At 54.5% G+C, this 140,175-nt stretch overlaps 2 protein-coding genes and 1 non-coding gene across 3 annotated transcripts; 1 reads left to right on the top strand and 2 right to left on the bottom strand.

The window, feature by feature from the left end:
• The first annotated feature begins 24,142 nt into the window (after positions 1-24,142).
• Positions 24,143-35,942, top strand: LOC118923672 (cholesterol side-chain cleavage enzyme, mitochondrial). Its single transcript, XM_036907732.2, has 9 exons — positions 24,143-24,484; positions 27,169-27,324; positions 29,202-29,401; positions 30,413-30,616; positions 31,348-31,505; positions 33,864-34,030; positions 34,252-34,330; positions 34,761-34,958; positions 35,553-35,942. Exons 1-9 carry the CDS (start codon positions 24,216-24,218, stop codon positions 35,823-35,825), a joined length of 1,704 nt encoding a protein of 567 aa, XP_036763627.2. The 5' UTR covers positions 24,143-24,215; the 3' UTR covers positions 35,826-35,942.
• Positions 28,333-28,436, bottom strand: LOC118923756 (U6 spliceosomal RNA). The gene has a single exon (XR_005029320.2). It is a non-coding gene; the product is annotated as a U6 spliceosomal RNA (small nuclear RNA).
• A 1,580-nt stretch (positions 35,943-37,522) lies between the features above and the next one.
• Positions 37,523-139,618, bottom strand: CCDC33 (coiled-coil domain containing 33). Its single transcript, XM_057489057.1, is given in 26 exon segments — positions 37,523-37,724; positions 38,583-38,696; positions 39,076-39,162; positions 40,203-40,375; positions 41,386-41,470; positions 41,565-41,696; positions 41,874-41,962; positions 42,221-42,386; positions 73,025-73,219; positions 85,034-85,105; positions 86,087-86,108; positions 86,110-86,218; positions 86,850-86,979; positions 92,504-92,624; positions 93,747-93,838; positions 97,027-97,143; positions 97,874-97,904; positions 98,758-98,866; positions 101,013-101,021; positions 102,642-102,766; positions 115,133-115,293; positions 138,117-138,202; positions 138,205-138,237; positions 138,240-138,326; positions 138,329-138,466; positions 139,232-139,618. Coding segments are annotated over 26 exon segments (2,901 nt in total). The 5' UTR covers positions 139,542-139,618; the 3' UTR covers positions 37,523-37,616.
• Positions 139,619-140,175: the final 557 nt, after the last annotated feature.

Below are 140,175 nucleotides of genomic sequence, written 5' to 3'. Positions count from 1 at the left end.
TAAACAGTATAGTAAGAACAGGAGGGCCCCCATCTTGAGGCTAAGAGTCCATTTTAAAAATCAGGGAGTTAGGCGGTAAGTAAGACTCCTAACATTATTTTATGGTGATTAGCCAACAACTGCCCCTATCTTAAGGCTGGGCAAGCAGTTCTAAATGATATGTTTCTAGTGCTTGAGGGTAATCATTGTCTTGGAGAAGAACAGGGCCAATTAATTCCTTGTGGTAAGTTTATCTCACATACTGTGTAGAAGACTGACTGTGGATGGTGACATAATGTCTCTCCCCGGGGATAGACATCATGAGACCACAGTCAGCCTAAGCTCCCCTGGCCTTTTACCCCGTTCTTAAAAACTGAACTCCTAAACCTTTAAGTGCACCTCCTGAGGTCACCTGCACTCCTGAGTGTGCACTCTCTTATCAAACAACCTTTACTGTTGCATAAGCCTGTTGCACTTCATCTCTGAACCTTTTTCATGATAAAGACAAGAACTTGCCCACCTCCACCTCTGGTGGTGAATGTCTTTGTCACTTTGCTATTTCATTCAGTGTTCCAGTCCTAAGCACAAGTCTCTCTCTCTCTCTGTCCTACTTTAGCCAAGTAGGGAAGGGCTACTGAGAGCTCTGATTTGTGCTTGCAAGCTCCCATCACCTGGGTGACCCGGACAGGACGGTGGCCATAAGATCATGCTCTTTAGTAGTCTGCCTGAAACATCTTTCTTTGCTTTGGGAAGTTCTCAGAACATAATCTCACTCCATCCAGTGCTCTGAGGCTCCCCAAAATCCTGGGATGGTAGGGGCTTAGTTGCCATGCTGCGCAGATTCAGGCAGACACTGGATGCCAAGTGACTCTGGCTTCAGGAGTTGGCGAGGGATCTGCCCTGTGTGGAGCAGGAGTTCCATGGACTTAACCTTTCCGCCCTCTATTCCTCCTTGCTCTCTGCTGCCTGCATGGCTGCTGCCATTTGCTGCTACTCTCACTTTAATGAATTCCTTCCTCACCTACACTCCTCTGACCCATTCTCAAATTCCTTCTCCGTCAGCGTCAAGAACCCTCTCCTGGGTTGAGGCCTCCTCTAGCGCGTAGGGGCATCTCCCCAGACTGGATTGCCCAACAACACTCTGACTTGTGCTGCGCTCAGGCCCAGCTCCTGGGGGCCTCCTGCATTTCAGGGGAGCCCTGCCCTCCCAGGTCTCAAGTCCTTTTCCTTGGGATTCTTCCCCTTTACCCCATGCTCACTGCAGGGCAGCTTCTGAGCCAGGGTATCCTGCCTGGTCTGGCCCCAAGGGAACCATGGAGGGTCCAGCAGCAGCTACCAGACCCCTCACTATATCCGCTGGCCTGGGGGCTGCAGCTGACAGGCTGGCCCTAGGGAGGGGGTTCCTGAGATGTTTCTGTAGACATATAATTGGAATTGCATGGCTTTGTAATTAGGAGAAGCAGCACACCATTCTATAAATGACTGTAATTACGGCTTTCCGCAGCCAATCCAAGAGTTTTGGGGATCACCTGGGGTTAACCGATGAAAGGGCGGCGCGGCGGGGAGGTGAAGACGTGGTTGCGGGAGGCTTTGGTAGGGCGTGGGGAGAGCTGGGCCTGGGGGAGGTCTTGCTGCTTCCTCTCCCAAATGGTCTAAGCCAGCCTGGCCACAGCAGGAAGGGTGGGCAGCAAGGCCGTGTGGTTGGGCCAGCTTCAGAGAGAGCGCCTGGTGCCCCTCCTTTAGAACGTGGAGGAAGACTTGTTCCTTTCAGGTTCTTCTTAAAAAGTGGCACCCCTCTTTCTGGGTTGCAGACCCATCAGAATCCCAGAAGGTCAGAGACGAGGAAGGAAGGGAGACGGAGCACATTTTCTCCAATGCCTCACGTTAAGTCCCCACATACACAGCAACCTACCCTCATTCTACAGAGGGGGACGCCAATGAAATTGCAGTTCACCTAGCCCGGGTTTTTTCTGCAGCTCTTCACAGTGGTTCTTAACCAGGGGCAACATTGCCCCCCAGGCCACATTTGGCGGTGTCTGCAGACATTTTTTTTAAAAAATTATTTATTTTAATTTTTTTGAAGAACATTATGTTTATTAGGCTCTCCCCTACCCCAAGTCCCCCCCACAAACCCCATTACAGTCACTGTCCATCAGCATAGTAAGATGTTGTAGAATCACTACTTGTCTTCCCTGTGTTGCAAAGCCCTCCCCATTCCCCACCCCCCACATTATACATGCTAATCATAATACCCCCTTTCTTCTTCCCCAACCCTTATCCCTCCCTTCCCACCCGTCCTCCCCAGTCCCTTTCCCTTTGGTAACTGTTAGTCCATTCTTGGGTTCTGTGATTCTGCTGCTGTTTTGTTCCTTCAGTTTTCCTTTGTTCTTATACTCCACAGATGAGTGAAATCATTTGATACTTGTCATTCTCCGCCTGGCTTATTTCACTGAGTGTAATACCCTCTAGCTCCATCCATGTTGTTGCGATTGGTAGGATTTGTTTTCTTCTTATGGCTGAATAATATTCCATTGTGTGTATGTACCACATCTTCTTTATCCATTCATTTACTGATGGACACTTAGGTTGCTTCCATTTCTTGGCCATTGTAACTGCAGACATGTTTTGACTGTCCCAGCTGGGAGAGGGAGCTACTGGCATCTAGTGGGCAAAGGCCATGGATGTTAAAAATCTTACCATGCACAGGACTGGCCCCCACAAGAAAGAATGGTCTAGGCCAGACCATCAGTGGTGCTGAGGTCGAGAAACCCAGATCTAGAAGATGTACTTGGACGTGCACCCACACACACACAATGTCAGGAGTTAAGGAATCCTGGTCCCCAACTTCTTAATTTACAGAAGAGGAACTAACTGAAGGCAGGGTAGTTAAATAGCTTGTTCAGGGTCACCCAGCAACTTCCCTTGCAACCTGTTCAGTCACCATAGTGCCTGCACACAGCAGCAAACTCTATGAATGGTTGTCAAATTGGGAAGAAAACAAAGAAAGGATTGGGCTCTGGCTGGAAACTACGATCAGGGTTGCCCTGGACAGGATCGCCACCAACATCCTCTTGGTTCTTGTTAGACCCCTGTATGTGGGCAGCAGTTACATTCCTGGCTAGCCCCTTCCCGACTGCAGTGAGGAGGCCTGGGCCAGTCTGATGGTGGCGGCAGGTGGGGCTGCCTAAGGGAGAAGTGGGAGGATGGGTGGAAGCCAACATCACATAGCTAAGCCAGCGAGACCTCAGGACTTAGAGAGGCGCACCGTGGCTGTGGCTGCCCACGCACTGGAGGACTGGGGCCAGCTGCAGGTGGTAAGTGTATGAGCTGGTGCCACTTCATGGCCATGTTCCTATGAGGCGTGTAGGGTATATGTTGAGAGAGCTCAGATTTTCCAGCCTTACCTGACAGATGACCCCAAGTCCTTGATTACCTAGAAGCCCTTGTCTGGGGCCTGCTTCTGGAACTGGCCTTGGAGAGCTCACTGGGGTTATGTCTGTGGGGACCTCAGCTGCTACCTCTGTTCTCCATTCTCTCCACCCTCTTCACAGGAAGCAGATTGCATAGTGTGAGGCTTGCAGGCTCTATAGCTCTACTCCAGGGTTCATTTCCTGGAGTGACTCCTTCTTGGCTGTGTGACCTTAGGCAAGTTACTCAACTTCTCTGTTTCCCCACCTATAGAATGGAGTTACTGCAATTGTAGCCACCTCGTAGGGTTGCAGGTAAGATCAAACGAAGTAATTTTTTAATAAAGCGCTTAGAAGGATGCCTGGTCTAGAGTAACCACTCAGCAAATGCAAACTATTCTTGGTATTGTTTTTATTAGCTCCTCACCCTTCTGGGAGACGAGAACTAACCCAAGGCAATTCCTCTAGCATTTCCATCTTTCTGCTGCCATCTAGTGGGCTCTAGCTGCACTGTCCTGAGGGGGACACAGTTAACTTGGTATGTCTGGAGAGGTAGGTCGGAATCTTCCTCCAGATTTCAAAGGAAGTTTGCCATTTAAGGGAACCTTATGGTTGATTCTAGGATAGAATCAAACAACTAATTTTTTCTCCTTCCTTCCGAACGGAAGTTGCCTGTGGGTTGGCATTTGCATCTCGGTTTGCTTGAAGCAGCACGCAGCTATGGTGGCAAGGCAACACGGGGGCAGTTTTTCTTCTTGACATTGATGGTGACTGACCATTTTCAGTTTTTACAACGTGATGACTTTTAATCCCAACCCACTTCTGCATGCCTCCTTTTCCCACTGCTTCAGCCAAACATGCCTTAAACACATACCCACAACCCCAGTGTGGGGATAACTGTCCATTTCCTCAAATTCTCTCTCTCTTTTCCTCTCTGCAGTACATTTGGGCGTGGAAAACCGGTAACAGCAGAGACCGTGTCTGTTTTGCTCCCAGCCTATCTCTGGTCCCCACAGGGCCTGGCATGTTGGCGCTCAGTATGTCTGTGCAGTGAGTAATGCACTCAGAGCAACCAGGTGGCCACGGTGCCCCGGCCCTGTCCTCCCCTCTACAGACACTGAGAAGTAGAAGGGCAGCCACAGGATGGTGGGGGATATTGGAGCATTGCTGGGTGGAGGCTCTGTGCTGGGCTTTGGCTATGCAGAGCTAGGTATTGCGGAATCGTGGACTCCGGGGAGATTTTCTTTTAAGGGCAAGAGGAAAGTAGAGGGCACGGCTGCAGGTGAGAGGCGAGGACAGGCTAGAATCCTGGGCACCAGCTGGTTTGGCTGACACTAGGCCAGTGAGACTCAGGGGAGGGGCAGGCAGGAGTCCTGCATTCAGGTCGTCCTGGGGCCTCAGACTGGGAAGGCTGAGCTCTGGCAGTGACAGGGGTACCCGAGGACGTCTGGAACCATCTCCCGCAGCACACCTGTGTCTGCGACAACTTGGCCAATGCTTGCTTGCCCGGGAAGCGGGATCAGCTCTGTGCTCCAGCCCCGGCTTCAGAGGAGCTCGCAGCTACTGCTCCAGGTCTGTGCGTCTTCCCCACGCATTCTTTCTCCAGGTTTTTTTTTGCCTTTCTCCCTCGCCCTTGGTCCCGCCCCCTCATGCCCAGCCAATCCAAGAACCCCAGCAACCCCACGTCCAATGCGGAGTCTCTCGGCCCGGGGCACTGCCTCGCCTCCTCCGCCTGCGGCCACGGAGCTTGCTCGCCTTCCGACGCCGGGTCACCTGCGCACCTGCACAACTTCGCCCGAGACCGAAGCACCGTCAGCCAGTTCGGGTGCTGTGTGCCAGTCGTAGGCCTCGGGGCCAAGCGAGTACCCGGGCAGTGCCGGCTCTCGGGGTCGCCCTTTCTGGAGGCAGCACCCTTTTCACGTGCGCCCTCTCTACGGGCTGGGCGTGAATTCCTGGATCGGTGCAGGCGAGGAAGCTGTGGTGCAGCCTCTGGCCTCGGAGCCCCGTCCTGGCTGCCCTTGACATCCTCTCAGGGTCTCAGGCTGCTTACTCATCTGATAAATAAGGACTCTGGGACCGTTCAGCCCTTACTGCTAGGGCGGACTTTCTAGGTCAGATAAGTCCACTCTGGGCCAGGGCCGGCCGGAGGGCGCACACCCAGCCCTCTCCCCCTTCCTCTGCCTTGGGAGCCCAGAACCTCTTGAACCCTGGAGGCCGAGTCTCAGACAACGCGGTTGCCATGGGCTTTGGCTCCACCCAGCGGCACCAAGTTTAACTTCCGAGGTGCCGACAGGCTCTGGGGCGAAGGGTTGAGTTCAGAGACCGGGGAGAGGACAGTGGCATTTCTCAGCCTCAGTCCAGCTCTTCTCTGTAATTCCGAGGGGAGGCTGCCTCCAGCAAGTTTTGGTGACATCACAAGGACTCTCAGAGGGACAGGCGCCCGTGCCATGCCTGGCCGCATCACTGCCCCTGCCGTCCTGACCCCAGGGCTGGCCCTGACACCCAGCAGCTGTCCCAGGGCCCCCGCGGGCCTGGGGATCCCGCTTCCCTTCCGCTGAGTACTGGCGCAGAAACCAGACCCCTTCCCTCCTTCCTCCCTGTCCTCATTCCAGCTCCTTCTCTGCATTTGCTCGCCCCGCCCCCACCTCTTCCTCCTTTCCTCGCTGCCCCTCCCCCTTACCCACCGTCCCTCTGTCTGACTGTACGCCTGTCTGTGTTTCCGTGTCAGCCTTTCCATGTCCTCCTTGTGGGGCCCTGCCCTTGTGCCATGGAGAAGCCTCTCCTGCCAGCTCCGAGGTCCACCTGCCGGGAGTGCAGAGGCTGTAGTCCCCTGGTCAGTTCAGGCAACTGCTCTGCGGCTGACAGAAAACCAGGGCAAGCGGTCCCTTCCCCTGCTGCCCCAGTACCCACCCTCCTCAGGAGGGAAGAAGACCCTCTGCCTGGTCTCAGCCTCCATGTCCTTAGCTTTTCTCACATGACGTATGACATGACATTACATGACATCACTTCCATTCCTGCTCTTAACCAGCCCCTTTGTCTTCCTCATCTGGAGATAACCTCTGTCTCCTCAGTCCAGCCAAGGTGATGTTTGTTCTTAGCGTGTGTGTGTGTGTGTGTGTGTGTGTGTGTGTGTGTGTGTGTGTGTGTGTGTGTGTGTGTGAAAGCAGTGTATGCTTCAGGTGGAGGTTAGGGAAGACCTATTGCCCAGGTAAGTTCTGTGTTGCCCCCTGCAGGAGCCCACGCCCCGGGATCTCCACAGGGGTCCGTTTAAATATTTGACAGCTGAAAACAAAGTATTGGCTCTAAAATAAGAACACTGCAAAATTGAAATCAGTAAATCCTTAATCAAATGTCCAGCTGTAACATTGTGTCAACCTCATCAATTGTTAAATTCAGTATTCATAAAAATTTCATTACATTTGAAAGAATGTGTGGGCTAGGTTTTCTAACGATTCCCAACTGTAATTTAAATCAGTTATTCCCAGCCAAATGGTTTCAAGAGCAAAATTATAAATATGCTTTCAAATATTTTATAGCAGATTTTTAATATTTTAATATTTTTGCACTGATATTAAAAATGCAATAATAAATTTGCACTGTCAGGTAAAGCTGTCAAAAAAAAAATGCCAAGGCTTACAGAGGTCCTAATACAGCCCCTTGTCTCAGGGTGAGGCAGGAGGCAGGGGTGAGGCTGCTGGGGTGGGGGTGGAACACAGGGAGGCCTCTGGGGACAGTGGTGGTGACGGGGAGGGCCATATAGTGTCTCCTTCCCAAACTGCAGGAGTTCTCTGGGCTGCTCAGAAATCCCTCAAGTTGGAGTGCAGGGTGTGGTCTCAGTTCACAGGGGTTGTGGGACCCTAAAGTAACAGGGGACCCAGGGAAGATTAGGGCTCAGGCTTCTGCTCACCCGCGGGAAGTCTGTGTGGGTGCTCCGCGGAGTAAGTTCTCACAGGAGGACGACAATGGGTGGCACCTGGGGCCAGCCCTCAGAAGTGCCCTTTGCAGGGCCCCCCCAACTGGGAACACTCCTCTGCGGAGGGCTCTGGGCCCTTGGCCTCCAGGTCCTGGCTTCTCCCCTCCCCCACTTTGTTTTACTCCCACCCTAAAAGTTTTCAACTCAGTTCTCTACTTTCCTCCATTTCACTCTGTCTGGCCAGAAGGACTAGCCCAGGATCCGTTAAAGGAAGCAGTTCCCACAGCAGCGCCCTCTTTCCTCCGGGACATGAGCACCCAGCATAGCCCTGGCTGTGTGATCTCCTGCTTGGGCAGGGAGGACGGAGGCCATAAGTCCTTCCTCGGACGCTCTCCCAACCCTCCCCTGGCCACAGAACCCTCTGCGGACAAGAAAGGAAGGGAGAGAAGGGGGTGGTGAAAGAAAAGAAGGAAGGAAAGGGGGAAGTGGGGGGAGAGAGAGAGAAAAAAAAGGGGAGGGGAAGGGGGCAGAGAGGGGCACAGAGGGGGTAAAGCACTGTGGGGTAAAGCTGTCAAAAAAAAAAAAATGCCAAGGCTTACAGGCTTACAGAGAGAGGGGGAGAGAGGAGAGAGAGAGAAAAGAATAGTGAACAGCAAAAGGACTATTTGGGGTTAAAAATAATAAAGTTTTAAAAGTCACATTTTGCTGTTCAAGATTAGAAATGCCACAACCTTGAGACCTGTCTCTAGGGCTTGATTTTTCTCCAAACATGTCCAGGTCCTGCCCACCGGCCACTCCAGACTCACTGTTAGAATGAGGGTAGGATGGGAACATAGAGGAAACTCACTCTGAGGGGGGAATAGGGTAGGGGCAGGGGTATCGTTTCACCCAGCCTGGAGTTGTGCATGTCAAAAGAATCCATAATTTTTCATTTATGGTATCCGTATTCTAAGCTAAGCCACAAAAGATTGATAGGGTGGTATTCAATCCAATGAAGTTAGGTGGGCTACTTTGAGAACCTATAAATTTTCTAGGGCTTTATTATCTTACTTAATCTTTGCAACAATCCTGAAAAGCAGGTATGATTTTCCCCTATGATTTTAAAGATGAAAAAATTAAGGCTCAAGTAGTTTGCCCAAGACTACAAGAACACCCAGTGGTTGATCAAGGATTTGAACCCATGTCCGCCAGGCTCCAAAGCCTTCGCTTGTTTCATAATGCAAAACTGTATTATTATGTCTGTGCTCTGTCCAGCATCTCTCTGCATTTAGGGACTCCCCCATCCTGTGTGGTTCCTGAGGTCCCATCAACCACAGAGGCGGCTGGCCCTGGGCTGCAGGCCTGGGCACTGTCACAGGCCTGCCCATCAGGTCTAACATCGTGGCTCTGTTCATTATGATTGGACTAAGGGGTGGGCATGTGACCCAGGCTGGCCAATCAGAGTTCCTCTGTGAGATCTGTGATGCTGGAGATGGGGGGGTCCTTCTATCTCTGGGAGGGTGAGCTGTGGGGTCCACAGTGTCGGGAGTCCTCACCTTCTTTCTTGCCAGGGGCAGAAATGGCTGCAGGAGGGCACAGCCAAAAAGGAAGAAAGGAGAAGCAGGAGACACGGGGAGAGTTACAGGGCAAGCCTATGAGCCGTGCAACGCCATTGGATCACCAGCTTCTCCTTTGACTTTTCAAATTTCTGTCAATGAATTTTTATTTATTTATGCATTTATATTTGTTTAAGCAATTTGAGCTGGATTTCTGCCACTCGCTACTGAAAGAATTCTGACTAATACTATTCTATAATGCAATGTGTTTTAAACATGGAAGTTCTTCCCTACTGGAAAGGGAAAGGGCAAGGTGACGGGTAGTCACTGTTCTTGATGGCAAGTGACAGCAACCCAGCTGGAGTTGGGGGGATGCCGATTGGGGGTTTACCAGAAGGACAGAGGTGCAGCTGGGCCTCTGGGGCTCTGGGAGTAGCAACAAGGTCCCGCCCGTGACTGCGGTGCTTTGTAGCGCACTTCTCCGAGTTTCTCTGGCGCTGGCTTTGGTTCTATCCACTGAGCTCCTCCCTCTGGGTGTATAGAACACCTCTTTATACCTCACTACTTAGAAGGCTTAGTAGTGCCATAGGAAGGACTGATGCTCTTTCCTCACATGTACTTCAGAAAGTTCTGGAAGGGACCGTGAATGGCCCAGTCTGGGTATACTTGACACTCAAGTAGATCTATCATCTGTGGCCAGAGGGGAGGGCTGCTTGGGACTCACCTTTGTGTTTTCCCAGAGAAAAGGGGCTTATGAGACAGGGAATGAGCCCACAAAGTGTCTTCAGGAATGAAAGTACTGGTCAGCTGTGCGAGGGGGTTCTAAGGTTCTGGCCGTGCCTGCCCCCTGCTAGTTCTGCAGGGACTGAGTAATAGACTCAGATGTCAGAATGGGTCAGATTCTCAACTTCATTTTGGTGAAGTGGTAGGAAAACCAGGCTTTTTTCCCATTCTTTCCTAAGTTAGACTAACTTACTGCAGCCACGACTGCTAGCTGGCCATGTAGCCACCAAAATAAAAGCTATATTTCCTGGTCTCCTCATGGCTAGATGCCCTCCTGTAGTTAGGTTTCGCTAATGAGATGTAATTGGACTTGTGTGGGACCTGGAGGAAGGCCTTACATGGAGCTGGCCCAGCAGGGGAGGCCCCTTTTGTCTTCCTCAGCTCTTCATCCTCCGGGCCAGCCACGTGGTTGGAATTCCAGCAGCACCCTGGATCACGATGTGGCCATGGGATCACACAGTGAGTGCCAGCATGCACGGAGCAGGGAGACAAGAGACTGGGTTTTTACAGGACTGACCCACTAGCCCCTGGCTCCCTGCTCTGGGCTCCATTATGTGCTAGAGAATATGCTCCTACCTTGTGCAAGCTGGTGATTTGGATTTTCTTTTACCCATCCAAATATGACCCTAGTATAATCACCTACTCTGTCATAGGCAACATTTTAGATGGCTCTAAATGTGTCCTACCGGCACTCCGAGAACTGGAGCAGCTACAGAATGCTGGAGGCAGGAGTGGGAGTAGAGAACACAGGTCAGCCCCCCGAGAGAGCCAAGAAGGGCTCAGGTACGCCTGCTCACTAGCCCAGGGTCACCCGCCAGAGAATTCTCTTTCCCAGCATGGAGGGCTTGGTGAGGGCGGGCACTAGTGCTGCTTCATGTTACTTAGGAGAGGGTGAAAGTTTCAGTTTGGGCACTGGCAGGACAAGAGGGAAAGAGGGGACAATTTTATGTAATATACATATCTTTAGGAAATATATAGATGATTTCATTGCTTCCAGCAGTCGTCTGGTGAGCAGGTGCTGGTTTTTCCATGAGCAGATGAGGAAACCGAGTGTTTGCTAAGGGCTGCACAGCTGGTAGGGGGTAAACATGAAACTCGATTATATGTTTGTTGCACTCTTAAAATTGTTTATGCTTTTCCCACTATACGCAGGTGTTTAACTGTCTGAATTGGAGACTGAAGGCATAGGGAGGCGCATTCTGAATGACGTTTGGGGGTTTGGAAGGTGTGGGACCCTTCAAGGGCTGAGTGCATGGATCTGGTCTCATTGTCTCCCAGGGTTTGATTTTGATCTAAAAAATCTAGTGTTTGAGCATTCTGTCTGGTAAAAAAGAAGAAATGCCAGATGTGTGATTGAACTGTAGCATCCTTGTCAGGGGGAGGGCACTCCTGGGCTAATTGTCACTTAGGTGAGACATTGGCCCCTTTCTGCTGGGCAGCCCAGGGAGTGGATGGGCAGTGGTGGGATTGCCCTCGTGATATGCCATGGGTGATTGTATCATGTCGCTGTGCCATCTTCTTCATTCCTGCGAAGGATCAGGAAACATTTGATTCCAAGAAGTGGAATCCCAACTCAAACTGGCTGAAGCTATGAAGAGGATTCATCAGCTCATGTAACTAGGAGGTCTCAAAGCAGGCCCATGTTAGGGCTGGGTTGATCTAGCATCTCTACTGGGGCATCAGGGCCTGGTTTTACAACTTTCTGAAAACTGGCTCCACTTGCACATTGTAATTGTAAGATGGAGGCCCCAAATCTCTGGTGTGCAGGCTTCTTCAGTGCAGATCAAAATATGTCCACAAGTTCTCTGACACTTCCTCTAAAAGGTGGGGCCTTTCCTTTTACCCTCTCCTTGAGTGTGGGTCAGACTTAGTGACTCATTTCTAACAAACAGAAAAAAGCAGAAGTGATGGTGTGTAAATCCAGATGGGCGTGAGACAGAGCTGCTTTCTGTCTGCTCTTGCTCAACTCATTTGCTCCGGGGGAAGCCAGCTCCATGCTGTGAGGACATTCAAGCAACTCGGGAAAAGGCCCATGAGATGAAAAACTAAGGCCTCCTACCAACAGCCAGGGAGAACTGGGTCCCCTTGCCAAAAGCCACTGGAAGGTCTTGAGGGAGAGCCAGGTTAATCCAGTGAGCTTGGAAGCTGATCCTCAGCTCTGGCCAAACCCCCGGTGACAGCAGCCTCTCAAGAGAAACCCTGAGTTAGAGCCACCAGGCAAAGCTGCTCCCAGATTCCTGGCCCACAGAAACCATAAGGTAGCAAACATCTGTTGGTTTAAGCTACTAAGTCTTGGGGTAATTTGTTAAGCAGCAAAAGATAGCTAACATATTCAGCCTTGTTCAGGGAGAATGATGTGTTTCTAGAAGCTTTTTCAGAAAAGTGAAGAAGCTTATCTCCAAGAAACTTCTAGTAACGGCTTCCTCACCTTTCATTGGCTCAGACTAATCAGAGGTCTACCCTTCCACCAGTGACTGGCCAGTGGTAGGATGAGGCTGATAACTTCTGGCCTGGACCACTCCCGGGGGCCTGACCAAGGTTGGGGTGTTGCTGTGAAGAGGACTGCAGGTCTTCTGTGCGGTGCCAATCACGAAGGAATGGGGGGCCTGAAAATGTATGTCAGAAAGGAGGAGGAGTGGGGTGGCTACTTAAAACAAAGGATGGATTGTAAGTCAGGAATTTACAAAATTTACCTTGTTTCTGAGATTCTAAAAAGTAAAACAAATTAGTATTTTTCTTTGTGGAAGCTCATTGACCCAGTGCTGCCTGTGAGACATGGCCTTCACTGGCTAATGTCATTCCGGGCTCAAGGTCATCAGTGAGGCAAAACAGGCTCCCTCCAAACTCTCCTTATCAGAAAGTCCATGCCTGGCTGGGGCAGCTGTTTCTCCTCTGGGGAGAACAACAGCCTTAATAAGTACAAATATTTCTTACTTTGCTGTTTTACTGCTTCCCTAAATTTGTTAGAAGTGCTCCAGTGCTATCAGAATTCTGCGTTAGGAGTCCTGTGTAGAGAAAACGTTCACTGTCATGGGTGATCTATGGGCTGATAAAAACAATGGAAAGGATGTCAGCTCGTGAGTACGTGTGCATATATGGGCATGTGTGGTGACAGCTTTATTGAGATGTAATTCACTTACCACACAATACGCCCATTCGAAATGTACAAATGAATCGTTTTTAGTATATTCAGAGTTGTACAACCACCACCACAATCAATTTTAGAACATCTCATGTTTATTACCCCCAAAACAAACCCCCTATCCCTTAGATATCAACCCCTCAGTCCTAGGCAACGATCACTCTACATCCTGTCTGTCCTATGTGCATTTTAAATATATCCTTTATTTGCCAACAGATAAGATTCTGAAAAAGAAAATGGAGAGAAGTCATATTATCCAATGTAAAGCCTAAAGTATAGTGTAGGTTGCCATCATCAAGTGTCCCACATGACATGTGCAAGCTTTCTGACATATGTACTAATGTGGGCTGTAGTTTTGTTGAAACTCTATTATGACTGATCCTTGTTATCTGGGAAAGTGGTGATGTGGGGAGGGTGGGTGTGAGGGCCTGACCTTGGCTGGGATGGGTCTGGAGGTGAGGTATGGTGGGAGGGGCTGTGGAGGCAGATCAGAGAGCCAGTGTGCGGACAGGGAAGAGCTGATATTCTGGTTGGGTGGTGGCCTGATTTGCCAAGATCTTGGAGTGAGTCCAGAGTCCAGAGTGGCCTGACCACAGACCTCAGCTCAGGGACCCAGGGCTCCATCTGAGTTATTCATGCTGAATCACCGCCCCAGATCAGGCACAGCTGGGGACGATGATGAGGATTGGGGTTCAAGGTGAAATTCCTTTGTTTCTTCAAGTTCCTCCAAGGCCTACCGTTTGAAGGCCTTCTCATCACTGTTCTTCATCCTCAGGCCTTCGCTTGTCATTAGCGGGGTGCCTACTTTGTGGAAACCTGCAGTGATCGCTGGGCTGGCCTCACTCAAGCTTGCTGTGGGAGGAGCCAGTAATGCCTCTCCAAGTGGCCACTCTTGACCTGGGCCTCTGTGGCTGCTTAGGGGGCTTGAGGCCTGCCCTGCTCCTGCTTTGCTTTGGTGATCCTTGGTAGGGCTTTGCCCTCTCTGGACCTCAGGCTTCCCATCTGTACAATGGGTGACCAAAGAAATGATGTCTAAGGGCCTTTGCAGATCTCTCAGCCTGTGAGCCCTAGTCCAGCTTGAGATGATGTGGTCTTTGCTCTGCGACTGCACATGGTGTCCTGTCCTATTGTTCCTGCCCTCATATACTTTCCTCAGGCCAACTTAGCAGCACCGCAAGGAGGCCGAGAGTGCAGGCCTGAGAGAAGGACCACCGGGCTGTGAGTCGTAGCTCTGTCCCTGGTTAGTGTTGTGACTTCAGGCAAATACCCATCTTGTCTACACTTTGGTGTCCTCATCTGTAGAATGGGGAAAGGTATTAGAACCTGCCTTGTAACGGGGGTGTGAAGATTAAGTGGAACGCATGTAGAGTGCTTTGCACATAGTAAATGTTCACTATATTCTATATATTCTATTTCTCTATATATGGCAAGTTGTAGGGCTTACCCGGCAGCAGAAACGGAAAGCCAGGATCTTCTTGAAGCCAGATGCTTGGGAGGCAGGTGGCCTGGAAGCACACCTCTCTCCTGCTGGGTGCTGGTCTGCTTTGCCCCTCATTGGCAACATGTTGAAGGGGGCTGTGGAGGATTCCAGAAGCGCGGGCTGGGAGGCTGAGACTAGGTATTGGTGGCCTGTGAGGAGAGTCTCAGGTGGCTGTGTCCTGCTTACTGGGGCTGAGTTCTTCATCCCTGTAGGGGTGTGGTGATGAGGGCAGGGCCCCAGGCCCAGACACAGTACCCAGGGACTCATTTTCCTTCTTGCCTTCTGTTTCTCCCTCTTTCATCCTCAGCCCTGCACCTCATGGCCAGGCACGCTGTGGCCCAGAAAGGACTTTCTCTGGAGCTTATCTCCTTCCTGTCCCCTCTGGCCTTGGCCCCCTGGCACCCCTGCCTCAATTCGTCCCCCAGGGCTCCGGGGCTGCCTCTTACCTGGCCTTTCCTTTCCCTCTGCTGCTCTCTGTCTACATAACTTTGTCTTATTTTGTCCAAAAGAAGGGAAGGAAAAGACACCCTGACTTGACCTGTCTGCCCCATCCAGGTGCTGTCCAGGGCACCCTCAGCACCCCGCTCCTCCGAGGGGAGGTCCATGTCTGTGATTCACGGGGCATCAGGCCTCTGCTGGGAGTCCTGAGGACAGGCTGCTCAGACGTCCAGCGACCCGTTGGGTACCTCATTTGACAGAGGTGGACACTCACTCTCAGACACGTTGTATCGATTTCTCGGGGTCGCCGGCTGGGTTCTGGCTCTGTCCCAGCCCAGCTGACCGGTTGGATTCTGGGCTGTGATCTAGCTGGTCCATGTTGCATCGGCCCCCCTTTCCTTCTCATTTGTTCTCTGGAGCTGATCCTTTAACTGTTGGCTTGGAGAGGAAGAAATCAGCATGAAACCAGCAGGGTGTGGACAGTCATTCTGAGTGTGGGCCAACCCTGCCCTGATAGAGCCCAGGGTACAGCTAGAATAACTTCCAATGTTTTTGACAATGACTTTTCAGCCCAGTATACAGGACAAATGGCCCAAAACTCTAAGGATGAGAACTGCCAGCACTAAGTGGCCCAGAGCCGTGGCCTCTGCTTGGTAGGGTTCAACAGCCTCATCTACTCTCCTCTTGAAACTCGGCGCTCTGCTGCCTTCTCTAAGTGCCCCTCCTTCATCCTCTTTCCAGGGCCCTCCTCTTCTCCCCTGCCACCCACTGGGGCCACCGAACCTCAGCCCTCAGATCCTGCTTCATCCCTCTCCTTGGAGGCCAGAATCCTTCTAGCCTCCCCCAACTGACGGCTTTTGGGCCGCACTGCCTGAATGCGCCCTTCCTGAGGACAGGGCCGGTGTGACCCTTGGACCTCCCCTCTGTGCCGTCGCCTCGCCCAGTGGTTTTCCAAGAGATGGTTCAGGAGTGTTTACTAGTAAATGGGAAATGCTTCTGACAGTTGTGGTGACAACACACATGCGGCGAACACGGTGAGCAGAGCTGTGTGCACAGGACACCCGGAGGGCTTGGGGGCACTGTGGTGAGGTTTGCTGTCCGGAGTCTTTGAACCAAAGTCTCTGGTCCCTGGGACGTCAGCCGCAGTGAGGCAAGTGAGCCACCCCACGTCGAAAATGGGCACGGTTCTTCCTGAAGGAAATTGATCATTCTGAGTGATAAGTCATATAGCTGCTGACACTGGGGATGTGTCACAGTCCTCCCTGATGGCCCTGTTCTGAAGCCACAGGCTGGACAAGCCACACTTACATGCTCCAAACTGGCCAGTCTTTTGAATCCTGACTTAAATTTGGAGTCCAGGCAGGACTCCTAATGAACTGCCAAAAAACAGTGGACATTTGAGGAAACTTCTAACATGAAAGGCATGGACCAAAATGAACAGTAAAAGGAATGCAGAGGAAAAAACAGGGACAGTACAGAGAACAAAAGAAAACCAAGACCAAACAAACAAACAAAAGACCCAACTAAAACCTAACCCTATGATTAATCCCTTCAGAGAGTTTTGAGAAGCTATCATGTCCATATTGCATCCATGTCCAGATGCAGGAAAGGATCCTAGGAAATTAAAAAACTGATCATGGAAATAAAAATTGCAACAGGTGAGTGGGAAGCTGAAGAAGGAAATCTCTCACTAGGTGGAGTAAAAAGACAAAGAAATGTAATATGGGAGAGAAAAGAAAAAACAAATAAAAGATAAATCCAGGAGGTTCACATATGAATAATAGGAATCCCAGAAATAATGAGGAGATGGAAGGGAGAAATTATGAAATAACTTACACAAGAAAATGTCCAGAAATTCGAGGACGTAAGTTTCCAGATTAGAAGGGCTTCCTAAGTATCCAGCCCAAGGTCTGATGTGGCAAGTTGCATTGTGAAATTCAAAGCAGGAAAAATAAGAGAAAGTCCTAAGAGAGACCGGAGAGGAATTAAAAGGACAAATGCAAAGTTTCAGAAATCAGAATGGCTTTGGGCTTTCGAACAGCAGTTCCAGAAAGTGGAAGACCATGGAGCCATGCTTTCAAATATTATTTAAAAAAATGGAAAGTTATCCCCAACCTAGAATTCTATATCCAGTTAAACTCTCAGTCAAGTGTGAAGGTAGAATAAAAACATTCTCAAATAAACAGTTTTTGGAAATTTTATCTTTCACACACTCTTTCTAAGGAAAGTCCTGAAAATAGGAGAGACATGGGATCCAGGAAAAGGAAATTTCCAGGGTGACAGTGAAGGGAGGTCCCTGGATGATAGCTGTGCACGGGCTCAGAAATAAGCAGCATGGACCGGGGGAAAGCAAATGGATGGAATACCCCAAAGGGATGCTTCCAAGGAGAAACAGGGATGGATAGGAACCCGAGGTGTTTGCTTGTGTTGAACAGAGATTTCCATTCCCCTCTGGAAAGTGGCATCAAGAGTCATCAGGGTTGGAACAGAGGATTCTTGTTTTTCCTTATCAGCCTAATAGTACAGTGATGGTGAGTTTTATATATCAGCTTAGCTAGGCAATAGCCCTCAGTTATTCCAACACTATCTAGGTATTGCTGTAAAGGCAGTTTGTAGTTGTGATTAAAGTCCACAGGCAGTTGACGCGAAGAGAGATCACCCTGGAAAGTCTGTGTGGGCCTGACTCAGTCGGCTGAAAGGCCTCAAGAGCAGAACAGAGATTTCCCTGGAGAAGGAATTCTGCCTGCGGACTGATGCTTCAGCTCGTGCCTGAGAGTTCCGGCCTGCCCTTCCCGACGGCTGCCCTGTGGGTGTCGGACGTGCCCGGTCAGCTCCACAATTGCTTAGCCAATCCTTGCAGTAAATCTCTTCATACGTATTTCCTCCTACTTCTGCTTCTCTGGTGGAACCTGGACTGATACAAGTGCCACTTGAATTTTTTATTTTTTATTGAAGGGTAGTTGACACACAGTATTACATTAGTTTCAGGTGTACAACACAGTGATTCAACATTTATATACATGATAATTCTAGGTACCAGCTATCACCATACCAAGTTCTTACAATATCTTGACTATATTCCTTATGCTATACATTACATCCCGGTTACTTATTTATTTTACAATTGGAAGTGTGTTTATATATATATATATATATATATATATATATATATAAATTTTTTTTTGTGTGTGTGAGGGCATCTCTCATATTTATTGATCAAATGGTTGTTAACAACAATAAAATTCTGTATAGGGGGGTCAATACTCAATGCACAATCATTAATCCACCCCAAGCCTAATTTTCGTCAGTCTCCAATCTTCTGATGCATAACGAACAAGTTCTTACATGGAGAACAAATTCTTACATAGTGAATAAGTTACATGGTGAACAGTACAAGGGCAGTCATCACAGAAACTTCCGGTTTTGCTCATGCATTATGAACTATATACAGTCAGTTCAAATATGAATACTCATTTGGTTTTTATACTTGATTTATATGTGGATACCACATTTCTCTCTTTATTATTATTATTTTTAATAAAATGCTGAAGTGGTAGGTAGATACGAGATAAAGGTAGAAAACAGAGTTTAGTGTTGTAAGAGAGCAAATGTAGATGATCAGGTGTGTGCCTGTAGACTATGTGTTAATCCAAGCTAGACGAGGGCAATAAAACATCCACGTGTGCAGAAGATTTCTCTCAGAACGGGGGGGGAGGTTCTAAGCCTCACCTCTGCTGACAAGTGCCACCTGAATTTTAAACTACCTATCTGGATTGTTTGGATAAAACTGTACAATGAAGTAAGAATAAATTATTAAGATTTCAACCACTAAAAAAAAAAAGAAAGAAGAAAACAGAACAATTGATTAGTAAAGGACTGGAAGGAAATATATCGAAATGTTTTTACCAGGGTTCACGTTCATCTCAGGGTGGTGGAACTGCAGGTATGACAGTGGAGTCCCCATAACAAAGTTTTTGGACTCTCTCTTTCATCAAATACCACTTTGTCATTTGTCAAAGACTTTCTCTCTTTGGTTCCCTGGAGGTTCCCTCAATGAGTTAAAGCTTATAGGGCATAAATTAAAAGCAGGATGGTCCAAAATGATCCAACTCAGCTGTATTAATTTAGGGGCAAATGATATTTGAAATGTAGGAATGTGGTGGCCCTTGAGCAGTATAATTATTTACTATTGTATCATTCAGAGTTCTTAGTAAGAACAGAATTCAGTCTAGCTTGTATTTCTTGGGAAAGGAATTTGTCAAGGATACTATCTAGTTCACAAAATCTTCAGGAGGGTAGATAATCAGGCTTGGATGCCAAGGTGTCAGGAATAATGCCTAAACCATATCCCAGGGCTATCTCGGTTGTCTGGAATGGTCAGCAGTCCCTGAGACGGTGGGTGAAGGATTACTCCCCACCTTTCTTTACAGCAAGAGAGAAGAAGGCGAGGGAGTCAGGCTTGGAGGTGAAGACCCTTTTCCTCTCTTCGCTCTCATGTTTATTGTGTGCTTTCAAATCTTTACATCATGATTTAAAATACCACAGGTAGAGATCACAAGAGTGCAAAACATTACAGGGTGTGATTAATATTAAGCCTTTCATACAATCAAAGGTTTTCATGTGTTGATTATTATCAGAGACACAAAACAGAGCTCTGTGTGTGCTACACGCTTGGTTAAACTAGAACTATACTATGCAGAAAGAGCATTTGTGAAAAACACCTTCAGGCTGATGGGAACAACAGGAGCAGGCGACTCTCGCAGCTTTCCAACGATAAAGTCTTTGCGCAACCCCAGCATTCCAAGGGTCTATGCCCCATCTTGCAGTCCCATGACGCCCTCTGGAAGTTTCGATCTATATCTGAGCAAGCCAAGCACTGTGCACAGCCCCATCATTAACATTTACATCCCCTACACTTGGTGGCTACCCACTGACCCCCGTAGGGCTCACATGCTGCAGCTGGCCCAGGCTGGAGGTCTCTGCCACCACATGTACCAGAATGGGTTTCACATAGTGCTTGCCTCATCACGCCACTACCTTCTCAACCAGAATTTCATGAGAGAGCATTTGATTGGTGGAGCCCAAGTCAGCCATCCCAGTTACAAGGGATGATGGGAAAGTGAGTTCCAGGCTTTGGCTTCCAGAAGGGGTATGGAGTCTTTGGATGGAGAATCTCCAAAAACCACCAATCTGAGGGCATTTGTGCCAGGGCAACCCAGCCCTGCATGCCCAGAAGGTTTTGATAAAAGCCAGGACGCACCCATTGGTCCCAAACAAAGCAAGAGTCTGACAGCTGCTTCCTGGGCCAGTGGGACAGATGTTCAAATGTGGTGATGCCTGCATCCTCGTTGGGACCCCCTGAGTGAATTGGCAAGCTTCTCAGGGCCAAGGCTTCCAGTAACCCGCAGGCATTCTCTTTGGGGTGTCAGGATGGGCCATGCTCTGCCTCCAGTGACCGCCCCCCTTGATGCAGGAACTTCCTTCTCCTTCTGTTTATCTAAGGAAGGGGAGCTGTATCAAAGTTTGAGTTGGGTCTAACTCCTACTTCTTAGGGAGGTGGTGTCCTCTTTGTAAAGGCCAATTGTATTTCTTTTTTTTTTTTTTTTAATTTTTATTTTGGTATTATTAATCTACAGTTACATGAGGAACATTATGTTTACTAGACTCTCCCCTTCACCAAGTCCCCCCATATACCCCATTAGTCACTGTCCATCAGCATAGTAAGATGCTGTAAAATCACTACTTGTCTTCTCTGTGTTGCACAGCCCTCCCCATGTCCCCCATGTTATACATGCTAATCGTAATGCCCCCTTTCTTACCCCACCCCCCTTCTCCCTCCCTTCCCACCCATCCTCCCCAGTCCCTTTCCCTTTGGTAACTGTTAGTCCATTCTTGGATTCTGTGAATCTGCTGCTGTTTTGTTCCTTCAGTTTTTCTTGGTTCTTATACTCCACAGATGAGTGAGATCATTTGGTACTTGTCTTTCTCTGCCTGGCCTATTTCACTGGGCATAATACCCTCCAGCTCCATCCATGTTCTTGCAAATGGTAGGATTTGTTTTCTTCTTATGGCTGAATAGTATTCCATTGTGTATATGTACCACATCTTCTTTATCCATTCATCTACTGATGGACACTTAGGTTGCTTCCATTTCTTATCTATTGTAAATAGTGCTGCAATTAAACATAGGGGTGCATCTGTCTTTTCCAAACTGGGCTGCTGCATTCTTAGGGTAAATTCCTAGAAGTGGAATTCTTGGGTCAAATGGTATTTCTATTTTAAGCATTTTGAGGAACCTCCATACTGCTTTCCACAATGGTTGAACTAACTTACATTCCCACCAGCAGTGTAGGATGGTTCCCCTTTCTCCACAACCTCGCCAACATTTGTTGTTGTTTGTCTTTTGGATGGCAGCCATCCTTACTGGTGTGAGGTGATATGTCATTGTGGTTTTAATTTGCATTTCTCTGAAGACTGGCGATGTGGAGCATCTTTCCATGTGCCTGTTGGCCATCTGAATTTCTTCTTTGGAGAAGTGTCTGCTCAGCTCCTCTGCCCATTTTTTAATTGGATTGTTTGCTTTTTGTTTGTTGAAGTGTGTGAGCTCTTTATATATTTTGGATGTCAACCCCTTATCGGATCTGTCATTTATGAATATATTCTCCTATACTGTAGGATGTGGCCAATTGTATTTTATAGGAAAAAAAAGTCTGTTAGAAAAAGACAAATTTTTTTTTACATTTTTATTGTGCTAACTGATATTCCATAAAATGCAAATACCACAGGTTTATAGCTCAGGTGAATTTTTACATATGTGAGCACAGAGATCAAGACAGAGAACATTTCCGGCACTCCAGAAGGTTCTCTCATGCCCTCTCCCAGTCATTACCCCAGGAGAGAACCACTTCTAACACCATAAAGTCATTTTGCTGATCCTTGAACTTCATGAGAATGGGATCCAACACTATGGACGTTTTTGTGTCTGGCTTTTCACTCAGCATTAAAGATGCAGGAGATTTGAATTTCTCTTGTTTGTCCTTTTCCTCAGTGCCTTACAATGAGCAGATATGATTATAATTTAGTTTATTTTTATACATAACAGTATCTTTAAAAAGAGTAGTAACAATACCTGTTAATTACAATATTTTCAGAAAATACACATTTTGTTTTGCAAGCAGAAAAAGAACTTTAAAAATCAGGGAACTGCACAAACAGTTTTGCTGGAGTCCAGCTCCAGCGGGGCGGGGGGGTGAAGCCCGAAAGGATGAGACGGAGTCGGCGTATGGAGAGACAGGACACGGAGTCAGATGGAGGTGGTCTCTCGACAAAGTGTCGATGACAGCTTTATTTATACCATTTTGCACAAGGATATGATTATTTTTTATTGTTCTGATGATTGATTAGTATAGGCAGTTGGTTAATAAGTATACGCAAGCTTTTTTCTTTCTTCTCCTTTCTAATCTATTCATGGTTGGTCAAGCGTTAGACAGGTGATTGTTTTTCTGTTCCTTGACCAAAGCTTTTCCTATCAACATGTACTCTATTGTGTTTTACGTTTCTTTGCAACGCAGTTTCTAAGAACTGCATGGGACCGTAGGAGCGTGCAGTATGTAGCAGCGACTACGGAGTCTATCAGCTCAGGGTGAAATACAGGTCGCCACAGTTAGCTAGGATTCTTTCCCACAAAAATATTCTTAGAGGCTTTAATAAATTTATAATCCATCTAAAATCATAAACTCATATCTTCACCTTATACCCCTTTATAGGGCACAGTAGGCAGCAAACTAAATTTCCCCTTCTTATCTACATTTCTCTTTCTTCTGTGTGGATACCAAAATCTCCCTGACATATGCTACACAGGTCTCCATGACTCCACTACTGCAGGGACTAAACAAGTTCTTACATGGTGAACAATGCAAGAGCATTCATATCATAGAAACTGTTTCTGTTTTAACTACAAACCTTAAACTATAAACAATCCCGTCAAATATAATGTATGATTATTCATTTGATTTTTATACTTTATATGTGAATCTAATAAAATGTTAATGTAGTAGGTAAATGCAAGATATAGATAGAAAGCATGATTTAGAACTGTAAGAAGGCTGTAGATGATCAGGTGTGTGCTTACGGACCAGGTCTTAATCCAAGCTGAAGAAGGGCAACAAAACATCCACAGGTCTAGAAGATTTCTCTCAAAACTGGGGGGGTGAGGTTCTAAGCCTCACCTCTGTTGATCCCCATTTTCTCACCTGATGGCCCCCCTGCGACTGTGCCTGTCTTAGGTTGTTCCTCCCTTGAGGAATCTTACCCGTCTCTGGCTAACCAGCCATCTTCCGGGGCCATCAGGGAAATGTAAAGCTGGTAAGTGAGAGAGAAGTAATATTCTTTGAAAAGGTTAGTTTTTCTCTTCTTTGCAGATTTATGCTCCATGGCTTCTATGCTCAGCACTTGTTTTGAGGTATTTTTACTTCCTGGAAAATTATGGTATTTGGTAATTTTACATATAAGGCACAAATTCTAGTAAAGGGCTGTAATTAGGAAAGAAGAAAAACAAACTATAGAAGTAGTAGAGGGAAGAAAACATGAAATGATTAATTAAGGGTCAACAGGGTTATTCTATTCAACATTCTCTCATAATTCTATTTCTAGAAAACTCCATCACTAGTTTCACTAGCATTGTAATAATAAAAGGGGGGCATTCTCAGTGGAAATGGGGTGGTCAATGTTTGACTGACGGCAGGTTTCGGTACTTTATGCCAAGATCGCCATTGGGCCCCTGTGTGTTCCGTTCTTCAGGAGCACCGTCCTGAAAAGCTTTTGGGAAGCTTGTGTTCTCATCCTTTCCACACTGCTCAGCAGAGGTTAGTTAACCCTTGGCAACAATGCAAGCAAAAAACAAAACCAATAGTATAACGGAGAATAACAAAATCAAGGTGGGCAATAGGGGGAGCCGGCTGCTAAGGCCCCTGCTTTGCGGGGAGTCTTCCTCCAGCCTGAGCTTCGCTACACAGCTTGAGTAGCATGGCTCCCTGCAAGTTTATAATCATATATAAATAAATAATGGGGCCACAACTAAGACGTATGCTGCCCCAAAGCTGTAAGGTGGCTCGGACCTCCTCTTGGGCCCCTCGTCATTGCCCCCAACCCCAGGCTGTCTGCATTTCCTGACGGACGCCTGCCTGCAGCTGGGGCCCACTGCAGGTGTCAGCAGGAGGGGCAGCAGAGGAAAGGCACAGACCTGTACCACTCAGAGGCCTGCTGGGCTCGGCACTGAGGACGGAGACAGAGGGGTCTCCTTCTGCTTGGCGAGCCTCTCCGGCTGCAGAAATTCCAGGCGGAGCCTTGGTACCCCAAGTTTGGGAGGTGCTGTGCGTGGGCTGGAGCCAATAGGAGGAGGAGGGAGGCTGACCACTTTCTCAGCTTCTCACTTAGCCTTGAGCTGAATGTTATAAGCTGGGCCTCAGGGGCCCAGGGCCAGCGTCACCTTGGCAGACTGCTGCAGCCGGAGCAGGGACAGAGCGGCCCTGGGGACAGTATGCTGGCCAGGGGGCTTCCCCTGCGCCCAGTCCTGCTCAAAGGCTGCCAGCCCCTCCTGAGCACCCCGAGGGAGGGGCTGGGGCACCCCAGGGTGTCCACTGGAGAGGGAGCCGCCAGTTCCACTCGCCTCCCTCGCCCCTTTAGTGAGATCCCCTCCTCTGGGGACAACGGCTGGCTAAACCTGTACCACTTCTTGAAGGAGAAGCGCTCACAGAAAATTCACTATCACCAAATCCAGAACTTCCAGAAGTATGGCCCCATTTACAGGTAAGCCTGGCAGAGGGTGGGCTGGTGGGGTAGGTAGGGAGGTACAGGGGCCTGGGCAGCCCTGTGTCCTCTGCTCCCTGGACAGTCTGCTCCCCATGCTAGGCTCCTGACCACCTGCTGACTATTCCTTCCATGCCTGAGGATGGCCACAGGGCAGGGGTCAGGCTTCAGTCGGTTCAGTTCCCATCCCTGAGGCCTCAGCCCTCCCGGTGTCCTACACCCTTTAAAACTTTATGGGGGGAGGTGGTAACTGCCTTCCTACACCCGTTTTCTTCAGGGCACCTGGGAAAAGTAAGTTTATCATCCTTGTTGTCAGAGTGAAGCTCAGAGAGGTTAGGATTGGTGCCCAGGCCACCCCATAGATCCCTGTCCTGCTGGGGTGCTGGCCGCGCTCCTCAGCCCTGTGAGCCCTGGAGCAGCCGCCCGGCTCGGCTGGAGCTCCTCTTCCCCAGTGTCTGCAGTGGCTCCTGCCGGGGGCAAGTGCCTTGGTCTGAGGGTCGCCCTCGGTGGGAGGCCTGCTTGTTCTGTGCAGCAGTTTCTAAGGTGGGTAGCCTCCCAGCTTCATCTGGATTCTTCTCTGACAGCACAGTGGAGGGGCTGGGTTGGGGGCAGGGAGGGGACACCAGAAGGAACAGTGCATTTTTCTTTAAGTGAAAGGGTCGAGATGGGGAAAGGGCGTGGGTATGACATGTTGGAGAGTGGGGGTGGGAGAGCAGCCCTGATTGTGTAGGGGTCCTGCTCTGTCAGGGTCCCTCCCTTCCTTTCCCACAGGCCCTTTGAAGTGCCTTTTTTGCAGCTGGTTGGGGGCAGGGAGGCCTCCCCGGCGGAGTGCTGGGCTTGAGAGAGGGTTGCTCCTGAGGGTCTCTCCCTCTGCCAGGCCTGCCAGTGGCTCTGTCCCCAGCCTCACTGCACAGAGATCTCATGTTATTCCGGCTTCTTCCTCCTTTGCTGCTTCCTATCCCTGCCACAGGAACTATTTATCAAGCCCCTTCTGTTTTCTGAGTCACGATCCCTGAGCCTTGCAGTATGTTCTTGAAGTTGCTGCTATTATTCCCATTTTACAAACGGAGAAACTGAGACCAAGGAAGGTGAAGGTCTTGTCGAGGTCACACAGCTCATCGGGGCAGAGTCACGGCCGGAACCCGGAGTGTCTGACTTCTAGTTTCATGTGTCACCATTATATTCTGACTTATAGCCTGGAAAGGATAAACTTCTGAATAAATGTGAGGAATTTAAAATACAACTTTTGTGAGGTCTTTTTCTTAATACAAACACTGTTCCCGTTCTTTATAGAACAATTAAGAAACTATAGACAGGCACAAGTGAAAAATTGAAGTCAGTTACAGTCTTGGTTTTGATAATATTTGCATACCATTAAGAATGTGAATGTATTAAATATGCTGTTTGGTGGCCCACAAAAATATATCGAGGACTTCTTTCCTCTCTTCTCACTGTAATATAATTTTAGAAGGCAGCATAGCAGCCCATATTATGGATAAGCCACATTTTTTAAAGCCAGGTCCTAAAAGTGGGCAGTTAGCCCATGCTGGGGTTTTGCTGAGAAGACCACCCTCATCCGTCGGGCATTACTGTCCCGTGGCAGATTTGGTAACTTATAATAATCATAGCACTTTCCAGACTTGCTGTGCTGGGATGGGGGTTTGGAGCTAGTGTGTGAGGACACATGATAGGTGGAAAAAAATTGAAGGGCTATCCTGGGAAGCCATAGACAAAGGCCGAGGGGACGTGGGAAGGTTGGCCCAGGCTTCAAGGGTCAGTGTTTAAAGCAGCTCTCTCCCCCTTTCTCCACCTCTGTCCCCATCCCCACCCCCTTCAGAGAGGGAGGACACGGGGAAGGGTGGGAGAGAGACAGAACTTGGCTTGTACTGGTGTATTTTTATATTACTTTGTCTTAAAGGGTATTTTGAATTAACTTTTTTATGCAAAAGGCAGGTGCAAGTGAAAAGCATTTTTCTGTTGTTTGCCAAGTGTTGTCGCGCCTGCATATACTTCGTGAGGCGTGTCTGTGCTTGGGGCCTGATGTTTCACTGTAGTTTTAATAGAGACAAAGTGCTCTGTTGGGGTCTGACTCCTGGGGCAGGCAGCCACTCCCAGAGTGTCAGTCTTAGAGTCTAGAAGGGACCGGCGGGCCCTCTGTGTGTCACCCCAGCACAGGGTCCCTCCAGTGGTGTTGGGAAGGTACTGACTGTGCGAGCTCCGCAGCGGCTGAGAGGGGGAGGGTGCTGTGAGTGTGCACCCAGGAGGAAGGAGCATGGGAGAGAGGACCTCATGGTCCGGGGAAGGCCCTGGGCTGGGCCTGGGGATGTGCTGCGATGTGGCAGCAGCCAGCTGATGATAAGGTGAACGTAAAGCTGTCACAGAATGCCAAGCAGGAGTCACGTCCGTAGACTTCGTATCATTGTATCCTTCAGCAGCTCTGTGAGGTAGGTTCTGTATTTGCCTCCACTGTGTGGAAGAGAAAACTGAGACACAGGGGGTGAGAGGCTTGCTTGGGTCTCCCAGCGAGGAGGCTGTGGGCGGGGGATCCATTTCCAGGCAGGCCTGCTCTGTGCTCTCAGCCACAACGGCCATTGCAGATGAGCCGAGCCTCCTGGCCTGACTGCCCTGGGTCTGCAGGCTCTTCTCAAATCCTTACGTCATAGCCCTTCTCTTCTGTCCTCCAGGGAGAAGCTTGGCAACTTGGAGTCGGTTTACATCATTGACCCGGAAGATGTGGCCCTTCTCTTTAAGTTCGAGGGTCCCACACCAGAACGATATCGCGTCCCACCCTGGGTTGCTTATCACCAGTATTACCAGAAACCCACTGGAGTCCTGCTCAAGTGAGTCCTGGGCCATCTCCCAGGGGCTGGAGGGAGATGATGGGCAGCTGTGGCCAGGGCAGAGGTGGGGGTGAGGTGGCTGGGATCGCACTTGCCCTGCCCTTTCTAGTTGGGGCCTCTAGGCAAGTCCCTTCCATCTTCCTGCCTCCATAACAGATAATGGTGATGGTGAACTGCTCTGCCAACCTTCAGGGAAATGGTCAGGCTAAAGGTTTTAAGATCAGTTAAAGACCTCAGAAAGTTCTCATGTACTGGCTCATTCATTAAGTCCTAGTTTTTTGAGCACCTACTATGTGCCAGGCTTTGTGCCAGACTCAGATACAGTGACAGGTAGGGCAGTGCTGTGCCCCCATGAGTCCCTCATGGTCCGAAGGAGCAGGAGAAACACGGACGGATCAGAGTATGTAAGTGTAATGGATACTGTTTTCCAGCCAATTGCTCATCAGAAATGTAAAATGTGACCGTATCAAATGTTGGTGAGGATATGGAGTAACTAGAGCTCTCCTAGATTGCTAGCAGGGGTGAAAAACATGTGCCACCACTTTGGAAAATGGTTGGACACTGAATGTTCACATAGCTATGATGCAGCAGCTCTGCTGCCAGGGTTATACTCCAAAGAATGCCCCCCTCCCCCGAGGAGGGCATCAACTAATGCTGTTCGCAATAGCGAAACCCAGGAAGCTACCCGAATGCCCAACAGGAACCGAGTGCGTGAGCAGTGGCATACTCCAGGCAGAACGACGGGACTCAGTGCCCACAATGATACAGATGGTGCTTAGAAATACAGAGTTGAATGAAGAAAGCAAATCATGACAGCTTTTAAAAAAGTTGTCAAAGTATAGTTGACATGCAATCATATATTCATTTCAAGTATATTACACAGTGGTTCAACAATGACCCATATTATTAAATCCTTACCCCCACTAGTGCAGTTACTATCTGTCAACACAGAGAGATGTTACAGGGTCGTGCGCTGTATTCTCCACGCTGTACTACCCTCCCTGTGACAAAAATATGGAGTGCTTCACGGATTTGCGTGTCATCTTTGCTCAGGGGCCATGCTATCTTCTCTGTATCATTCCAATCTGCTGAAGGGAGCACCATTACAGCTTTTGTAAGATGTTGGAAACAAGTAGGCATTTTTAAAAAGTATGTTTTAGAAATAAATGTAGGTCAGTTAGACTATATACAAAAGCAAGCAAGGGATTCAGGCGGATGGTCTCCTTAGCTGGGGAGGCAGGACGTGGGAGCACCAGGCAGGCACGTGTAAGGTACTGTTTGTGTACCTAGCTTTCATGTTGGGTGGTGAGTTTATAGTAAGGTCCTTATAAACAAAGCCCCCCAAAACTGCAAAGAGGGTTTTGCATGGGTCTGTTTTCAAGAATGTGCCATAAACTGAGGTTTATCATTAATTCAATTCTGGGCATCTGAGATCCCCATTGAAGTGAGTGATGGGACATGGTGGGGGTGCAAAGGAGGAAGGGTTGGTCAGTTGCATCTGTGCAGGGGTCAGAAAAGGTGACAGAAAGGGGCCCTTGACTGGCAGAAGGTAAGCACTGGCCCGGAGGAAGGGGAAGTGGTGGGGAAGGCGTGCCTGCAGCTGGGGCAGAGACTACAGGGCTCGAAAGTTTCTTAAACCCTCTAAGAATCTAAGTTCCTGGCTCACAGCAGCAGCGGAGGGAGTGGAGTGAGTTGGGGTTTGTTCTTCAACCCATTTCTTCCTGCCCCTTCCCCCAGGCTAGGCAGAAGCTGGGAGGGGGTGAGGGCAGGGGTGGACAGGAGTGCTGCACTCTGAGCTGTGGCTTGGTCTCCTGGGAGAGCTGAGTCGGTCTCCTCTGTGTTAGTGACTATGAGGGCCTGAGGGTTTGTTTTCTCAGGAGTTCAGGAGCCTGGAAGAAAGACCGGCTGGCCATGAACCAGGAGTTGATGGCTCCAGAGACCATAAAGAACTTCATTCCCCTGATGGATGCAGTGTCTCAGGACTTCATCAACGTCCTGCACAAGCGCATCAAGCAACAGGGCTCTGGAAAGTTCTCAGGGGACATCAGTGATGACCTGTTTCGCTTCGCCTTCGAGTGTAAGGGTTCGCACCTACCCGGCAATGGGGGCTGGAGAACCCAGTGTCCTATCTTGAGATCCAGCTCAGACCCTGAAGAAGTGTCAGTACGGGTTCCTGGGATGAGCTGCCGAACGCATCGCTCACCGTCACCTCCCCAGGGGGCGCTGTGCATGCTCATCTGGCATTCATGCTGTAGGGACAAGGGTCTCCAAAATGCAGATTCCATCGCCACTAGTGTCCAAGAGCCAGAGAGCGGCTCAGTCCTTCATTCTGTGAATTCCCCTCTCCTGGGACGTAGACCTTTGAGGTCTGGGAGAAGAAGGGAGGGTTGGGTGATTGATCTGAATTGGGTATTCCAGAATGTGTAGGAGTTTTCCAGATGGGGTGAAGAGGTTGGGTAGTATAGGCAGAGGGGATAGCACAAAGCTCCCAGGGCTTGATGGGGATCATGTAATCACCACAGGAGATTCGGGATGCACAGAATTTCATATGAAATCAACACCCAAATTCCTGACCCAACAGACAGGCAGAACTTGGGATTGTTGTGACTTCTTAGGTCCAGCCAGAGTGGGCCCTGGGTGGCCAATTACCAGGCGTTCATGTCCCCCACTCTCCCATCTAACTTGTTTCAGGAGGTACTTAGCCACTTTGGTCAATTATAGATGAGAAAGGTCTCTTCACGGGAGGAAAGGCTGGAGGCTGCTTGAGGCGCTGACGGAAGGGTGGATGGGCAGTTTCATCCCAGCCTGCGCCCCCTCCCAGCTCTGCTGGGGACTCTTGCTGCCCACCCAGGTGATCCTTTCCCAGGGTCTTCCACATGCCCCTCTGAGGACTTGGATGCCCGCCAGAGGGCAGTTGTCCTTAGCCTTGCAATGTCAGCCCCTTGGGACGCGGGCCTCGGTTTCATTACTGAAGAAGCTCAAGGTTGGGTGCAAGGAGTCCTGTGTGGGGGCAGGGATGGGGGGGGTTCCCGGAGCTGAGGCTCTCAGGTGCGGCCTGCTGGGACGGCTCACCTGCCTTCCCCTGCAGCCATCACCAATGTCATATTTGGGGAGCGCCTCGGGATGCTAGAGGAGATAGTGGACCCCGAGGCCCAGCGGTTCATCGATGCCGTCTACCAGATGTTCCACACCAGTGTCCCCATGCTCACCCTGCCCCCAGAGCTGTTCCGTCTGTTCAGGACCAAGACCTGGAGGGACCACGTGGCTGCGTGGGATATGATTTTTGGGAAAGGTGGGTGCTGCACCCTGGGCAGCCAAGTCAGGAGGCAGGGGGCCCTGTCTGCCTCACTGGGTAGGAACCCCACACCTGGGGGTATGTGTGTGTGCGAGAGAGAGAGAGAGAGACAGAGACAGAGAGAGAGAAAGAGAGGAACAGAGACCGAGACAAAGAGATATACAAACAGACAGCGGGAAGGCCTGCTGCTTCTTTTCCAGTTACGTCAGTGGGCACTGAGTTGCCATGTACGAAACCCATCCTCTGGTGGGAGGAGGCTGGCTATTGGAGATGATTCGGTTTTTCTGGAGACAGAGGATCAGAGATGTCCATCATCTTCTTCCAAGGAGCTTATGATCCCTAGAGGGTTAAGGGCCGATGTTTCAGGCATGGCTGTGCTTGGTGACAGATTAGGGCTTGGGTGAGACAGATCGTGGGTAAGGTAGGGTAGAGAAGGCTGTTTGGGGTGTGCTGATGACCAGGCAAGTCACTGCTCTCTATGGGCTTCCGCTTCCTTGTCTATCTATACAGTGGGGATGATATCACTTACCCTACAGAGCTAGGGTCAAGAATTAAAGGGAAACAGATATGAGGGGCTTAGCAGAAAGTACGTGCTCAGTAAAATGGCAGCCGGAAAAGCGCAGGCTCCTGAACCCCTGAGCTCTGGGAACCACTTCTTCCCAAGGATCACACTCCTTCACTCCCACCTGCACAGGGCTCACTCTTTTCCTTTCCATCCTGCCCCACAGCTGAAAAATACACCCAGAACTTCTACTGGGATCTGAAACAGAAAAGAGACTTCGACAATTACCCAGGCATCCTGTACCGCCTCCTGGGAAGTAACAAGATGCTCTTCGAAGATATCAAGGCCAATGTCACCGAGTTGCTGGCAGGGGGTGTGGACACGGTGAGGTGGCCACAGGCACATCTGTCCCTTCCTGTGCCCCATGCCCCTTCCCCAGCAGCCTGCCTCATCGTCTGAAGCCCTGCTGTTGTGGGAGGGGTCCTACCTTGTTGGGTAGATCTCCCTCTCCCAGTTCCTTTTCCTGAACACTAGTCTCCTAGAAGATGAAGTCAGGTCAGTTGCCCGTGAAGCGTACCTTGAGGCTGGCCCACCATTTTGCCTTTGTGAGAAGGGGGTGACTAGGCACAGGTGGGAGTCCAGGTTCTGCATGGCATCTTGAAGGGACCAGTTCTCCAGTCACACATGGGGGACACAGCTCACTCAGGGTCAGGAAGTCAGGCAGGACCTCAGGAAAGTTGGAGCTAGTGGAATTTGCTCCGGTTTGGTTTCTTTGAAGGCCCCTCTCCTTGGTTGTAGATGGCCATCTTCTCCCTGTCTTCACATGGTCTCCCCTCTGTGTGTGTCTGTTGTCCTAATCTCTTCTTAGAAGGATAGCAACGCTATTAGATTAGGGCCCATCCATATAACCTGATTTTACCTTAAGTACCCCTTTAAAGTTCTATCTCCCAATACAGTGACACTGTCAGGTATGGGGGAGGGGTGGGGCTAGGACTTCAGCCTGTGAATTTGGGGGGCACACAACTCTCCCATGACAAGGAGGCAGAACGTGTGCAGATGACCCCCACATCGTGTTATAGGGCTGGATGACCAGGCACCTACCAGGGGTGCTGACAACGCTGAGAAGGTGGGAGACTGACATGGCCTTGCAGGCCAGGTGGAGTGCTCCAAAGAGGAGCTAAAATCCAGTTTGTGTCTTAAAGGTTGTTGCCAGGAGGAGAGAGGAGGAATAATACTTCAGAACTAGGGAGAAGCATGTGTCAAAGCCCCGTGGATGAGTAACTTTCTTTCATGGGTATCATATTTATATTGTGCTCCAATGGAGACATTTTGGTCCCTGGAACAGGCTGCAAATGGAGCCTTTGAGCATATTTTAAACATAGTTCATTGTTATGGAGAAGAGAGCTCCAAAAATTCTCACTTGCACTGAAGTAGCTATTATTATAGGTAACATTTACTAAGCATGCACCGTATGGCAGGTAGGGTCCTAAGCGTTTCCCATGTTTAATTCATTTACTGTGCACAAACAACACTATAAGATATATTACAATAATCCTCCGTTTTTTAGATGAGGAAACTAGGTCACAGAGAGGTTAAGTACGTTAGTCGAAGTTATACAGCTAGTAGCTTTGTTGTTTATCTTATTAGACAAGTATCTCTTGAGAACCCACTCTGGGACAGGCCTTGGAGGTAGTGAGACAAACACACACCACTGATCTGAGCCTTGAAGGACTACATACTTGCTTCTTTGGTGGGGAAGGGAATTCTAGGCAGAGGGAACAGCATGGGGAGGATTTCTGGGCTTTAGGAGCTATGGGCAGCTCAGCACAGGGTAGAGCATTAGGTGCATGTTGGGAGAGGGGGTAGTAGGGCTGGAGGTACCTGGCAGGTGCTGGGAGACCCCATAGGTCAGTCCAGAGCCTCTGACTTGATCTGGGGGGCTCTGGGGAGCCAGGCAAGGATTTCAATGTGGGAAGTGATTGGATTGGATGGAGTTATTTCATGATTGCTCCAGCTTGGGAGGAATAAGGAGTGTCCAAACCTCTTAGATAAAATATGATCCTTGGTAAGATAATATGTCAACAACCCATGATCTGGCCCCGGGAGGGAGAGCTGCTCTAGCCTGGGGTTCCACCACCGAGGAATCTGGGACTGTGGAGTTTGATGAGGGTTAGTCATACCTCCAGGGAAGGACTAATGGTCACTACCTCTGCTACTACTGAGATTAGTTGGTTTATCTCAGTATTTACCATGTGCTAATCACAGCACTGATAGAAAACAGGTGTGGTTTTTTTGGCTTCACTATCTTTGAGTCTGATTTTATGCTAGGGTGCCATAGGCAAATGTTAAGGTTTGGGGTAGTTCTACTGGGGAGAGGGGGTTGTCTGATGGGCATTTCAAAAGGAATGAAAGTTCTATAGGAGGCAACCATCACAGAAGTAGGGTCTGGCCCCCACAGGCCTCTGAAGTCCTTGGGAAGAAGCCATTGGCTGTGTGGGTGACCCTGTACTGGCTGGGGAGACAGGTGGGCACTGGTGACATGATGGCAGGGACAAGGGCTGCTAACATTCCTGCCTGGCTAGTGAGGAAGCCTGTTTCCAGCATTTGCCTTTGAACTGTGTTTTGCTTTAGTGGACAAGCAGTCTCTGGATACAGGGATGAGGGTAGGCAAAGGTTCTTGGAAATGAAAAATTAGCACGGGTCTAGATGCCCCAGGAGTGACAGGCCCACACTCCCTGCCAGACATCCATGACACTGCAGTGGCACTTGTACGAGATGGGACGCAGCCTGCAGGTGCAGGAGACGCTGCGGGCCGAGGTCCTGGCTGCCCGGCGCCTGGCCCAGGGGGACACGAACAAGCTGCTGCAGTCGGTCCCACTCCTCAAAGCCAGCATCAAGGAGACACTGAGGCAAGCCCGCTGCACCCCACCCCACGCATCCCTGGATGGGGCTCTCAGGGCACCGGGTGGGGGTGAGTAGCAGGACGTGAGGTGCCTCGGGGAGCCCAGGGAGGAGGAAATGGAGTCTGGGTCCTGCCTGCAGATTCCCTCGGGAGTTGAGCGGCCGTGCTGGGGGCAGGGGCTTTGTCCAGGCCTCAGGGCATCAGCTTCTGTGTGTGTTCCTCTGGCAGACTCCACCCCATCTCTGTGACCCTGCAGAGATACCTCAACAATGAATTGGTCCTTCGAGATTACCTGATCCCAACTAAGGTAGGTGCAGCAGGAGGGCCGTGGGCTCTGTCAGCAGACGGGGAGGCTGGGGGCAGACCACCACCGTGCACAGACAGTGGTGATGGGGCTTCTGTCCTGCCCTTCTTCCTGGAGCTGGCCAGTGGGGTCCTAGGTAGCAGCACCAAGTTTGAATGAAGTGCAGACGTGGTGAGCACAGTGGGTAACAATCTCTGGAATGTTGCTGGAGCCCAGAGTTAGGGGGGAGACCCCACAGGCTGTCTGGTCTTGGTGGGGTGGGTGGGTGGGAGCTCGGGAAGGGGTGGGGCCTTGTTCAGGGTCACACCGCAGGCTGTGTTCTGTGCTGGACAGCTGGGCAGCCAGGCTGGGGAGCCAGGATGGGGAGACTGGGTCATGCTCCAGGCTGGGAGGAGGTACGGCCTGCTCAGGCCTCTGTCCACCTTGTCCCCAGACACTGGTGCAGGTGGCTGTTTATGCCATGGGCCAAGACCCCACCTTCTTCTCCAAACCGAACAAGTTTGACCCAACCCGATGGCTGAATAAAGACAAGGGTCTCATGCACTTCCGGAACCTGGGCTTTGGCTGGGGCGTGCGCCAGTGTATGGGCCGGCGGATCGCTGAGCTTGAGATGACGCTCTTCCTCGTTCATGTGAGCCTAGCCTGGGGACAGCTGGGCACCCGAGGCTGACCGACCCCCTGCCCCCGTCTCTGTCCAGAGCCCCGGGGGTGTGGGGCCAGGGTCATCTGTCTCCCATTACTCGCCCCCACCTGCCGTCCTCTGCTGTCTCCTGTTTCGGGCTAATCCACTCATCACCCACTGGTACCCCCGGGTCGTCTGTTCCCCCCAAGTGGCAATGGGATGGGGGTGGAGCTGGATAAAGTTTCCCTGACCTGGATCAACACTGGGATCTGAGTCTGAATGGGGGACCCGACGCAGCTGCACGTGAAGTCATTTCTGCTGGCCCCTCACCCCCGACCCCTACAGCAGCTCAGGAACCAGCAGGATTCAACCTCTCTGCTGCCTGGGGTTGGGGGCGAGTTAGAGACTCAAGCGAAAGCCTGAATCAAGGGGACAAAACACCATTAAATGTGAAACAGGGTTGACGAGGAGCTGGCGGTAGACTCCTCCCCGGGGGCGCCTCGGATCCCACTGGGCAGGCCCTGCCTGCAGGTGAACGAGCCTGGCCAAGGGAACATGGAACTTCCCCAGCTCTCTCCTAAGCCCACCGCCCCTCCTTCTCAGATTCTAGAGAACTTCAGAATTGAAATCCAGCATCTCAATGACGTGGGCACTACGTTCAACCTCATCCTGATGCCCGACGAGCCCATCTTCCTCACCTTCAAGCCCTTCAACGAGGGGCTCCCCCAGGCGAGATCAGAGGGGGTGGGCTCCGCCCCTCCTGCCATTCAGGCCGGCGGTGGTGTGGGAGGTGGGCCTGGTGGGGTGGGGCTCACGGAGGCGTCTGCTTCCTCAGTCCCTGGCCCCCCTCCCCAGTTCCTTCCTGGCCGGCTCTGACCAGGTGGAGTTGGCGCTCAGCGGCTGACTGTCCTAGCTCATCTGAGGCGGACATCTTTCGCCTGCCTCTTCCCCCTGTTCACCTCTCCTGTGTAGGCAATAAACAGCTGAACTGTGTGAAGTGTTTTCATTTAAATGGACCCCTAAGGTATCCATCATTCCTGTGCAGAAGATCCCTGACCTGGATCAACACTGCGATCTGAGTCTGAATGCCCCCCACCCCAGGCAGCTGCATTTGAAGTCATTTCTGCTGGCCCCTCACCCCCCACCCCTACAGCAGCTCAGGAACCAGCAGGATTCAACCTCTCTGCTGCCTGGGGTTGGGGGCGGGTTAGAGCAGGTGGAGGGCCATTGCTACTGTGACTGGAGCAGCAAGCAGAGAGACGAAGGACCTGGCAGAGTTCTGCTGAGAGAACAGGGCAGTCAGAAAGGTGTGGGCCAATCTTGGCTTCTAGGGCAGGCTTACCCATCAGGCGTGAGGCTTGTTCAGGGCTCAACCCTGAGTGGGAGCTCCCTGTGGGGTCATGAGGACTCCCTGCTAAGCACCAGCCATACTCTTGGGCTCAGCCAGGACTGAGGCATGTGAATAAGGGGCCAAGGTGGGGTGGCTGACCCCAGGGAAGAGAGGCCAGATCTCTACCTGATCTAACCCTTCTCTAGGTCTCCTCAGGCCTTGGCTGCCTGCCCCAGGGCTCATGCCCACTTGTGCAAGCTCTGGGCAGTAGGCAGGGATTCTGCAGACGAGTCTTTGGTGCATTACTTGTACTGCCTGACACTGGTCCCAGTTTCAGTCCCCTTAGTCCCCTCTGAGTTCTGTAACTCCTGACTTGACCGAGGGCCTGATCCTGAGCTCTCAGCTCCCCAAATCCAAGTCCTGCTGGCAGATAGGTGAGCTAGTGGGACAGTAGCCCAGCCAGCTTGGTTTGCTCTACCAGGATCTCAAGTTCTGAGTCCCTCTTGGAGCCTTTCTGCTTCCTTGTTGACTTTCTTCTTTCTTCTTCCTGCTTCCTTTCTCTTCTCCAGGCCTGAGTTGTCTTTGACTCAGAGGTGTTACAGCCGACAGGGACTTATGGCATAGAAGTCAACCTCTGTGTGGGATAGATGAGGACACCGAAGCCCAGAAAGGTTGCTTGAGTCACCCAAGGTGACACAGCATGATTATAGCTAGAAACCTAGGCCTCCTGACTCCCAGTGGAGGGCTACTTCCCCGGCCCCCACCCGCTTTTCTGCCCCTGGCAACATTTGGACACAACATTGCCAGCTCAGCCTAGCCCTGGTTAATGCGTTATTTCATACTAACATGTAACTTATTGCCAGAGGCAGGCTTCAAGTCTTTCCCTTACTAAGAAACAGAGAGCCCAAACTTGAAAAGAAGGGATTCCGATATGATAGGTGTTTGGGGACAGGTGGCAAGTTCTAGCCTCCTTCACATCTCTCAACAGAACTGGCCTTTGGTGGTCTCACTGCTTCTGGAGATCTGGAAGGGGCCTGTCTCTTGGCTTCTGCCCTGGAAGGCCTTTTCTCACAACCCTTCTGGGTCCACTATGGCCTTTGGATCTCCAAAGATGGCAGCTCCTGGGACAGGCAAGAGGCTATCGGGCTTCGGCAGAGGGCTTAGGCCTAGAGTGAGGTCTGGAAAGAGGAAGCCGGGCCCCCTAGGATGCCCTGTTCCAGGAAAGAGGCAAATGCTCCCTGACCTGTAGCATTTAATAAAGTCATTTTTAGAGGCTGGGGATGAGACTCCAGCACACAGAGAGGGAGGCTGGCTCCAGCACTAAGATCTGTGGGGTCTCAGTTCTTCTGGGAGTCCGAGTGCTTGTTGTGCTTAGTCTCCGAACTGGGCATCAAGGGGTCCAGCTTTGAGGGTCGCCTGTGGTCCCTGGTGTGGGTTGAAGGGTTCTGTGGTGTGCAAAGCAAAGTGAAGTAAGTGCACCCCTGCCGCCAGGAGGATTACCCATGAAAGTGTGTCTTGCCTGGTAAGCCATGCCTCAGAGGACTCAGAACCCAGTGGGACATGTCTTCTCACAAGGTTCCTAAACCCATTTAACCCTGGCAGGTCACACCTGCTTGCTCTGAGTCCCCAGGGCTCAACAGGTGGGTTCACAAAGGTGCCCCTGGGTTCCCTGTCATCCTCCTTCCTTTTCAGGCCTTTCCGGGAGCCTGGAAGGGAGCAGAGTGCTGATGGCTGGAGAGCAGCAGCAACCAGAGTTCTGGCCTTGGGGGGCTGGTTGGCCTGGGGCTGAGCCTGGGCTGTGAGTAGGCCTACTAGCTCTTGGGAAGCTGAGAATGTTTCTCTCTGGCAACATGCTCCCACCCCCAGCAGGTCTGCAGCACTGCAGTTGCCCAAGAAGGGTGCACTCATGGGAGAATCTCAGGCACTGTGGCGTTGGGGGGAGCCCCATTGCTACTCTGCCTATGAGCAAACCCTGTCCTAAAGTACAGCCAGTGTCAGAGCATTCGAGAAATGCCCACATGGGCAACCCTTCATCCACAGCCGTCCACTTGATTCTAACCACTACCTGTGGGGGAAGGGGAGCCTTGGTGGATTTTCTATTCCCCTTAGGCAGGAGGAGAGTTGAGACCAAGCAAGGGTTTCTGTTGATAACAGAGCAGAAGCTGAGCCCAGGTCTTCTGACTTCCAGCTGGGCAGCTGGCTACCCTGGACCGTTTTTCTCAAGGCCCAGTGGCTCAGGAGGTGCGGCGACTGCTAGCCCCACTGCCTGAACCCCAAGGAGCTCCTCTGGAGGGCTCACTCACCGGCAGGTCTGTGATGACGGAGTCCGAGGGGTGTCCCAAGCCATGCTCTTGTTCCTGTAACCGTGTGACCAAGTCCTGCTTCTCCCGTCCCCAGAGTCGAGCTGAATCCTCCAGCTGCAGACAGAGAGAGAGAGGGAGATGGGACCCAGAGGAAGCGTCCCTTGAGCTGCGACAACCAGAGCCAGAGCCTGCTCTCTAGGCAGTAAGTAAACCCCTGGGCAACATGGGCTTGCTCCCTTCCCAAGAGACCTCAGGGGCAGCAGGGGTGGGTGGAGAGGGACCAAGTGACAGTCTAAGACCCAAATGGGCCTTCTCTGAGTCCCCACAAGGTACTGAGCCCTAATTCTGGGTCCACACTCATCCTTGACTCTGGTCATGGACGGAGCCCTGGCTCTGCTCACACTCCGAGGCCTGGTCCTGCTCATACACGGACATGGGCTCTGGGCCGAGCGGTGAGCCTGCCCAGCCTGCCGGACCCCTGAGCCTCACCTACCTGGCTCTCCAGGGACAGGATGCGGCTCTGGGCTCGTTCCAGTTTGGCCAGGAGGTTAAACTTGTCTGAAGGATTGGCAAGGAAATCCTGTGGGCAAAGCAGAAAACCACAGATGGCCTCATCTGGGGGCTGCAGCCATGTGAGCTCAGGAGGCCAGGAGACACTGGGATAAACCAGCCAGGTCTGAGCTCCAACTTCCGCTCCGAATGCAGGGCCTCAGACTTAGGGCTGAAATCTCTTCCCCAAGTTCAGATCGGAATGGCATGTGCTTTTTTCATAGCTGCTCTCCCCACAGATTTTGGGTGAAGTTTTTGCACATCAAGTTTTAGATGTAAAGTGCTCCAGGGAGCACCTGTTAGCACACAGAAAGGGTTATTGAACTGGGAGTCTTTTAGTAAAGTGAAAAATCTGTTTGTGAAGCAAGGGTTCCCCCTGTCTCCTGCTCTTTCCCTGGATGTCCGTGCACCAGGGATGCTTTCAGGCAGAGCCCACTTCCTGTGAGCCCTGGGATGAAGGGGAGACTCCCCTGGGCCCCGGCCCACCCCCTTCTGTAATTCCAAATGTCCTGTCTTTGGGTTTGCACAAAGCAGGGGCACCTGCAGCCGCCTTGGAAGTGAGCAGGGTCAGGGCTTTCCCGGGACCCGGGGCGCCCACCTGTGCAGGCAGGGTCTCTGCGCAATGGGAGTGGCCTGGGCCATCCGTCTCTCGCAGCCTCTCTGCTGGACGTCCTCCTGCTCCCGGCTCCCCGAGGTCCACCTGAGATGGGGAAATGGGCTCTCCAAGGCTGCACCAACCCCAGGAAATGCTCCAGGACAGTTTAGGGAGGCCCGTGTGGAGTCCAAGTGCAGAACAGCCAGGTGGCAAAAGGGGTCAGGGGCCAAGGGTCAAGGGCCAATTAGGCTCTTGTTTTCTATCAGGATGCTAGATGAGGGTAAAGGTGACTCTTGTAGACTGAAGTGCGTTCCCCAAGAGAAAAGAACAAGGTCTGAAAGCTGGTGCTTCCGGCACGCCGGAGACCCTGGGAAGCCCAGCTCCTGGTCTCGGACTTCAACTTGGACTGTGCTATGAGTGACCTGTGCACCCAGTGACCAAGTCACCCCAGGCCAAGCCCGTGCCGCGGTGCTTACCGGCAGGGCCTGCTGCTGCAGAATGATGGGGGCCGGCTGGTGACGGCTCTTCTCCAGCTCTGCCCGGAGCTCCGCGTTTTCGGCCACCAGCACTGAGTAAAGGTCAACAGGCAGATCCTCTGCGGAAGGGCCCAGGGGAAGGCCGGAGGCTGAGAGCACAGGGAAGGCTGCGACTGTGTCACTCATGCTCATGGGATGGGCTTTCTCATCTCCATGTCTCGGGCTTGAGCTGCCCCAGCATTTTGCTCCATTCAGCCCGTCCTCCACGCCCAAGCCTTCAGTGGCTCCCTCCTGCCAGTGTGATCAGGGCCGCAGTCCTCAGGCCGTCATTCCCGCTCCTTTAGAGTCTGGCCCTAATGCTCTTCCTGACCACAACACTGCCATTCGTCCTGCATTATTTCGGCTTTTCACCTCTCCTTCCTGCTTTCTCTGCTCCTGACAGTGTCGTTCGCTGGGCCTTGACCCTGGCTGCTTACTCTTTTCGGGTTGCCTGCTCACCTCTCATCCTATTCCTGAAAGGCAGGCCCAGCTTTCGTTGTTTCCTAAAGGCCTTCAGAAATGGCCCCGCACAGTGAAGGCTGAGTGCCAGGCACACGGGGGTCCCTGGCGAGGCTGTGCCAATGGGCTCAGCAAAACCCTCGGCTTGCTGGCCTTATATGGTACGACCTGGTTCTCTCCTGCTCATCAGAGCCACCTCTGATTGGCAATTCTAGGTGGTTTTGGTTAATATCGATGGAGAAAACAAATCACTGACTTAACCAAAGTATTTTTTCATTTGTTTATTTCGTAGAAGCAGACTCTTTGAAGATATGGGTTGATGAGGAAATAATCTGAAGGCTCCTGGAGGTGAGAAGCCGGGAACTGCCGTCCCAGACAGCCCCCTTTTTGGGGCAGCTCTGCTCTGCTCGCCCTGGTCTGCAGGGCCTCTGCCCTGAAGGCCGGTCTCTTTCTAGCCTGGCTCACATACTGTGTCCTGACGAGGCCTGGGGGGCTCCCTGTTGGAGAAGGGAGCTCAGGGTCCCTCTGGGGCTCTCAGTGCCTGAATGAGGGGGAGAGCAGCTCCCTCTGCCCCAGTTCAAAGATGCTCCTGAAACAGGGAAGCTTCAGGAAGGCAGGTGCTCTGGCGATGGGGCAAAAGCTAGGGAGCAGACGCACCCACGTGGGGAAGCAGACTCACCCCCACGGGGCCTTCCCTGAGGCCTGTCCAGCAGGGGCGCGCTCCTATCCCACAGCTTCTGCTCCAGCACCTGCTCCATCTTCTCTATCACCTGCAGGGCAGGGCACGGAGGATGGGCTAGCCTGGGGGTTGCACACTTCCTGTCTGGGGCTGGCCCCTGGCAGGCTGGCCCCCCCGGCACCTGCCTTCTCCTGCTGCCGCACGGTCTCCTCCAGGGCCTTCACCTTCTGTGGCTTGTCCTGGTACCTCCTCGGCAGCACAGCTTGTGGCTGCTGAGCTTGGTACAGGAGGAGTAGCTCCTTCTCCCTGTCATTCTTCTGACGGTGGGGGAGGGAGGAGAAAGGGGGGAAGAAGGGGCGCCTGGGCACCACCCTTGGCCCCGAGGGTCCGCCGCCCAGGCCCCCTTCCCTCTGCGCTTCTCTCCCTTCTGCTCCCGGACACTCCTTCCCCGGTCCCCTCCCCTTGGCTCCCCGCTCCCTGTGCCCCCAGCTCACTCGAATTAGCTCGTTCTGCAAATGCTGCACCTCGGCCCTCAGCTTCTTCATGCCCAGGTCACTCAGCAGCCGCTTCTGCCTCATGGACACTGGTGGGGTAGGGTTGGGGAGCTGGCTCAGGGAGGAGGCATCTCCCAGACCAAGTAAGCGCGGTTGGTGGGCGGCAGCCATGTCTGCCAGCCCCGGGGCTTGAGACGGGACTGGATTCTCCACTTCCCACCCGGCTCCTACCAGCCCATGTCCAGCAGCAGGCATGCCTGGGGAAGGCTCTGGGCCACCCTGTCCTGCACTCCAGAGCCTGGCTCAGGCGGAGGCCCAGATGCCCTCAGTGGCCTGTACACCCTCACCCAGCTTCTGGGCCTTGTTGGCATTGCTCTGTTTCTCTTCCTCCTCCTCCTGGGTCAGGTGGTTCCTCAGCATGCGGTTCTCTGACTCCAGGATGCTGGCCTGTTTCCGCAGCGACAGAATGTCCTCTGCCATCTTCTGCATGGCCCCCCGGTAGTTGTTCATCTCCTGTGGATCCCAGAGCCTCAGAGCTGAGCCCCCAGCTGCACTGGAGCCTCCACCCTATCTACACCTACACCTGGATGTCAGTGGGTCACCCTCAAGGCCAACGAACAGAGTGAAACCCAAGCCACGTCCTCGAGTCTTAGCAGTTCCCTAGGGGGTGGTTATGACTTGGTCTTCACTTATCCTGGCCACATGAGAACACTTGTCCCAGTGTTCAGGGGCCATGTCTCATCCCATGATGCTGACAGGGGGCACAGACACCGGGTGAGGGAGCCCACAAGCGGTGGAGACTGGAAAGGACCTGGGGCCTGGGGCCAGGTTTCCAGGGCCTGGTTAAATCAGAGCCACTTCTCTGCCTTCTCCCTTCTCCTTTTCCTCCTTTCTAATCCTTCTTCTTCTTCATGTCACTGAAAACCCAGGGAAGAACCTCTCAGGTACCCCACCAAGTGCCACCTGGGAGCTGACCCCAGGCACCAACTCCCCACCCAGCCCAGGGGTCAGAAAGGGACAGGGGATGGGCCTGGGAGACCCAGATAAGGACTCAGAGTCAGGGTTGGGATCCAGCTACAAGACGTAGGGTGTGAGGTGAGGCCAGGATGCTGGGCTTCGTCATTAGGTTAGGAGTAACAATAATCCCACATGTGGTGCTCATTGAGCATTTACTATGTTCCAGGTCAGGCCCTAAGAGGCCCTCCCTCATGTAGTCCTCACAACAAGTCTGTTATTATCCTCATTTTACTGATGGGTAAACTAATGGGTGGCAGAGCCAGGGTCTGAAATCCAGGCCAGCCGTCACTTGAGTCCATGTTCCTAAGTACTATGCAATCCTGCCACCATGCCCCCATATACGGAAACCTCATAATATGTTGAGAAGTAATAAAAGCAGGCTACTGAAAAGAATTACCAGTGTGATCTCAATTAGGAGGAAAAAAATTCATGTCTGTCCTTATGTGTACATAGCAGAATTAATAGGCTATATTTCCGTGCATTTGTTTTATAATCAGAAATTCCCTAGTGTTACTTAAAAAGGTCTGTAAAAGGAGTTTCTTAGTTCTAAACAGCACAAAATATGAAAGAGGGACCCAAAATGTGAAGCCAGAAAGGTCCACAGAGGAGAAGGAAGTGGGAGCTAAGCTGGGGGGAGGAGGGGAGTCAGGCCAGCAGGAGTTTGTTCAGCCCTGGTGGCCTGTGGCTTTCCTGAGGCGTGGAGGCCTTGCACATGCGGGTGGCGACTCTTAGGCCCAGCCAGGCTCCCAAGTCCCCAGGAAGCAGAGCTCTGTCCCTAACTCCCCACTGGACCCCGTGCTGCCAGGATGCGGCCTGGCTCCCAGCCACTGCCTGCAACCTGCTGCATGGTGGGCCGCTGGCTTCCTGGGCAGTGGTTCCCAGGCAGCAGGGGCTCAGGAGACACCACTTGTCACCTGCTACCGCCTAGCCTTCTGGCTGGACTCCCTCTCCTTGGTGCCAATGCTGAGTCCATGTCCTCAGCACGTGCCCCAGTCAAGTTCCAGGTCTTGGCTCGTCCAGATCTGCCCATCTGGTGTCCTCAGACAGCACTGTTAACCGGCACACTCAGCGCAGAGACTGCAGACCCAGGGCACTGTGGTCAGGCTGAGGTCAGAAGCCACAACTTGCTGAGTGAGCTTGGACAGGCCTCTTCACGTTTCTGGGCCTCAGAGTCCTCGTGGGCTAAGCAATGGGCTGCTGTGGGGCTCAGAGGGAGCCCGTGCAGCAGCGGCCGCAGGGCCGGCCGGGACGGGTATGACTTGGAGGCAGCAGTGCTCATCCCCCCGGGGGGTTCTGTTTGGTGGCTGCTTTAATCAACAGGTCAGACCCCATTCTCTTCCTCCTTGCTGCCCTCACCTGGGCTCCCGTGTCCCCTCACCTGCTGTGCTCTAGATCTCAATTTATGGCAGCCCTGCAATTGACAGGGGCTTGGGAGGCCCAGTAGATGGTGAAGGGAAAGCACATGATATTTTAGGAAAGGAAATTTGTCCCTTTCTCCTTCCTCAGTTAAGAGCCCGGTTCAAGCTCTTACCATGTCTTTTCTGCACAATTATAGCCGTATCCAAATGGGTTTCCTTGCTTACGGGGTTCTCGCCTAGAGGAACCCACAGGTCCAGAAAGACAGTTCAAAGGATGCTCACCAAAGTGCAGTTTGTGCAGCACGGTCAGTCTCTGTACTACAGGCAGTACTTACAAAGAATGACCGAGGTTTACTGTTCTGGCAAAGAGGGGTGTCCACACTATATTGTTAAATAGAAAAAGCACGTGGCAAGTGAATATGATCCCATCCATAACGTGTGTGTGTGTGTGTGTGTGTGTTCTCACACACATGTGCATGTAAGTATATAGTAACAGTGGCTACTGCTGAGTTTGGGAAGAGTAAGGAGCACTGGCTTCATCTCTAATTTTTGCATTTTTAATAAGAATGTCCCATATATTATTCATCTGAATAAAATAATTTAAACCTAAATACACTGAGGGTTATACTATGTTCATGGATTGAAAGATGAAATATTTAAAGAGTTAGTTCCTCCCTAAATGGCTTGATAGGTCCAATGCACTTCCCCATCAAAATCATGACACTTTGTGTTATGTGTAGAAATAGATAATCTGATTCTATAATGAGAAGTAAAATGGGCAAGTATAGCTAAAACATTTTTGAAGAAAAACAGGTGGGCAGATTTCCTCAGTCAGCTGTCAGGACTTATGATAGCTACAGTTACTAAGGCAGGGTAATATTGGTGCAAAGATTGATAAGTAGGTCAAAGAAACAGAATTCAGAGGCCTGAAATAGACCCATAGATACATGGACACTTAATTTATGACAAAGATGGCATTATAGGGCAGTAGGAGAGGATTATAATTTTAATAAATGGTGTTGCATCAGTTTGATACCTATATAGAAAAATACCTCCCACAAATCAGTACGAAGAGACAGACCACCCAGAAGAATAATCGACAAGAAATTTGAACTGACATTTGACAAAATAAGCCAGTAAACATGTGAACTGGTGCCCACCCTCATCTTTAAAACCACAATGAGATGTTCCTATATACTCACTAGAGGGTCTAAAACAAAAACAAAACAATCCTGACCATACCAGATATTGACGAGGGAGAGGAAAAGTATCCAGTGCCCAGAGGAAGAGGAAAGGTCACCATCACTTTGGAGAACTGCGTGGATACTGGGTGCTGTCAAACTGGAAAGTAGGCATGCATAGCCTATGATCTAGCAACTACACTCCCGAGTATATACCCAACAAAATGCACGTGTGAGTGCACAAAGAGGCAGGTGTAAGAACTTCCCTACAAGAATTATTTGTGATAACCCCAAACTGGAAACAACACAGATGCCCATCACAAAAGAGTGGTGAGATGGCCGTACAATGGAGTATTACACAACAATGAAAATGAATGGATGCCAACTACCTGAAAGCATTTGGAGGAATCACTCAAATGTAATAGTGAGCTGAAGAAGTTGATCACAAAATAACCTACTTTATGATTTCATATAGAACAGACCAACCTAAGCAATAGGGGCTTTCAATCCATTTGTGGGGGTGGGGGGAGTGATTGAGAGTGCATTCACTTTGTGTCGTGTATTTGCCTGCATGTGTCTGTATTGGGGGCCTCCCAGATCCCCGCAATAATAGGATCTTCCCAGCCCTGAGCTCTGAGTGCTCTGGGGCCCTGCTCCTGGGCCCTCACCACTTCCAGAGGGGTGGGAGGCTTCAGCTCTACCTCCCCAGCAGGGCCCTCTGAGGATGAGCAGGCACACACACTGGTCCTTGCTGAGGGCCCTTACAATGTCTCAGGGATCCTGTGAGACTCAAACTGGCTCAGGATTGAATGCAGACTCTATTCGAAAACCTGTGTTCTTTGCACCTACTAGACTGAGGAAGGGTGGAGGGTTCACCCTTAGAGGGAAGAAGAATGAGGCCCTGGCTTGATTTTGAGCCGACTGGGGGAGTGGCGAGCACGGACGCCAAAGTCCATCTGATGCTCTAAGGGTCCGCTGTGCCCTTTGTCTCTGAGGCCAAGTCTGCCTTGGAGGGAAGGTGGAGGGAGGGGCTTCCTCAGGGAGCCTGGTGCCCAGGCCCTTCCTGTGTCAGGAGAGGTGGGTGTACAGCGGCGTGTCACTGTCCCCACCCCCGCCTGGCCCAGCACAGTGAACAAACAGCGGATTTGGGTGGGTCGGCCTGACCTCACGGCCGGCTCACTTTCAGGTGGGGCCTGCCTCAGGCAGGGGTGAGGAGGGAGGAGCCTGGCCTCCACGGCCTCCTCCACGGCCTCTTCCACGCCGCGCCTCATGCACACCGACCGAGCCCCTCCCCCCTCCGGCTGGACTATGCGGAGAGCGCCCTCCCCCATTCCCTCCACGCAACCTCGTCCTTTCATTGTCCACTCAGCAGATAGTGCATGTGTGCCTGGGTGTGCCTGGGTGTGCACGGGCTGGAGAGTCCTGGGGGCGAGGAGGCGGCCAGCCCCTGGGCCTCCCCCACGGGTCGGCTCCCCCTTTTCATTCAGGGGCTCCCCCTTTCTGAGATCGCATTGTCCTTCATCTCAGCAGTTCTGGGGCTAAGCGAGACTCTGTTCTTAACATCCTCCCTTGACAAAGAAAGCCAAAGCCCAGAGCAAGAGAAAAAGGGAACGGAGGGAGGCCACAGCTCCTGGTGAAGTGGGGTGTCCTCACCTCAGCCAGGTGGCCCTGCTGGAGGAACGGCGAAGAGTTTTGGGGACCCCACCCCTTGGAAATATGCCCTGTAGACATCCCACAGACCCCTATGCCACCCCCAGCCTGGGTGCTCCCTGAGAGATGGGCCTTCCCAGGAGCTATAGGGGACCTTGGCCCTGCCTTATCACCCCCCCAGTCGCCACTCTGGCCAGTGCCCACTGTCCATGGGATGCCCTCCCTCCTCAACTCTGGGTGCCCTCACAGCTGAGGGGGTCCTTGGGCAGCAAAGCTGGGCTGGGAGGCTGTAGCCTGCAGGTGGGCAGCCCTGACCTTTCCCCGCTTCAGGGCCACACTCTGCGTCACAGCCCGGCCTTGAGAACACACAGGACACCAAGCCCCAGATTTCTGTTGCGATCCTGCCCCTGTGCCTGCTCCCCGCCCGACCCCGGTTCCCAGCCTGTTCTGGGGGCTGGACGTGGTTTCACCTGCCTCTCTGTGTCCTCTCTGAGCTGGCACATCCTGTAGGGACACTGACTCTACCAGTGCCCGAGGCTGAGTGCCCACTCACCCCCTGGTCCCAGCCAGCACCCAGCCCTCGGAGCCTGCAGAGCTGAGAAGCGTCAGGCAGCCCCAGATTCACATCATTCCCCTGCTGCTCTGAAGGGAAGCAACTGGGCTCTGGGCCTCAGTGTCCTCATCTGTGGAATGGAAGATCACCTGTCTCAAGGGGTGGCTGTGGAGTAAGGGCGTGAGGAGGGCCAACCCGGGCCCTGGCCTTAGGGTCCTGCTCACCCCCACCCCTGTGCCACCTTCTGAGTGCTTTTTCAAAAAGTTATTCTTACAATAGCCTGGGTTCTGGGCACTGAAGATATGGGTATGTGACTGCTCCCATTTTACAGAGACTGAGGCCCAGCACCCTCCTTGCCCGTCTTACCATGCATTAAGGGGAGGGGTGGTGAGCTTCCACAGGGCCTGGAGGGGGCAAAGCTTGCCCCTCCTTCCCAACAGTACGTCCTGACGTTGCGCTCAGGGTGGGGATGTTCAAATATGCCTGCGGCCACTACTATATTGATCAGAAAGGGCCCTCGTACCTTAGCTGTGCAGGTAGGGACCCTGAGGCTGGGAAGGGCAGCAGTGCCCAAGGTCACGGAGACTCAGTATAAAGCCTGGGCCGGAGCAGCTCATTAAACACTCGGGCAACCAACACTTGCTGAGCACCACTGTGTGCTAGGTTTGTGCCGCGCCAGGACCACGGAGCCCAGGGAGTCCGGACTGTCCCTGCCTGCAGTGGTCTCCTGTCTGCGTGGGGGAAACGCCAGGAAGTGCCTGGTACAGAAGAGGCTCTTAACCCAGCCTGGGGGCCAGGAAGGCCTCCTGGAAGATAATGTGAGTTGACTCTTGAGAATGAGTAGGTGTCGCCTGGGTGTGGGGAGGAGCTCTCAGGACAGAGGACACAGTGGCCAAGGTGGGGAGGTGAGAGAGTGTAGAGAGGGAAAAAGCAGGTGGGTTTCTGGGGAGCAGGGAGGGAGAGGGGAGTGTAGGGGTGTGGCTGGAGAGGCACAGGGCACACGGAACAGGTTTTTGAGGGTCAGTCTCAGGGGCTTGGACTTCATCCTATAGACCATTGAAGAACCTAAGCGGTGGGGTGTGTGTGTGTGTGTATGTGTCTGTGAAAAAGAGAAGATCCCTCTGGCTGCCTGGCCCAGGGGACCAACAGGGGTCTGGAGGCCAAGAGCAGTGAGTGGGCAAAACCAGTGGTGCCTGCAGCAGGCGGGGCAGTGGGTGCGGGGTGGGGACAGAGCTGCCTGAGCAGAGGGGAGTGGGGAGCGGGGGAAGGGTCTGGGGTCCTCGGGGAAGGTGGCCCATGCACAGAGTCGGGGGAGGACGTGCTGGTTGGGTTCTCAGAAGAGGCATGTTGGGTGTGCGGTGCCTGGGTGGCTGGGGATGGTGCGGGAGGTGGTCAGGAGGTCAGTGGTGGTCAAGCTTGGAAAGAATCTCTGATCTCTGCTGGAGATACAGGGGAGGAGGGCAGCCCACGGAGGTTGAGGGAGGCCTTGGAAGGGGGATTTTCTAGAGTCAGGGGAAGCGTAGAGTGAGGAGGGGCTTCAAGGGCAAAGGGAGGCTTGGCGGGGGGAGAGGAGCCTTCAAATCCAGGGTAACTGTCAGGGTGATGAGAGGAAGAGGGGTGGGCTGCAAAGCCAAGGCCACAGAGCTTTGTAAAGGAGACCCCTCTGCTTTGGGTAATGGCACATAGGGTAATACAGACCCCCCCTTCCCACAGATAACCTAAAAACCTGGATACAAAGTAAAAACCACCTCCTTGAAAGCATTAAAGATTTGGTGACAGAGAGGAATTACTGGACAGAGATGTGGGACAAGGGGACCCACCTGTAGGAAAAGCACCCAGCAGTGAAGAAAAGGAGCCGCAGCACAGAACCACCACACAGAAGAATCTCAAAAAAACACCAAATACAAAATAACATACATGTGTGACGCCCTTTAGAGAAAGTTAAACACAGGCTCTATTAGACCATACGGCTGGGGCATCACACTGAGTGCCGAGGGCCTAAAGAAGCGCAGCCAGTCAGCAAGCGGGCACCGGGCGCGTCCAGGCGAGGGGGGCCCACGGTGCTTCTGGGGGCTGGTGATGGTCTATTTCTTGACCCGAGTGGTGACTTCACGGTGTTTGTTTTGTAATACTTGGGTTGTGTTTTATTGTGATGTTCAGTACAACACTCATGGATTATGTTTCACAACTTAAAAGTTGTGAGAGAAAAAAAAAGAAAACGACTTGATAGCTTCCAAATCTGCAGGGGGAGGCCCTGGGTGTGGCTTGTGAGGGCGGCGCCCCCAGGGCCCTTGGCCAGTGTTCTGGATGAGCGGAAGCACAGGGCAAGGGAGGGGAGGACGGAGGGGAACAGTGAGGTTAAGGACAAAGGTGGCTGGGGACACGGTCAAGGAGAGGCGTGGGGGAAGAGAGAAAGGATTTTCTGGAGAATGAAGAGGCAGGCAGGGAGGGGTGTATGGGGGTGCGGGCTGGAGTAGAGGAAGGAGGGCATAGGCAGGTGTCCAGACACGTAGCCGTGCAGGTGGCAGGGCTCTGAAGGGGTGCAGTGGGTGCAGAGGGTGAGCGGCAAGGCTGAGCCAGGGTGCTGTGTTTGCCGGGCCAAGCACACAGCCTTCCCTCTGCTCTTCCTGGGCAGCCATCCAACCTCTAAGGTCCCAAGGCCCCGGTGACCCTCTGCCGGCAGGCCCAGACTGTCTGCCTGTGGTTTGGCCTTACGGCCAGCAGAGGGCAGCCGCCTCCCACTGATGCTCCAGCTTCGGCCCGTAGCCGAGTGAGGGCCGCCCTGCAGCTCACGGGGTTGGGGGGCAACATGCACACGGGCGCTCTTGATGTCTGTCCTCTAAGAGGTCCTGCCAGTCTTCCCACACCTCCGGCCCCTGAACTCTCATTTTGGAGGTTCTGATGGGTATCTTCTGCTGAGAACTACCTATGGAGGCCAGAGAGGTGCAGCGACTTGCCTGAGATCACACAGCAGCAAATCCCAAATTTCACCTGAAGCCTCTGTCTTGAGCCCCCCAGGCCGAATGATGGGGCTGAGTGAGGGGCAGAGGGGTTTTGGACGAGAACCATCTCTAAGCACGGACGCACCCCCACCTGAAGTAATACCTGCACAAGAGCAGACACCCGAGCCGGACGCTCATGCAGAGGGACAACTGGGAGGGACTTGGATGCAGTTTAGAAAGTGTGCTAAACACACGCGCACACACACCCCCCGAAACATAAATCTTTTCAAGTCAGACAAGATTCTTCCACCCCCTTAGGAAAACACACGATGGCCACTAATCCCAGGTAGCGCCTGTGGGAGTCAGTGGGGGCCTCAGGGCAGCGGCTGCCCTTTGTTGGCCGCCTACCGCGGGCCGGGCAGGCCCTTTCTGTTCCTTTTTCTCTAATTGCAGTGAGTCTGCCGCGCATGTTTTCATTCCCACTTCCTGAGGAGGAGGCTGAGACCCCGAGCAGGAGGGCTGGCTAATGGCCCGAGGCTGCCCTGCTCCCAGGGGCAGGGCTACAGTTTGAACTTGACTCTTTCTGGATGCGGTTGAAGGAGTGTACTAGGCCCAGGGGGCCAAGCCTGGGGTGGGGGTACAGAGGTACGGTCACTAAGGTGACAGGCCCAGACGCTACCCTGCCCTTGACCTTCTCCCTTGGCCAGCGCAGGGGGCTGTTTCTCCCAGGCCAGGTGTCTGCTGGGGGAGGGGAGGTGTGCACAAGGCCCAGCCCCATCCAATCCCCTTCAAGCACGAGGGGATCTCCCCACGCCTCCCCAGGCCCGTTTCTTGGTGTCCCTGGACCCCTACACAAGGCAAAGAGGGGCCGGTTCTATTCCCTCAGGACACCCCTCTGCTCCTGAGAAACCAGCTACTAACGTGGTGTTTCTAGTCACCCCCTTCCCCAGGGATTTCCTCTGTGCAAAGGGGCATCTCCTAGTTGCAGAAGTGCCCAGGCAGCAGAGCCGGGAAGCCCCTCTCACAGCTGCGGGCTAACTGCCCTGATCTCCACAGCCTCCTCCCTCAGACAGGCCTCCTGGTCTCTGCCGCCTTGTAGCTGGGCTTCCTTTGTGCTGCGTCAGAACACTGCCTTTCTCCCTGGTAGATGAAAGATGGCTGAAAATGCTGTGCTGCCCCCTCTTTGAGAGGCGGGGCCTAGCTCCCCTCCGCTTGAAACAGGACCTGCCTTAGGGACGTGCGGGACGCAGCGACGTGAGGTTCTGGGACCTCTGAGGCTAGGTTTTCAGAAACCTTGAGGTTGCTGCCCTCGCTGCGGGCACACTTGCTGTCCCCCAGGGAACAGGCCCTGTTACTCCGAGAGAGTCATGCTGTGGGGACGCCAGAGGAAAGGATGTGGGAGGGAGCCGTGTCCACTAGACCCCTGCCCTGAGCCTGTGCCTTGCCACGGAACCGAGGTGGATAGTAAAACGAAAATTATTGCTTTAAGTCACAAAGTTTTGGGGCGGTTTGTTATGCAGTAATAGATAACTGGAAGTTTTCCTGGGCTCTGGGGATCTTCAATGGCTCCCACATGCCCACATGGAAAACTTCCATCTCTGAATTTCAAGGTGGTCTCTCCCAGCACAGCTAGACGTCCTTTCAGAAATTAGCCCTGGCTCTTCTGCGTGTGGGCTAGCCTTCCTGGGGGCCCTCTCCATCCTTGAAGCCTTCCTTCCTTGGCCAAGAAGCCGTCCATGACCCCCCAGCCCGGCCTCCCAATCCCAGCAGGGACCAGCTGCACACTCCCCCTCTAGCTCCTAGAAGACCCCGACCGCCTGGAAGGGCCTCCCTGACCTTTTCAGCCTCTGGTTGCCGTCCTGAGGTGGGGAAGTAGGGCCAGGCAGACCCCCAGGAGTGGTGGCCTAGGACCCTGCCCCTGCCAGGTTTGCCACCATTTGCTGGAAAGAGCTCCTGCAGTTCTCAGTGTGTCTGAGAAGCCACTCTGGGCTAAGTGATCCAATAACTTTAATGGGAATTAACCACATTCCTTCAAAATAAAATAGAAACATTTAGCTTGTGCAAATTAGTGCGGGCTTCCCTCATTTCCCTAGAGCCCTGAGCAAGAGCCCAGTTCTTGGGGGGGCTGCCTCAGTGGGGATGCAGAGCGGGGAGAGGTTGTGCTGCAGATCTGCTGAAAGAGAACCTTTCTCAGGCGTCAGGGCTCCGTGGCTAAGTAGCCCTCACTCAGTGGTATCCCAGGCCTATGTCTCTGGGTACATGGCCCTCTGCCCTTGGCCAAGGCCCACCCAGCCAAACTCCCTTCCATCTGGCCCTGGACAAGCCCTTTCTTTTCCTCATTCCCTTTCAAACCTCTTCACCACCAGAGGGCGGGACAGGGAGGCGTGAGAGCCCCGTCGGCTGGTGGGGACGGGAGGCCCAGGGCTGGTGCCTGAGGTCAGGTAGCAAGGGTGTTGCCCACTGGGAGAGGCTGCACTCCGGGCTACACAGGGTACGGCAAGGCAGAGGGTGGGGCCATCTGGCCTTGGGGTGCGGGCCTGGAGGAGGTGTGACCCTGGAGGGGCACTTCTCCACCTGCCACCACTCTGGAGGCCAAGCCTGGGAGCTCTGCTTCTGAACTGAGGGTAGTTCAGAGCCACAGATGGTCCTCAAGCCAGGGCCCTGCTCACCCCAGAACCCTGCTCCCAGTTTCTCCTGAATGTCAGCTGAGCAAATCTGTGCAAATTGCTCTTTAAAACAGGTTCCCTGAGGGGGAGGCAGTTGCTTCTTTGTTCAGTCCAAGGTTACAAGCCAAGAAACAAAAGGAACGAAGTTTCCCTGTCTCCTCTTCACTCTTTCCCTTCCCGCTGCAGAGTTGGCTCCTGGAAAGCTTTTGTGCTTAGCACAGTGAAGCTTAGACGGGCCGTGAGGCCTTGGCTGAGCAACCCCAGCTGGTGTCTAATTGGCGCCTGCCTGAGTCGGGCACCAGGCACTGGGGGTGGGGCTGGCTTGGGGGAGGTGCTCGGTCTTTCTATCCCCATTTCCCCTCCCAGGTCTCCCAGACCCTGCTTGGCCTTCAAGGCTCCATTCTGGGCCCTCCTTCTCCAGGAAGAAACGCCACTCCGCTCACCCCCTTCCCCAGGGCCACTCTAAGCCCAGCCATTAATCACTCCTCGGGGTTGGCTCAGAGTCTGGCCTCTCCTAGACTTAGGTTGGGGCTGGCTCCTGCCCCCAGCTCAGGGAATACGGGGCCAGACGCTCAGGGGGCTGGTGAGGGGGCAGCTCCCAGCCCTGGCCTCACAGGGCCCTGCCTGCTCCCCCATAAAGAACCCCTTCCCACTGGTTAGAGCTCTGTCAGAGCGCTCCCTGGTTAGAGCGCCGCTGCCTCTGAATAACCCCTGCGCAGTGCGGGGAGAACCCTGGCTGGAGTCCAGAGCCCTGGGTTCTTCTAATCCAGCCTCTGCCTACCTCTGCTGTATGATCTTAAGTGAGGCCCTTGCCCACTCTGTGCTTCCTCATCTGCAGGCTGGGATGGTGATCCCTGTTGCTCTGGGGTTCCTGCCACAGTGGTGGAGCAAATACTCTGGCAAGTGGGATCTGAAGGAGAAAGTGCGTCACTAACCCAGGCAGCACAGGCGCCCTGGCCTGGGGCTGATCTGCCTCCTCTTGGATACCCCTGTCTGCCTCACCACTCGTTCTCAGAGCCCTGGAGAGTTCTGTCCCCCCCCCCCCCCAGCAAGCCCTCCCAGCCTGACTGCCCAGGCTAGCCCAGGCCCAGATGCTTTCAAGGATGTAGGGCTGGACCTCCAACAGGCTAGAGTCAGGGCCTAGATTGGCAAATGGCAATGGTCACTTCAAGGAGTTTTCCCAGAAGTGCATCTCTCTTCCCTCTCTGGGTTCCTGGCATCAGTTCAGGTGGCCCAGGCTGGGTCTGGGGGCCCTGCAGAAGGCCCCTGTGGCCACGGGCATCTAGGGGCTAATGCCTGCAGGCCTCACCTTCTGGTCCGCCCCGCACCTTGCTCTGGGAACACCTTTACTCGTTGCCACGCAACACACCCCAGCACACTTGCCTACAGGTGAGCCAGCCATCCTCCCAGAACCAGTGGGTGTTGGGGCAGACTTACAAAGTGGCTGTTAAGGAGGTCTGGGGCAGCCTGGAGGGCTGGAGGGGGATCTGGCTCCCCCATCTTTCCAGCTAGCAGTCCTGTTCCCCGGGATGGGTCCTTGGGGACTGTTGCTACAACAAGTGCCTGCCTGGTGACAGAGCCCAGCCCTGAACTGGAGGCCGGCAGGCCCATGGGGCCACTTCCCCTTTGTTCCGGTGGGGGGGGCATTTGGGCGGGGTGGCTGGAATCAGGCTGGGCTCATTCCTTGGCTAAGGAACTGCAAGGAGATGGCAGGGCTTGGGAGGGCTGTGGGGCCAGAACCCGGGAAGGGGCAAGGCCCTGAAGGGCTCTGGCATCTGTCCCCACCAGCCCCAGTCCAGCACTGCTCTTCCCCTCCCTGTCCTCTAGCGACACCTGTGTCTCTCCCCTGCTCTCCCTCCTCTGTCTCCCTGCCTCTGTACCCTCAGTCCCTCCCTCCTTCAGTCACCCCTGTTCTGCCCCTCAGTCTCCCTTCTCTCTGCTCCCCCACACCCACCTCGCCCCGTCAGCAACCCCCGCAGCGGGGCTGGGCTCCTCCTGCAGCCGTACAGCCCCTGCTGGGGCCCCATGCCTGCCCCCAGGGCCTTCCCATCTCTGCTTCCCTGCTTGTCTGGACAAATTCCTTTCCTTTTAGTTCAGCAGAGACATGGGTGGATGTTTTTAAAAGGAACTCACTGGGAAGCAAAGGGAAAACAAACCCAAACAAGACAGCCCACCACCTAGAAACGGCCTTGGTCTCTAAGGCAGAGTCGCTGCTTTAACTGCGCTTGGCTGGGTTGCGGCGACACCCCTCTCAGGGCATGGAGGGGTCTGTCTGGCTTTTTCCTAGTTGAGTTGGGTCCAGCCTGTCTGTCCTGGGCAAGACCGGCCCCAGAGCCTTTCCTGATAGGGCCCTCGTCTGCGCACCTGGAAAGGCGGCCGCGCTGAACTGCGGCTCTCCAAGCATTTCCTCACCTCTTTAATGAACAGATGAATGAGTGCTGGGGTTCTCTGGGGCCTCAATGGTGGCACAATAATTATCCCTGACTGGACGGCCCAAGAGATGACAGCCTGACCTGTTTCAAAGGCTCCACCTTTGTCTGAGGCACCCCGTCTACCCCTGGCTGCTGGTGCTCGCTCAGGATCCTGCAAGCTGGGGCCTCTGGCCTTTGTCAGGGTTGCAGTGGGGGGCGGGGTGGGGCGGCTTCCTCTCCTCCTTTGCAGGCCATTATTCGCTTAATTCACTTTTACTTGATGAGGTGTCTTTTATGTAAGAGGGATGGAGCGGGGGAGTCGGACAGAACAAGCCCCCCACTGCGGTGTGGCTGTATCCGGGCCAGCTGGGGCGGTGCGCGCTGCTGGGTTTAGTCCCTGCTCTGCTGCTGACTGTGTGATCTCCGACAGGGCGGTCAGGGAACCTTTCCGAGCCTCAGTCTCCTCCTCTGTGAGGGGGGGGCATGGCCGCACCCGTCTTCTATAGCTGTGGGGGATTTGAATCATCTTAAATCTAAGGCAGAGGCAGCTGCTTCGACTGCCCAAGCAGAGCTCCTGGCACCTGAGTGACTCTGCAAATGTTATTCCCTCCTCTGTGCCACTCGTGGGGGTCCTGGGGGTCTAAGGCTCCTCTCAGGAAATGACAGTGAGGGTCATGGCGGAGATGGCCTTCCTCTCTAGACAGCACCAGCCACGCAGGTAGCATCCCAGATATGGGGCTAGACTTCCCTGATGCTGCCCCTCAGCCTGCCCGCCAGGGAAATGGACTGCTACCTTCTTCTGCATGTGCCCCTCCTGTCCCAAGACCCTGGCGCCAGAAGCCTGGGATAAAGGTGAAGCCAGACTGATAACCTCTCCCAGCCTTGCCTTTAGCCCCCCCCTCACTGAGGGGCCCAGTGCTCCCGCACCTGCTGCACTGCCAATCGATTGAATCTGCTCCCATCCTCGGGCGTCCATGAATTTTTCATCAAAGGCCTGTAGACTTTGGGAAACGCACAATTAGAAGCCCCATCAATAATGCACCACGTGGAGGCCTCGGCTGTGCTCAGCCAGGCCCCAGACATGGCTGTCTTCTCGTCCTGCTCTGGTGTCTGGTGGAGGCAGGAGGGGCACTGAGTGGACCCCTCAGGGGGTCTCTCACTGGACACAGCACAAGTGTGGGATGCTGAGAGGGAGGGAAAGCCATTCCTGAAATGTGGAGCCTGCTCCTTGGAGCCCCAGTGGGACCTACCTGATCATAGGCACTTCATCTGTAAAATGGGTGCTAAGGTGTCCCTCGCCTCTGAAAGTGTGGTGAGACACAGCAGACAGTCGCTAGGTGAAGACTAGTGGGGCTTGGGGACATCCTTCTCCCATGGGGTCCCAGGAGCAGGACAGGCATCAGGTTGGGTGGGGAGGAGGTGGAGGGGAGCACAGAGATGCCCATGGCTTTGGGCGGCTGCATTCACCGGTTTGGTGGTCAAGGTCTGACGTGACCCCAGCCCCATCCACTTCCAGCCCAGCAGGCGGCTCCCCCTGCACTGCCGCTTAGCACACAGCTCCGCCTCTGCAGCCTCAGCAAGTCTGTGGCCAGAGCGGAGGTTCTGTTCTGTCCTGCCTCTGTGCCTTTGCAGTTTCTCCACCAACAGCACGAGGTGCTGTCACCCAATGTCTGCATATCCATTCTTCAGAGGCTGCCTCCTGACAAAACTTCCTGCTCTCCTTGGCTTAGGAGGGGTGGCAACTTCCGTTTTTGAGTGTCTAGAGCCTGTGCCAGGCAGGTAATAACAATAACAGCTCAGCATGGGTGGGCGCGGCTCCAAATATTTATACGGACCAGTCTAACTTTATTCCTCCAGTTACCCAACACAGCAGCTGTGTCACGCCCACTCTGCACGGGAGAGTGAGGCAGGAAGGACTCGGGCAGTGCTGCGTTCCTCCACCCCACAGGCCCCTAGGTTGTGACGCTGTCCAGAACACAGACCTTCCCTGCAATAAAGCCACCACATCGACACGTGGAGGGGAGAAGAGACCAGGACCCAGGTGGTTTGTACCTGCACTTTTGTTGTGTTGTCAGATCTCCTTGGGGCCTGCGTAGTTGTGGGCCTTCACCAAGCCCTGGAGGGGCCCTTGGGCACCCAGGGTTGTGTGTGCCTGTAATGGGCAACCTGAGGCCTGAGGCACCAACTCCTGAAGGTTTGGCATGTGCCAGTGAGCATGAGCCCCCATATCTGAAACCTTCTCCTGGCAGAAATGCCGCCAGCAGGCCTGGAGCACATACGGAAACCATGAATCACCCCTCCCTCCCCCCCTGCCACTGCTCAGCCAGATCCCAAGCCCTGGCACCCAGGCAGGGAACAGCGTGCAGACGCCTGTGGCAGTGGACTCACAGGAGTCCAACGATGATGTTCATACAGGGGCGCTGGGAGGGGCGCAGGGCAGGGGCCGGCCGGGGGAGGGCGGTCAGGGGGCTGAGCAAAGCCCCCTCCTTGTGTGCTTCCCCAGCTGGGTGTTGCCCTTGGCCCTGATGGGTCCACTGCCTGTCCAAGACCTCCATGGCTCTATTAGTGGGCAGCCAGGACAGTGGGCAGAGCATCGCCTCCCATCCATGGGGTGGCTGAGTACTGCCTTTCCCAGGGCCATCCAGCTCGACACATACTCTCCAGCAGGCCCCTTTGGCCAGGCCCTGTACTGGGCACTGGGGACACACGTGACCAAGGCTTGGAGTTTGTATTGTCCCCAAGGAGCTTGTATTGTAGTGGACGTGGCAGCAGGCACAGTAAGATACGCTACATCAGTATGGGCAGTGTAGCAGGAGGCAAGCCCCTCACCCAGGCCCCCCAACCCCAGGGTGCAGGCAGAGGTGTAAACTAGGGCATCCCGGGGCTGGAATGAGTTTTGAAGGGTGAGTTGGAGTTTGTCAGGTGACATAGGAGTGAGGAAGGGGTGCATTCCCGGCAGGAGCAAAGGTGTACAGGAGGGAAGCAGTCTGGGGCACTGGGGGAAGTGTAGACAGTCAGGATGCACGGTGAGGGGGGTGTGGGAGACGAGGCTGGGGTGGCTGCAGCGCCCAGTTGTGGGGCCTAGAATGCGGTGCCAAGGCCCAGCATGGAGCCTGTTATGATCAGGTAAGGTGGGCTGGGCTAAAGCTAGATGATGCTGGCACCAAACATGACTATGAATTTCCAAAGGCCCTCCCAGGAGGCCTGGTTTCCTTGTGAACATGCCCAGTGTGCTTCCCAGGCAGGACACCAGAGCCCAAACAGGGCGAGAGGCTGCCCGGCCCTCCCCGGCACTCCCACGGCAGGGCAGGCTCAGCAGCTGTGCCCCTGGCGCCAGGGAAGCCTGACTGTCCTGAGAATCTGCTAGGGCTGGAGGGACGTCTATCAGAGCTGGAAGAGCTGAGACCTTCTGGAGGAAAGAGCACCCCGAGAGGAGCAGGGTTGGGAAGCTGGTCCCCAAGAACCCTGTGATGGGGAGAAGCCGAGGGCAGCATATTCAGGAAGCTGTCTTTTCCCAGCTGTCCGGGTGGGCCTCCCGCCTGGGCATCCTGGAGCCACAGGCTGCGCCAGCCCTGCCCTGGGGGCTGCCCAAGTCCGGGATCCTGTGCCACCCTGACTCATGCTGCTCCAGGAAGCAGAGACTTGGCAGTGGCTTCTCGGCCCCTTCCAGCCCATGGCCCCGTAACGCGGCTCTTCTCGGAGCAGGGAGGTGCCAAGCTCCAGGCTGTGGGCGCTGACGCTGGGATCAGAGGCAGAATGCCCTCTCTCAGACTGGGGCAACCGGTCTCCCAGGGGATGGCTTGGCTTGTGTCTGGGGGGCTTCCTCAGGAGGGTGGAGGCTCTGCCTGGTGGGGTCAGGCTCGGAGGGCATGTGCGAGGGCGTCAGGCCCAGGACGGCTCCTCGGGGCGAGGGCCTAGAGACAGGGGGAGATGAAGGGAGAGGAAGCCTTGGCCCCACTTTCAGGAGTCCTGGACTGAGGGAGGTGACGGTGCCCCACCTGCGGAGCCCCCAGCCTGTCGGGCAGATGTGGCCCCTGCTCTGGGAGCCCCCTCTGGGGGTGTGTGTGCCATGTCCCTGCTCTGGAGCACATCTGAAGAGGAGGCAGAACCCACACATTCCTGATAAGGACACATGAAAGGGACAGATGGTGCCAACAAGTGCAAATTAATTGAGCAAGGCCTGTGTACACAGGGGCTGTGAACAGGCGGGCTGACAGCCCCGGGAGGGGGTGGAGGGGCGGGGATGGGGCAGGAAGTGGGGAGAAGCTTTAACGAGCACTTATCGATGTCTTGCTGGATCTGCGGCCCGCAGCACGGCTATTGACAAGGCCTGTCTATAAATCTCCCGGCCGTGTCTCCAGGAACCTTAATTACGGAGCCTCATTACCCCTCACACCTCTAGGCACTGGGGACCAGACTGAGCCGGGGCTGCGGCTGACACTGAGGCTGGCTGCTGACAGCCAGCGAGAGACGCCCAGCTCGGGTGGGTTGGGGGACACAATTTAGGGTTCTTTGCCCTAAGAAGCAGAAGAAAGCTCAGCCTCCACACCGAAGGCAGCAGGTGGAAGAGACTTTGGAGGCAGGGAGCTCAGCATTCACGTTTCAGTTTTGCCCTGACTCTTGCCTCTGATGAGTGTGTTGCCTCCCAGCCTGTTTCACCATCTTTATAATGCAGAGAGGGCTGTGGTGAGGATGAAGTGGGCTCAGTCTGTCCAGGGTCGAGTACAGCACCTGGCACTGGTGCATGTATAACCCCTGCTCTTCCCTCTCTCCCGGGTCACTCTGCCTGGAGCTACGGAGAAAGACCGAGGCAGCGCCTGAGCTACGGGAGCTGGCCCAGCATGCATGGCTAGCCCTTGCCGTTCTCCTGTTGGACGTGATTTCACAGCATCACGTAAGGCCACGCTTTGACCAGGCCAGAGAAAGACACAAGCAAGGCCACTCTGTAATCATGTCTAAACACAGATAAAACACGAACATTGTCCAAACCACAAAAACGGCCAGACAGCGGCCTTCCCTGGTTAATATGAGTACCTGCTGCTCCTTTATGAAGGACAATTTTAGCCTTGTTTCGATCCTCCTGCCGTCTGGATGAGAATTACTGTGACACTCACATAGATTATCCTGCCTCCCGAGAGCGTCCAGTTAGAGCAAAGCCCTGTGTGGCTGAACTCACCAAATCACCTACCTAGAGCTGAATCCTTTCCAACACACTCTTCCGGATGCCCCCCAGTTCCTTATAATGGGTGGCCTCTTGGCTGGAAGTGGCCAGTAAACCCAAATGGGCTCGATGACAGGTGTTTTGATTGTCTTTGGCTGGAGGCAACTGAGGTTCAACTACTGGAGCACCGTCCCTTTAGATCAGCGTATTCTCCAGGCCCAAATTCTAGGCTCTCATTTTTACCCTCCCCCACCTCATCATTTCTGTGAAGGTGTGTGCCCACTGTCCCCTCCCCAGGCCAGGAGAGGGAAGCCCTGCAGCAGGGCTGGGGCAGGGAGAGGTTCTGGGGCCACCTGCCAGGTCTCTGGTGTGGCAGAAGGAGCCCCAGGCTGGACATCTGGGCTTCCTGGGGGATCTAAGGAGGCCGAGATAATACTGAGCTGAGGGAGGGACTGTGGGTGGATGAGGGACTGGGGTAACGGGCAGCCGGAGGTGAGGCCCCTTTCCGCTTCCCCAGGGCTCCCCTTCGCCCAGCACTGGGGGGGGCCAGTGGGGAGCGAGGGGTCCTCTGCTCCAAATGCCAGGCCCCGTGGGCAGGGAGCAGACTCCCTGGGGCTTTCTGCAGGGGGAGGCAGGCCCGGCTGGGCAATCCCTGAGGGTGCCTGGGGATGGGGCACGTATAGGTCCCTCTCCCGGGGAGCTCACCTACCTTGTCTCTCCCTCTCTGACTCCATCTAGATTCTTTCTCGGGGGCCATTATGTCCTCTGCGTCCCCATCCTCAGTAGCTGGACCCTTCCCGGCTGGTTGACACTCCTGCCTCCAGCCCAGGCCAGCATTCTCCCAGCCCCGAGTTGCTGGAAACTTCATTTCTGCCAGGCTCCAGGTCCACCCCGGAGCTTTGCAAAGTGCTTTTGCTCTCTGCCTTCTGGGCAATGCTTCCGGAAGTCCGTGTGTTACACTTTGTGTTTGGCAGGTCGAGCCTCAAGGCAGTTGGTTCCTTCAGGTCCCCTTTCACCCAGCTTGTCACTGGCCTCCTTTGGCCACTTGACGCCTCATGACTCACCCCCACCCCCCATGACTCCTCTTGGGCCCAGACCCTCACTGATGCAGGCACTCCCTGCAGGGCACTCCCATTGTCTGGTCTCTGGGGATGCCAGTGCCCCTGCCCACCTCAGGCCTGAAGTTCAATCTTGGTTAGACAGAGCTGCTGCTCCCAGCCCATCTCCACTCATGTCTCAGGACCTCCCTCCCGGAGATCCTAATTCCCCTCCCACTTTGAAGGTCAGACCCCAGGTCCCTCCTGCTGAGATGGCAGAAAAATCATCACTGGGTAGAAGGCTTGGTGAGGTTCGGTATGGGACCTCCAAACATAGTGGAGGAATGGGTGCCCCCCAGGGAGTGGCTCTTGGTTGTTTGATAAGAGGGTCTCGGAGGGGCCAAGAGTGGAATCTGGTCTCTGAACTCAGCCCCCATCCCAATTCTCCGGCATTGTCCTCCTCACCCCTTGCTGTGAACGATGAGGCATGAGAGGCCCTTCACAAGTCACAGGGCCTCCTCCAGGCAGCAGCCTGTGGGCTGAGAGTCACCATTATCCCCATTTCACAGCGGAGGCAGCTGAGGTTCCTGCAGGTGCTGGCTGGAAACTGAGTGGGAAACAAACATCCCCCCTCTGATCCAGACCTGTTACCGTCCTGGGCCATGTGGCTGCTCAGGAAGCGCTATTTTACGCATTCATTGGACATACTTACTGAACACCTACTGTGTGCCAGGTGGGGTGGGGGAGGGGATATAAAGCTGAGAGAGCAGAGGAACAAGGGCCTGGAGCTGTGAGTGGTGGGTACCATTAGAGTTAGGTGTGGGTAGAATATTCTGGGTTGGGCACAGGCTTCAGAGGTCATAGCAGCCACCAGGCTGAGGGGCTTATGCTACAGGTGAGGGAACTATGCAAGGGTTTAGAGCAGGGACAGAACACCTAGCTCTGCGCTTTGGACTGGTCACCTGGTGGCCGTGTCCCAGGGTGGAGGGGGGCTAAGTGGGCAGGAGGGCCCCATCTGGCCTGGCAGCTCCTGGCCCCTGGCAGAGCCACTCTCGCCTTCCGCAGGAGCCCCCCACCCACATCAAGTTGGAAGAGCCTTCACATCGGCCCCCACAAAACTCCTCCCATTAGTGAAGCAGGAGGAGGGAGAGTGAGATGCCTCTGGTCTCCCAAACTAGTCCTCTGGGGGGTCCAGCTGCCAGGCCCTTGCCCTTACTGGTCCTTCCAAATCTCGGAGCCACTATTCAGCCCTCCCCAGGGTCCACCATGCCGAGATGGATTTGCATATCTGAGAGGAAAAGCATTGGTCGGCAGAAGCTTAGCCCCCTTCTGATTGTTTGAGTAAGAGCTGGCTGAAGGCTGAAGGATAATTAGTCCCTTGTGGGCAACGCCGTCCCCTCCTTCTTTGAAGATTTAAAGGCATAGCCCACTTCTTCAACCGCATCTTCTCACCCACGACACCCACTGGTCTCAAGCACCCTTCCTGCGATGCTCCCCGCCCATCCGCTCAGCCCTGGTGGCGCTGAGGAGGGGACAGCCGCTGTTGGCAGGAGTCGATGAATGGGCATTTTATCTGATTAAACTGGGAGTGAACTGGCCCCTCTCTATTATCTTTGGACCTGATTGGATATTTAACACCAAATGTAGTGTGTCTGTGTGTGTGTGTGTGTGCATGGACTGGACTTTTTTTTCATCCATGTCAGGAGGAAATTGCATTGTACTGAAAAGCATTTAATCTGAGCTCAGGAGTGCATCCTAATAGAGTCACTGAGCTGGGGAGGGACAATTCTGCCCTTAGCCCTGGACAAGCAAGGCCCTGCCCTGGGCCCTGGGTATTAGCGTGTCCTGCTCTGGCCCTCCCAGGGCCGCAAGCTTCTCCACGGGGAGAGGACCTGGTGGGGCCAAGGGGATGTGCCCACCCGAGCCTGGGCACCCTTCTAGACCACAGCCTGATACTTGGGACCCCGAGTTCCCTCCTCTTTCTAGGACCAGTCCTCCTAAAGGTGGTGCACTTTGAAAGGTCTCACGGGGTCATTACGTTATGGGACAGAAACTGAGCCGGGTGAGAAGAAATGGGGCACCTCCTGGGAGACATAGGGGGGATGAAGGGCAGGGGGCTGAGCACTGCTACCCCCATGTTGCCAGAGTCTAATGTGGAATCTGGGAATTCTCTGAGGTTGCTTTAAGGTGTATTTTGTCAAGGGAAAAGAATAGAACACATTTAATAGTTAGCTACAACTTGATTTATAACTTCATTACTTGGGGTTTAGACATATGTTGTGTAGGCCTCTGTGTTTACTCTCAAAGGTTTGGAGTGGATCTGGAGGGGAGACCTGCAGCCCCAGAGTTCTGTTTTGGAGTTCACTAGGAAACTGAGGCAGCCCTCCCACCCAGACTGGCTGGGAAGACCCTGAGGCAAGTTCACCAGGCTCTTGACCTCTTGGTCACAAGGCTCGGCAGCTGCAGGGGCAGGCGCTGCGCCGGAGCCCCTGGACCTGTGACCTGTGTCGGACTGTGAATCTCCCTCAGTCTTGCCCTGGTTTTGGGCTACCAGCAGTTTCCCCAACTGCAAAATGGGATTGATAATTGTATGTCCTGCATCAGACCAGGGCATGGGTGAAGTGAGACTACGGTTAAAGTTCTGGGAGCAGAGCTAATGCTCAATAAAGACTGATGGATATAATTTGTATTATTAAAAGGAGGGCAAATCTCTCCCATTCACCCTGGTCTGTAGTCCCTCCCACCCTCACCGATCGATGATTCAAGCCCTCAGCAATTTATGGCTTCATCATCTTGGCCTTATTTACCGAGAAAGCGGCGCTCGTGCCCCACCCACCCACTGTTTAATCAAGGAACTGAGATGGCCAGTGACCCCGGGCAGCACCAGCCATCTTGTGAAGGAGCAGGGCTGGGAGGCCGTCTACCTCTGCCTGCCCGTCTGCCAGAACGAAGGAGGAAGCCATGAAGCACGAGCCCCTTGCTCCGCAGAGGGGGAGCCCAAGGCCCAGAGCGGCAGGGGCTGCGGCCAGAAGGACTCCCCCCTGAGCCAGGGCCCCTGCTGCCCCTCCCGGCTCTCTCAGCTGTTAATGTCCTGTCCTCCTGGGGGCCTCCGCTCCAGCGGCCCTCCTAGCCGCACCTCCTCGGGCCTGGGCTTTGGGGCTGGGCCTGTGTTGGCCGATCCGCTCTTCTATCCACCCCTCAGATCTCTCTCCTTCACACTCCCAAGACTGTCTCATCCCTCCCTGGAGGGAGATATTCTCCCATTTTACAGACAAATAAACTGGGGTCCAGAGAGGGAAGGGACTAGCCTGAGGGACCCACAGTGCTTGGTGGTGAGATCGCAGGCTGGGGTTCCAGCTGGGAGGTATGGAGACACACACACACACACACACACACACACACGCACGCACCCCTCACACACCAGAGGGGATCTCCACTCAGTGACTTCCTCTTGCAGAAACAAGCTCACCCATGCATACTTCTCTTCTACTAGTAAATCTGAGATCTATCATGGCTTTCATAATAACAGCCATCGGTGACAGTGACGCCTGTGGACTACCTCCTGGCGCCGACTGAGTGGGGTTAGGCTTCGGTGCCTTCCCCTCTGGGCTCCCGCAATCACCTGGGCAGACCGCACTCCAGGCCCGGCCGTGCCCTCCTCCACGGATTCCCATGTGCCTCTCCTGCTGACCTGGGGCCAGCCTTTCACAGTTAGAATGTCCTGCCATCCACTCTCGTGTTAGTCTTCTCAAAAGCCTCAAGAGTCGGGCAGAGGCCATGGGACAGAGGAGGAGACAGGCCCAGAGAGGTGGAATAATTTATCCGACGTCACACAGCTCTTGAGTGGCAGAGATGGGCCTCAAACCTACTATAGTCGCACAGATGAGCAGAGGTGTCTGCAGGGGAAGGTCACAGGGCCTGGCATGTGGCAAGTGCCCAAAACACTGGCCAAATGAATGAATAAATGAGTGCATGTGCCAGACTACACAGGAAACAAGAAAGGAGAGGGGCTGCTTGGATCCATGGGAGTGGGGGGGAGCACTTGGAATTTTTGTTCACTGTGCCCCTTTTTGGTTCCTCAAGCACTGCTCATACTTGGGGCACAGCTGTTCCCCATTCCCAGCCCTGGGGGTGGTGCCCTTTTCACCCTAGGATATCTCACTTCCATCTGCAAGCTCCTCCTCAAGCTGGGAGGCTTTCTCCGGAGTTGTGTGCCTCCCCATCTCCAGATCCACTCTCAAATGCCTGTGGGGCCCAGGACAAGAGCATAAGTGGTGGTCCCCAGCATGGGCACCCTCCATCCCCACCCAGCCATCCCCCAGGCCAAGAGATGCACTCCCTGAAAGTATTCAACCTTTGGGAGGATGCACTTTGGGAAGCGGTTTGCACAGTTCTCAAAAGCAGGCTCTGGTCCTGTTAGGCAGGGAATTCTGGGTCTTGGGTACCAGAGAGTGGTCTAGAATCATGGGGATTGGGCTCTGAGGTGCATTTTCGGGGCCCTGCGGAACCCTCCCTCTGTGGGGAGAGACAAGGCTGGAGGACACCCAGAAAGGGCTCTCTTAATCATCTAAGGATGGTTCCCCACTGTCAGCCTGTCCAATACTCTGTTCCATGGGCCCTGGGCCCTTTCCAAGGCCAAGGCCCCTTGCCCCTCACATCAAGTAGGTCAGGAAGACAGGCCCACTGCAGCGGCCAGTGGATTTCCCAGGCAGGCAGCACGGGGCTCCCCACCAGCTCCAGGGATGGGTTGGTGCAGGGGTGGGAAGCCCACAAATGTGCCAGCACGTGGAGTGGGGGAGGGGAGCTGGCCTGCAGGGGGCCTACTCAGCAGCTCGCACACCAAGAGACAATAAATCGACAAACACTTAATCTCTGCAAATTGAAACGGAGCCGTAAATATCTGCTGCATCCCGGCAGCTGAGTTATGAGTCTCGTTTATTAATCTCTTTAGTCCCAGGTGATGGATGAACGAGGAGAATGGCCCACTGGAGACTCGGACGGACTGGGAAGGAGGGAGGAGAAATGGGTCAGGGGTCTGGAAATGGCCGTTCTGGAGAAGGGGCACGGCGGGGAGGCCTGGGGGATTTGGGCTTCCTCCCCTTCTGTTCTCAGTCTCAAAGGGGCCCACAAACGCAGCGACCAGTAATAAGCCTCCTGCAAAGTGAACAGCCCCTTACAGTTTCCAGTGCTGTCACGCACTCTTGTTAATCCTCCCCACAGACTCAAAGGGTGGGGAGAATATTCTCTTAACCTAACAATGAGGAGACAGGCCCAGAGAGGTGGAGTGATTTATCCAGGGTCCCACAGCTCTGGAGCAGCGCAGATGGGACTGACACTGGCGAGAGCTGCTCAGAGAGGAGGGGGAGAAGGGGTCTGCATGGGGAGATAAGAGGCCTTGTGGGACGGATCCTTATTTCTTCCTTTCCACCTTCTTCTCCCCCCTCCCTCCCTCCCTTAAACGCTTAGTAAGCACTGTCTCTATGCCTGTGTGTAGGACCTGGAAGAGGAGGAGGACGTCAGGACAGGAAGAGGTGGTAGCAGCCGAGCAGGCAGGAGCGGGACAGTGGCACCCTCACAAGATTAGCTTTAGACCATCCCGTCCCCCTCGAGTGCTAGCACTTGGGACCCACAACTTACGGGCCACAGGGGTAGCTAAGGGCTGGGGCCCTGAGGCTTCCTCTCTGCAGAGCTGGGCCTGGGGGCAGGGGTGTGACCTGGTGACTGTGTGTGATGAACATGCCCTTAGGTGGGCCTTGGGGCTGCATGGACAGAACAGAGTGCCCGGAGAGGTGACAAGGACAGAAGACTGACCTGGCAAATTGGGGCCACAAGCACTGGGCAGTGGAGTTGGGGGCTACAGAGACTGAGGCACTGGAGCAGGAGGGATGAGTGACACTGATGTTTGGGGAATGCACCTGGTGGCTTGTGCGGAGCAGCCTGGAGGGACGCTGAGTCAGGGCATCTGACTGGAGGCTACTGAGGTGGGCGCCAGATGGCTGTGCTTTCTCGGTCTCGGTTGAGCTCCCTGCTTCTCTTATATTTTCTCTGTCTCTTGTGGTCCAAAGCATGTGGTCTCAGGACCCAGGAACAATCTGCTTCCCAGGTCGGGCTCGTCCCTCCAGCTTGTGGGAGCCAAGCCCAGGCTCTTGGGCTTTGGGATAGCGCCACCCCAGGCTGACTTCCTGCTACCATTTGCCCCCCAAAGGGGGGAGTGTCCATACTCAGGCGACTACTGCTGACAGCCGCACAGGATCTAGCTCAGGACCCATCGCCTGCCGCGAGGTGCTGCCCAGGGAGCCAAGGCAGGTCTGAGCTGCTCAGCCTCACTGGTCTGCAGACCTCAACCTGGGCAGGGCGGGTGATGCAGGCCCAGGGGCAGGACCAAGTCTCCAGTCGCAGTGTAGGAGCCCTGAGGACTCAGGAACATCGGCTCCCACCTCCTCAAAGGCAGAGGACTGGACTGGGGCCCAGAGAGGGAAGGGAGTTCAAGGTCACTTCAAGGACTTCAAGGAGGTGGGAGAGCTCTGTGAGTGTGGTGGATAGTGTGGAGCCAGGCTGATGGGGGGAGGGTGTGTGCCTTGTGACTGTGGGGTGCCCAGGGGGCTAAGAGGGGCACAGCAACCTTGAACGGTGCAGGGTTCAGGTGTGGGAGGGCCCATGCCATGTAGTTGACACCCATTCTGGTTTGCCTGGGACTGTCCCAGGTTTGGCACTGCAAATCCTATGTCCCAAGAGCAATTTGGTCCTGGGCAGACAGGCATGGTTGGTCACCCTAGGGCCATACCAGGCAGTCACATAGGACCACACTCACAGGAATCTCTGCTACACTGCCGGCCCTGTTTTCTTTTTTCTTTTTCTTTTCCACCCCTCACATGTCCCATTTAGCCCTGAGGCGCATGTAGGGCAGGGTGAGCAGCTCTGCTCAGTTTCAGATGGGAAATCAAGGTTCAGGGTCACAGAGTGACCAGCTACCTGGCAAGGTATGGCAGAGCCAGCGCAACCTCCACCTGTCGGGTCGGGTCCCTGGGCTGGGAGGTGGCCCTCCGAAGCTCTGAACCCCTGGGCCATTGCTGGGTGGCCTGGGAAGAGCCACGGCTTCTCTTGTCTTCCTCCCGAACGGGGCTCCTTCTCAGGGAAACAGTGTCCAGAGGAGCTGAAGTCAACCTACCACCCTTGGAGCAGGTTGGAGGGGTGGGGGCAGCCGGGGAAGTGGACTTAAAGAAACCCGGGGATCAGGGCTCATTCTGGGGTCCAGCAGACTCAAGAAAAGAAGTGAGGCGAAAGTGTTCTGCCCAGAGCAGGGCGGGTCTGTGGGGACTGGGAAGGGGAGTGACAGGGGGAGGGGAGAAAGATTTTTCAGCGAGAGAATGACAGAAATGGGTTATTCCTGTGTGGTGAGGTTGAAAAAACTCCACTGAATCTTTAAAGGATCCTTGTCAATTATTCATCTGCTGGTATGAGGAGGGCCCGCTGGTCTGCCGCAAATCTCCGCTCAGGAGACGGGGGAGGGAGCAAAACGGGGGGAGCCCGAGAGAGAAAGCCAGGAAATCAGAAAGAAACAGAGGTAACCAAAGAAGGAAGCTGGGAAGGACAGAAGTGGAGCCAGGAGGTCGTGGAGGGGGCGGCGAGGGGACTGGAGGGAGGGGAGAGAGCCGGAGAGACCAGGGGAATAACCCTGTGCTGGAGTCTCTGCACTGGAAGCAGCGCTGAGCACACACTTTTTGAACAGCAACTGAGCACCTCTGCTTCTCCCCAAAGCATAGCTCGCCTCCTCCAGGAAACCCGCCGTGCTCCTCACTCCAGTGAGGGCTCACCAGGTGTGCTCAGCCACGCTGGGTAAGTGTGGCACTTAAGATACATCGTCTCAGCCACATCCCTTTGTCATTCATGCCTCACCACATATTGATTGCGTGCCTACTCGGTGACACTGTCCTTTACTGGAATGGAGCTCCCTCCGGCCTGCTGGGAAACTTCCAGAACTCAGGGATGTGGCAGCTTCTTTCTCTCACCACCCTCACCCTCTGTACAGCTGGACACAGCCCTGGGCACTTGGCAGGGGTGGGGAGATCTGGTTTCCGGGCTGGTTGAAGGAATTGCTGACGTAGCTGTGGGGGCATGGGGAGCCTGGGGACAGGGCAGGGGTTTTGTAAGCCCCCTGTGAACAGAATCAGGCCTGTCTGGAGACTGCACGGAGCCTCTCATCCGACCTGCTCTCACCCTGGTGCGGGGAGCCATTGCCTGGGTCAGCATGGCGTAGGCTCAGGGGGCCTAAGGCGTGAAGGGGGAAAAGCTTGCAAGTTGTTTAACGTAGAGTTGCCATGTTCAAGATGACTCTTAACATCTCATTCTTCACACTCACTTAAAAGCCTACCTCCTCCAAAAAAGATTCCCGGGGCTGCTCAGAAGGGAAGTGAAAGCTTCCTCTGTCTCTTCTTGGGCCCCACGCCTGACCCCAGATCGCACCTGGGGGATCCTGATCCTGACAGATCCACCCAGGACCGGAACTTGGTACCGCATTTACGGAACGCACTGAAAGGCTTGTGTTAGAACCAGGTCCCAGACGAAGGGAGCCCAGGCTGGAAGAACAGGCTGGACTACAGCCAGGAGTGGAGGTGGGTTCATGAGCACACCCGGGGCAGGGGCGCCCCACAGGGCCAGGCGGGCTGGGGGGCATCTCCCTACAGAGAGGACATTCCCAAGGGGCTCTTTTTTCCAGAAAATGCATAATTTCCTATTAAGCCAGAGCAGGCTCTGGAGGGAATCGCAGGCAGAATTGTTTCCTGGGCTCTGGGGAGTATGCGACAAGGCTAGACAGAGAAACGTGCTCCAGGAGCCAGGTGAGACTGACAGGCTCCCTGGGAGGCTGCTCGTCGTCTGCTCACCGTGCAGTCACTCTCTGTCGCCTGTCTCTCTGCTTTCGGCTGCGTGAGCTTGTCCTTTGCTATGTAATTTTGCTTGGTTGCTACGGAACGGTGACCCGTTGCTGCATGGCTTCCTGGAGCTGCACACTGTTGCTACCCACCCACATGCCATTGCTTGTGACTGGGCACTCTTGGCTGTGTGGATGTCCTTCTGGGCCCTGCCCTGGTCCTTTCAGGCTCTGGTTAGCAGAGAGAAGCTGGAGCTGGGGGCTGGGTCTCCAGCACCCAAACTAGGGCAAAGTGTCAGAGGTGGGAGTAGGCGGCACAGTAAATCTGAGCTGAGAGGGAGAGAAGAGTGGGAAGGAGGGGGGATGATGCGTCCGGGGACTGAGGCTGGGGCAGGATAAATGGAATGGAGCCAAGGGTCAGGAACACGCAGGGAACAGGCTGAGCCGGGGACAGGCTGGCATGGTCAAGGGAGCGGGCCTGGCCCACGGCCCTAAATGTTGTGTGAGTGTCTGAGGGGCCCGGTGGTGTTGGGTGGCGGGAGGGTCCAGGGCTGGGCCTACAGGCCCCTTCAGCTGTCTGGTATTCACCTGGCTACACGCAGTGCATCATGGGAGAGCAGGGTCAGGCAGCTGTGGCAGAGTCACGCCATTGCTGGGCCGTCTCGTCGCCATCCTTTGTAAACTTAGATCAGACCAGATGCTTTAAGGTTATTTCTGATGCCCTTGCCGTCAAGCCAGGGGCTCTATTACACGGTTCAATAAACATTTGCCGATGTTTATGTTGGGCCAGACCTGGCCTGGGCCCAGGAGCCCAGAGGTGAGGAAGCCAGTGCACTCTTAGTTCTGAGTTGACCTGACCCAACAGCCAGCCAGGGAAAGCAGCCAGTGCCCTTGGCTTTGCCACGTGCCAGCAAGGGGAAGGGCACAGGGACCAGCCCACTGATGGGAGTGCTGCGGCGATGTCCAGAGAGGGCATGCTTGAGTTGGTTCTCCAAACAGACCCAACTCACAGCATCTCTGGCAGTCTGGGGGTATAGGGCAGCCTGAGCCCCTTTGTTTGCCCTCAGAGCCTCCTAGAATCTTGTTTTTGTGTCCTTGGGCCACTTAATTCTCCTCCTCCCCTCTGTCACTCATAATGGTTGCTTAATCTCTTGTCAAAAACAGTTCCTCTTCATGGTCAACCTTGACTTCTCAAGCTATAGTCTAGTCCCATCTCTTATGGTCTAATTCTTATGAGAAGACCAAGACTAACTGCAGGCATGGGTATGTTCTTGCTGCCCAAAGTCTCCAAAGACAAGATGTGAATCTTATTTCAACCTAACTGACGGGTGAGCTGGCAGGTCAGAACTGACAGCTGCTTTCCCAAGGGGCCGAGGAGAGAGGAAGAGTGTAGAAGCAGCCTGTGACTGCTCTGGCACCTGCCAGGAAGGGTCCTGCTCCGGGGTGGGCAGGGGCACTCCTTGTGGGAACAACCTGGGCACACCCAGCAGACAGCAACCCTTCCTATTCGTCCGATAGGACATGTTCCAGGAAGGTGCACAAGTGCCAGGGGAAGATGTGGAGGCTGTCAGTAGAGAGGGGCACCTTCTGAGAGGAGAAGGCCCGGGGTTTCCCTATGGGATGGTGGCCTTTTCTCAGGATCTTCCAGAGCAGCGTTCCCCCCGGGATCCGCTGTGGGAGAAGGGAGGAAGCCATCCTTGAATGCGCCCCTAGTCACTGGGGTGGGACCTCCGCTGGGAACCTTGGCTGGAACTTTAGGTGGCCATTCTTCAGCTCTTTGCATCACGGTGCTAGGACTCACCACTGGCCCCTCACCAAATGAAGATACCCCCTCGGCCACCTTCACCAACCTTTCCTCGGCATCTGGTCAACTGGCCACAGGAAGCCACACCGGCTCCTGTGATCAGGGGGATAGACTCTGTGACCAAAGATGCTGTCCTTTTTCCTCTGAGCCCCCGTTTCCTTTTTTAGAAGTCAAAATTGATCATTTTGGGGGGCTTCCCGTTAGCCAGTGGACATGCTTCTCAGGAACTTCTAAGTTGATTACTTGAGCCAATGGGCCTGATCTTACAAGAGTAAGAGGGGTTTGTTTCAAAAGGAATCATATGGGGGTTCTGTTCAAAAGGAACCTGTAAAATGAAGAACACACCTTCCACCATTTAAGCTTTGGGCAACTCACATACAAAGTGTGCCCAAAGGAGAAGCTTACTTGCCACCTGAGGAGTGAACCAGGCCCACAGATGGCAGTCTGTCACTGCAGTCACTGCAGTGGCCCTCCTGGCCCTGGGGCGGTGGGGGACACTCACCACATCTTGACAGATCTTGGGCGCCCGAGGCTCCTCCTCAGCTTCCTGAGAGGTGGATGTGCTGGAGGCCTCTGGGGAGTTCACCGTGGCTTTGGACCAGTGTTCATGAATGGTACCTAGCTTCTCATCTAAGATCTTGGGGTTCAGGATGGGCAGAACTTTGCTGTTGTTTGGTGTTAAGAAGATTTCTGGTCTCTGGGAAGAGAAGGTACAGAGAAATTTCTCTAAGCTTATCTTCTATACTCCTCAAGTCTTTCTTCCTCGTGGCTCAGGAGGCCCTGCAAGCCTGGCCCCCCTCTTCTTCCTACCACCTGCCTCCTTGCTCACTGGGCTCTAAGCATATTTCCTCCAACAAGCCAAGCTCTCTCCTGCCTCAGGACCTTTGCATCTGTTGTTCTCTCCACCCAGAGAGCCTCACGGGTCTTTACAGGGCTGTCCCCTTTCCATCATTCAGGTCTCAGCCCAGATGTGATCTTCTCAGAGAGGCTCTGGCCTTTAAGACATAGGCCCATCCTATCTAAAGTAAGCCCTCCACCAATATGCTCTCTATTCACATTATCCCAGTTACTGTGTTCATAGTACTCAACACTACCAGAAAATTAACTTGCCCGAAATGTGTTTGCTGTCTGCCTCCCTTCTCCAATCCCCACACTAGAATATATATGTTACATGTAAAGAGGGATCTTGTCTAATCCCTATTGTCTGCCTCACTGTAGGTGTTCAGTAAATATCTGTTGAAAGGATAAATAACCCATGCCATCTATGACTCCCACACTTGGTAGAGATTCTAAAATCTCCACACTGCTTTGACCCTCTTGGCTGTGTGCAGACTTATTTTCCCGTCAATGTTCTTGGCCATCCTCTCATCTTAGCACCCACTCAACAGCCTCTTCTCTCTCTACTCTGATGGACTTTTCATTTTCCATGTCCTTTTTCTATTCTCCTCTTCCTCCCTCAGCATGACTATTGTTCTCATCTCTGTTCAGAATTCAACCCCACTCAAATACCAGCCCCTCCAGGAAGGCTTGATGGCCTCCAACCACACTTGCTCAAAGCTTTCTGGGTTCTTCCAGCCCAAGGGCTTCTCCCTCTGGTACACTGTTCTCTAATTCCAGGCTTACTTGCCATTTTTGTTTTCCTGACAAAACTTTAATTTCTTTGGGCTTAGAGGCATGTCTTATATTCCCTTTGGGGAGAGGTTACTTGAAAGCTCTGTTAGAAACCTGTGGTTAGCCACAAACATACCCATTGTTCAAAGAATTATTCAGTCTCAGGTTTGTAGGGGCCTCAAGGGTGACCCACTTCCACCCTACATCATCTGATGAAATTCTCTCTCGGCCACACAGACAAATATGCTATTGCCTAGAGTATTGTGCTAGAATCAAATAGAACAGCAGGCACAGTGCCAACCAGGACAGATGTGCTTAGGGTTAGAAGTACCCAAATGTCTGACCCTGAGCCAAGAGAGTGAGAACGATTAGATTATAACGGGCTGTTCTTTGGGAGAATACTCTGTGTGAGAAATCCAAACACATGAACCAGATGCACGGGGACAAGGACCCTTCACTTTACCACTGGGATCCTTAAATAATGATTCCTTTATGCCCTTTAAAATAAAATTTGGTGTGCAGAAATTCATTAACATGAAGCCTTTTAGAGTTAAGGGACAGCCATACAAATACAAAGGTATCCAGTCCAGCCTGGGCCTATTTTTACCCCCCATCAAATGGGTACAAGGACAGATAGATAATTCCAAAGAGAAAGCAGCTATGTGAAAATTCCTAGAATGGGAAGACTGAATCATGGGATCACCCTGAGGCTGAATATGTACCTACTGTACTTCCGGGCTTGCTTTTTCCCTGGGCCTTAGGCCTGGCTGTCTCTCTCACATGCTCCTCTCAGTAGCTGTGGTTTTGAGAGGGCAAGATTCATTCAGAATCTGTGGTACCTCTGTGTGGCATCTGTGTTAGATGGTTTAGGGTTTTCTGGCTGTCTGTGTGTTTTAGATAGGAGAAAGCACCATGTCTGTCTCCTGCTCAGAACAGCAGAACAGCAGATTGGCTGCAGTAGCAGAAGTAAGTACAGAATGCATATTGGATGGCCGGGTAGGTGGATGGATGCAAGAGAATGAAGGAAGGGTAGCTAGCCAGGGCCAAGACTAACTCCTTACTGACCAGGTAGTCCCTAGGGCTGGGGTGAGATGCTGAATCAGGCCATTTCTCCTCATTTCCAGGCAGAAAGCCAATCTCAATGCCCTGGATTTCATAGACTGCCATCTAATCCATTTAGGGGAGGAAGTAGAAGTAATGAAATCAAGGGTGAGGTCTCCAGAGGTGCCCCCATCAGTTCTGAAAGCAGGGACAATTGCTGAGGGAGGCCCCTCCCCCACAGCCCGTCTCCCTGAAATCCACCCTGTGTGGCTCCAGCACCAGCTGGGTCAGCTCAGTGACCCAGAGCTGACATTTCCTGGGCCTGTGATCAGAGCTGGACCGGTACTCACCAGGTACTTCTATGTGGATTCTGAAATGTATTATGTATAATTAATTTAATTTCATCACAAAGATAAAAACAATGAGACTGACTAGTCCAGACCCCTGCCTTCAACCCATCAGTCTCTGGGCTGCAGGGAGTTGTTCTGGGAAGGAGGGAAGGGAAAGCAGGGTATTTATGGACTTTGGTCTATTCTGCCCATTCCTCCCCTTCCTGATGTCCGGTTGCTCTTCCTGTAGCTCCTGCCAGACTCAGTGGTTCTGCTCTTCCTTGCCCTTGCCGTGCCGGCCCTGGCCTGTATCTGCTCCCACGCAGCTGCATATCAGTACCTCCCCACCGCCTACCCCCGTCCCTGCAGGTCTCCTGCCCACATTTCCAATCCTCCGCCCCAATCAATTTTGCCAGGATCTATCCTGGCCTGGGGTTGGGGCCAAGGGGGCTGACTTATAGAAAAATCTATAGAAAAACTTTACCTCTTTGTTCCCAATGGGAAGGGAGGTTGTCTGAGACTACAAGGAGGGATCGGACTGCTGGAAGTAGTGGGTCAGTGCGGAGGATGGGGGAGAGGCAATGCTAAAATGGCTACAGGGAGAGGCGGAGCTTTGGGGACTAACTCCTCCCTATTCAGGTCCAGCCTAGCCTAGCTCTCCGCTTTTCCTTCAAGCCCAGGGTGGGGACTGCTGGCCCACTCCACAAGCTTATTTATTTGCTTTTCTATTTTTGCAGGTCTGCTGAGGCACCTTGGGGCTGGCAAGTGGCCCCTCACTCTGTGGCTCCGTGGCTGCAGCACATCCTGCTTCATTAGGGCTGTAATTAGAGAGCTACTCTGAGAGCTCAAAGTGATGCACGGCCACGTGCGGGCTCAGACTCGGTGCCCAGCCCATCGCCTCCTGCGCTGCTGCAGCTGCCCCACACCATACGAATGCCGTGATGGGAGGAAGACCTTCCTCATGCCGCTCAGGGCTCGCTGTTGCCTGCAGAGGAGGGTCTGTTGAGACAGACCAGGCCAATAGCATGACAGGCTCAAGGCTTCTTGGGTCACCTGTTTTCCCTCCTCCTGCCTCCCTCCTACCCACTCCATCCCCTAGATCCCTGATCATGCAAAATGCAACAGTTCCAGCCGGCCTCGGCAATTACAGACTAGCCAGGCTGCAGCTGCTGTCCTTGGTACTGAAAGTACCCGCCTTCCGGCCTGCCCGCCTCCCGCGCCGCCCGGAGCCTCCTCACTGGAGCGCACTTGCTCTTAATTCAATTAGCTGGCCCTGAACCCTCCCCAGGGAGCCTGGAGCGGAAACTGACAAATTCTGTCTAACAAAGACATTTGCCCCCCCTCCCTGCCAGCTTTGGGTTCTGCCTGCCTGTATCCCCCTCATTAGGTATCTAACAAAGTGCGTCCCAAGAAATCTGCTTCCAATCGCAAGTAATTCAGGAAGCCTGATGCAATTTTCTTCTTGATAAGGGTGTCTCGCCTGCTGGCAAGCCATAATGAGCCCTGTGCAGCGATCCCCGATCAGCCACTGCTTTGTCATTTCCTGTGGCCGCTGTTGTAGTTTCTTATCTCTTCAGCTGAAGACAAGCCTCACACAACGGGCCCCTCCACGAGGGCTTGCCGCCTCCCCTGCATATTGAAAGCCTCATTTCCGGCATGGTCCTGCAGCTGCAGTGGGGTTTGAAGCTCTGAGTCTGTCTTCCAGGCAAGAACGGCCCAAATTTTAATCCTCACTGCGGCCATGATTCATTCTCCAGAAAATGGTGTCAGAGGGCTAATCTAAAAGCAAATTCAGGGGTTCAGGGCGGGGAGGCAGTGGCAAGGATTTTTAAGAATTCTGGCAGGGGTTTTGGTATTATAGTTTAGTGGATAGGCTATGGGCTCACTCTTGCCAGCCTGAAGCCTGGTCTTTCTGCATTTAATCTTTCCCCTTGGGTTCTCCCTGTTTACTTCTAGAGACCTTTCCAACATACAGGTCAGATCACAGCCTACTGCTGCTCAAAGACCTCCCTTAGCTTCCCTTCACTTTATGACAAAGTTTAAACCCTGTATCCTAGCATTCAGGCCTTCTGCAATCTAGGCTCCATCCAACTCTCCAGTTTCACTGCCCACAATGGGCTCCAGATGTCCCATGTGCTCCAGACACTGTCATGCCACCAAGGCTTTGCACTGTGGTTCCCTTTGCCTGAAGCACCCTTGCTTTGCCAATTTCCAAGCCACTCTTTGAGGCAGAGCTCAGACCATTATTCCTATGACTCCTCCCTTGGCCTTCATAGGCTCAATGCACCTACCTCAACTAGAACCCTTAGCAAGCTGGGTGGTGATGATCTACTGGGGTGATTTACTGCTTGGCACAGGTTAGGAATCTAATAAGTGGTTAATGAATTCATGCCTGAATGACACTGGCTGGACCATACGTCCATCTGGTTTGGCTGAAGGGAGGTCTAGGCTATGGTAGTCTGGCTTTGAGATGGAGAGAAACCAAAGAGCAGCCCCCATTTTCAAAAAAACCCCCCATTTTTTGATCTGGAAGCTTTTGTCCTGTATCTCTTCCTCTGCTGCCCTTTCTTCAATCCACCAATTTGCAATGGGCTCATGAGAGAGCAGAGAAGGCCAGGAGAGGGCCCAATTGTCCAGTCTCCTTAGCCATCCCTGCATCCCGACCCAATACACTCCATCTCTGGCTGGGAACTGCAGGCTCACATTCTCAAGGCAATACAGGTTTCTGTGGTATTGAGGCATTTGAGATGAACCTTTGGTATGGCTCTTGGTCTAGTTCTGTCCACCCTGCCCTGGGAGCTCATAGTCCAGGAAACAAGTCTTCATTTTCTCCATCTCCTCCATAGTTCTCAGGGCAGGGTACACTGGGGGCTTCAGCAAGGCTGGCTTCTGGAGAGATGATTGTCTGTCTCTTCTCCATCTTTTTATTCCCTGAAAAATTGCTGTGAGGAAAAATGTGGTGCTGCTGACATTTATCTTCAGCACTTGATAAGGCCTCCCGATGTCCTTATGGATGTGAATCTGGTGGAGCAGCTGTCAATGAAGGGTGGGCGCTGAGTGATGGATTAGCAGGGCTCCAACGTTCTCCTCCCCCAGAAGCCCTGTCCTCATCCCTGATGAATTTGATGAATTCAGCATGTTGTCAGCAACTTGCGTGAACAATGCTAAGTGCTCCCTTTACTGTGTCTGCCATACACTATGCTGGGCACTTGCACATGCTCCCTCATTCAACTTTCATCATGTTCCAGGACAGTAGGGATAACACCCCCTTTCTGTGGATAAGGAAAGTGAGGCTCAGGGTGGATAAAAGCAAATGGAAGATCCAGGATTCAAACCCAGATCTAAGGATACACACTTTTTAGTGCACGTCACAGCACTGAAAGTGTCCTGACCACCCTGGAGTTTGGGGTGGGGGTGGAGGTGGGACTGTGATGCATGATAAAATCGGGGTCTAGAATGATCTTGAGCCCAGACAATGGGTTATGACTAATAAGAACGTGAAGCATTACAGAGAAGAGAAGCCCTGCCTAAGTTCAAAACAGAGCAGCAGAAGTTCAAGGTGAAGATGTGTTGTCAGACAATGATTCACATGTCAGACTAGAACTCCCAGGCTCTGTGAGTGGATCCCTGTGGCCTTGGTTGGTAATAAAGCAAATGATAGACTTTGGCAGCACCAAAGGGGAGAATGTGTTTGGAGAAAGTGGGTGATGTTCCTCTTCTGTCTACCAATGATGATCCAGCTCCACAGTTTTGGGGGAACACTTTAAGAAGGGTGTTGTCAAGAGGAGATAGCCAAGAGGATGAGAGAGAAGCAGAAACCAGGCATGACAAAGAGCAGTCAGAGGAAGGCAGTTGGTCAGGCTGGAGATGACTCAACAAGTATACAAACATCAGCAGGGATGATATGGAAGCTGACCTCTCTGGAGCCCTTAGGAAGGGATGGGCAGGGTCGGGGAGGGAACTGGAGAGACGCAGGAAGAAGAGGTTTACAAGGGAGCTGATGGGGGGCTACAGAGGGCTTCCTGGGAGGTAATGAGCTCCCTGTTATGAGAAAAAAGCAAGTGGAGTCTGTGTTGGAGGGAATGTCAAACTCCCTCTCTGAGGTGGGGAGACACGGGGGGAGTTACAGGATAACCAAGAGACTGTGGGGTGAGCACTGTTTATCCCCAAGGCATGGAGCTCCACTGGGAGGGGTCCAGGCATTGCGAGAAGCAAGCAGGAGCCTCTTCCTCCGGGTCGGTGAGCCAAGAGCCAGGCTGGCCTTGGAACAGCTCAGGTGCTCACCTCTCACCCTCCTGTCCCCAGATTCCTTTGGGTTGAGCTGGGCCTAGAATCTGAGGTGGGGAGAGGGAACCTGCGAGCTGGGGAGGGATAGGCCTGTTTCTCTCCTGCTGTCTGATCTGGGAGAGAGAAGACAGGAGGATAGGGACCTGGGGGTGGAAGGGAAGACAGGGGGACTGTTGTGAGGCTGTGGGAGGGGAAAGGGTCTCCTTCTCCAGATCCACCATCATTCTTATGGTGGTGTTCTCAGAGCTGGAGTGTTGGGGGTGGGGACAGAACCTTCCAGAGGATAGCTGAGGTGCCAGCTGTGTTCTGGACACTGGCCCTTCCTGGCAGCTGCGCTTGGTGAGGGGAGGGAGGCAGGTCTATGGTGGGGCTTTTCTGAGCACCAGTCCAGGGCTGTCATGTGTAGCTTTCAAAGAAATTCATCAAAATTCATCAAAAGCCAGCATAATTCTGCCTGTCCCTTGCCCTCCCCTCCACATTTGATAAACAGTCACTTGTCCCCATTCTGGACTGGTCTCTAGAGAGAGCTGTGTAACTGGTTTGAATAAAAACACCAGGGCCGGCCTTCGCATGGCACCCCACCCTGTGAGGGGAACAGGGAGGTGGAGGGTCAGACGGGACTGTGGAAGCTGCCCCTTTCCTCCATGGGTGGCAGCAAGTGCCACCTCCACCTCTCCTCAAATGCACCCTCCCTGTGCCCAAATCCAAGGAAGCTGGTGGGTTTCAAGTACTCCCAGCGTGTCTCAGGGCTGTGGGCTAAGAAGGGGGTGGCACCCTTCTGAGAGACCCTACCTCTGCTTGGTGCCCTGCCTAGGTGACCTTTGGATCCCAAGTCCTAGCCCCAGGAGGGGACATGCTGCCCACATCCTGATGATGGCATGGACTTGTCCCATCTCACAGAGGTGCACTTCCAGGTAAGAAGGCAGGCGCTGGCACAGTGAGCACCTACTGCGTGCATGCCAGGCTCCAGTCCACATGTGTCAGCCTAGGAAAGCTGGTCAGTTGTGGGCATACTTCAAAGAGGCTGCCTATGAGCTGGAGGGTACCTAGGATGCTGTGGGATCTTGAAACCAGTTCATTAAAAGAGGCAGGCTGCTTAGCCCGGAGAAGCATAGACTCCCTGGTGGACTAGATCACGCTCTTCAAAGAGAAGAGGCTGACATCAGAGGGGAAATGGAAGAGACCAAAGGTTTACTGGTGTATGTGTATGTGCAGTAGCCAAAGGCTCATGGGTTCTTATAGCCTGGTGGACCTCCAAGGCCAGCCCCCACTGAATGGGCAATAAAGGCAAGCACTCTCTGTATATGTGGGTGCACATGTTTTCTAGTTTTTGTGTATCTTTGTGTAGCCATACATGGGCTCATCCACACACAAAACTCAAGACTAAGGCAGAAGACTGTAGCAGCCGGTGTCTGTAGAGAAGTTCCCCCAGAGGTTAAAAGCTTAACAGAACCAAATTCAACAACAGAACCAGCGTCAAGCACAGTATCCTAAATCAGGAGCCACCCCATCTTGCCGTTCACTAGGTGCCAGTCTCCCCTGAACCAGAACAGGAGACTTGCTGGGGTTGTGTTGTAGCCCCAAAGGGCTGAGCCAGGAGTCTGGGGCAGAGGGAAGCCCTGGGAAATAGGTGGGCTCAATGTGGAGTGAGTGTTTCTATCAGTTGCAGCCACTGAGCCATGGGATGGGCTGCTTCTGGAGGTAATGGGCTCCTTGTCATGGCCAAGCAAGAGAAGCAGTTGGGGTGACTGGCCATGGTGGACGTTGTCAAGGAGATTCTTGTCCAGGGTGGGCTGTTGAAAGACGCCTCTGTGGTCCCTGACTATTTGGAAATTCCACAATGTTCTTATCTCCTAGAGCTCTGACGGTGGGTGATGTGGAAGCAGTGTGTGTGGGGAGACTGTGTCCACCAAAATGTCAATTAAGCATAATGGTCCCTGCTGTCCCATGGAGACTCATGGGAAAGAGACTGTGTCCCCGAGTAGGAGGAGGTATCCAAACAGAATATGCATATTCTTTCTTCCTGAAGCATTTCCTCTCTGTAGCACATCTGACCATGTGCAAGGAGTTGCCTCTAAGATGGTGTTGTTGGCCACATGGACAAGGAGCCCTGAGAAACTCATTATCATAATTCCCCTGCAGCCGGCGTGTCCACAGACTCTGAGACCGCCAGGCTGCAGGGGTGGTTCCTGGAACCTTGAGCAGTGTTTCATTAAATGCTGGAAGAATTGATGCTTCTGGTCTCACAGGCTGGAATGCAGAGACGAAGCCCAGGTATCTTCCTTCTATCATGAAGTTTCAGACATCAGCTCGGATGGAACAGTAAGACAGAAGGAGCCTGGTCCGTTTCAGCAGCCAAACCCACAGAGCCTGTCCACACACCCTCTATCACGTCCCCTCGTTTCAGGAGCTGGTATCTGCTCATGAACTGATTTGCTCCTTGTCTGGTCCGCACTGCCCGCTCTCTAAAAATGCAAGCTTTATGAAGACAGGGCCTTCTTTCTGTCTTCTTCAGTGTCAGATCCTGAAAACCAGGACAGTAGCTGCTGCCCAGCAGGAGCTCAATCAGTGTCTGCAGTTGCTTGGAGGGTGATGGTGGTAGGACGGTGAGGGTGGTGGCAAGGCATGGAGCTGGGCACAGGCCTTCACGGTTAGCTGCAGTGCCGGCTGACCTAGGCATCACTTCTTAGCATTCTCCTGCCATCCTTTAGGAGGAAGGATGCCGAAAGGGCTTAGATACGAGTGGAAAGCCATGTCCAAACTTGATGAGGGTGAATTCAAGCTAGATGGGCTCCACGGCTGCCGGCCCCTCCCTCTCCTCATTGCAACCCACAAGGGCAGCCAACATTCTAGTCCTCATCTAATATATGGGGAATAGAAGAATGAATGGATGGGTGCCATGGCTGCAAGAACCTTACTCTGCATTAGTACTTCATATTCAGGCCCCCAAATTGGACTTCAAGATTCTCAAATCAAAGTGAATCAGTTATTGGCCAATTCTCAGTTTCACCAAGAAACAGTTTGGTCACAAAGATATTTAGCTTGTGTGTGTGTCAATGTGAGTGTGAAAATGTCTGTGCATCAGTCTGCCTGTGTACACGAGCGTGTATATACCATTAAACGTGTGCACCATGCAAAAGAGTGTGTGTGTACATGTTTGTGCATACATGACTATCTGTGTGTGGGTGTTTGATTGTGTGAGAGAGTGTGCATGTGTAGATATGTATGAATTCTTGGCTACAGATTCTGAATTTCCTCTAGTACTATTTTCCTGGTACACACCCAATCTTGATCCCCTTTCTTTTCCTTTCTTCTCAGAAATCCATTACTGAAAGGTTTTTACCCGCCTGCAGGGGGAGGAGGGCTGGGGGAAGGGGAAGCTAAAATCACAAGGCCCAGATCAAAACACTCAGCAGCTAAATGAATTCAGCAACGTTTTCCCGCATGACTTGGAGGGATAATTTAGTGAGGCCGCCAGCTGGAAGGAAAGGGATTAATTCTGCACTTAGTGCAGCTCCGGTGAATAATTCATCACTGAGACCTTTGTGCCCAGCCCCTGGGCAACTGGGGAAGGGGCCTGCCCACCTGCCTGTTGCCTGCCTGGGTCCCCCAGTGCCCTGGACAGGGGCACTTGATGCTCCTTTTGGTCCTCAGGACACATGTGCCCCAGTGAAGGGCGAGAAGCAGGGGGAGGTGAGGAAGGGGCTGGCAGAGGCCACGGGCAGGCTCTAGACCTGAGAAGAGGTTGCGGAAGGGTGAGTGACAATCTGGGAAATCTGTGATGTTCTTCTCCAAGGACCGTTTCTTCCTTGGGGTCTTTTGCTGCTTCTGTGTCCCCCTCTTTCAGTACCTTCTTGGTCCTACACCTGGTTTGGTGGTGGTGGTAATGGGGGAGGGGTGTCAGGTTTATCTCACAAACCATCTCTCACGAGGGATCTCTAGAGGGCGATGCAGAGCCTTCCACAGCTGGGAGTGCTAATGGAGGTTTGGGGCACTCACTGGAGGCTCCGTTGGGAGACATTTTAAGGAGGGTACATCCTGATGTATACCTCTTACTCACACCATGGAATTCTCTGTGTTCTTCGTGGGTAAGGTCACAAGGCCAAGCATTACCCCAGAGCTGTTGTGGCTGTTTTTTCCCAGCACGGGAAGCTGGCAGGACATCGGCTGACCCAGACATCAGTCCCAAACTGTCCACATCCCAGCTTTGTGCCTATCCCAGTACCATGGAGAGGCAAGTGGAAAAGTTGCTGCAGGTGCCTGCCAGGTGCACTGGAGCTAGGTGACCAGGGTCCAGTCTGGACTGAAGCCCAGGTACCGCTGTCTAGAGGAACAGATAGCATCCATCAAGCAGGCCTCTGCCCAGATATCTTTCCACTTGGATGAAGCCAGCTGTGGTGGGAAGGATTCCAAAAAAGTGTGTCCCCACAATTCCACACCCTCTCCCTGGAACCGGTGACGATGAGCTGTCACTCCTGTGATTATGGATAGTGAAGAGTTGACCATAAGATGGGGACATTTTCAGAGCAGGCCTGCTCTAGTCATGAGTCCCTGGAAAAGCAGAGAGTTTTCTCTGGCGTCTGATAGAGGAGGAAGTCAGAGAGTTTTGAGGTGTGAGGGGGATTCAGCAGGCCTGCGGGCTTACAGATGGAGGAGGACTTCATGTGGGGGACAGCAGGCCCCCGCCAGGGGCTGAGAGAGGCCCCCAGGGAAGAAACGGGGACCTCAGACACAACTACAGGGAACTGGATTCTGATGGCGGCTGACGTGAGCCTGGACGTGCGTGCTTCCCCAGAGCTTCCGGAAGGGAACACGACCCTGCCGGCGTCTTGATTTCAGCCCTGTGTGTCACATTGCTCACCTACAGAACCGTGAGCTCCTAAATGGGTGCTGTTTTATGCCGCCAAGTTTGTGGTAGTTTGTTCCGCAGCAACAGAAGCTGATGTCCCTCTTTACTCTTACGGGACCTTTATCCTAGTGCTCCAGGACGGGCGAGGTTAGAGGCTGACTCCCTGGTCTGGGTGGCCCTTTGTTCTCAGCTCTCCTCTTTGTAATCTCAGCTTTCCCTGTGGTTTTCTGGATCCTCGAATCACCCTCAGACACTTCCATTCAAAGCAGCGGCCACCTCCACCCGGAAGCCCCGGCCCTCGCCTCTCAACAATGGCAACAATCGTGAAGGGGGTTGGGGCACCCTGAAGGGCCCAGGAACTGGCACATGGCCGCCTTCTGACCCGCAGTCTTACCTCAGAAGAAAGCAGCTGGAGGGACAGGCCCACTGTGGGGGCCTCTCCGTTTATGGTTTTCAGCTCCGTATCCTGGGAGGAGAAGCGGCCAGTCAGACCCCTTGGCAAACGCATCTTCTGCGTCCGCCTCCACCCACTGCTCTGGAGTCCCCAGGAAGGTAGGTGCCTGCGGGGGGCTGTGCCTGGAGAGCGGAAGGGAGGTGCGGGCTGGTCTCCTGCCTCCGCTCACCCCCACTGCCGCCCCACCACCCTTCTCAGCTCCATCCGAGACCTGACTGGTACCTCCAGGCTTGCCTCCCGGCAGAGCGGGGAGGCTCCCATTTGTTGAGGTCTGTTAGGTCAGGATGGCCAGAAGAATTTTAGGAAAAAAGGTAACATAGAAATAGACAATGATGATAACTTCTTATTAACTTTTATTTTCAAGAACTTAATTCTGTTCTAAGTGCTTTATTGGTATTTTCTCAAAAAGTCTCACAGCAACCCTATGAGAAAAGTACTATTACTATGAACCCATTTTACAGACAAGGAAACGGAAGCACTGATACTTCAGTTTTCCCCTGGTCATGCAAGCTGGCTATGGGGGGGGATCAGAGTTTCACCCAGACAGCCTGGCTCTGGCTCTAGAGCCTGGGCTCCTATTATACAGAGAGACTGTATACGGGCATCTTGCCCACATTTCAGAGATGGGCACTCTGAGGTTCAGAGAGGTCCAGTAGCTTTCCCCAGGTTCCACAGCAAGGACCCTGGCAAGTCGGGATTTGAACCCTGCTTGGCTGCCTCAAGGCCTGGCCTCTTCCTGCTGTCCCTGGGGGCCTCCCTGTGCTTCTCCTCAAGCTGCTTGGGGGCAGTTGCCTCAAAAGCCCAGGGCAAGACCGATTTTTGGTAGTGGGGGAGCTCCTTACCCTTGACAGTGGTTTGTGTGCTTGGGCAGAGTCTGGAGGAAGCTGCCGCAGGAGCCAGATTCACCTGTGCAGGCGGGGCGGCGTGGAGCCGGGAGGGGCAGGGTGGGACCAGGAGGCCCTACCGCGGGCTGGTTCCGGGCAGAGGACTCACAGCGATGGGGAGCTTCTCCGCGCAGCCCATTCAGGTCTCTCCCTGTCAGCGTCTCGCGGTACAAACGGCTCTTTAGCGGCAACACGGAGGTGCCCAGGGGCTCGCCGAGGGTCCACGGCTCACTGCCTTTCACTGTGGGGGGAGACCAGCTGGGCCGCCCACCAAAGCTCCTACCCCAGGCTTCTTAGGTCGCAGCGTCTACGGCCCCACCAGAGCCCATCCTCGGGTACCTGGCATCTAGTTCTGCATCCTCACTGCCAGTCTATTTCCTGCCTCCGGGCCTTTCCCTGCACAGATATCCTAACTGCTCCTCTTCTCTTCAGGGCTTCCTGAGTTCAAGGCCAGCTCCAAACATAGTCCGTGTCTCTGGGTATTTATACGCATCACCTTTGTCTGCCCTTTGGGGGCTTCACTCTTAGGGTGGGGACCAGCCGGTCTCTGAATCCCGTCTCCCCCCAAGGCTGTGAACCCTGGGGTTCCATCTCCTCCCTCTTCACTGTCAGGCACATGGGGAGGGAGAGGCAGGGCAATAATAATGTATGGATCTAGTAAGGGAATTGGGCCCATGTGTCCCAGAGCTGCCATTTGGACGAGGCAGCCAGGCAGGTGCTCCCCCACCTGTCTGCATGCACTGGGAGGCTGCCTCGGAGCTGGGAGCCCTCAAACCCATCCCTGCAGGGGGCAGAGGTGGGATGGGCTGAGCGCCCTTTCATGGAACGCCCTGATGGGTGGCTGCCCTGGTATGGCACCGGGGGGCACTTACCTGAAGTGGAGGAGTAGTACTCCAGCACCAGGGCTGTGCCTTCTGAGAAGCTGGGGGCTCCATGTCAGCCTTGGAAGAGGAAGGACTGATTCCACAAGGGCAGCTCTGGGGGTCCCCCAGGTTTGGACAACTGAAAGGAGAAGATGGGAACAGGTGGTGAGGCCACAGTTTTTCCCAAATCAAGGAACGCCTGGATATTTGTTTGTGTGTGTGTCTATACATGTCACAATTTTAAAAGCAACATACACTTAATGAATAAATTTTGGTAAATACAGGAAAGTAGAAAGATAAAAACAAAACAAAACCCTGAATTCCTACACTGCAGACAACTGTTCTTAAGACTGTGCTTCTAGTTATTTCCTAAGCCTATTTTGTATATAATTGTCATCCTAACATACTGCCTTTTTCAATTAACAGTAAAACAGTCACAAGTAACACCTGTTAACCGTGAGTTCAGTATCTGCAGGATTGTCTTTCATGTTCAAGTGCCCTGGTTTCTCCCTGTCTGTGTTTTCCTATAACAACACTGTATTGAACGTTCTTTGACACATATTTCTGTATCTCAAATTATTTCCTCATTACACAAATGGAAATGCTGAGTTAAAGGGAATACATACTTTAAGGCACTTGATACATCTTGGAAAAAATGTTTTCCTAAAGAGCTGCACCAGTGTTCACACCCATGGCTAATGGGGTCATAGATGCCAAGTTAGAAACGACTTCTACTTTTGTCACCAGCCCCTCTGTGCCCCACACAGGCCTCCCAGCCCCTTGCAGAGACCACATGACAAGTTTTCAGATTCCTGAGCCTCGGTAGGTCACCAGCGTGGGCCATTGGCATTTGGGGGAGCTGATGACACGCTAAACCAGCAGTTGGGGCCCACAGGTGCATAATATTTAAATAATGAGACAAGGCAGACATTCCCATGTACAGTCAGAAAATCCATGTTGCAGGAAGCAGAACCAGAGGAAGCTCCGAAGGACGATTTGGCAGGGTGGAGGGAGGGAGGCCGTTTTTCTGGGTGGGAAACAGCCCCAGCAAAAATGTGGAGGTAACCCCAAGCATGGCATGGGCCGAGGATGCCTGGCAGGGGGAGGGACTCCGGGGGGAGGAGGCCCAGCATCTTCAAAGGCTGGAAAGTGGTGAGTGGGGAACGAGACAGGGTTGTGGGGGGCAGCCTGTAACCCCCAGCAGACAGCCCTGTGCTGTCCCAACACAGGGAGGTGCTGGGGTCATCATTCCAGACTCTCCAAGTGGCTGCGTTGTCAGCAACACTGGCGGCCGCTCCCCCCTCCTGCTCCCTGCGGGAATCAGTCACTGCTCAACAAGGTCAGCACAAATGCACTGCTGGCTCCAGGAGTTATTGATGCAGGATCGCAAAATATCAGTGTGGGCCTGCTCCCCCCCCAGCGGCAGGGCGCTGATGCCTGTCACGTGAATGTGCCTGCTCCAGGTCTCCGAGGCTCAGCTGCGTCTGCCGCTGCCTCTGTCCCTGGGGAGATGGGCTGCAGTCACTTCGGGACCAGGGGCTCTGAACACAGGGACAGTGACTGGGGTGATGGGAGTGTTCCTGAGAGTGGGCCCTGGAGTGAGCTCAGGGACAGCTGCTTGGCCACCAGGCCAGACCAGAGAAGCGGTTTCTGCATTCTGTGGGGCTTGGGATTGATCCCCAAGTCATGCGCATCCCAGAGCCCGTCCATTCTCCTGGGTGCCAGAAGGGCGTGCGCATGGCCTGGACCATCTGCCAGGCACTGGGGCACTCAAGGAGGACCTGGAACTCAGTCCCCTGCTGCCCCATCCCTTGCCCCTACCCTGGAAGAGGGGTATTTAACGGACGCTGGCTGTCTTCTCTGGGGTCTATTAATATGTCTAAATGGAGACCACAAAGCAAGAAATGGTGTCTGCCTCAGGAAAGGTCCCTTCAGACTGAGAACTGAGGAGGGACGGTCAGCCTCTCGTGTATGTGTAAGTGGGGGGGGGGCAAGGAATCCAGCTCTTAAGCTGCCCTCCGAGTCTGATGTCAGGGTCCTTGTGAACGTGCTGGTGGCATGTGGAGGGGGGGGAATGCAGGGTGGGACAGGGTGAGGGGGATCCATTGCCCCCTAATGCCAATGGGGAAGGCCAAGGCAGGCTGTGGAATTAAGGACCTGACTGACCTTCAGTTGTGATCTTCAGCAGCCATTTATCCCCGGCCATTAAAGTAGACCTGCCTGCCTGGAGGACAAAGCCTTCAACACATGGGCCCCGGGGCCCACCACAGACACCTGCTGAGCCCATTTTGGGAAGAGGAGCTGCCGGCAGGTGGTGCTGGGTAGGGCCTGAGGAGCTAGGATGCCTTGGCTCTCTGGGCCCAGGTCTGCCTCGGCCCTGCTGTGTGACTTTTGGCAGTTTCTTCCCTCCCCAGGGACCTGGTTTTGTCACTGTTCAGGAGGTAAACGTCCAACGCTCCATGCCTTGAAAGGCTGTTGTGAGGGTTGGAGTCAATCGGGATTTTGTTGTGAAGGTGAAAGTTCAATTTGACTGAACTCAGCAAATGCTGATTGGGGGCTTCTCCATGCTAGATGCCTAGGGGTGCTGCAGGGCATATGGGGGAGCTAGAGCCAGGTGCCTCTCACCTCTGGAGCTCACCGTCTTCCAAGGGCATAGGACACATATGCACCCAAATGGACACACACACCCCTGTGATTCAGGCAGAGGCCAACCAAATTGGGGGCTGTGGGAACTGGGTCACCCGAGGAGAAAGCCATGACTGCTGACGGGGCAAGGGAGGAGCTGAGGGGTCCCTCAGACGGAAGGAAGAAGACACTGCTGCGGGCACAGCCGTCAGCGGGGCCACGGGAAGCCTGCCTGAACTGCAGCCGTGAGCCAGGAGGCTGGAGGGACGCGGCCTCGTGTGCTTCGCCAACAGTGAGGCCTTTGTGCTGTTGGCGGCAAGGACAAGGGGTCCAAGGGAAGGGCCCGCCCTGGGCGGGGGCTCGCGGTGGCTGCCTCTCACAGGATGGATGGCAGGGGCCCGAGTGGAGGCTGCTGCAACTGTCCAAGCAAGGGAAGATGAGGCGGGCACGAGGGACACGTCTGTGGGGTGGGAAAGGGGGCTCTGAGAGCTTGGGTACAGTCTGGCGGTGGGGGCTGTGATGGGAGGAGATGAGGGGACACAGACAACCTCACCAGGGGCTCTGCAGGAGGCTAGACCAATGGCAGCAGCTGGTTGGGCAGTGACCCCCTCCCAGAAGTGCAGGGTGGGGGGAACTCCTAACTCCCACCCCAGGCTGAGCCCCTAGGCTCGTAACCTTCCTGTCCCTTCTCGTCAGAGTTCAGGTTTGCCATCGTCACCAGGCTCCAGCCTGGTGAAGTGACACCAAGGGCTGCCAGTCTCCCCTGCTCCCCTCCCTTCCTCCTCGTGGCCCCTGCCCACACCTGCCTGCATTAGCTACCAGCAGGGTGATGTCGGGTCACCCCTCCTCAGAGATGGGCTGAGGGAAGCACTACTGTAACCCATCTCTGGCCAATGGATGCTGGGAGAGGTCTGCTGAGGGGCTGCGGGTGGGTTCTCAATTCCTCATAAAAACCACAGGTGAAGGGGGAGGCTTCCCCTTCCTCCTGTCTTGGTCATGTGTGGAGGGGGTGCCTGTAACATTTTCCTCCAAGAGTTGTTAGCCAGCTGAAGATGCAATTCAGTGGGGCTGGAAATACTCTGAATCCTTGAGAACACTGCTGAGCTTGGTGCATCAACCAATTCTATCGGCATCCTACATGGGGACCCCTTGCCATGTGTGATGATAAATATCCTTACGGATTAAGCCCATGGAGCTGGGGTTTCTGTAACTAGCAGCCAAATGTAATAAGGGCAACAGCGAGGGTGGCCTCAGCAGGGGCATTTGGCACTAAGGGAGGTGCAGCTCTGAAAAGGATGGTACCCATTTCTCTTCTGCTCTGGGCTAGGTCACTTTGCGCAGGTTAGCCACTTAAGTTCTCCTTACAGCCCAATAAGGGACGAATCAGGAACTGGAGGAATTGAAAAGCTTGCTGAAGGCCATACAGCTAGTAAGTCACGGAGCTGGGGTCTGCAGGGCCCTCAAATTCCTGCCCACAGTGTTTTGGCAGGACAAGCAGCTGTGGGAAACCACATGACGTGCATGACGTCAGAGAGGCAGGTCCTAAAAGTTACCTCGTCCAACCTGCATCCCCTCAACTGACACGGGGAGACTGAAGCTCAGAGAGGGGAGCGGGCAGGGATCTGCAAGACGCTGACTGGTGTCTCTTCCAAGGAGGACTCTACCCACTCCTACGTCTCCCCACCTTGTAGGGTGACCTTCAACAAGTGTCCTGCAGTCACCTCTGGCCACGAGCCCCACACATGCAAGAGGCACGGAGGGTAAGTCTCTGTAGCGAGGGGCACCTCCCCCACCCAGACTAGTTTAGCAGCAAAGGCAGCCAGAGAAGGCCTGTAGGTGGGGAGGGGCTCCTCATTATCACAGCCAGTACCTCCTGCCCCTTGGGACTGCCTGCTGATTGGTTCATAATTTTCTGGGCAAATGCAGGGCCATGTGTGAGATGACTCTGGGGAAATCAGACTGAGGATTGGTTTGGGATTGAAGCCTCTGTCTCCAGGGTCCCCCTTCATCCCACCATTCCCTGCCACCATCACTCTTGTCCATGTCTGAGCCTTCTTCAAATGCCTTTGCCTTTAAATGAAGGCTGGGGCTCTGAAGCGGTGCCTCATTCTATATTTTCCAGGCCAAACACGAACATTGGTGGGCAGACAACAGGAAGGACTTCCCAGGCAGCACCGTGTTCTTTCAGGCCTCTAGGAATGCTGGGGCCATCGTGCAGAGCGAGCCCCTGCTGAAGTGTGGACTAAGGGGGAGGGTTAATCTGGCCATTCTCCTGGACCCACCATGATCTGCATGCCCTTCCCCGACACACGCAAACACACTCCCCCCCACAACCTGGTGTGTATCATGTCCCCCCACTTTCCCATCTCCACACCTGTGCCCTTGTTCTCGATTGCCCTGAACCAACCCTCACCTCTTAAAAACTCAAGAGTCCTGTGTCTGGGTGCCCACTCTAATCGCCCAGGCTCCACAGCCCTCTCATCTCTAATTAAAAAATAATTTTTTTATTTGGGTAAAATATTCATAACATAAAACTTACCATTCTAACCATTTGTAAACTGTACAGTTCAGTGACATTAAGTACATTCGCAGTATGTAACCATCACCACTGTCTTCCCAGAACTTTTTCATCATTCCATTTTTTTCATCTGTACCCATCAAACAGTAACTCCCGGGTTCCCCTCCCACCCTGCCCCTGGCAGCCACCTTTTTACTTTCTGTCTCTATGAATTTGCCTATTCTAGGTGCTGCATGTAAGTGGAATCAGACAGTATTTGACCTTTTGTCTTCTCTGAATTTTACAGCTCTGACAGTCCCTCCTGGTTTGTTGTCAGATTACATATTATCTTATGTTGATGTTCACCATTTTCAGGTATGTGACCCTGTACCTCCACCAGATCACAGGCTCCCTGAGGGCAGCTCCTTACTGCCCTGGGTCACGGCAGGAGTCAGTAAACTTACCAGGGGAACAGGTTAGGAGTTAGGGAGTTAGGAGAGATATGAGCTGGTGAGAGGGCGAGGGAGGAAGGGGGCCTTACCTGAGGGCACCCGTTCTGGCCCAGTCGAGGAACATCAAAGCTCCTCACGGATTTGATAGGGAAGGAGAGTGGGGTGATGGGCAGTCCCAGGGATGCCGGGTCCTGGTTTAGCTGCTTGACCCTGGGGAGGCAAGGAGACAGGGGTCAGCGTGGAGTGCTGCAGAAGTCCAGCACTCTTGGCTCTCTGCCCAAGCCTGGCTGCCAGGGCTCCTGCGTGGACTCCGGACTGATGCACGAGAGGAGGAGAGCACGAGGCCCTCCTAGTTAGGCCTGGACACTGGGAGGGCCATGGACCCTGGTCCTGGTGACTGCTGGCCTGCTTGGTCAGGAGATGGGCTGTAGCCCTCAGTTCCCTTTCCCACGATGCAGCATGGCCTCGGCCCCATCTGAACACAGCTGCCCTCTCGCTAAAATGGGCCTTGCACCCCTGCCTCATGCCTCACCCGAGTTTAGGCTTGGGGTTAGGGAGGCTGCAAAGGCAGGGTTCAGGGTGTGTGTTGCGTGTGTGTGTGTGTGTGTGTGCATGTGTGTGTGTGCGTGTGCGTGTGTGCATGTGTGTGTGTGTGTGCGTGTGTGCGTGCACTGAGCCCTTCGGAGGGCCAGGCTAAGCTCATTAGCCATTTTCATTCCTCCAACAAGCAAGGAGGGTTCACAGGTCCTCAGAACTCAACAGGTGGAATGGATGAGTCAGGGATCCTCCAGGGGTCCACCCGGGCACCTCGCGGCTCTGTACAGCACCAAGTGGCACAACCAGGCTGAATCCCTTCCTGAGGACTGAGAATCCACCAAGCCCAAGGGAGGTGTGGGGAGGAGGGATGAGCCGGGGCTGGAGACGGGGACACCTCCAGGAGGGCGTGCAAGGGGACTTCTAGGCAGGGCTAAAGTCATGAGGTTCTGAGGTGACCCGCGGGCTGTGTCCTTGGGGATGAGCACCATGGAGTCTGTGCCCCGAGCTAGAGTGGGACGTGGCAGGTGGGAGATGGGGGGAGGTTTGGAGGAGCTGAGGACCCCTCCTTCCCCACAGGCTGGCTGCGCTCAGGAGAGGTCTGACGGGCCCTTTCCAGGGGCTGGGCACAGCATCCTGGGACCGCAGGCCCAGAGGAGGGGTTTGAAGGGCCTTGCAGGAGGGCAGGTCTCTAGGACTCCTGGAGTCACAGCCTGCGGAGGCAATGACAGTCTTCCCCCCTCTGTCCCCTGCCATCTCCTCTCCCTCCACGTCCTCACCCACCCGGGCCCCACTCACTTAAAATCCTTGTAGCTGGGAACCACCCGGGCAACAACCACCATTGGGTTGGGGTTGTTTACCAGGGGCTCGTTGACTCCCCGGACAAAGACCTGGGGAAGAGAGGAGGTCGGTGAGCCCTGGGGGGTCTCGGGCCCACCTGCCCTCTGTCTCCCAGCAATGGGCTCATCCCTGCCTCCACACCCAGCACCTGTTCCCACCTGCTCCTGCCTCCTCTGCTCAAGGCTGCCCTCCTTCAGGCCCTGGGCTGGGCAATGGGAACTCAGGCGGAGAGGACACCCATCAGCCCCCACATGCTGCACTGCCGTGCCAAGCAGCTCCCGGTCTGGATCCTGGCTCTCACCCCTTGCTCACCACTGGGCCCCACTCACCCCTCAGCCTCTCCCAGCTCCGCCAGCTGTGATTCCTGCTACTCTTCTCTAACCCCTCACCCCTCTGCTTCCACTCCTGTCCCAAGACCATCCCTTTCCCAGGCAATTCGGTAACACAGTGGCAAAACTGCCTTCTTAACAATGAATTGGATCATGTCATTCCCCAGCTTGAGCCCCTGCAAATGAGCAGATGCCCCACCGCCCTTAGAATGAATTCTGTAATTCTCACCGTGAGAGCTGAGGCCTGCATGTGCTGGCCTGTCTGCCCTTGGCCCAGCCCAAAGGCCAGCCCTCCAGTCATTCTCCTTTTGCTCAGCCTCTTTTGTCTCACCCCTCCAGCACGCCCCACTTGTTCCTGCCTCAGGGTCTTTGCACCTGCTGATCCCTCCACCCGGACTCCCCACTCCCACCCCAGCCCTACCCGCCCAGGGGCTGGCTCCTTCTCTTTCTTTAGAGCTTAAATATCAGCACCTCTGAGAGGCCTTCTGCAACCACTTCCGTTAAAGTAGCCCACCCCGTTCTCTCAGCGCCTGGATTGCTTTTTCCGTAACACTCATGTATCTGGTGTTTATTCTTACTTCCTGTCTGTCTGACTAGAACCCTGGCTCCAGAGGGAGGGGACCGTGTCTACCATGTTCGCTGCTGTATCCCCAGCAGTGGAGGGAATACACTGCGCAGAGTGCTTGCGGGGTGCAGGAGAGCCGCAGCGAGGGAGGAGAGTTGCTGGCTTGCTCCTGGGTGTGAGAGAAACGGGGCTGCGGAAGCCTGGGCCAGGGAGGAGGAGGAGGCCAGCGGTGGGCTCAGGAGGCTGCGGCTGGAGCTGCTGGGGGTCCCAATTACATGGTGCTGCTGGGAAGTGGAGCAGGAAGAGGAAGGGGCTCCGGACACAGCTGGGGGACAGCTGGGGGCTGCACCTCAGGCGCACCTCACGGTGGAAGGAGGACCCTGCCAGGTGTGCTCCAGCTTAGGCACCCAGTCAGTGGGTCCCTGTGTCCCTGTGACCTATCCCTGCACCCCTCTGGGCTCAGTTTCCCAGCCTGTGTGCTGAGGGGTCAAGACCCTCCTCTCCCTGACCCTCTAGTTCTGACCGTCAGTGGCAGGAGAGGGCCTGGGCGTGGGGGCTTGTTCTGGGTCCCTCCCCCTTGTCTCCTCTTCCCCATCACACTCTCATAAGCCCCTCAGCCAGGCTCTGTTTCACTGGTCACCACCTGACTCACGCATGTGTGAGCTGATAAGGGCTTGAAATAGTGCTTAGGGCCTTCCAGCTCTCACTGGGGCCTCTGGAGATGGAATGAATCCCTTTTAGTTCAAAGGACTAAATCTCTGATGTGGGCATTTCAAACCTTGGCCTGAGGGGTTTCAGTGGATAGCTGCCAGGCGCTGTCGTGCACAGGGACTCCAAAAGGTGTAAGGGCTGAGGGGGCCCTGAGAGGTGCTGGGGGTGGTACTAATTTACACCTGCTCTGTGCTGAATGGTCAGGTGCCAATGAGAGAGCTGCCCAAGCACACCTGCTCCTGTCAGCCTGGTGAGTAACAGAAGCAATTTCTTGTACCGCTGTGCTGTCTCGTCTGTTATCAGGAGCAGACAGGGAGGACATCTGTGCTGGGGCAGGGGAGTGGGCAGTGGGCCGGAAGGCAGGGGAGCCCAGACTGCCTGACAAGTCAGGCTGGGGTTGGGGGTCAGATCCACAGCAGTCTCCCTGCAGGCCAAGGTTCTGCCTGGCTCTGGGTCTTGGGGATATGGCCCCTTCCCTGTGGGGTGCGGCCTGGCACAGCGAGACCAAAGTGTTGTCACTCTTCCTTGTTGTGTGTGTGTGTGTGTGTGTGTGTGAGCTGCTGGCTGTTCTCAGGAAAGGGCATGATGAAAGTGGGGGGGGATGGGATCAGAGGGCCCCTGCAGGCCTAACACACAGTGGTACCCAAGGGTGGCTGTGTGGAAGCAGAGATATGAGTCGGGAACTCTGGACTCCCATGCCAGGCTCCAGTTGCGTCTGTGCCCCGAGCTGTGAGATGGGGCTAAAGAATGCTTCTTGCCTTACTAGGCTTACAGTTGGATCAGATCAGCTATGTTGGGGCAGGGAAACCAGAGCATGGGCCTCCCCCGATCAGCTCCCACCCTGATCATACTCAGGCCATGTCTGGATTTAAATCTGTTGCCCCTGGGCATTTTGAAAGCTGGGGGTGGGGGTTGGGGAAGGGACAGACCCCAGGTCCCTGGACCATCTCTTCCTGGAGCATCGCCAGAGGCTGCTAAGAGTCCCAGAGGTTGGAGGTTAAGGGGGATGGGGCTGTGTGGAAGGTAGGCCCAAGGTGGGCGTGGCCCTGGCTGATAATGCAAGAGGCACTGTGAACAGCTGTTGAATGAACAAATAACCTAATACGAAGATTGGCCAAACCTCTTTAGAAATGGGACTCAAGGGAGGGTGGGGAGGCCCTAAAACGTTCAGGGGTGTAGGCTGTAGGCAGGGGTTACTACTCCAGGAGGGACAGAAGAAGAGACAAAACAGTTAGGGAGGGTGGGCCAAGGTGGGGGGCTTTTCTGTTCCCCGTGACATTCATGAGAGTCCACGGGAGCCTCCTGGCCTCCCTGCACTATGCGTGAGGAGCAGAGGGAGGGAAGGCAAGGTCAGGGCAGGGCTTTGGGCTTGGAACACGCTAGAATGGTTAGGCTCCATCATAATCCTCATTTCCAGCCCCATCATCCCTGCCATCCCAGGGCTTGCTCTTCACAAATGACTTCAGCTGTTTTTGAAAGGCCCAGTTGTTTTTTTCCCTTTTTGGCTTCTTCCCCAGGCTCATCTGCCCCAGGACATTAGGAGAGTCAGTAGCGGCCAAGGGCAGAGCCTGGGGCCTGCTTAAAGCTTGGCCCACCCCACCCCACCCCACCCCTGAGGGCCCCAGTCTAGCACCTCTAGAGCTGTGTGGTTGCAGCTGATATGGCCGGACATGAAGCTGCCCTTCCAAATGACTGTCGCATATAGTTGGGTCTTGGCAGTGGCTTCCTCGGCTTTCCCAGACTGGGTAGGCTGGGGACAGGGTGGGGGAAGAAGACACCCAAGGAGGAGGGTGACCAAGGGAAGCCCCTGGCCGTAACTCCAGCCCTCTGCAGACGGCCACCTGGCATTGCTCCGCTGGGGCTCCGAGCCGATAATCAAAGCTCATGGTCCCTGGGAGCCCTTCCAAGGAGATCAATACAATGAATCTTCCCTTTGCCATTTGAATATTTTATCGCTCTCACAAGGACCACTGCCTGCCTGCTCTCTTTGTAAGGATGTGATAACAAGGCATGGCTTGTCAGTGGACAGGGTGCCAGGAGGCCTGGGTGAAGCTCCCAGAATGGCAGCTGAAGGCTTGAGTCTCTCAGGTGAGTCGCTAATGTCTCTGGGCCTTTCCTTCCCTGCCTGCCACTGGTGGCACCTCCTGAGGCCCTGGTCTTGGGCCTTTCCTTGGGGCCTGGGGAAAGTAAAGACCTAGGACCATGGTTGAAGAGTTGCTTAGAAACAAAGAAGGCCAGTGCCAGGACCTGGGGGCGGGAAGGAGGCATGGAACGGACCCCAACTGAGTACCTACTATGTGCCAGGCACCTAACTAGGTGCTTTATGCTCATCATTGCACTTGAGCCTCCAAAAGGCCATGTGATGGGGTATGTAATCTCAATTTTGCTGATGAGGAATGGAGGCCTGGGGGTTAAGTGGCTCCCTATGGATATACAATTAGCAACCAGCAGACCTGGGAGAGGAACCCAGACAGTCTCACTTCATGTTGTTCTTTAAGCCATGAGAAGGGTCTGGAACACATTGAGTGAGGGGAAAGTGATGCTTCTGTTTATCTCTGGTTCAGTGCTTGGCTCACAGTAGGTGCTTAATAAATACTTGAGCAATGCAAGAATGAATTCTCCCTTCTGCCAATCAGCACTGGGAAGAGCTGGTGGGCAGGGGATTTAGCCGGAAGCGCTCAGGTCATGGACTGAGGGACCCTGAGGCTCCTGCTCCAGGCTTGTGCCCAGTTGCCCACTAGAGGGGTGCATTCCAGGGAACACTTTATCTCCCACATGCCCCAAACCTCCTGGCCTTCCTCCTGCCAAGGCAGCACGTGGAGGCAGCACAGAAAGAACTGGCTCAGGAGACTGTGGGACCTGGGCTCCCCCCGTGACTCTGCTGCCCACGTGCTCTGTGACCCAGAGTAAGAGGAGTCTTCTGAGCCCCGTCCTGCGTGTGTGAGATGTGATTCACCCGAGGACTGGGCATGGTGTGAGGACCTGGCACTTGGCAGGTACTCTGTAATTATGGTATTTCTTTGATTTTTAAAGATACATTCCCACTCTTTTAACATATATGAATTCAGAATACATCTTTAATTGGTGTATTCATTTAATGTGGTAAATGGCCTATGCTAATTGAGCTCTTTTATGAAGATGACTTTGGAGAATTCCAAATTCTTTGGAAATCATTCTTATGTACCAGCCAGGAGCTGTGTTTCCTGAGCCCCACGTGGCCCTAGACTTGTCATACCGTGAGGTGGGTGTGGGATGCCCGGAGTTGGTCTAAGGGAATGGCTGGGGGCATCAAGGTGGTGCCCACCCTCTCTCTCCCTACCCGTCGCAGGCCTCCGTGGGCCCAGAGCCCAGGTTTTGGAGTCACCTTTGCAGCTCAAAGTGATAGGGGTGGAAGACACGCAGGTACTTGATGGGGATTTGGGAGGACACCAGCTCCTCTTTCTTTTTATTGTCCACCACCTTGAGGACCACATCTGGAGAGAAAACCAATGCGCAGAGGGTCAGGACAGGGCTTAGCTGGCCGATGTTCTCCTGAGTGAGGTGAGACATGGCCGAGAGCAGGGAGCAGGGGCCACACTGAGGGCTGCACGTGCAGGCACACGTGCGGGGCACACACATGCACACACTTCCACAAGCACCGTCTGGGTCCCTGCACAGGATGAGTCTCCATGCGAGGTGCTGTTAGGACCCAAAGATGCAATTCTTTCCTGTGGTCCAGAAACTCCCAGGCCAGAGGGGAACGGAATCCAGCCCGCCACGGCGGAGCACACACGCGCAGGCAGAAATAGTGCCCCATCCAGAAATAAGGCCCCTTCCCTTGGTCACAGACACTCATCAGCCCCTCAGGCTGGAAGCGGGGGGCTTATCTCCCACAATGCTGCAGATGGGGAAACTGAGTCTCAGTAAGGAAAAGTGATCTGTTCAAGAAATCTTCCGATGTGAATATCAATAAAAGTCTACTCCAAGTCAAGGAAAACTAGTCTAACCACTAAGAATAACGCACCACTTAGAAAACCTCCTCCCAAGAGACTGCATTAATATAGAAAATGCATGAACTTTGGGATGAACTATGAGGACAACACCAATGACCTGGAAATAATCGGGGTGGTCCTACTTAGCGAGCACCCATAACGTGCCAAGCACGGGGATGGGTGTTTCTGAGCCACTATGCAGCAAATCCTCACCACAACCCCTCAAGTAGGAATCGTCACCTCTGTCTTTAAAACGTGGTCTCTGGAGCTCAGAGAGGTTATACAGCTTGACCAACATCACACAGCTAGTGAATGGCTGATGTGAGAGGCTGGGTTTCCTGGCCCTGGAGGCGCCCTCCCAATCTGTAAGTCGGTGATTTGGGAAGGAAGAGGCGATGGAGGAGGAAAGACAGGAGGAATGAGGGAGCCTGGGGTGGGGAGGAGACAGACAAGAGCTCTAGAGAAGAATGGGAGCGGGAGGGTGGGGAAGACGGTGGACCCGAGCCCGACTCGAGGGTCGCCCCCTGCCCTCTGCCTCCCTCTTGAGACAAGGACACCCCGGCCGGCCGCCAGCTCTTCAGGCTCAGCAGGCTGGGAGCCCAGGGCTGCTGGTCACTTGGACCTGGAGGGTCACTTGCATAAAGGGTGGGGGAGGAAGCACACGCTTTACTGATTTCCCTTCCTCATCCTCACAGCTACCCTGGTGCATAAAGAGGAGAAGATTTTTGCCAGAGTCCCTCAGGAGCCGGCCATGTGGGATCCACGCTCGATGGCAAGAGGGGGGAATGGGCGCCTAAAGGATCTGAGCGTGCCTTGCAGGAGAGGAAGGCGAGGCTTGAAGTCGGCAGACCTGAGTCCTGGTTCCAACACACCAACTTGCTCTGTGACCTTTAGCCAGTCACTTAACCTTTCTGAGCTTCGTGTTCCGGCTCTGGAAAATGTTAATACCTTTAAAAAGAAAACCCCTGCCCCCTCTTAATAGTGTTGCGGTAGGGGTGGAATATGTTTTTCAAACTATGAAATTCTAAGCAAATGCTCCTTGTAGCTGTCTCTCCTTTCCTCCCTGTCAGCCATCTGTGCTGCTCCACACACTTGTCCAGCCTGACTGAAAAACAGCCAGGGCATTCCAGTGCCCCCAGCCAAAGCAACAGCCGTGGCTGTGGAGGCTGCACCCCTCACGGCCACCACCCGCGGGCCCTGAGTCCCCGGAGCTGGTTGGAATTTGCTGAGACTGTTTGGTGCTCCACGACCCCAACCTGGAGTTCCGGGTGGGCAGCTAGCAGAGGGGGAACGGCCAGCCAGCCCTCACCGCTCCTGTCTCCATGCTACAAACACACTTCATCAGCTTCCTCTCTGGGCACTGCGCCCCCCGGGCCTCCCACAGCTCCCTTTGTGCGGCGGATCAGGCGTTCCTGCCGCCCGCCTGCTTTCTCCACACAGGTCTGCAGCTCCCCTCTGCTTGTCATTAACACATCCTTGAGCTGCCTCCCGCCCTTCCCCCACCTCTTGGCCTGGCCCTCATTTCCCTCACGCCCACCGCAGACATCACCACAGCAACCAGTCCCAAGCAGGTTCCAACAAGCATCCAGCGATTTCAATCTGTAAAGAGGCGCCTGCCAATATTCTCTGCCTGCCCGCGCCTCCTCACCCTCCTGCCCTCCTGCAGTGAATCCTGCTTCCCTCTCTGCTGCACAGATGGGTCCAGGCCACCGACTCATCAAGCCCTTTTCTATAGTCACCCCAGTTGTGTAGAGCCAGGGGAGGACCCCAGCCCAGGTCCCCTCACCACACCCCTAACTTCCTGTCAGCCATGGAGATGCATGCACGTGCACACCCCCCAACCATACACACACACACTACACACACTCATGCAATGCCAGGCACACACTACCTCCCGGATAAATCCAGGTACACACAACACACTGTTGCAGCCAGACACACACATACAAGACACACAGACATGCATGTCTACAGGCAGTCACAAGCATGTATTCATACACACACAATGTTCACACACACATGAACCAGCATGCAGGCATTCGCAAAGAGACACACACAGCGCATGTGTGTGTTTGCATGAAATCCTAGGTCAAGTTTTCCTCCTCTCTGACATTTTCTCACATCATCCCAACAGCTCACCTATCCCTTTAACAGGCAGAAAAACATTCTCTGGCTTGACCCAGAACTAGCTTCCCCTGCTTTTTCGATGTTCCTCCTTCCCCGTTTCCTCTCTCCCCTTCCACCGTCTTTAGCAGCTGGCTTTTGGCTCTTTGTGAGGTGGACGAGGGGTTTCCCTGGTGAGATTTCAAGGTGAGAAGCAAAGCCTGTCCTCTGAGGGAGGGACCACCTGCAAGATGGGAGCCTGAGGTTCTTCTGCCCAGGTAAGACCGGAGACGTCGTGGGCACGTCTGGGTCTGTGCTGACAGTGCCTGAGGCCAGTGCCCACAGCTGTCCTGCAAGTAGCCGGGCAACACTCCAGAGTACCCGGCCTGAGCTCATTGCCTAAGAGTGGAAATCAGAAAGGTCCCCAGTGCGGAAACCACGTGTGCACACGTATGTGTGTGCACCGGTACCTGGGGGCTCAGGATAGGCCCCATCTTGAGAAACTTAAAATTGCCTGCAGTGTTAGAAGTTGCCAGAAGACAGGGACGGAAAAGCCTTCCAAGGGTGGAGGGGTAAGAACTGTTAGGCAGTTCAGATAACAGTGGACCCAGGCCCTTGGAAACTGCTGTCTGACAGAGGGCTCTGCCTGGGGAAGAAGAGGGGGATAAGGAGCCATTCTAGGGAAGCGGCTAGAACACTGGAGCTACGGTGAGAGTGTATGATGCCGATCCCGGGTCCTCCACTTACTGACTGCTTGAGTTTGCGCCAGTTGTTTCCGTTCCCTGAACCTCAGCATTCTCATCTTAGCAATGGGGCAGTGTCGTCCTCCTGGGAGGTGTAACTCCAAAGAGCGATGCGTGGGGATGTGCCAGGCAGCCGTAACGTGCCGGTTCAGTGGGAGACGGTGGTAATAACAGCCATGAAAATGGGAACAACAGTCATAAAAAAAAGATAAGCTTTCATTGTCTGGAAAATTCATTTATGTGGAACAACTCATTTTTCGAGCAGGCTGGGGAGATGAGGCATGACAGTATTATGATTTTTATCCTTTAAAGTGCTTTTAACAGAGCCCAAGGAGGTGTTCAGGTGGCTTCCAGCCGCGCTGAGAGGGAGCCTGACTTGTCACCCCTCCCTCACCGGCCAGCCCCAGCCCATCCCCGCCTCACCTCCCAGCCTTGCATCTCAGCTTGGGTCTGCACTCTGACTGTGTCCCCCCAGATGGGGGCTTTGGTGGGCCCTGAGGTCACAGAGGTGACTGCCTTGGAGTTCTGGTCCTTCGCCTCCTCAGATGTGGTTCTCCTGGGGAGGAAGGGGCAGGAATCGGAGGGCGGGGGTCCTGCCTGCTGCTCTCCCCTCCCAGCCTCCCCTGTCCTAAATCTGAGCAGAGGTGGATAGAGTATGAAGAGCTCCCTCCCAGGCAGAGACGCTCATGTCATCCCAGGCCCAGGGGATGCCAGGCCTCTTTCCTCGGCTGTCCTGCCTGCCCTGGGGACCACACTGTTTTGCTGGCCACCACTGAGGCCTTCACAAGGACTCCGGCACCAGAGGCTGCGGGTGGGGGTGGCGGTGGGGGCACACGCCATGCCTGTCTGCCGGCCTGCCCCTTGCCAGGGCAGGGCTCCCCGGCAGGCGTCTGTGCACATAGGCTCCCACCCTGACCCTGCTCTTGAGGTTCTGTTCAGTGGGAGGACGCCTCTGGGCAGGGTGGCCACAGGGTGCGGCTGGCTAGCCCCTCCTTTGACCTTCATTTCCCCAAACTTCTAGCGGTGGATTCCCAAGGCTTGGGTCAGCTTCCCTGCTTCGAACCTCTTCACTGGAGCACACGCACGCTACTGCCTTCTGCAGCACCACTGTGCGCAGGGCCCTGGGCTCGGGGCAGGGCGGGGGGTGGGGCGCGGAGGGGTCAGGCAGGGCCAGGCTGTCCAAGACAGAAGCAGGGCCAGAAGCTTGGGTCCTCTGCCTCCCAGGGCCTCCCACAGGCGTCTGGGATAAATGTCTCTGAGTTCCTGAGCCATCTAACAGTTTGGTGAGAGAGCTCATGCTTCCTCTGTTGAGGAGGTTCTTCTGGGCTGTGAACGCTGCTACATTAACTGCAGCACTCATGGGTGAGGAGTCGTCCAGAGAGCCCGTGGGAGGGGGAGCTGCAGCAAACACTCAGAAGGGGAGGTGTTGTGCGCGAAGGGCACCCAGGGCCCGGGGTGGGAAGTGGAGATGGTCCTCACCAGCGCTGCTCCACCCCAGAGGCTCCCAAAGAAAGGACTGTGGGGCAGGCAGGTGGGCCACAGGCTGAGAGCCAGGGCGCCCTGTGTGCTAGCAGCACCAGCCGCGGTCCTTCTGGGCCCCCCTGTTCCTCCAGGAAGCGCTCTCGGAGCCCCTGGTCCTCACTGCCCCCTGTTCCTCTGGACTTGAGTGACACAGTGGCCTGGATCTTTGCTTGCCAACGGTCACAGCCCTGCCCCTGTGCACATCCATTCTTGTGGGAGTTCCGCCTCCAGCTCCAGGGGGCCAACTGAGGACTCCCTTCTCCTTCAGCTGAGAGGCAGTGAGACATGATGGTGACAGCAGGGTCCCTGGACTCAGAACACCTGGGTTCCGAATCCCGGCTCTACCCTTTAGTAGCTGTGTGATTTTGGGCAAGGTGCATAACCTTGCTGTGCTTTACTTCCTTCATCTGTGAAATGGGACGATACATGCAGGTTTATTGTGGGCATGAAGAGAATTAATATGTAAAGTACTGACACATTGTTAAGTACCATGCAAGTGATAATAATAATAATAATAATAATAATAATAATAATAATAATTTTAATTGCCCCTGGCCGGCTGTCTCCCCATCTTCTCCCCAACTCTTGGTCTACAACAGGGGGTCTCTGGCTGCTGTGACCAAGGTGTGGAGTCCTGGAAAGAGCACAGTCTCTGGAGCCACACAGAGCTGGTTTTGAGCCCACTGTTATCCCCTGGCCAGGTCACCCCCATCTCTGAACCTCAGGTTCCTCCTCTGTGAGTAGCACCTCCCTGAGAGGGTGAATATAAAGATAGGAAAGAATGACAGGTAAGCTCCTGGCACAGGGAAGGCCAGTTCATGTTGTCGCTCATCTGTGATATTAAACAGCTTGGGTGTTTCCCACAGGAAGCTGACCGGGGAAGCACAGGGAAACGGAGGCGCCGAGGGAGGGTTGGGACCCACGGGCTCCACCTGCAGAGAAGCCCCTCCCAGCCTCGGTGCCTCCAGACACAGTGCCTCCCCACACCTACAACGGGCGGCCCAGCACTGTGTGGGAGGCTGAGGCTGGAGAGGGGAAGGCATGGAGGCTGGCAGGTGGCGGGGCCCTTCCCCCACCCAGTGACTTCTGCTGAGTGAGGGGTGCCGCTGGGCCCCTCTCCTGGCCACTCTGGCCCTGGTTGTCCCTCCCACAGCTGCCACTGCAAAGCCGGAGGTCTGAGCCCTCAGCAGCCTCCTGCCTGCTGTTCGCTCCCCTTGACACCCCCCCCCAGGGAATGGGAACGGGGGACAGAGGGCAGCACAAGGGCTGGGGCGCGTTCAAGGGGGGGCACAAGGATGAAGTCAGTCCCTCTAAACCTCAGACATCAAAGCTACTCCTGCACAGCCCCTGGTCTTTTGTATCCCTGGGGACTTCCGGGTGCAGAGAGCAAGGGTGAGGAGGGGACTGAAGTCACAAGCAGGGCAGCGACAGCCTGTTTTGTCTCCTCCTGGTGTCGTCAGCCCCGTGTCTGCTACCTTGCTCTCTGCCGGCTCCTGGGCATCTGCTCGGAGGAATTGGAGGAATTCCAGGTGGAAAGAGATGGCCAAGGGGGTCTGCTGGTGCTGACTTCACCACGCAGACGTGGAAAGAGTTAAGCACGCATGTCTCTCTCTCTCTCTCTCTCTCTGTCCTGCCTTCCCTCAGCACACTCCAAAGAGGTGAAATAACTCTGCAGGGGTGAGGCCCCAGGGGAAGGAGGGAGGCTTTTAGCAGGTGGAGGAAGGCTGTCAGAGTAATGGCTTTTCCTAGCACAGCTGACTCTTCTGGGCCTTGATGCTATTCTAGAAACTGGAGCTCTAGGGGGGCCTCTGATTTGCCACAGAATCGGAGAAGGGGACCAGCTCTCTCCCTGCTCCCAGCCCCCATTCTGTGCCCCAGTTGAGCTCATGGAGCCTGAACTATAGGCCCCCAGGCCCCTGATGAAAGCCTCGGGGCATCTCAGAGCAGGAGGGATGGGGGCAGAGGATGCTGGCCAGGACCTGCCTCCCACACCCCATCTGCAAGACTGGGCTCCTCCGACCCTGGCCCTAAAGCCCGGGCCTGGCCCTAATGTCAGGGCCTGCGGTGGGGGAGGCTGCCGGTGCTGCCTTCTGTTCAGGGGCTCAGACTTAATCCAGCCGCGTTGGGAGGGCAGCCCACCAGGATGGAAGCGGGGTTGGGATCAGAGGCACCGTGCAGCAGTCCTGGGTCCCAAGCTGCCAGGAGACGCATGGGGCCCTCAAGCCAGCCCACCACCCACTGCGCTGGAGTGGTAGGTGTGTGTGTTTGACAAAGTCCAGCTCGGAGGCCCTGGGGTTACCAAGGGGTGGGCATCAGGCCCAGGCACAGCTGTGAGCGGGAGGGAAGGACTTTGCTTCCTTTCTGTGAGGCCGTAACAAGGGAAGTGCGGAGTCTGCGTTACCCCACCAGCCTGCCAGCCTCCAAGCTGTCCCCGAGATCTCTAAGTCCAGCTCCTGCACTCGCCCTGCCTGTCCTCGAGTCTCCCACACAACTCCAAGATCACAGCATGAACAACTGTCAAGGTCTGGCCTCCTCCTGGGCAGGGCTTTGAAAGACAAGGCTGCAGGCCACCTGGCTTGTTCTCAGTGCCAGCCCAGGACAGCCCCCAGGAGATGGGGGGAAAGGGGGGGACCCCAACTCAGGTCTTCTCTGACTGCTGGGTTCCTGGTTGGACAGGCCCTAAATCCTAAAAGACCAGAGGGATGTTCTCAGTAGCCCTGGGGAAGGTGGTGGCTGGGCAGACAGAGCAGGGTGGACGAAGAGCAGGATGTTTAGGTGGATGGCTGGTAGGACAAGAGGTCTTGTGACTTTTTGACCTGGTCCCCCACAGCCTTGTTGCTCATTTACCTGGGAAACCTAGGAGGTGGGAAAACAGGTTCAGAGCAAGATTCTTCCAGGCCAGATGCTAGGTGTGTCATGATGGGGCCTCGTTCTGTCCTGAGAAGGCAGGGTAATTCCCCTCTACCTGAACCCTCTGTACCTGCCTCTGAGCCAGCCTTCCCCACCCTCCAGAAGTCTCACAGGCAGCCAAACTCCCAGGTTACAGCCTGTCTCTATCCCTGGAAGTCACAGAAAAACCCAATGACCTTTCCCTGACCCAGGAGCCCAGCCGTGTGCAATAGTGACAGGATGGGAGAGTTGGCCTCTGCAGAGATGGTCATCTGAATGGGTTAGTCAACGTCTGGATTCTTAGGCTTCTGACCCGGTCTGGGTTGGATGAGGGGAGAGAAAGTTTCCTGAATATGGAAGGGGACCCTCCCAATCAGGGGATAGAATCTGAGGCCCAGAGGGGCCATGAGCTGTCTTACGGGCAGGTCTGGGGAGGAGCTGGCTGATTCAGGGTTGGTGGGTTGCGAGCATGGGTTGAGGTAGTTGGAGAAGAGAGCAAGGCTTGTGGTCCTCCCTGACCTCAGCCTTCTCTCCAGGCCCACGTGAGAAAAGCCCTGGTCCTCATACCTCTGGCCCTGGCCAAGCTTCCCTGGGATTATTGGGCAAAGAAGGTCAAAGGAGGAGCTGAGAGCTGAGGGAGTGAGTGTCTGATCTGAAACTCCCCTTTCTCCCCTCTGCCACTTGACCAGACAACAGCCTATCAGCAATGCCCCCTGCGACTCCCTGCTTGTCCCTTCCCCAGCCCCCAGGGCAGCTGGTCCTTGTGGGTTTTGAGCTCTTGGGAGGCGGCCACATAAGGCATGAGCAGGGCCGTTATTCTCAGCAAAGCCATGGCGCTCATCCTCGGTTTCCTTTATTAATTGGACTCTAATGAAGCATCACTAATGACCAGGGGTGCTGCGCCACTGCAGGTGGGCCTCACTTTACAGAACACGTGACTCTGGGGCGCTGGAGGCCGGCCAGCGCCCATGCACACAGGTGTGGCTCCTCCCCAGCACTGTCCCGTGGGGAGTGGAGCCTGCTCTAGAAATCACATTCTGAAGAACTCTGAGGTGAACTTTCCGGTAAAGGAAAAAATCTTTCTGGAAAATAAGATTGCTACCTCCCCCCATGCCCACCCACACTTCATCTGAAACCGGCCCGCCGTCCTCAGAAGCCCCTCATGGTCTGAGTCTCCTGGCCGTGCTGACCATCCCAAGTGCCCCTAGCCACTGTCTCAGCTGGCGGGTGGGCTCTGCTCCAACACCCCCAGCACCCCAGCAGGCGCACAGCCCTTCTTCTCCCAGGACCCCCTGAGTTACCTGGGAGTCGGACATTGAGCGACGAGGGAGAGGGTCAGGACCACCAGCTCCTCCCCTTACTCAGGGACAGGAACTCCACTGTCTCCACCTTTGTTTGGGAGCAGGGGACGGGGAGGCCTGCCCTCCCCAGGGATGAAACCCCACAGCCCCCTGAGCATCCCCGGGCCAGTCAAGCTAAAGGCCAGAGAGGCAGGGTCAGGGCTCAGGCTCGTGCGGTGTGGGCTTTAATCCCGACTCCACGGCCTCCTGACTGGGTGGTGAGTTTGGCTCCTCCTGAGTTCTGGCGCCCCGTGTCTCACAGGTTTCTGGGTGGACGGCGAGCCCCAGAGAAGGAGAGGACAAGAAAGCCCGAGTCTAAGGCGGAGTGTGCTCTGACAGGTGGGTCCAAAGGGCTGGGGCTCGGGAGAGAGGCCAGAGCTGGATCCTGACGTTCTGGAGCTTTCGGGTGGAGGGGAGGGCATGGTCTGGGGGTGTCTGGCAGGGAGAGAAGGGATGCAGGGGAGGCGCCCAAGACTGTGACAAGTTACAGGACAAAGGGCCCCGCAGAGAGAGAAGAGGGCGTCAGTAGGAGGGTTTTCCTGGAAGGGAAGGAGAGGGAGGGGGCTTCAAGAAGCGGGGATGCCTCTCAGATGGCTGGGGGATGCGTGCTCTTAGGGAGGTTCCTGGCCCCCTGGAGAAGAGGATGGTCAGTGAGGCTGGATGCGGGGCTTGAGGCTGAGTGGGTCGAGGTTCAGGAGGAAACAACAATGAGACGAGGCGCAGAGATCCAACCGAGCAGAGGTGTTTGGTCCACCTGTAAAAACTGGCTGATTTCACACAACAATCTAGATTTCTGGATTTTCTTAAAAGACTGAAACCCCCTCCTGCATTCCTCCATGGAAGAAATTGGGGTTGGGGGTGGTGGCTGGGGCCACTCCTCTAGGTGAGCCACGTGCTCTGGAGTTTGCCACAGTCGCTACTGCTCTCTATTGCATCACATACAGCTGACTTAAGCATTTCCATAACTGGCCTGGGCCCTGAAAGCATTGACTTTGCCACCTCTGGTGCCATTCCTTCTGATGGCAGCTCACCGTGAGTGCAGGGATGGGAAATGACAGAACTGTGGACAGCACGCGGTCAAGAGTAATGAATTGGACCCCAAGCTGCAGTGGCCTCCCTTACTCTTTGATCAATATTAGACCATGCAGCATCTGATCCTGAAGTCTGTGGGGGCCAGGCTAGGGGTGAGAGAAGCCAGACAGGGCCTGGAGGGAGGATCAAGCCTCCTGGTGACTTATGATGTCCAGGGGGGAAGGTGGAGCCTGTCAGCAGCTTTGCCCACACTCAGAAATAAGCCGATGAGACAGCCTGTGCATAATGCCACGAAGACACCAGGAAGGCCCCCAGCTGGGCTGCCTCATTGTCTGAAATCTCCCCATTTAACATGTGCTTCTCTTGGTAGGCATTTCCCTCTTGGCTTGTTCCGCCTGGATTCCAGTGCCCCTGGGGGAGAGCTCATGTTTTTTGGGTCTGATTAGGTGTTCCAGAAACAAGAAGACCTCAGGGGCCCTGGGCTGCAGTGATCTGGAAAGAATCCTGAGGCTTCGGTTTGGCTGGAGGGCTCAGGCCAGCCCTCCTTCTAATCACTGATGCCAGCTGTGTTTACAGCTCTGGGACGAGGGCTGTTCTCACAGAACAAGAATTCTGAGGCTCTAAGCCTCGAGGAACTGACATCACTGGAAGCCAGGTGTGGGAAGGTCAGACCACGCTGTAGGCTGGGCGCCAGCAGGGGAGATAAGACCTGACATTCCCGGCCCTGCCCAGGGCCTTCTCCCCCACCTTGTGCCTTTTCCCATCTGGCATCCTGCTAGGAGGGAAGGCACCCTGTCCTCCGCCAAAGCCAGTTGCCAGTGGCCAGATAGGGACACTCATGTTCAGCTGCTCCACTTCCAGAGGCCAGCCATGTGCCTGACCACAGACAAGGCCCTGCACTGTCCTGGGCCTTGGCTTCCTTGGCTGTCACATGGGGCTAAAGCAACCTGCCTCCCATGGCTGCTCTACTAGAGAAAGAGCACGTGGAGGGTGAGCTCACTGCGAGCTCAGCGTGGGCCATCCATCACCAGCAAGCGGGAAGTGCTTTATTCCTGGTACTGGCCCATGATCACTGTCACTGTGGGCATTGTTGTTATTTTTGCTGAGTCCAACCCTCTGAATGCTGAGACAAGCTCACAGGTCACCTGTGAGTCATATGGGGCCTCCACCCACTCTGTCTAAATCCCTGCTCTCTGGGGCCCTTGGCCAAGGCCCACAGCCAGACAGGAGAAGGTGTAGGCGGTCCAGATCCCTGGAGGGACCTTCAGACTGGTCCCCGGATCTTCTCTGGAAGTCTGAGTTAGGACCTTGATGCCAACAGTCCCCATCTAAGAGGGACAACACTGCATGAACATCAAGGCAGCGACTGAGGTGGACGGAACTCTCGGATTTTGGAATCCTAGATCCTGGCTTGGGTGCTTACTAGCTCTGTCACTTGGGGCAAGTCACAGAAATGCTCTGGGCCTCTGTAACCTCGTGTGTAAAATGAGGATAATACTTCACTCAGCTCACGGGATCGAGTGATGATGAGATGATATGAAATGTACATACACACACGCGAACGCACACACTCCGAGCACATTTGCCAGGTTTATGGTAGACCCCTGGATAAATATAACCTTCTTCAACCTTCCTCTCTTACCAGGACTTTAGAATATTGTCTTACTTTCAATACTTTCTTCAGTTAGTCACCAGGTCAGGGCTCAGTCTTGGGACAGGGTCAGGACTAAGTGTGTGCCCAGGGCTCAGTCTGTGACTAGGGTCAGGGCTCGGTGTGTGACCAGGGTCAGTTTCAGTCTGGATCCAGGACCAGGGTTCTCAGGCTTATCCCAGAAAACCAAAGAGCCTCTGAGTCTGCGCAGCTGGTCCCGCTCTGTGTTCTGCCCCTCCCGCCTGGGCCCGGGCCAAGCCTGCCTCATGCGCACAGAGGAAGCAGCCCTTCCCCTCCCAGTACTGGCTCTGTCCCTGCTCATTAGCTCTGGGCTAGGCGGACGGAGGAGCAGCTGCCAACTAACATCCCAGCCACCCATCCTTTGGCCAAGGGTCAGAACCCCACAGGATGTCTCCTGGCTGGCCCCTTCTCCACACTGCCTGCTGGGGCACCCTCCACCTGTCAAGCCCACTGCCTTCCTGGTCCCTGCTGTGCTCTGACTGGCAGGTCTCTCTGTGCCAGGCTGGGAGGCAGGTGCTGGGCACCGCTCAGGCCTCAGGATCTTGAGTCAGGACCGGAACAGTCCAGGGAGACCCTGGGCCTGCACACTGGCCCAGCGGATCTGGGTGTGGAATCTGTCTTTGGAAGTACAGCTGGGGCTCTGCGGCCTCTAGAGAACTGAGACTGTCTCCCAGGCCAGAGTATACACCAGCCTGGCAAGTCTGCAACAGCCGCATGGAGGCCAAAACTTACATCCTGGCCACAGGAAAACCAAGACTCGGAGAAGGGCAGAGACTGGCCTGAGGTCATGCAGTGAGTCAGGGGCAATGGGCCAGACTGGGTTTTCCTAATTCCATTCTAGCTTCTCTCCACTGCCCTGTGCTGTCTTCTGATAAGACTCATGTGCCCACTGTGAGCTTGCTAAGGGTACTCCCCCACCCCAAGTCATGCTTTAGACATGGCAGCATCTGCCTAGGTTCCCAGGGGAGGTATTCAGACATTGAGAATACCAGGTGAAGTAAATTCCCCAGAGTCTCAGAGCACGTTAGAAACAGCCAGATTCATTCACTCATCTGTTTGTTCATCCATTCAATAATTATTTATTGACAGCTTCCTATGTTCCAGATACTGCAGTGAATAGTATAGAATGGTGAGCAAAACAGACCTGGTAGTTGCTCTTGGAGCTAGTGGGGCACCACGGGGGAGGCGCTGAGGAAGAGTAAGCCAACACTCAGATAAAAGCACATATGCCAGTGAACCTGCAGCTGCCACAATGGGGAAGCACATAGTCCCACGGGAGCATGTAATGGGGGAGGATTTGGCCTGATTTGGGAGGTCAGGGAAGACTTCCTTGAGGAGGTAATGACTTGGCTGGGATCCAAAGAGGGGAGGTGAAGGGAGCGTATTCTGGGGGAGGGAGTGTGCAAAGGCCTGGGGTGGGAGGGAACAGGTTCTGCTCAGAGAATGGAGGGCTTGGCAAAGGCCCAACCACGCTAGGCCTGGAATCCTCTGCACCCTGGGAGCAGCGAGAAGCCACTGGAGGGTCCCAAGCAAGGGCTTCTTTGGTACTATGGTGCCACAGTAGCAAATGGGGACCTGCCTTTGAACTGGGTTTGAAGAAGGGCAAGATTAGGTGTATGAAGAACAGAACCGTGCAGCAGCCTAAGGTGGATCTGGGGGAGAGAAGCAGGCAAATTCAAGAGGTAGAAGTTGATACGACTTGGTAATGGATTGGGTGGGAGTGAAAGGATCTGATTAGTGATGTCAGAATGGGGCTGAGGTCATGTGGAGAAAGAAGAGTGACCTAGGGTCAAAAGCTGGGGTAGGCCAACATTTAACGCCAGGTAGAGAGAGATAAAGGGGTGTACATGGAGGGAAATAAGGGAGAGGCACAGCTTGGAGGCCAAGAGAAGAAAGGGCTTTTCTTTTCCTTTGGTCATGAGTGGCTGATGCCACCGAGAGGTCATGAGGGATGAGATGCCCGCCTGACACAGAGCAGGCATGGCAGTCACCTGCGACTTTAGAGAGAGCTACTTCCGTGATGAAGCGGGGTCAGACTGGAGAGAGGGCCATGGCTCACACGGAAAGAGGCGGAACCACAAGACAGCCAGGTGGCCCTGCTGGTCTGGCATAGTCACCGCTGGAGGACGAGCCCTATTATTAGATTGGCTCAAAGGGGGAGCCTGCGTAGGGATGAGGTGGCCATGTGCCAACCTGGGGAGGCTCCATCTTTGGACTGGAATCCTCTTCAGCTCCCCACTAATGGGGTGAATGAATGAATGGCTTTGGGGCACTGTCAGGCCCATGCTTCAAACCCACCTCACTCCCCACCACCACGAGCCTGCCTGCCAGGCTGCAATAAGCCCAGAAAGGAGGGTGGAACTGGGCAGAGACAGGAGTCTGCAGGACCCCATCCCCGATCTGAGGTGAGGTGACGTGGGTGGTGGCTGAGCAGGAAACTAAGCTAGGAGACCAGCTGAGGGCACCGGAAAACACATGCAGCAAAGAGATGAGAAAAATGTTTTGAAAGAACGTGAATATATATGTATTATTTAATATACATTTATATATAATATTTTAAGCACTGAAATATTTACTGGAAGAAAAAGGAAAACTTTCATGGACTTGCTTACACCCTATTGCACACTTTGTTAGTGTGTGTTTGGAAGCAGACATGCAGGGGTGTCATATTCTTTCTAGGGTCCTAGGGCTGCTGAGGGTCTTGGTCCTCTGGGTTGCTGCGTGGGGCTGGGGGGCTCACACTGAAGGCCCCTCTCGGGTCCTGACAGCTGGGCCTGCCTTCCCTGAAACCCTCCCTTCTGCTTGCACTTGCATCTCATTAGCACCCCCTCGCTGGTGGCAGCTCAGCCCCGGAGCCCTGGAACGCAGGCAGCAGGCTCGCCGGCTCTGCTCCCTGCCCCCTCACTGGGTGGAGATGGGGGCAGCGATGAGCTCCCCGCACCCCCGACCCCTGGCCCAAGCTCCAGCCGGCTTGGCTCCCGCCGCGCGTTCCCAAGGCAACCGGGTGATGGCGCTGATCGCGGTGACTGCTGAGGAGCAACGTGGGCGCCCAGCACCCCTCCTGCCGCCCAGGCTGGATTGGTGATAGGCAGGGCCTCAACCTCCCGAGATGATCGGCCATAACTGGTTTACGGAAATAGCCGAGGGGAGAAGGCAGCTCCCTCCAAGCCCGCTCCCTGCCGCCTGTCCTTCACCGACGTCACGGGGTTGGGGGATGGGAGGGCCGGGTCGCCGCGCTGCTGGAAATGGGGCTTTTGAAAGGAGCGTTTCACCTGTTGTGTCCCGCACACCATCCACCCTCCTTTCACTGTGTGGGGGTGCGGGGGTTGTAGCATCCTGTTGGGAGTTTGCTGCAGGGTCTCCTTGACCCCTAAGTCTGTGCTCAGGCTTCTAACGGGCATATTGCTGGGGAAAGGAGGAGACCTGGGGTCTGTCCCCGGGAGCCCTATTTGGGGGATAGGGGAGCAGCACACAACTTGATATATAAGATCTCACACCACTGTTGCCACATCCTGTGGGGCTCCAGAGGAGAGAGAGCAGGGGCTGCCTGGAGGAGGAGGTGCCATGAAATGGCTTCGGAGGTGGGATTTCATCAGGTGTGGGGGGAGGGCTGCGGCAAGGACTTTCTGAAAGGAAATGTGGGCAAAAGCCTGTAGGTAAGCCCTGAATGATGGCAGTAGTGGAGGAGGAGGGGGGGTGGAGGGTGGCTTATGTGCAGGCCTGGGGGCCCCCACTGTCTACAGAGGGGGATAAGGGGCTGCAAACCTGTGGGAGAGGGTTACGGCCCAGGGACTTATCATCAAGACCGAGGCCCATCTCCCGCATTGCAGGTTGGCTGGATGGAGACTGACCACTGACGCCCTCCTGGAAGTGGGAGGCCCGTGGGGAGGGCAGTGGAGATGGCAGGGCAGGCCTCGCTTGGGTCGCGGGCTTGGACAAGTGTGTACCTGACTGCAGTTGGCAGGAGGGGGCCGTGGGGTGCATTAAAGGACCAGAGCCAGGGAAAACCCCATGATGGGAATGGGCGGAGAAGGGTGGGGGTTCGTGAGAGCCCGACCCCAGGACTGGGCATGGTGGGGTGGCGCAGCCTGAGGCCAGGCCAGGCAGGCCTCAGGTCTTCTTCCTGTGACCCCCACCCCCACCCCCACTCCGGGCCCAGCCCGGGCCTCTGCATCCAGAGGCCCTGCCCGCTGAGGTCGAGTTGTGGTCAAGCCCTGCCCTGCTGGCCATGGGATCAAGGAGTGGCTCTTCCTTCCTCAGCCCTGGCGAGCAGCTCCCCACACAGCAGGTCAGATGCTGGGCCTGACATCTGCAAAGCCCACAGCCCCTGTGTGATTCGCACTTGGCCTTCCCCTTGGGGTAGCAATCCCAGCCCCAAACCTCTGGGTGCTCGTGTTCCAAACCACACCTCAGTTTCTGCTCACAGCCCGAAACCAGCCCCTGCTCCCACTCTCAGCCAGCTACTTACACTGTGACATAGGGCCATGGCTCGGGGCCATCCTTGCAGGTGGGTAGGTTGGTGGCCCTGTGGACAGTGACCATGATGGTCCCCTTAGAGGGAGACAGGTGGCTGATGACAGATTCCTCACTCTGGGAGGTGTTTGGGGGGCCTGCAGGGCTCTCAGTGACCTGTGGAAGAGCCAGAGCTGAGTGGCCTCTTCTGGTGTGGTTGCCTTCCCATAATTCTTTCCCTCATAGCTTCCCTCCAAGTGGCTGTGTGGATAAAATGAGACTTCCTGTGGCCAGGATTCTCACCTGGCTCTGGTTGACTAGCTCACTGAACACCTGTGAGCAATACGTGGCTGTTGACTCTATATAAAGAGCTCCGTCCAGTGCTCCACATGTGACACGGTGGCAGGGCTGCAAGGCTGCAGGAGAGCAGAGCAAAGGCTGGAGTGGTGGCAGCACCGAGGACAGAGGATGGCTGTGCAGACAGAGGGGCCCAGAGGCAGAGACCAGCTTGCTGCCTGCAGACTCGCTCTGAGTGAATGGGATTTTAGTGACTGACCTGCACCTGGAAATAAAGTTGGGTATAACCCTTTCACCCCAAAGAACGTTTTGCTGTCAATTTCTTTGGTCACAGTGAATCCATAGCGAACTTGCCTGGGGCTGAAACTCTCCCTCTATCACCTCCCACCCAGTCTGGGGCTAGAGGGGCACCTGCCTTGTCCCCCTTTTCTCCCTACCTCTGGTGCATACCTCACAGCTCTCTCAGTCCCTCTTGCCTTTCCCCAAACCTAGATCCATCACTTCCTGCAGAATGAGACAGGCCACCTCCCCTTTCCAGCCCAGTCCTGCCTCCAAGCCTTTCCTCACGCAGGTGCCCTGGCCTAGAATTCCTAAATCCTGCCTGTTTTTGCAGTCCTAGCCATTGGTCTTCTTCTGTCTCTCTGGTAACCTCACTCCAGTCCACCTGTCATCTCAGGTCCTTCCTGTGCACTGCACTTTACAGTTTACAAAGCTTATCCACATCCAAGGAGCTGTATATGTCAATGGAGATGAATGACTATGTCTGTCCCAAACGCCTCATCCATCTTCTCCCCAGAGAACCCTATGGGCCAGGACGGAGGAGAGGTGCTGGCCTGCATGGGGCCTCCTAGGCTGGTTGTTCCAAGGAGACACGTGTGCAGTGGCTCAACAGCTTGTGGATTCACAGCCCAAAGGACCATGGTGCTGAAAGCTGCCGAGGGGAGACAGGCTGCAGCTGGGGCAGTCAGGGAAGGCAGCTGGGAAGAGGAGGCCTTAAAGGGTTGGGAGAACATGCATGGCTGGAAAGCAGAACACTGGAGCTGAGGCAGCAATGTGGAAGGGGGAGGGAGCTTCCCGGGGCCCAGGGCAGCCTCCTTTTGGCTTTGGAGACAGAGGGAGCCACGGAGGGGGACAGAGCTGGGCCATCTGCAGTGAGTAAGCACCATAGGGTAGGAAAATGGGGCTGTTGTGGCTTGGGGTGTCCTGGTCCTTCCTCTGCCCGGCTGCCCGGCTGCCCGGCATTCATGCCCAGTGCTAGATCACAGCCGACCCAAGTCAGTCCTTGCTAGGCCTCAGGTGGCAGGAGGCCCCCCTACCTTCATCTCTCCTACTGATTAGTCAGCAGCATCAGCTGATGTGGGGGGCCACAGAGGTGCCCTCCGGGCCCGGGGAGAGGGCTTGTTTCCTTTCTGGCTCTCTCCCCCCTGCCCCATCTCACAGAGCAGCCAGGGTGGCCCTTCACCAATTTCAATCAGAAGCTCTCACTCTGCTCCAAACCTGCAGTAGCTCCCTGTTTCACTCTGAGCCTCACAGTGGCCTGCAAGGACCGTCTAGGAAGCTGGATGGACACTAACCTTGCCTCACCCCTGGGCCCTTGCCCACTCACTCCAGCCGTGCTGGCCTCCTAGCGGTTTCTCACAGGCACCATCTTGGCCCATGCCTCCCAGCCCCCTCTGCCTGGACAGCTCCTCCTCTACATGGCCCTCCCTGGGGCTCGCTCCCTCACTCACTGCAGGTCTGACGTGATCAGAAAGGCCTTTGTGGTACAGGCTGAGGTCCCTGCCTACCAAGACGACTAATTAGGAGGTGAGAACCCATCCCCCAGCCCCAGAAGTGCCAGCCCTACAGAGAGACCTGGTGCTTTCCTCTGACTGGGGAGCAGCCCCTCTCTGCAGGGCCTGTCACCATCTGCAGAGGGGTGGACAGTTACCCTGCCCCCTGCCCCCTCTCACCTCATCCCCTTTGTTGCTGCGAGGGCACAGGGCCTGGCCAGGAGCGCCCAGACGTGAGGTCCAACCCCAGCAGACAGCAGTGGGAGGAGGGGAAGGGAGGGCAGCGCTCAGAAGGAGCCCCTGCCAGGTGGAGGGGGAAGGTGGGGGCTGCCCCTTCCCTCATAGGTCAGAGAAGTTGCCTTGCCAGTGTTCCACCCATTCCTCAGCATGTGGGATTAATGGGATTAATACATGAATCAAGTGATATAGAAATCAAATGTACAAATGCATATGACCTGATTGTTTCTCCTACAAGTCCTGATGCACGATCAAAAACAGAATGATTAAAGCCAAAACAGTTCCTACAACTCGTGACCGCCCTCACATGGTTTCGGTGTCCTGGAGCATCACGCCCTAGGGCTGGACTCAAGGTCAGATAATGATCATGTGTTGTTTATGTGTTGAACTCCCTACTCAAAATTCTTTGGATGTTTGGGTTCATTTGCTCAATAAATATGAGGAGTGCCTTTTTGGCCTCACTCTTGCGCTGTGACGCCTTGAGTCCCCTGGCCGGCCCTTCAGGTCTTGGATATCTCATCGTGTCTCCTCCCTTATCTGCGGGACAGAGGCGGGGAGGGACCAACACCAGCACGCAAGGCTTAGTGGCCCTGGAGCAAGACTAGCAGCCTGGGGGTGAAGAGATGCAGGTTTCAGCCCAGCTCAGCCCCCAGCTCTCTGTCCAACATCTCTGAGCCTTAATTTTCCCACCTGGTCAGTGCAGATATCTGCAACTGTAGTATCTGTAATTCAGTCTTCCCAGTAGTTGGCCTCAGACACCTGCAGCAAGGTCAGGAGAGGTGACTAATGTCTCCCCCAACACTAGCTTCCCAGGAGCAGCCTAAGATGGTGGCTCCATCCCCTTTGTTGCTGTGAGGGTACAGGGCCTGGCCAGGAGCGCCCAGACGTGAGGCCCAACCCCAGCAGACAGCAGTGGCCCAAGGGCTCTCACTGACTCCTTGGCAGCCGACCAGGCTTTGCAGATCAGGACCATGAGCTGTGCCCCTTCTCCATCTGCTGCTCTTCTGTGCCTCCCCGTGGGACAGCCTTCTGGGAAATAAAGCTTGCAGGGGCTTTGGCGAGAACTGCTCGTGCTTTACTTCTGGGCATGAGGCCAGCTGCCAGGCTGGCGCCTCCTGGTGAGGCCTGAAGGCATGTGCCTGCTGGGCAGGCTGGGCCCCAGGCCAGGGAGATCTGGGGCCAAGTGGGAGGCCTGGAGTGGGGACAGAGAGCCAACCTCTCTGCCTTCCCCTCTTTCTTTCCTGGGCTGGATGGGAATCTGCAGGCGTCCCTCAGAGATGTGCCTGCATCAGGACCAGTGTCACTCCCCCACACCCCTACCCTCTTGGGCCTGTGATGGAGAATTTATCCGGGAGTAGAAAGTGAATGTGCTGGGCTACATGTGGGCAGTGAGCTGTGGGTGGTGACAAAATACCCCAAGTCTCAGGTTCCAAAAACCTATCTGTGTGGGAAAGATGAACCTGGGAGGGAACCCACTTCCCCTGAACGTCTCCTCTCAGTCGGCCGCAGAGCTAGATGGATACTTTCTCACCACTGGCTTTTCAGGCTTATGCTCCTTTATCCCACCCAACTGCCAGGGTGCAGAAATCCACGGGCGATGTTTGCAGGCAGGGGTTTGGCTGGTTCACCAGCTGGACAACGCACAGTGGTGGCTGGCAGGACCGGATTGTGGACACTGAAGTCCGCCTTCTACCGCAGCTCAGCCCTCTCAGCTTCTCTACTGGGGCCAGGCAGGCTGTTTATCCGAATGCCTTACCCATCCTGACAGTCTGCCTTGCCCTCAGTAAGCCAGGATTAGCCAGCAGGTGTCTTGGGGGACCTGGAGCTGCCCATCATTCAGGACATTTGGACAAGTATGGGGTACAGGGAGGGGATGGGTGGGAGTAGGAAGACTGGACCAGCAGTGAAGGAGTTAATGGCCTGTTTGATCCAGCTCCCGGGGCAGGGGCTTAAATTGGCTGTGGTGGGGATGGGGATGAAACCTGATGGACTCCTCCAGCCCTCCAGAGCTCCCTCCCTCGCCACCCCCAGCAGGCACGGAGGCCATGGGAGCGAGGAAGCCCAGTTCCACCTCCCGAAGGGCCCTGCCTCCCAAGGCCAGGGGCGGGGCCGGGAGGCTGGAGGTCTGCGTGCCCCTGACCAGTCATTTGGGCAGGTTGTCGGACCCCAGAGGCCTTGGTGTCCCCAGCGGTAGCACAATGGCTCTGATGTATAACATGGTCCTCGTGTTCCTCTAGGTTCAGCACTTGAACTCGCCCGGGAGTGGTGATGGCTATGGTAAGGCCCTTCCGGAGCTGCGCAAACAGGCTCAGGAAGATGAAAGCCTCTCCCCAAGGTACGTGCTTAGCTCGCGGGGCGGCGTCGGAACTGGAACTAGGGTCTGTCTGCCTCCACTCTCTGCTCTGCTCTCACCAGTGTGCTTTGGATGTGACCTGCTTCCTCTGGGTCACCAATGTATGTGCCCCCGGGCTCGTGACCCAAGTGGCCGGTACTTGTCACTACTAACAATACGAGTTGGACTTGGAGCAGGACAGGCTTTTTAAAAGATGGCACAAAAGTCAGAAATCATAAAGAAAAGGATTGATAGATGTGACTACATTAAAAATCAATGTCAGCTTCTACAATGGTCCAAAAGTTACCAAAATATAAAGAAAAGACAATAGGAGAAAATATTTGTAATATACATAGAAAAGGACAAATATCCCTAATACACATAAAGCACTGAAACTATAAACATTACCACAATAAAAAAGATGTGATGGAAGATTCACAGAAGAAGGAATGTGAAGGTGTGATTCTATACACACACAACAGGAACATCCTTATAGGGGATTTCACACAGCTATTAAAAATGTTTCCCAGAGCTATGAATCAAATAAAACGAATCTAATCTGGTTCCTTCTCAGGACTCCCCTGCGCTCTCCCTGGATCCCCAAATGCAGCCTGAATGAGCTTCAGGAACCAGCTGGCAGGTTAGGGACCCCAGGTCAGGCCAGCCTGGCACATGATTCTGAGCCTAGAGGCTTAAAGGGGGAGGAAGAGGTCAAAGGGAGGAGCCAGCACCAGGAACCACACGCACCAAAGTCAAGGGTAAGGAGGTAGAAAACACACTGGGGTGCGGGCACCACTAGCTATTCGGTTTATTTGATCTAAGCGTGTAACTGCAGAGGGTGTTCCAGGTGAGCAAGAACCAGTGTGCCTTTGGGCTTAGCTCTTCCTGATGTCATTGTCAGGAAGCTGCACAGCTGAGGGCATGGGCTCAGCCTTACCAGTGAGCAGAAGGTAAGGGAGCCCTTACACTGAACTGTTTGCATTTCTTTGCACTGAGATTCTTGTCCCCTCCTGAGGGTCTTGCTGCTTGTCACAGTTATTTATTAAGCACCTTCTATGCACCATGCACTGTTCTGAGGGCTGGGGATACAGCAGTGATCAAAGCAGACAAAAACCCCTTTTCCCCAAGAGTTGGAAGCACCTGTGGTCCAGGGCAGGCGGCTGGACCAGGGCTGGGAGGATGTGGGGGCAGGGGGAAATCTGTGCTGCCAGGGCAGCAGCCTGGGAATCTCCTGGAAGACCTGGGAGGGTGACAGTGAGCCATCTCAGTGGGCTCTCTGAGCCTCTGTGACCCCAGCAACAGGAGGGCAGAAAGCCCTTTCCGCACTGTGGAGAGTACTACACCCAGTTCAAGTTACGTTTCCTTCTGGGTCATGAGGAGGATGGGAAGAAACAACAAGGTAAAGGTGGTAGGAGTTGATAACACCTGCAGGCGCACCTCATTTCAGATCCCATGTGGCCCAAAATATACGACACCTAACCTAGGAGAACCACAGAGACCACCTCACTCCCCATTTCACAGCTGGGAAAACTGAGGCCCAGAGAAGGGGAACTTCTGACATGATTTGGGAACAAACAAAACAAGGGGCTTGGAAGGAGAGATGAGTTCATGCAGGTGCGTGGCCTGCACCCCCAGGCCTTTCCTTTTTCTTTTTCCATCCCATCGTCTTGGGGACAGGAGAGTCTGGCCTTGTTTGAGAATCTTGGGGACCAGTGCCTGGTATTGGTGGGTGAGCAGTCATCAGTCCTGCCCAGACAGCTGGCCTGGGCACCTGGAGTCTTTGGGGTGGCAGTTTGGATTGTCAGTGTGGTCTCAGAGCTCTGGGACCCGGACAGGGAAGTGGGGTCAGGGGGGCAGGGGAGGCATGGTCGTGGGGCTTTCTCAGCAGCGAGACATTCTGCGAATGGAGGTGCCGTGGGGGCTCTGGGCCATGGGCAGCTGGGCAGAGGTCAGCAGCTGGGCACCAACTTTTGGCACCAAACCAAAAAAGGAAGGTAAATACAGGGCTGCCCTCTCTCTGTGCAGACCTGGAAAGGTAGTGCCCTTTTCCACCCAGCTGGGTCACCTGGCAACACCGTGTGATGTTACAGGGCAGAGCAGAAGTCACGCAGACCGCAGTGGGGGAACCCAGGAGCCCCTCCTGGAGCTGGGTCCTACTGCTTCCTGGCATCCAGTCCTCATCCTTCCTGCCCTTGGTACCCCAAACAACCCAGCAGCCGAGGTGCACACCCACCCTGAGTGCTCAGTCCCCCGCGGGTAGGGAGGAGACAGGCAACGAGGAGACCCAGACGCGGCGCACCAGGAATGTGCACCTTGGCTGGCAGACTAGATATTTCTGTTAATGAACCTGCAGCCATGCCTCTTTGGGATCCTATAGCCTTTCATTTATTTAATAGTAATTGTCAAGTTCAAGGGAATGATTTTCTTTTGCAGATGGAGGAGAGATGGAGAATAAGTAGATATGTTATTGTAACCTTGTTTCTTAGATTGGGTGGTCAGTTAATGGGGGATCATTATATTATCGAAAGTAAATTATAAGTAACTAAAGAGGGCTGTGTATGGGTCAGAAGAGGCTCTAGGGTGTGGATATGGACCCAAGATTATGACTAATTCTGAGCTCCCCAAGAAATTAGTGCAAAGAACAATTCTTTTTATTGAGCGCTTACTACATGCCAGGTGTGGTTCTAAGCGCATTTATGTGTGGTGAGATGGCAGAATGGGGAGCGCCTGGTTCCTGGTCTGGGGTGGGGTGCACCCTCTGGGGAGGTGAGGTCCAAACTGGGCCTTGAAGGATGACGAGGAGCCCTAGGCCTGGCAAAGGTGACACTGTCCTGGGTGGGGTTGAGAAGTGTCTGGAAGACCCCTGTGGCCTGCCTGATTATTCTGCCAGCTGTTTTAGGCCCCATACTGAGGGTTCTTCCCATTTTCTTTGGTTTGAGGGCAAAGAGCAGGCCCAGCCTGGCAGCAGGAGGCAGGAGTCTTTGCCTTTCTGAGGTCTCCTGGCTTCCTGATCCTCCGACTCCAGAGACAGACAGAGAGTCAGGCAAGATGGGGTTCTTCCCGATTTTGAGACAGAAAAACTAAGGCTTTACCTTTGACTGGAACTGAAAGGCCCAGCCAAGGGCACCCAGATGGTTGGGGATGGAAGCGGGAGTCCACTCCCAGTTTTCTCCCTTCCAGGCCTGCCAAGAGTGGTGCCCCTGGGCCAATACTGTCACAGCCCAGCCCGCATGCCCAGCATCTCAGTGGATGGTTCCCCAGCCTCCACAGGCTGCCACCCCTTTCCTCTCAGTCCCCAAGCTGTGGCAGCAGTTTGCGAGGAGGGGTGATACAGGGGCCAGTCATGGCTCGGTTCAGGGCCCTGCAGCAGGCTGGGAGGGGCCAGATCCTGCACCCTAGGCCTCCTCACCTGCCTCACTGTGGCCTCTGCCCTGCAGCTCCTCCCTGCACCCAAGTGGCTTTCCTGGGGCTCCCGCAGGCTCTGGGCTGTCACTCAGCAGCCCTACCTAGCATCTGACCTTTCTGCCACTGTGGCCCCAGCTATTGACCTTCCTGCCTGGGAAGAAGATAATGCAGTTGGATGCTGGTTCCAGGCCGTCTGGCTCCAGAGTGCTTGCAAGCCCTGCACGCTTAGCAGTCGCCAAAAAGAGGGCCTCCCGGCCACCTCATTCCATGGCTGCCCAGGAGCCTGGGGACACTCACTTCTGCGCTACACTAACCGTCCCTCACGGAGCTGCTGCTTTCTAGCCAGGAGGAAGGCATGCTGAGTGTGGCTTTTCTACTTAAGACACGTGAACCTACCTACCTGCCTCCCAGCCACTCAACCTGCTTCATTCCCCTTCCCCAGTAAGGGGCGCTCTCCTCCCCAAACCAAGGGAAATGAGCCGCTACCCAAATGTCCAAGAAACTTCTGTCTCCCTGCCAGGGCCAGCCCCAAGCTGCGATGACTCAGGGAGATTCCAGAGTGAGGGGAAGCAGGTAATGACTGATCTCCTAGTTACTAGGTAACCCGCCCCTTCCTTCCCCCCAGGGGAGGTCACTGGGAGTTGCACCGTTAGGGAGCTACAGCTCCAGAGGGGCAAGCGGGAAAGACCGGTCCTGCTTCCTTCCTGGCTTTGCACTGGACTTGCTGGCCAGCAGGAAGGCATGTGGTTCATGCTTGTCCACACTCCCTCATGCTGTGTCCCAGGAGCCAGCTTCTGGGAAGGCAGCCCTTTGGGCCTACCTATCCTACAACAAGTCCCAGGGAAGTATGTCTCTCAGAGCCTCCAAACTTGGCCTTTCTTCTCCCTTAGTCCAGTTCCAAACCCCTTGATGACCCCCCCACTACCTCTCCCCACTCCTCCATCCATCCCACCCCACCCCACCTCCCTGCCGCAATCAATTTCTCTGCATTTCTTCTGGGCAACTGAATTGGGCTTCTGGGAACGGGAAGGGATGGATGAGGTGTGAAACTTAGTGTGATTTTGTAGCAAATGGCAGCTCATAGCTGCGTGATCTTAGTTCAGAGTTCTAACCCTCTCTGAGCTTTGTTTTCCTCCTAAGCCTGGGGTAACTCGGGGCCGCTGTGAGGACTGCAGGACACGATGCCAGGGCAGCATTCAGCACTGATACTCGGTTAAGTGCCCCGAAAGTGTTTGCTCTTTTCCGTGCTGAGCACCCTTGACTTGACAGGTTCCCGCAGAGGATACGGCCAGACAAGGAAACCTCCGGGGCCGCCTGCACAGCTTCCCTCCGTGCTGGGCCTTCACACCCACCCCAGACACTCCTCTTCCCTCTTGCCCAGAGCCACTCTGTTTCCAGCTTCCAGGCCCATCCCCAAAGCCATACGTTTCTCCAAGCAGTCCTCCTCCAGAAACATCTCTTCCTTTCCTTCCTAAATCCGATTCGTCCTTAGGGTCCAGCTCCAGACACTTCATCTGGGAAGCCTTCCTGACCCCCTGCATCTCCCGCTCTGACCATCCGCTCTTTCCAAGGTGATGCCTGCCCATGTCTGTGCTGCGGAGTCCACTCCCCCAGGTAATCAGCCGGAGGCAAGGGTGGGGACCTGGCCAAGTCCCTGGCCTCCCCTGGTTTTTGACAACTATCAACAGGCAGCTCTCTTAGAGGGTCAGTTTGCTCTAAACGCCACTGCCACTCAGCCCCAGAAAGTCAGGAGGTGCTTTACTGTTGGCTGAAGAGTGGCAGTTGCCAGGAGAGCCCCCTCCTCTGATTGCAGTGGTGATCCAGGCAGGTTAGTCTGCCCGGCCAGGACCTGCAGGGGCTACTCTGACTTCACATCAGCTATAGGCTTCATCTGGGAGATTTTGCAGAGATATTGGGGGGCTGGTTCTGCCTTGTGCTCTAATTATGTCTTCCTGGGGCCCGCCAGGAGCCAGTTCACACTTAAAGGCACTGGACTTAGTTTGAGCTCAAGTCACTGCAGCCGGAGCTCTGCTGGGGCACCTCCAAGCCCCTCTCTCTGTGGTTCTGCCCCTCTGGCCTGTCCTCCTTCCACACCAGAACAGCAGCCCAAGGACAGGAGTGTCTGCTCCCCCTGAGAGCTCAAACCAGTGAGCAGGTGAGTGTGGCTGGAGGGCACACCGGAGTCTCCTCTCCTCTGCCCCAGGTGCTGGGTGCCTCCTATTTGTACCACAGATCCACTCTCCGTCTTCTCCCTGCTGTGCCGTGTTCCGGGAGCTGACCCATAGGGCTGCCAGCAGGGGGTTCTAGTTGGGTCGGATTTAATGGGAAGGCCAGCAGAGACCTAGGAAGCTCGCTGCTAGCCGGCTGTCTGCATTGGCTGGCCCATCTGCCCAAGGCCACCTGCCTGGCAGGCAGTCCTCTCCGTACAGCTGCCTATCCTGGTGGTGGCCATGTCAGGCGAAGGAGTAGTAAAGGTTCCTCTCACTCACGTATCCCCCAGGGTTACTTCACTAACCCTCGTTTTCCTAAACCTCACCCTCAACTTTGCGAAGAGTCCCTCTACTAAGCTCCCCTTAAATGACCAAATTTGAATGCCAGCATTCTCCTACCAGGACCCTGACTGATGCACCTGTAAGCCCTTCTCTGTGGGCTGGGCTCTCATGAATATCCTGGTATCGCCACCATCACCTTTGTATCCTGCTAAAGTTTAGTGAGCACTTACTATGTGCCAGGCGCTGTGCCCAAAATTTTACCTGCGTTGTCTCATTTAATCCTTATATTCATGCTCCTCAGGAGTTATTATTGTTATTCTATTTTAAAAATGAGGAAATAAATGTTCTGAGAAATGAAGGGACATGCCCAACCTTTGAAGGGGCAGAGTCAGGATTTGAATCCAGGTCTGCAGGCTCCAAAGCCTGTGATCCCAACCACCAAAACATATTGCATTTTCTTTTTAATTATGGGGAAAGGAGTCTTATCACTCCTTCCTTACTCATGAAACTGGAGCAACACGAAAAAAGTCAAGTCCAGAGGTGAAAACACCGGGCCTTTGAGTGAGGCCAGATAGATGGCTCTGTGACTATGCCACCCACTGACACTGAAATCAAGGGAGAATGAGATGGCACATCCTGGAGACAGAGCTGTGCATGGCTGGGCCGGGGCTCTGTAAGCCAGGGCGGAAGCCAGATGTCTAAAGGAGGCCATTCTATCCAGCACAAAAGGGTGGCAGGGTTGTTTGGTGGTGTCACGGTGCCCGCAGTTTAGGAGTAGGATCACTTGCTGAGGGGAGCTCGCCCCAGTATCAGCCCCTTAGATGCAGGCTGCCTGCTGGCTGAATGGGCCACAGAGGGATCCTGGGAGAGCTGGGGGACCGCCCTGACCTTCCTCTGGGCCCTTACTATGCAGTGGTAACCCGGATCAGCTCAGTCAACTGCTAGGGGCTAAGTGCAGATGCCTCCATGTGTTCTCACAGTTGTCCTTAAAGTCCTGACCCTGTCGCTGCATCTTGTTCTCATGGTGCCCTGGGACTGACCAGCCTGGCCCAGAGCCACCACACTGGGCAGCAAAAAAGCACAATGGCTTGGAATCAGCCAGGCCCAGCTTTAACTCTGCCTCTACCGGGCCCTGCAGCAAACATCTGGGCGAGTCCCCTAACACCGTAGGCCTCATCTCCTCCTCCGCAAAGCAGCGAGGACAATCCTACATTGTAGGAGCACAGCGAGGATCAGGAGAAAGAATGGCTGCCCTGCACGTGACAGGCAGCACCCAGACGAGCTTCCCCCACATTTATGCCAGGTTATGCTATAACCTCCAGCTTTGCACCAGGAGACTTGGGGTGATCGTTAATGGGCACACTGTTCTCCTTGTTGGCTGACACAGCGTTCCTTTGCTCAGCAGGCACGTTTATTGATCATTGTGTTGGAGGAATCCTCGCAGTGTTTGGCAACCAGAGCTCTCGTTTGGGGCTGCCCAGGTCCTGCTGTCAAGTCATGAATCACTTTACTAAAGATGAGATGTGGATTTGGGGCATTTTTCTTTTGAAAAATCAATAACTCATTAACAAGGGACTGAATAAAGGGGGAAATGAAAGCCACCTGCCATTCCTGTCCGTCAGCAGGGGGCAGATGCAGGCCCTGCTAAGTGGGGGGGTGTCCACTCAGGGTGAGTGGTCTAATGGACAGTAGGCTTGACTGGTTCCCTCACCCTGACTCTTCCACATACCTGACCAAGGCCCTCCTTTGTATCAGTAAACACTTCAGTAGGGCCCCATTGCTTGCAGGAGATTCTAACTCTCCCTGGAGATCCCTGCAGCCTCACGGTCTGCTCAGCCCCGCCCCTCCAGCCTCCTCACGGCTGATCCCTGCCTCACACCCATGCTCCAGCCACACTACATGCCTGCCGTGCCCTGAAGGGGCTCTGATCTCTCCAGCCTCCTGGTCTTCCTGTATGCTCTTCCTCCTGCCTGGACTGTCCTTCCCCCTCTGCCAGCCTAAATAGCTCATGCTGCTTCTTCGAGCTCCAGCAAACTTTCCCTGAAACCTTTGGCCACTGCCCTCACCCCTACAGGGACATTGGATCCACCACCTGGTGCCAGCCCCTGCCCTGGCTCATGACCCACTGCTGACTTGCCTGGGAGAGGGGGGCAGGGACTGTACCTGGTGATCCCACCTTCCTAGTGCCCGGGTTGTTGCCTGGCACAGAGTTGGTGTCAGAAGGTGCTCGCTGAGTGAGAGGTGACGTTAGCATCGGATGCCCTCCTCCTTGCTAGTTCCCCAGGTGCCCTCAAGTCAGGCTGGGAGTGATGTCTGCACCCCAAATAACCCTCCCTCCTCCAGAGTCCAAGCCCTCAGGGGGCCTCCTGCCCCTACTACAGTGTGAATATTTGGTGTGTGAACCTCGTAATGAAAGCTAACAACCAGCACTTGCTAAGTGCCAGGCACTAGTCTGTGCATTTTACATATATTAACCCGTTCCTTCCCACTCCCTATGAGGTAGGAGCTACTGCTGTCTCCATTCCATAGATGAGAAAACAGGCAGAACCAGGGGCAGAAGAGCCCGGCTTTAGGCCAGGCCAACTGGCTGTAGAGGCTGTGTTGGTAATCACAGCCCTCTCCATTATGGGGGTGTTTGTGGGGAGCTTGGGGGTGGGGGAGACAGCCCGGAACACCCCCTGCACGGGGACAGGGCCTCAGGGCTGGCTCTGCAGCTGGGATGGGCCGCGGGTCCAAGGAGCTCCAGTTACAGGAAACTGCTTATTGGGGCCCAGTTGCCTGGGATCCCTCATTCCCTCCCTCGCAGGTTCTCTGCCCCGCGCTGCTGCTCGCCCACTCCCTCACCGTCTCTACAGAGAGCAGAGCCTCTGGCCCTAATCTCATTTGAGGCCGTGAAATCGCATTTGCAGTGTATTAATGCAGCGTGGAGCTGGCCTGGCCCTGCCTGTCTCTTGGAGAAGTGGGGTCTGGAAAGCAATCTCACAGGGAGGCATCTCCCGGAACACCCGCCGACAAAAAGCAATTATGCTTTAAGAGGAAGATTAAAATAATATCCACCCCCCCATCCCACCCGAGGGCCTCAGCTCCAAACGGCCCGCACCCCCCACACCTCCCAACAATGATTCATGGGCTATCCTCCTGCTGCAGTGAGGGGTGGGGCACACCCAGCCCCCTCTCTCCCGGGTGTGTCTCCATGGCCGGCTGCTCACTTGCCCTCATACTCACCACCCTTTGCCATCCCCTGAGGTCCCCGAAGAAACCATGCTCTCTCAAGCCTCTGGGCCTTTGCCGAGGCTGCTCCCTCTGCTTAGGCTCCACCCACCAACTTGTCTCCCTGGCAACCTGCCATTCCCTCCACATGATGATCATGGCTAATCTTTGGTGAGCATTTAGTATATTCTTTAAATTTACTGCACATTCAATTGAACGGCCCTGTCAGGAGAGTATTATCATCAGCCCCATTTTATAGATGAAGAAAGGAGGCACAGAGAGGTTGAGGCCCATAGCTGGAAGGAGGCAGAGCCAGGTATAAAGTAGAAATTCTCACCCTTTCATCCAGGGTAGGTCTCGCTGCTTCCCCTTGACATCCAGTGACTGCTGTGGTCTCAGTGTGGCATCTTGTCCCCCGGAGAGGCCAGGCCTGGCACAGAATCAGGGCTTAAACACTTCTTGCCTGGAAGAACTGACATGCCTCCTGGTAGGGATAGCAGGGGTGTGCATGTGTGTCCTACTCTTGCCTCTGAGGCTGAATCTGTGGTGCCTGTCAGTTTATCTGTATTCTGGAAGTCTTTGGAATTCCCTCTCCTCCAGGAAGGACTCCTGGACTTCAGTCAGGCTAGCGTATTATTTAATTCTCACAACCACACTGCAAAGTAGGCATCATTATCCCCATTTTACAGAGGAGAAAACAGAGGGTCAGAGATGTGAAGTGACTTGACCAGGAACACCTAACACAAGGCAGAGCAGGGATCCGAATTCTTGCCTGAGTTCAAAGTCTGGGCTTATCCTATACTTTCCTGGCTATAACACTCTTACACCTCAGGTAGGGTAGGTAAGGGCTTAATTCTGTGCAGGAACTATTTATGAAACACTGTTTTCTAAGTGCCATCCACCAACCCCAGTAGGCCAGGGGGTTTGCCTGGGGACTCAGCCACTGACAGCCCCAATTTCATCCCCAGTCTGGCTCCCAAAACACCCCGTACAATGAGCCGTCATGGTTGCAGTCAGCTTATGCTGGGTGATCCACCTTCGCTGGACTTAGGGTGAAACGGGACCACCCAGAAGAAATCTGTTCCCCCAAACTGTTTCCCCATGAGCCTGTCCCATTGCCTAGAAAGTCCATTAAAGCATGAGTCTCCCTGGGGAAGAATGCTACACGTCGTCCCCACCTCTGTGCTGAGTACTGTAGCAGAGAAACCAAAATACATGGTGGAAACCTGGATTCCAGCCTGGCTTTGTTAGTGACTCTGAGAATTAAGCCATTTATCAACCCTAGGGTTTCAGTTTCCAGCTCCAGAAAGAGGATTATGTATCGAGGCTACCCTGGTGCCTCCCAAGACCCATACAATGCTCCAAGGGGCTTTGCAGGTTCCCCCTTTGCCAGTCTGGCTCTGAGCAGCCTGGACAGGAAGGGGAGAGCAAAGGGCTCAGAGGTCATGGGGCTGGCACCTCCTCCCCACTCGCTTGGTATCCCCAGCAACTCCTCCCTCCCCCAAACACGCTCTCTCCACCTCATGCTTTCTCCCCGCTTGGCTGTTCCCTCTACAGGAAACCTGCCTATTCTTTGAGGCAAGAATCCGATGTGCCCTGACATTTGTGAGATGGGTTTTAATGAACCAAACAATTTCCCACCCTTTTCCTCACCTGAGCCTTGCAACTTCCCTGTCAGTAGCTACTGCTCTGCCCACTGTATAGATGAGGAACTTGAGGCCCACGGAGGTAAGTGATTTGGGAAGTCACACAGCTCTTATGCAATTGCAAAATGGGGTACGAAACCAAGGTGTTTTGACTCCCAGCCAGAACTGGTTCTCCTACAACAGACTGAATCACTGATAACCACCTAGCTCATGCCCGTCCCTCCCTCCCCAAGGAAAGTCCTCCAATTACCCCTATTTCTTTTTCTCACACAGCCAGGTAGCTCCCCAAGGGCTGGAGAATACAGTTCCCTTGTTTACTGCTCGGGGAGTGGATGGATGGACAGATGGATGAATACCTTGGGTCAAGGGGGTTGGACCACTGGACTCCAGGGCAGGCTGTCAGATGCTGATGGAGGAAGGGTGTTCCCTACTTACCCTCCATCTATCCTGGGAAGGGGCTGGTCCCTGCTGGCCTCAGCTGCTCCTATGCTCAGCGACTCTGAAGAATTAGTCCAGGACCCAGGTTCGGGTGTGCTGGCTACTCCTGATAGGCCAATCCCTAACCAAGGCCGGCCACTTGGGTGCTGTCCACTTTCCTTCCTCACTGCCCTCCCCCACCCGCTGTTCCATTAAAATCAGTTATTAAACATTGGTTTTGCATGGGGTTTTAATGTCACCTCGTACATCACATGTACCATGTCCTTCTCTAGCAGAGGTGCACTTGGGGGTATAATACAGAGATAAAGCCAGGAGGGCCCCAAGGAGATGCAGGTCGGGGTGAGGGAGAGTGCGCACCCGTGTGGCCATCACTGAGCAGGTGTGGACCGGTCTTCCTGATGGAGCAGTGGTCTCTGCATGGCCAGGATGCGGTGGTGGGCCTGTGGGCCTGCGTGTGCGTCTCTGTGCATCCACGTGCCTGTGAGGGGGCCCATGTGTGTTCTGGAGGACTTCTACCTTCCAGGTGTGTAGGTGAAGGAGAAAGGGGATATGACCCTCAAAGGCCACAGTAACTGGACCCTCGCTCCCCTCTAGGGACGGTAAGAGGAGAAGGAGGGGCCCACCACAGTTCCCTCCCCTGTAGCCCTTCAGCTTCTCTTTGGGGCTGGGCCCAGGCCAGTCGGGAGGACACCAGAGGCGGGCGCCCTCTTTCTCTCCCTCTCCCCCTCACCACCACACACCTCTCTCTCTCTTACCCACACGCCCCTCCAGGAGGTGTGAGTCAGTAGGACCCCCTGGCTGGAGCTGGGGAAGGCAGAGTGGGGGAGGGGCAGCAGGGCCATCTGGTGGGCTCGGTTCCAGCAATCTGTTCACGGAGCCTCTTCCCAGACTAGCACCCAGGCTGAGCCAGCCTTCTCCACCCTGAAACTGGTACCTGGGTTCCAGAGACAGCGGGGCTCACCAGTTCCCAATACCCCTCCCCTGGGTGGCTGGCTAGGCAAGGAGGAGCAGTCCTATTTTATAGATGCAGACACAAGGGCCCAGACCCCATCTGCTTTGCCCAATGTGCGCATCCCAACGCATTACTAGAACAGCAAGCATTTCCTAAACACTTCCTGCAGGGCTGGGCTAACTGTAGATTCACACATTTAGTCTTCCCAGCAATAGATGACACAGGAATTGCTCTCCCCCACATTACAGACGTGGAAGTGGAGGTTGAGGGAAGTTTTGTAACCTACACAAGGTCACACAGCTACTAAATAAATGCCAGACACTGATCTGAACCCAGGTCCACTCGTCCCCAGTATGCCTGCTTCTCACTGTAAGCTGGCTGAACCCCAACCCTCTCCTAACCCCCTCCCTGCTGAGCTCCAGGCACAGACCCTCTAGGACTCCAGATGACTTGGAAATCAGGCAGGGTGATGGCGACGGAACCAGGCTGGGAAAGACAAAATCTGGGGCCCTCAACTTATGTCCTCTCAGGTCATATCTACTAGGCCCCGTGACCTCTGCAGTCCCCTTCAGAGACTTCTGGCCGGCAGGGCAATTGTGGTACCTGCAGCCTATGGCCTTTCTCCTCCTGATGGGGCTGGCCATGTCCCTCACCTTGCCAACCCTGGGCCAGCATTAGCCAGCACCCCCGCCTCTCCCGCCAGCCTAGCTGCCCCCTTGGTGACTCATCTGCACCCCTCACCCCTCTTTGCGTGGGTGACAGCACTCTCCAGATAGGCTTGACAGTGTCTTTGTTCTGCTGAAATAAAAGAAAATTGAGCTACAAAGAGAAACCTCAGGTAGCTTTTAAAGGGGCTCAGCTGCCTGAGGCAGAGTGTGTTTAAGCTGGAAGTGGTTGTCACAAGAGCAGGAGGGGGACCTGCCCGCAGTCCCCTTCCGGGCCCCCCTTGCCCCGTGGTCCGTGATTGAGTTTGCTCAAGGAAAAGGCTCTTCCAAATAGAGAGACAAAGGAGAAAATCAATGGAAATTGATAGAGAAATGTAAAGCAGCTGTGTGTGTGGTGTGTGTGTGTGTGTGTGTGTGTGTGTGTGTGTGTGTGTGTGTGTGTGTGTGTGGTGTGTGTGTGTGGTGTGTGTATGTGTGTGTGTGTGTGTGGTGTGTGTGTGGTGTGTGTGGTGTGTGTGTGGTGTGTGTGTGTGGTGTGTGTGTGTGTGTGGGGTGTGTGTGTGTGTGTGTGTGTGTGTGTGTGTGGTGTGCGCAAAAGCCTGCTGCCAGGATCCAGGCTGACCCGCTCAGGGCCCCACACCAGGCAGGGCGGGCGGCTGGGAGTCACTCCCGGCACGTGCCAGTGGAGGGGCCCTGGCGGCTGGGGGAGGGGCAGCAGCCTAGTCTCTCATTCGAGTTAAGAAAGAGATTAATATATTCAATCCTCTCAGTGTAATTGAGGGAACAATGGGAGTGTTTTTCTAAAGCCCATAAAACTGCCTCATTTGCAAGGAGGAGCTGACCTGCCATTTCCTCTGTATTTGATGGAGCACGGGAAGGGAAGATAGGGGGGCAACACTTGGGACCCCACCACTGAGGGACCGGGCCTTAGCCTGGGAGGGGGCTAGCTGTCCTGGTCTAACCTGTTCTTAACTTTCCCACCTGCCCCCACTTGGTTAGCAGCGGTCCAAACATTGCTTCCAGAGCCTCCGTTTCCCCGCCTGTGAATTGGGCTAGGCACCCCCTCCCAGGAGAGGGGGAGGGTGCGGCAGAAGAGGAGGCTTCGCTAGGTGGGAGTCTGGCTCCAAGGAAGAGGGGCAGGAGCAAAGGTGCCCAGCGCCCCCAGCCACAGCTCCCCATCCCCACCCTGAGATGAAATGGGCAGTAAAGTTAATGGCAGCCGTATTGTGTGCCTTTCCCTGCTTGAACCATTCCGGTCTCCCGGGCAATAGAAATAGTGAACCCAGTCGCGAGCAATAAAAGGCATAATGAATTTAAAAGCAAAGCAAAGGTGGGAGGAGAGTGAAAACGTGGGGCTCGTGGGCCCCCAGGCAGGAGGCTGCCTGGGGCAGGGACAGGGCAGGCCCGGAGCTCCAGTAGAATTGGGACCAGAGACCACGGAATCCCAGCGGGGCTGGAGGAGGGGCGGGAGAAAGGGGAGAGAAATGGGGGCAGGGAACAAAGGGAAAGAGACGCAGAGACGGGGTGTGGGACAGAGGCAGAGGGCCTAGCAGGCAGGGAGCGCTCTGCGTGCCTCCACTTCTCGTCACCACAGGCCCCCAGCCTGTGGGTGCCAAAGTCACAGCGGCATCTACAGGCCAAGAGCCAGGGCTCAGCACTTGGTGATTGCTTTCCTAGCTGTTTCTTCTCTTTTTTTCCCCCTCCAGGGCAAAAAAAAAAAAAAAAAAAAGGTGTTTCAAATGGAAAGAATGAAAAAAAAAAAAAAAAGACCCTTGAAAGCGTCATTTAAAAGGCTCCTGGGGAATGGAACCGTTTCCTTGAGACAAAACTGCGATTGTTTGGAAGAGGTAAATAGTGGGGGGAGTGCGGGAGGAAGCCCACCTCACCCCTCCTCCTGCCCACGCCGCTCTGCGGGAGGGAGCACCGGGGCCGAGAAGGAAGGAGTCCTCACCATGCCTCCCAGGGCTACCAACTAGGAATTTTTAAGTCCATGTTTCCAGAAATTTCAGCACTGGGAATTTCCAGCCCAAAGTTTCACTCTTAAACAGCTTTGTCTGTGGGAGGTCCTAAAATCTCCAGGATCTCTTAGAGAGGTGAGTGGGGTCCCGGGAGGGATGTAGCCCCCGAGGGGCCGGCATTTCCAGGCCCAAGGCGGCTGCGGCCTCTCCCTGTCCTGCCTGGCCCCCTAGGAGGCCTCATTCACCCTTACGAAGAGTCCAGCTGGCGTCACCTCAAGTTGGCCCGGCAGCCGGCCTCCGGCCTGCGCTTTGCTGCTTTCCTCCAGCACAGGACAGGCCACCCTTGTTTTAGTCAAGTTCTCTCTAATCCCGGGGAAGCAGCACCTTGGGGGTGCTGGGGTGGCACAGCCCATGTGGTCTCCAGCCCGCCAAGAGGTGAAGGAGGCAGTGTCAGGGGACAAGATGAGTGTGGTGGGGCTCCGCCCGCACAGGAGTCCCCATTTGGAGCGCCCGCCGCCCCCTGCAGCCGGCAGGAAACCTGGAGCTGCCTCCGGCCCCTGCGTGGTTAGCTCCCCGCTGCAGCTCCGGCCTGCCTGTCCCAGTCCCCCCATTTACGGGCCAGGGGCCCAGGGAGTGATCTCTACCCTGGAGTCTGACTGTACGCGCTGGAAACATTCATGGGGGATGATAAGTCCGTCACCCCGCCGCCCTCCCCCCTCGCCCCCCGCAGGCAACTCCCGGACTGGAGAAGGGAGGGTTCCCTGTCCTTATGATGTCAGCTCAGGGGAGCTGACTGTCCTGGCAGAGTCTCCAGTGTTCTGGGAATGGCCATTTTGGGAGTAGTGTGGCCATTTACGGCTGTGGAACGCGTGGGCCACGGCTGAGAAGCAGAGCTAGTCAGATTCAGTCGCCCTGGCACAGTGCGCACCAAGCCCTGCCCCTCCCTGCTCGTTCTCAATCATTCATTAATCACCCCTTACCCTCATCAGCCACCCCCGCCGGCCCCCCTGCCCCACGCTGATCCCACCCCTTACCCCATGACCATCATCAGTTCTGGTTTTTAAAAAAATGGCACACCAGTTGGGGGACGACTTGTGAGCTTACAACAGAATTCTAAATTGAATAGATTCAGTGATTGAAATGCCCGATGCGGACAGGACTGAGGATAGCTTGGATGGGACAAAAAAATCGATGCAGGGAAGGCTTCCTGGACGAGGTGGCCTTCAGTTTATTCATTGGCATCTGGAGCCCACAAGTCCATTCCTGTCCTGAACTGACTGTCGCTGATGCTGGGCCACCCGCAGGCCTGCAGCTTTGCGCCCTCCATCCCTCTTGCCCTCTGCCTTCCCATCACCCCACTGACTCACCTTCTGCCCCCTTTCTCTCCCTCCTCATTTCAGAACCAAAGAGGGCTGGGTTAAGTCCTACTCTTCTGGGCTGCATTTTCCCTATCTGCAAAGAAGGGAGGGATGATGGCTTCAAGGGTCCCTGTGGTCTTGGGTACGTCCGCATCCCTGGGCTGGGAGGGGAGCCTGAGGCCCGGTCCGCCCGACAGCCCAGTCTTGCCGCTGACCTTCCAGCTGTGTCTTTGAGCCCCAGAGACGTGCTGCCCTCCTCAGGCTGAACTGTTGGATGGGTTCATCTGAGCCGAAAGAAACAGCCCCTCTATTTTCTGAAGGACCCCTCTCCATTGTCTGTACCCCCCTAGCTTTGGGGCCCTGTTGTCAAGATTGTGATTGCTGACCCCCCCAGGAGGGAAGTGATTTTCCTCTCCCTTGAAAGCCATTTTCTTGTCTTGGTAGAAGCAGACATCTGACACGTTAAGAGGGAGAATGGCAGGGAGATGATGGCATTAAGTAACAGAAATTAGAGCTGCCGAGGATGGCTCAGCCCTCTCAAGGCCTCGCTTCCCTACAGCAGCCCCATTCCTCCCCTCCCTCACATTCCCTCAGAGCTGCAGCCTGCAAAGAACTGTCTGCGTGGCCCCTAGCTCAAGGTGGCTGGCATACAGGGGCCTGGAGGGCAGGGGAATACTTCTCCCTGAGCTATGAGTCTCTTGTGTATCCAGTCCCGTGACAAACCCCAGGCACTGGAGTCAGGGAGCTTGCAGTCTGAGGGAAGAGCATGTCATGGAGGAACCTGAATATCATCCGGCTCACTCACAAGCTCACCAATATATCCTTAGCACCACCCCAGGGCTGGGCATACGGTGGATGGTCAAAAGCATTTGTTAATTGACTGACCAATGAATGAATGAACAGAGGCCAAAGTGGTCCATGTAACAGGCTGAGACCTGGGCACGAGAAGCTGGTGCCTGAATCCCTGGTCCAGTTCTCCTGGCACAAGCTGTCAGATCATGGTCTGAACCGCAGCTCAGATTGTGTGTTTCTCCTGAACAACCCCCTCCAGGAGTCCCCCCATCGCCTCCTGAATTGAATATATATCTGGCTCTTTAGTCACAGCGCCGATTCCGTCCACTTTCTCCCACCCACCGGCCCTCTCCGAGCCTACCACGTCTGCCCCGGACCAATGCCTGTGGGAGGGGGGCACCACCACAGGAAGGCCAGGCGCCTTTGCCTGTGAACTTGTGGCTCCAACCTCAGCTCAGTCTCCCGCTGACAGCTGAACCTTCTCCTCCTGAGCCATCTTGTCCCGGGCCTTCCTCCTTGAAGTCCAGCATGGACATCCCTAAATCTTATCACCTGCTGTGGGGTCTGACAGAGTCAGCACTCAAGGAATGTTTGATGGGTGAATGAATGGGTAAGTGAGTGAGGAACGAATGAATGAAAGATTCATCTCAAATGACATCTCTTCTGAAAGCCTTTCCTAGGCTCCAAAGCCCGAGAGCACATGCCGTCACCAGAGCGCTTCTTCCAGCGCATGCCCTACAGAACTGCGTGCTGCCCACATCATGCCCAACTGTCTTCGTGTCAGGTGGCACCCTGAGCTCAGGGACTGACCTAGCTTTGGGTTACACGCACTGTTGTGCACTAAGTTCCCCAGGAAATGTTGTTGGCATTCAATGGAATCAAGCAATTTGGGGATGATCCTCAGTTTCTCCCCTGTGAAATGGGCTGCCACCTGCTCTACTGGCTCCCACCAGACGCACTGCCTGATGGCAGAACATGGCCACACTGGGGAATCTTCCTACAGCTTGGATAAGGACGAGGCTCCCTCCCTGAGCCTGAGGCTGCCAGGGTCCCTTCTGGCCGTGGTGGGAGGTGGGTGGGCTGGAGGGTGGGTGCACAGAGACTTCTGTCTTGCGGTCACCTGGGGCCTCCCTCAAAACCTGGTGTGATTGTGCAAGGTTGGGTTTGTTTGGGGATCGAAGTCTCTCAGGATACCCTCACCCGCTGGGCAACAGCAACCCCACCTGGTAGCGTCCCTGCTCTGTGTGGCCTTTCCTCCCTTCAAACTGGAACTCCCTGTTTCCACCATCAGATCGCACCTTCCCCAGAAGCAAATGAGGCTACAGTGGGAGGTTCTGCTGCCCTGCTCAGTGAGGGTTGGGGGACAGCCAGGTTGCCAGAGATGCTGGGTCTTCTATTTGGGGGCAATGATGCCAGAACCTGAGCTGGGACCCAGGGAACACCTACCTGCAGCCTGGGCAGCGGGGGCTCTGGCCGTGGTGACTCTGGTGGGCTGGGCCCCAGACGGCTGTTTGAGGTGGGAGGCTGAGGGACCCATGCACGTGGAAGGCCACGCTGTAAGTCAGGCCCCGCAGTGGCGGGCGGTGGGGTCTGTACTGGCACGGAGCAGAGCCAGGCTGCCGCAGGAGCGATACCGGTGCTCCTGGCTGAAAGGTTCATGCGGGGTTGGTCTGGGCGTGGGTAGATGGGGAAGATGGCCTTGCCCACACGCCAGACCTCACTTCCTGAGGCCCCGCCCAGCATCAGGGCCTCCACCAGCAGCTGTGCATCGTGATGTCCATCGTTCTTGCAGAACCCTGGGTGGGGGAATGTGGGGTTCAGAGATGGTCCCTGGGGTCTCCCCGATTCTCCTAGCCAGTAGGTAGGACAGGCAAGGCCCTCAGGAAACCTGGGCTGCCACGCCTCTGAGTTGTAACCAGGCTTGGCTAAGATTTCCCTGTGGATGACCCCCTTTCAGCACCCTCCTACGCCCTCCTTTTACCAATGCAGGGAAGGGTGGGCTCTTAGCTTGGTGGGTGGTCCTGAGGCCCACCACTCAGATAGAGTTCAACCTGCTCCTGGTCTCTGGTAGCTGATGGCCTGGGACTTGGTTTCTCCATTCCCTCACATCCCTCTTCTTCCAGGAAGATTGCCTGGATTCTCTCACAGCCTAGTCATGGATCTTCTGCTCTTTCCAGATCACTTAACTATTCTCTTTGGGTGTCCTGCCTCTCCACCTGATCTGGAAACTTCTAGACGACTAATGTGACATCTAGACGACTGGCTCCCAACCTGCTGTGTGCTCAGCTTTTATACATTTACAAAGGCATTCCTCATCTGTCCTTTCATTTCCTCCCCATCCAACCCTTTGTGACCAGCGTCAGCATCCCTGTGTCACACTGAACGAGGATGTGGCTCGCAGAGGGCCAGTATTTGCCCAGGGTCACACAGGTAGAGCTTTGGGATTCAGTCCAGAGCTCTGACCCTTCCCCTCCCGGTTTCCAGAAGGCTCCCAGGGTCCCTGGCAGGGACTGGGGCAGGAGTTGGAGGATCCTTCTTTTCCCCCAACCCTTACTTCATACCTTTGGGTAAAGTAAAGACAAACTTGTTCCTGGTGAGGGTGAGGCTCTGGCCAGGATCCTGCTGCTCAACGACATCGGTAACAGCAGAGCAGATAGGGAGGGTCTCCCCATCATCCACCTGCAACTGCACCCCAGCCCCAGAGCCGGCCTGCAGGGGGTTCTCAGCGGACAGCCGCAGGGCGTATCTGCCCTCCTCATTAAACCCCACACTCAGTACCGTGAACTCCAGGGCGGGCGTCTTTTCCTCGGGCTTCAGCCTCTGGCCCAGCAGGGAGGTAGGGACCCAGGGTTCAGGCCCCCCGAAGGCCATGGCTCTGTCAGGGACTGACTCCCAGGCTGAGCACTGCCCCTGCCCCCACAGTCCCAGCCTGGGCGTGGGCTGAAAGCCCACAGGCTGGGCACCCTGGATCACACTCCACCCCTCTGTTTGTTTGAGGAGAAACCAGGCAACAGACCAGGACGCTGGGCCTGTCCTGGGGAACAAAGGCACCCATTGGTCCCTCCCTTTTAGTATTTGTTCATTCAACAAATATTTATTGAGCATCTACTATGTTCTGTGTGCTATGTTAGGCATTTGGAATGTAGCAGTGAACCAAACAGAGATTCCTGTCCTCCTGAAGTTTATCTTCTAGTGGAGGAAGGAGGAGGGACAGATAAAAATAAACACTAAATATAGGGGATAAGTAAGTTATAATGTATGCTAGAAGATGGTAAATTCTATGGAGAAAATCAGAGCAGGTCATAGATTAGGAATACTGGTATGGGGAGCACATGGGCAGGTAGGAGGTAATCACGACTTCCCATTTCTGGGAAAGCCTGACTCTACATGGCTATTTATTCCCAGTTCTTGAGTAATTTGCCAGGATTGGGGGGTTCTCTCAAGAGAGGTGGGACAGTGTCTATTCCTTGGGAGCATGGCCTTAGCACCTGCTTCTGGAATCAGT

This window comes from Manis pentadactyla, chromosome 11 (assembly GCF_030020395.1).
Source record: "Manis pentadactyla isolate mManPen7 chromosome 11, mManPen7.hap1, whole genome shotgun sequence".
Classification (NCBI taxonomy): Eukaryota; Metazoa; Chordata; class Mammalia; order Pholidota; family Manidae; genus Manis; species Manis pentadactyla.
The sequence above is the reverse complement of the archived record's forward strand: the minus strand, read 5'-3'. Positions and strand labels throughout refer to the sequence as shown.

Excerpts from the sequence above, each read along its gene's own strand:
- LOC118923672 (XM_036907732.2), top strand. The coding sequence starts at position 24,216 with ATGCTGGCCAGGGGGCTTCCCCTGCGCCCAGTCCTGCTCAAAGGCTGC. Across the intron at positions 31,506-33,863 it reads TGGCAGGGGGTGTGGACACG|ACATCCATGACACTGCAGTG; the intron begins GTGAGGTGGCCA and ends ACTCCCTGCCAG. Across the intron at positions 34,331-34,760 it reads ATTACCTGATCCCAACTAAG|ACACTGGTGCAGGTGGCTGT; the intron begins GTAGGTGCAGCA and ends CCTTGTCCCCAG.